Source organism: Trichoplusia ni, chromosome 18 (genome assembly GCF_003590095.1).
Source record: "Trichoplusia ni isolate ovarian cell line Hi5 chromosome 18, tn1, whole genome shotgun sequence".
Lineage (NCBI taxonomy): Eukaryota > Metazoa > Arthropoda > Insecta > Lepidoptera > Noctuidae > Trichoplusia > Trichoplusia ni.
The window spans coordinates 3734145-3878323 of record NC_039495.1 but is presented as its reverse complement, the minus strand read 5'-3'; the positions used below and the strand labels follow the sequence as shown (position 1 = coordinate 3878323).

The 144179-nt window shown below is 36.5% G+C and overlaps 5 protein-coding genes across 8 annotated transcripts; 4 read left to right on the top strand and 1 right to left on the bottom strand.

Annotated features, from left to right (window-relative positions):
* Nucleotides 1-29475: 29475 nt before the first annotated feature.
* LOC113502951 (probable 4-coumarate--CoA ligase 1) lies at nucleotides 29476-43433 on the top strand. Of its 3 annotated transcripts, XM_026884715.1 has the most exons (14): nucleotides 29525-29558; nucleotides 29649-29685; nucleotides 32526-32702; nucleotides 34730-34934; nucleotides 35070-35256; nucleotides 35629-35748; nucleotides 35834-36008; nucleotides 38099-38233; nucleotides 38779-38910; nucleotides 39484-39561; nucleotides 40127-40273; nucleotides 41432-41582; nucleotides 42460-42641; nucleotides 43287-43433. In XM_026884715.1, exons 3-13 carry the CDS (start codon nucleotides 32526-32528, stop codon nucleotides 42597-42599), a joined length of 1647 nt encoding a protein of 548 aa, XP_026740516.1. In that variant the 5' UTR covers nucleotides 29525-29558; nucleotides 29649-29685; the 3' UTR covers nucleotides 42600-42641; nucleotides 43287-43433. The 3 variants fall into 3 exon arrangements, with proteins under 3 accessions (XP_026740515.1, XP_026740516.1, XP_026740514.1); XM_026884714.1 differs by lacking the exon at nucleotides 29649-29685 and having other exon boundaries at nucleotides 29476-29558; XM_026884713.1 differs by lacking the exon at nucleotides 29525-29558 and having other exon boundaries at nucleotides 29565-29685.
* A 35768-nt stretch (nucleotides 43434-79201) lies between these two features.
* On the top strand, nucleotides 79202-84907 carry LOC113502843 (carboxypeptidase B-like). Its single transcript, XM_026884572.1, has 7 exons — nucleotides 79202-79308; nucleotides 79729-79941; nucleotides 80798-80888; nucleotides 81545-81646; nucleotides 81834-82049; nucleotides 82668-83093; nucleotides 84581-84907. Exons 1-7 carry the CDS (start codon nucleotides 79235-79237, stop codon nucleotides 84764-84766), a joined length of 1308 nt encoding a protein of 435 aa, XP_026740373.1. The 5' UTR covers nucleotides 79202-79234; the 3' UTR covers nucleotides 84767-84907.
* A 6279-nt stretch (nucleotides 84908-91186) lies between these two features.
* On the bottom strand, nucleotides 91187-95631 carry LOC113502847 (carboxypeptidase B-like). Its single transcript, XM_026884577.1, has 7 exons — nucleotides 95506-95631; nucleotides 94982-95194; nucleotides 93927-94017; nucleotides 93665-93766; nucleotides 93335-93550; nucleotides 92764-93189; nucleotides 91187-91718 (listed from the first exon to the last, which is right to left on the bottom strand). Exons 1-7 carry the CDS (start codon nucleotides 95607-95609, stop codon nucleotides 91506-91508), a joined length of 1365 nt encoding a protein of 454 aa, XP_026740378.1. The 5' UTR covers nucleotides 95610-95631; the 3' UTR covers nucleotides 91187-91505.
* Nucleotides 95632-120810: 25179 nt separating this feature from the next.
* LOC113503200 lies at nucleotides 120811-127174 on the top strand. Of its 2 annotated transcripts, none has more exons than XM_026885059.1 (5): nucleotides 120811-121197; nucleotides 122371-122439; nucleotides 123494-123567; nucleotides 123750-123975; nucleotides 126490-127174. In XM_026885059.1, exons 1-5 carry the CDS (start codon nucleotides 121156-121158, stop codon nucleotides 126583-126585), a joined length of 507 nt encoding a protein of 168 aa, XP_026740860.1. In that variant the 5' UTR covers nucleotides 120811-121155; the 3' UTR covers nucleotides 126586-127174. The 2 variants fall into 2 exon arrangements, with proteins under 2 accessions (XP_026740860.1, XP_026740861.1); XM_026885060.1 differs by having other exon boundaries at nucleotides 123750-123985; nucleotides 126490-126549.
* Nucleotides 127175-132204: 5030 nt separating this feature from the next.
* Nucleotides 132205-136295, top strand: LOC113503124. Its single transcript, XM_026884943.1, has 3 exons — nucleotides 132205-132256; nucleotides 132394-135801; nucleotides 136108-136295. Exons 1-3 carry the CDS (start codon nucleotides 132205-132207, stop codon nucleotides 136293-136295), a joined length of 3648 nt encoding a protein of 1215 aa, XP_026740744.1.
* The last annotated feature ends 7884 nt before the right edge of the window (nucleotides 136296-144179 follow it).

Below are 144179 nucleotides of genomic sequence, written 5' to 3'. Positions count from 1 at the left end.
TAACATATTTTTTTAACTTCTCATCACTTCAAACTAAATATTGAGTTTTGTTTGACTTTATCGTGGTTATGAATGCAGTAATTTACAGAAATGTCAAGACATTTGTAAGCAAGCAGGCATTCAGTCTCTAATTAATCGAGTTGATGAGGAGCTATTCTCATTTTCAGTTCTAATTAATTCCTTATTACTCTCACGTCTAAGACGCTTTTATATTAAAAGCTATCATTAAACTTGTAATACACGACAACAATTAAGTGTAAGTAGTAATTAGAGGAGGTTGTATATGACGTCATACAAGTGAACCGTGATATCGGGCTCCACATCATAAGCGGGCACATAAAGAACAAATCATTGTCCCCTCGCTTCCTAACCTCTTTAAAGCACCCACTTAACATTATCAGTCCTCATAGCCAGGATCTAGCTTCGGCTCCACTCGGCTATCCTCGGCTACGATCGGCTGTTATCGTGGCTCGTAATGTCCCATGTTTACGCAAGCCTCACGCTTATCTCGCTAGGGAACCGGCAGACATTGATTTTTTGCCGATGTTTGGGTAATTTAAGCCTTTTGGGTACAATCTTGGTTTAATAGAAATGTATTGGGTTTGCCCAATGGTCTGATTTATTTTAATTCATGTGATATATTACGGCCTTTGATATTTATTTATATTGTAAATCTAACATTATTACCTTTCATTTGGATAAAGTTATACAATTTACTGAATTGTAGTGTTGCAAGGATCATTTACATGGCTCAACCTCCCATCAAACATAAAGTGAGTTCCACAAAACATCCAATTACTTAGGGAAGCCAATTTAATAAGAGCGCTTAAATCACTTACAGTTACCATAACACCATGTGTTTTATAGCTTTGGTAAAGACAACCCTTCACTCCCGCGCGAGTCGTAAAGGAAAATGAGAGGATCCTTGCGGGAGGTGTTCTGCGTCCTAATAGCCGCGCCGCAGCAATACATCGGAACCGTTGCCATGGTGATATCTACATACCAACAACAAGGTACGAGTATTCATCATATTTATGGTTTATGGAAAAGAAACACTTTTTATTAAATGTGTATGCTAGCAATTTGGAATATATTGTCCAACACCTGAGCGGGAAACTTTAACAATATATACAAATTCAATCTGTAATATTAAGAGTAAATGATTACGAGAGCATGTAGATCTTGTTGTCTGTGTGACAGAGGAATTTAAACTTCTTTAAAAAGATAAGGTCGTCGTCACAAAATTCTTGAAGTTTTATGAAGTATTAAAAAAAATATTCCTTCAATAAATAAGGCTCAGATGGTGTGTTTAGATTGATTGGTTGGTGACCAGACTCCAAAGTCTAAACTTTTCAGGACTGTGTTATCGAAAGATTTTTAAATGAGTAAATAAAAGTAAAGTTAAAACTGCTTAAACCCACGTTGGTAGTAAGCGGCCTGCTTAGCCGAATGTGCTGCAAATTGATTTAAACCCCATTGAAGTGAGCTGGGCGCCGTTACCCGCCGTTTATGACCAATAAAATTGTAATTAAACGTTATTATATCGCCGCTTTATACAACTGCCAGAATTAAGAGATTTACAGCGCTCTCGCTGTTATCATTATCCTCAGATTAGTGTGGTTAGCTCGCGCTGAATAATATATGCTAACTCAATATAATAGGGATTAGAACTAAATTAATAACTAGATTTTAGAGGTGTGATAACCATTGTGATTCAAAACATATCATGTTTTCGGCCCTCTTTATATTATTGAATACTGGTTCTTTTTTCACTAGCTTACTGGATCGTTTTCAGTTTTCATACAATAACTCATCGTGCACGCGGCGCATCACCCACGCGGCACGCCCCGCGCCACACACAAGGCGCCGCACTTCCAGCTCATATCGCCCACTTTAGTACACTTTGACACTTTCCAAGAACTATTCAAGTCTCATTTATTATTCGGTGCAACAGTTCCTCTCTTAATAGTCACTCAGTGAATCCGCGTTTCGTATAAAACGCGAGCTATCCGAAGCACACTTTAAATCTCGGCGACTCATATATTTTTCATATCGCTCTCGACTTAACGAGATAGAACCGCATAAATAGCGGTGAGAGACTGTCTGTGCGCTGATACGAGTGCACAATACCAGCTTGTAAGTGGTGACGTGACTAATGCTCTCTCTCTATGTGTGTGTGTGTGTGTGTGTGAGTGTGTGTGTGTGTGTTGCTTTCTTTGCGATGTGAATAAGTAATGAAGGGAGATCACAACGCTTGTTCACTGCATGTAGTCACATCATATTTCATATTTCACTTTTGAAGTGGAATTATCCTAGTTACTTAGAGAGTGTGAGTAAATTAAGATGGTCAAATGTGTTATGATTATGTAGAGCAAGTGTCGACACCGGTATGGCAATTTATAACGAGCCCTTGTTTTCAATTTCTAATTACTATTTTCAAATAATTAACAAGATCGTAGAGACAAGCCCACTCCTGACAGCGGATTACACGGTGTTAATCCTAGGTAAAACATGATCGGGAACAGGTGTAGTACACGAACAGGCACCTGTTTAACATACCGCGGGATACCGCGACTAGTGTTGTAACACCAACTAGCGTTATGCCTGAGACCTGCTGACAACACCGGTCATGTCAGAATTAATCAACCTACAGACCTACTACCACCTGTTAAAACAATATTGTCGTTGAAGGAAAGAGATACCACTATAGACTGTAGTTCGCTATCTCACTCCCACAGCGATAATAGTCTCACTTTAAGTGGATGTGGTAGGCCTACTAAACGTCGAGAGCTTAACTAATGTCAGATATTATTATCTGAAGGATTTACATTGTGTAATTTAGATAACTAATTTAGACACGTTGACAGCCAGGATGAGTCGTCGTCTTAGTTGAACTTGGATATCACTATCAAGTCCAATTAGGAATCAACTCAGAAAGCCGACTTTGGGTGGCTGTTTTATAACTTTTTCTTCGACCAATGGGTGTGTTTAAGAGCAAAATATAATATTACTGCAATTTGTTAAACCATAGCGCTATAAGTTATTCAGCTCGGTGCTTAACAGAGTGTTAATAAAACTGTGAGAAAAAAAATCTATAATTTTAAAACTATGTTCTTTTTTACTTTTTAACGCTGACGGCGTACGGTACCACTTATGGTGCCAGTCCTTTAAGTATTCTTCTCTCTCATACCTGAACTTAACTGAAAATTTGTAACACACAGAGTGTTCCAAGCCAATAGATCCCATAGATCTGGAGTACTAGTCGTAAAGTATTGGTTTTAGCAGGTATAGGCGCATTACCCGCTGGCAGCGATGACACACGGCGAGTCGGCGGGGCGGGGGGCGGCCACTCGGAAACAATGCGCACACAACTCTTACTGCGAGTCGCATTCGTGGGACAACACTCGTCAATTACTTAACTATGATGCCCGGTGACTCTGCTTGAATTATTTCCCATTATTAACAAAATATTTCTAAGTTGAGTAATGGAAAATGTACTACTATTGGTTCAAATGATTTTGGAGATGTCTTAAACTTTTAATTTTTTAATGTCAAACTTCTTTAGTTTAAACTTATGTTTGTATTAAGTCAAGACACAATATTTTAGATTTTGGGCGGACAAAAGAAGTAATTCTGAAGTTTAATTTCATTCAGAACCCATAGTGGTTTTGTCCAACCACATTATTTTTCACATCATGATTCGATAAAAGTTTACTACTGCAATACACCGACATCCTCAATCTTCTTACGAGTATCGATATTCATGTACCGGGTTCAGATCCCAGCGAGTGCGGAACCCGCATGAATAATACGCCGACTCATTCACGTCTGCTAATTCAATGATGTATGGAAGCCACTCCGAGCATTAGAGCGTGTTGGTGTAGGCGGGCACTGAGCAAGCACTTACCATAACCCTGTGTATGTAAGCAGAGTGACGCGAAATAAATACTCCTTGTTGACAGTTATGTCAAATACTTGTTACTGAAATGAAAACCGTATATAATATACATAGATCTCCCATCAAACTATGAAGGGGCTAACCGTTGTTTAAAGTTAAAAGTTGAATCGTTGTCAAAGAGGCAACAGAACTACATTATCTGAATACGTTACGTGTAAAATTTTCATCTGCTTATTATAGCAGATGGATAGACTGCGGAGCCTCTTAACACTATTAAGCTCAATTACCAAATTATTTTTTACAGATAGTGGCAGATGCAGTTTCATGTTAGCTATGGTTTTGCCTCTAATTTCAATCGTGAACTGTGTCAAACTTAGACTGCATGTCGAACTCAATTCCCTTTTTGCGAGCTAATCTCTGGCTTTTTGGGAGTTTCCAACGGCTTATCCATTTTTTAGAGGCCAGAATAAAACGGACTAGTTTTAGCACCAATTAAATTCTCGCAAAAACAATTTTACGTTAGTCAATAAACGTTGAGCAGTAGGTACATGTTTACATATAAGTCACCTTGAGCACGACTCCGTTATATATTCTGTAGACGTGAATGTCAATAGTGTGTGAGCGGCACTCGGCGAGTCGTCTCGTAAATCTTATCGAGTGATTCTAACGTCCCTCCTGATAGTTTCCCGAATAAAGCATTTTATCACTGCTTTACAAGCAATTTCGACGAGAATTTTATAGACATTCACTATTACCTAGAAACTTCGCTTGGGAAAAGCTTTTACGCAGATTTGTAAAAACAAGCGAACGTTTCGCAAAAAGCGAGCAACAGAGGGTTATTGCGGTACCTGCAGCCGCGGGTTGACAATGTGCCACTCCGGGGATGAAGAGCGGGAAAATGTGCAGCGGCTTTATACGGACCGGCTTCATAACTACATTTTATACAATCATTTTTCTTTCGAGTTCAAAACCTGACTCACACAATAGCCACTACTGAATGTATTCTCTTTGCAAATGCTAACTATTTTATGTCTAAATTCTAACCTTAACATTGCCCGTTGAGCTTTCAATAAAATACTCATAAAACGAACGATTGAAAACTGTAATTAATTTAATAACGCTGAAACGTGAACACACGCACGATTTCAATTAAGTGCTCCGGATACAAGCTCCATTGTATCTTTGCTTCCCCCATTTACGTGTAAGCATAATTCCCGCAATTTATGCAAGTATTAACACAAAGGCTCCTCCCTAACAATGATTAATGAAGACGAATGACTTTGAAGTCATTAAAGAGACTTAACAAAGAAGAATACACACAAAAGACGCTCAAAATATTATTGTACGCGGTGAGGCGTAAAAATGACGTGCGTAAAGTGAGCTAACGGTATAATTTGGTTAATTGCGGCAGCGCGGTCCTCGGCGTCGCGGCTGCCGGAGTGCCGGGCTGCGGGGCACACAGTGACGGCTGCGACACTCATTTGTCTCGAGCCGTTGCTTAGCCTAATGCGGATCGTGAACGAGCTGGGAACCCCGCGCAGACAAGCCGTGAACACGGTGCGAGCGGCGTTTAAATACGTTATTACTTTAACTTAAATGTGCCATACACTTTTGCAAGAATTATTATTTTCTTTATGGAATGTCGGAGTATTTAACAAACTGATATAATGATTCGTGGTATTTTAAAATTTATAAATGGTATTCATAATCAAAAAGTCACATCAAATTGATTCAAATAAAACGGATGACGTGTGGCACTTGGTAAATGTAATATGAAAACCAACGTTAACTAATAAATGGCCAAAACTACGTTGAAAGGGTGAAAAGCAAATGATTAAAAATCTAATAAATACGCTTTAATATTCACGTGTTAAATTACCTGTCGCACGAGTAATGCGAACTAATTTGTCGGGATAGCGCACTTTTATATTACAAGTAGAGCGGGTTTGATCGCGTAATGTGTATTTAACATGAGTAGAGCCACATCATTTGTCATCACTAATATCGTATTTAGCCGACCTCCAGCCACTGCGCACAACACGGGTCCCACACGCGCACACATTGTCATGCGAGCCAGGGGTTCTCAATCACAGTATTTTCTGTACATTGTTTCGACACAATGTCGTCTCTCTTTTGTCTTTTTCTCTGTTTATTCCGTAATGAGAAATTGTCCCAGTTAGAATACTCCTGATAGCCCAGTTATGTAGGGAGTATACAATACTGAGAAGTACGTTATATGCATTTATTTTAATTAATGTTTCCTCAAAGTGTTGTTTTATAAATAAAAACTTTCATATTTTCATTTTTTCCATGTTGTACATAAATATTCTTTGTACTTTTTATTAAAACCCATGCTGAAACATTTGGAAGCGGTAAAGGAAAATTAATGTCATGTTATTGAAAATTTCAATTTCGCTTACAAAAAAAAATAAAGTTTGTGCACCACTGACTTAAGTAATATGTTGTGTACGAAGCTAATCAATTCAGCCTCTGATCATAAGATACTCGATCATTCTCTCATGCTCGTTGTTCCAAAGGTCAAGGTCAGAAGGTCGCTCAAAGGTCAAGTTCACTCTGTAATTATGTGGGGTTTATTTTGTTAAGGATTTATTTCATCTTGTTATTCTAATAGATTGTTTGGCTATGAAAACAACGTGGGGATCTTTAAAGGCTGAGATAAAACAGTGTATTGATAGACAGTAAAGCGGCTTACGTTTTGTTTAAGCGGGATTAGTCAGAACCCGCGACTCCTTTAAACAAGCTTCGGCATTCTGAATACGTTCAATAGTTGATGCGCCGGTTTAGCTCACGCGTGATATTCTTGGCGCTAATCCAGATTATATACTTTACTGCCGAACGCTGGCTTTAACTTATTTATCTTCAACGGCAGAAAGGCATTTGCACAACATATCGACAGTTTTCTAAGAAAATATGTCTACGCGATAAAAATGTCTTTTCATCGCATACACAAATACCTACAAAACTTACTCCTATTTAGGGCACATATTTTATAAATAATGCCTCAGACAATATCTAATTAACACAGTAAGTGAGAGCCAAATTTAGGCAAAAAGCTTTGCTTAAAATCAGAGTGAAAAGTTAATGAACATAACACAATTTCTATATAAAGTTGTTGTATTAAATTCATAGCAGAGAAGGGAACTAGTGAGCGTAGAGTGATAATATTAGGGGCAGTTAAAAGTTGATAAGTGAACAATGAAGCGGCGCCGCGGGACCGCGCTGCGCAGCGCTCTCTGCGACTTTATCATAACACTATCATGTGTGTGAGTACAAAGTTAATATCCATAAATATGATATATCACAAATTTTCTTGGCGTCGGTTTTAGGGAATGGCAATGAGTTTAAAAGAAGATTAAAATATACTTATGATGTTATCGACTTTAACCGCATCGAGGATATCATATGCAGAAACACCCAGATTTAAGACAAACATTCGTGGATCACATAAACGCTTATCCAAGAGGGAACCGAACCCGCGACATGTAACGCATAATGGGTTTGGCGTAGTGACCTCAACTACTTGGCTAGCCGTGCTGTCAAATTGACCTTGTCGTATGTATGAGTACCAGAAAGCTTCTACGGTGACAACAGCTAAATTTGAAGACAACCAATATTTTTCCATAATACAACATGTTTTACAGTCACATAAAAATACTAGCAGTTGTTTTAAATATTAAAGTTAAAAGAATAAGTATAAATACTTCTTTTTTTTCGATGACATACAGAGCGATGCGATGTTAACAGCAGCAGACATATCTATTAATTACTCAGCTCTTGTTAATTTTTTAGACCTCACAATACAGAAAGCGTTTCAGTACATTTTATAAATAATGTTTCAATGAGTAAAATATTAATTGATACGGCGTACAATTATAGTGTTTCACCTCGGGGCGTGGGAGAGGGGTAGGGGCGAGGGGTGAGGGGGTTACATTGTTCGCTCGTGTAAAGTGTCGCGTTGTCAGAAGGCTTAAAGCTGTATCAATACAAATATTAAATGTTGAGGTATCTGTTGAAGAAAGAATTTCGTGGAAACAAAATAAATATTAAATAAGTTACGTGTCGAAGCAAAATTTTCATCATTATAACTATTCATATTTGTAATCTTATTCTATATCATAATAGTGGGTCAGAGACTTACAATGTAATGCCACGACTCTAGATTCTGAGTAAGAGAGTCTACAACAAGAACACATAATCCTACAAACCTTCCGTAACAACAATATGAAACGATCAAAAGGTGTATGACATACGACGTCGGTATAGTCAATTAGTGCTCACTTTCGGCCACCAGGGGCGCTGCACACCGCTGTTCACATACAGGCACAAGTTTGGAGTGCCGAAGCCCGCGAAGTGGACGCCAGTTATTATGTTATACTGCTAATTAATGAACTGCCGCCACTGTGTCGGCAACATGTTGGCCTCGTGTCGAACACTTTGTACGAAGCCTGCACTGAAAGTGAGTGAATAACTTAATACAATTAACTTTGTTGGCCTTTATGTAAAATTGGTAAAGATCATTTTTTTATCAAACAATGTGTATTTTGGTCCTATATCTGCAAGCGTAAAACATGAAATAACTTTAATATAGAATAATACACCTATTTAAAAAAATGTACAATAGCATTTAAAACCTGTGTTCTGAGAAGGAAGCCTCAAACTTAGTCTCCGAATTAATTAAGTATAAATATTGTGTCAAGCACAAAAACTTGAGAATAAAACTAATCTAAAAACTGAGGAAATACTAAGAAATTCCACAAAACTTTTAAATTAAAATATTTCAACAATTTTAATTAAAGTTAAGCTTTCAGCAAGACCTGCGACGTAGCCCGTAGCGACAGCGTAGCATGGCGTAGCGCACACGTAACCAGCGTAGCATAATGCTAAACTATTAAACGCCTTATACGTTCCGTAGTTAGGAAATAGTATGTCTGGGCGGTAACGGTCAACTGCTGGTAGATGTAACACCTATTACGTTACGTAGACTGTCTATGTTGGATGTGAAGACTACAACGTAGCATTATATTCAATTTGCATGAACTTTGTGACTTGCATGAGTCACCTACAGATATCCTGTGGATTCCTAGCTATAAAAGTATGTATTCAATTAATTAGTTCCTTAATGCGGGTGTCGTTTCTATTAATAAAAAATATGGGACTAATATACAAGTAATATATTGATAATATAGGGAACCATCTCGCAAGGAAATGCTAGCAAATAATGGCAATTTGCCAAAAAACATAATTATTGTCATATTTGGCATTATACCAAATAGCTAAGTCATATCTTAGAACCTAAGTAAATATACCAGTCGAGGATGCAACAATTACTATCGCCAAACAAAGTATTTGGAGCTCCAGTAAGGTAAAGTTCGGCGATGTTCCGGTGAGCGGTGAGTAATAGCCGTCGTCGCCGGACGGTAAGCCGGTATAAAGCGACGCATTGCTATGCTAAGTCTCACGGTCAATTTATTCCAACATTTGCCCAAATTATACCGAAAAATTCTTACCGCCCCGAAGTCATGCAAAGTAGGAATTATAAGACCTTTTATGTACTTTTGTTGCCATGTCACAGATTTACATACTAATCTGGGATTGAAAGACAAAATGTCAGCTGTTTGCCGGAATGGAAGTTTTAAGAAAGACTTTGAGATTTCCGCTGGAGATTGTTGACAGTTCGAAAAATGGGGACAAGGAAAACATTTTTAAGCTGAGAATTTCGTAGAACTTTGAATTTATAATGGACGGTGTAATCGTCGAGGTTTTTCTGGTTGAGTGGTCATGTTAGTGCGGGTGCGGCTTGCGGCCGGACCAATCTAACTACGTTAAGCACCGGCAGCGAGCGCGTCCCCCGGGGTTCGACGCTCCGCTCAAAGCGTTAACAGCATGAACTACATATTAACTCACTTGAGCAAACCATTTCACAGTTGAATCTGTTGCGATTACATTCCACTGAATAACAGATACTCCTTCAAATGGTACATGAGGTATTTTCATTTTATTATTTCATTTGATTTGATTTACGGGACTTTTGATGGATATAATTTACTTATTTTTCCTGAAATACTCGTAATAGAGTTCTCATGTATAATTGTCTGTTTTTTCGTTATTTATACATGACGAAAAAAAGCAGACATTTGGACAACTGGCAATGTCAGTGTCAATCTGACAGCGACACGCATCCATAACTGATGTCCTTACAAGAACAGGATAACCTCAAGTGCATCGTCTTTGCCGCCTATAATGACGGGCATTATGGCCATCTCTCATGCAACACGCACGTTGCCTGGACGTGTGACGTCACGGCCAGCGCGTGACGTCACCGCTTGATAAATTAGTGCGCTTATTACCAGCGACAAAGCTTCGTATGATTTACGAGCTTGGATTGCGGCGGTCACGTGGTCACTCACTAGTAATGGGATTGAATTGAAACTGGAGAATGATATTGATACCATTCAAGAATGCAAATCCCGAACATTTTGGAATGGACTTCTTATCTTAATCCTTAATCACTATCATATTAATCGTAATCGAAGTCAATACTTGTTCATGATTCCGTTTAAAGAAAAAAGTACAGACTGTGCAGCGAGGACAATTAGGATCGTGCCACTACGTGTACTTTACATCAAAAAGGCGATAAATTGCTGAACAAATTTATAAAAATGATGAAATAATTATTCAGCAGAATAATAATCTATTTTCTATAAAAGGAATATATACCAGTATTCTCCCAAGCCTTACGATTTCAGTTCCCAGTATGTAGCAATAAATAGCAATAGTTGAGACCTCCCCCCCGTGTTTGCACCGCCGCGCCGCGCCGCGCCCGAATAAAGACCTTATGAATATTGCGGCCATATTGCATCTCAAATATTCATGCGACGTCACTTGTTTTATTTTAGACGCCGGCAAATTGCAACAGAGAACACTTTTATGTCTGTAGTCTGTGCATGAGGTTCTCGTAAACTGTATTTTTAAGAACGTAAGTGTATATTTAAAATGTTGGTATTTTTTATTAAGTCCATTGAAAGTATTTTTAACTAATATTAAGTATCATCGTAGTGATTCGTGGCATAGGCACTTATGTATCGAGATAAAGTCCAGGTATGAATCTTGTTAAATTGGCGTAACGTTTTAACTCATATAATAAGTTATGTTCAGAATTTGAGCTATCCTATTCAATTGAGCTTTCTTTTATCATCTTCATCTCGATAACATTTTCAAATGAAACGACTAAAAATAATTTCATTGTAAAATAAAATGAGCATTTATTTTAAGTGTCGGTCGTTTTCCGCGTACATTGTTGGTACACAAACACCCGGATGTCATAATTTCCATACAAATGTTTCAATGTTTAGCATACTACAGGCTCTCTCATAAACATACACCTAATATTATTCGGGAATTTCTTCTTTATTTTGAATGAAATATATTTTCTGTTTATAGTCATTGTAGATTGTGTAGGATTGCGTACGAGACTTGTTGGATCTGCGAGTAGCTGGGCGGTTGTTGTACAGTACAACATCTCTTACTACTTTTTTTGTAAAATAAATGTTTGTAAGAAGTTCAATTATAAATTCTAATAACGACCAGCATCATTAAAAATAAATAGCCCATGAGTATTGTGGTCAGACGCCCTGATTTTGGTTGCACTAATACCGTATTCAAACAATATTGCGGTTGCGTAACATCAATATTAAATTTCTAACTGCCTCGTTTGTATGTGATTGTAGCCATAACTGTGGCCAATCAAATCACCAAACAGTAACATTACGACAGGATTTCAATTTGTTAAATATACATCAAATGTTACTATATGTCAATAAACCACAGTATCCCAATCTAGCTGCAGACAATCAGGGTTGATAACGTTGCGGAGACCTCTATTTATAAAGTAGATTAAGAATATTTAACTGAATTTACCCTTGGCCCCAACCAGCTGCAGAAATCAGGTCATGTTTTGTCAACTACTATCTACAGCCCTGTTAGCTCGAACTGCAGTCCCTATACAATGTATACAAAGTACATTGTATGAGGGTACCCTGATATGAGGCATCATTTCCCCCAGGTGTCGCCACTCTAATTTATGACGTAGCGCAGCCTGCCAGCGGGCTGAACTCTTACTAAGTAGAAACTGCATTTTAGATACCGCTTTATTGTTTGCCTATACCTGGCACGGGGATAACGAGCCAACTTTGTCGAACCGACGGTAAACGCTTGTTGTCTTGTGATTCTAATAATTCTCGAAAATGCTGCCTCGACACTGCAAAATACAAAGCAGAATAATGTTTTAAAATCACAAATCGTGTCTTGAATTTTTCCTTGGAGCTTAAATATCATACTTGTCAAGTTTTCAAAAGAGAAGACAATCTAGGTATTTACATAAAAGCAAAGAATTCTTGTGTAAATGCAGCGCAAGTGTTCTTTACGATTCAGCTGTCGGGTTTACTCCGGCGTCGTGTGGCTATGACGGCAGGATGCAACTATACTAAAATACCTGTCTCATATTGTTAACCAGGATATCCGTGTTTGGGGATCCCGGGTAAGCGGCGCTTAAGCCGGGGTTACGCGGTGCGCCTGATCGCGTCCAGCGCGCGGCGGCGGGCGAGTGGTGTCGCGCGTCATGCATTATTCACGCGAGCAGCGCGCCGCGCGACAGCCCTGCCGCACACCTGCGGCCGCGACAACCACGCACGCGACACCCCTGAATTTTAACAAGCATTCTTTTTCAGTGAAGGATTTAGGAAGCTTCTCGTTTATAACCGGATGAAAACTAGCTGCCCGTGAGGCAGCAATGGATGGCGGGGCATGCTCAGGGACATCTCTTGTTCTGGAGGTTTATTTTTTTTATTTTTAGATAAAAAAAATAGTACTCTTACACTTTTTGGCTGATTAGTTTAGCAATAAAACCACAGACTTGCCTGCAAAGACAGTGTGTTTATCCGTTTTCTAACAAAACTTTCTCATAGAACTTTCAAAGGCAAATTTAATACAAAAGCAACTGCAATTAAATTATATTGGCCAGTACATATATACACTTTTATGCCTACTCGTAAAGTCGCAGTAAAAAGTTTTATTTTCATCGTATTTTAAGTAATAAAATCTGCTGGAAAGCGATTAAATTAAGAAACTCATTACGTATGTACCGACTGCATTCATATTATCATGCGAGCTTTAATAACTGAATATGTAACAAGCGTCGTAATAATAAAGTTAACGTTTAAAAATAAGCGAGAAATATTTCAGAAGTCATTTTTCGAATGCACGTAGTCTACGTGTTCACCACACTAGTTGAAAATATTATATTACTGAAATTTAAGAAATCTATTTGTAAGCTAATATTTTCTGACTTAAAACTACCAGAACCATATAAGAACAACATCCACATGAAAAACATTATCGACCAATAAAGTGGAAAACTGAAAAATAAGCGAAGAATTTCCCTGGTCCACTCGGGACGCAAACCGCTGAGGCGAGCGTCGTACGTGCCGACACAATACAAATTCTGCAGTAGTTGCGACGCGCGACGCTAGCAGAGAGCGTGGGCGACGCGCGGCAAGCGGCGAGCGGCGGGCACGTGACGAACACATTAATCGCAACGAGTCACAAGTAGGCGGTACAGTCGCGTGTGACGATGTTAATAGCTCACGTATTTAGTTTGTTTGGGGACTATTGTACGGTAGTGGTCAGTGTACAGAGGCTGAACAAACAAGAGATCAGCGCAAGAAATTATTCTTTGTGCTATTTCAAAGATAAAAGAATGATTTCAAATTTTATTTGTTGTTATTTGAGCTATCGATAAAAATATAATTAGATGCCCCAAAAATATATTGAAAGATTAAACATATTTTTTTGTCATTTCGAAATATAAAATTACTTCTTTCTCGAGTTTCTATGAAATAATACAAGGAAAAAGTTGCCTCCGTCTTGCGCGCGGCTTCTCGCGGCCGGCGCGGCGCCCGCAGCCCGCCGGTGCCGCTCTACAAAAACTGTTATTGGATTTTCTGTTGGGATATCCGCAATGACAGTTCAATTTTGCTAATGTGCGCGACAAATGGCATGAGCCCCGCTGTAGAAGATCTTAGCGAACGTCTGGAAAAACTCAACTTCTGCCTCTTAGAATATTCATATTATTGTGTTTTAAAACTTCTTTGTTGCTGCTTGTTACTCGTTTGACTAAATACAGATGTGATGAGGCGAATAGCCTGGCATATATCTTAGAATAACCCTAAATTTTGAATGCCGTAAACGTTCTTAATCACATGCTCTGCGCAAGGGCAAAAATCCACGTCTTTTTCAGCGCTGCTGGTATACGTACGATTTTTCTGAGATTTAAATTCAGCACAAAATAATTAGAGAGATGATGTGAAAGCACGTACTCAAGTCTACACATTCATGACCGTTTTATTCAAAGTTCTTTCAATAAAGGCTCCTTTATGGAAACATTCTACATAATTCGGCCGAACACCTGGCCTTAATGCAAAAATAATTCCGCACTTGAAAATGGGCCTGCAGGCGGAAACGGAAACGATCGGTAATGAAATATGGCGGCCTATAGCCCAGGAAATAGAACATACAATTTTTTATTACATAAAGTATGTAAGATATTATGATGAGTACTTTATCCCTCGGATAGTGATGAGATGTATCGAAGATGTCTCGTGTTTGAATATTATTAATTTTATTTCGGTCTCGAGACGGTATAGATCGTGTCTTTCCATAACAGGCTTGTTTTGGTTTTGTTCTTAAAAAGGAAACAAGACAAGCACACATAAATACACACATATTAAAAAACTAGTCCCCAGTAGTGTCTGTTCCGATGTAGAGCTTTATAAAAGCTGTGAAAGCAATACCCAGAAGCATTTTGCTCTTAGATTCCACATCTATTAATAGCGTCTGCTAATCTGTTTTATCTCCATCCAGGTCAGTTAGTGTGTCTGTAGCTGTGCACCCTGGAGAGGCCTCAGAAGGGACCATTAGGGGCTTACGAGATTACCGTCAACTGCCTTCAAAGATAATATCATTTCAGTTGATAGCGTTAAACGATTACCCTCAACTAAACGGAGGCTGTATCCAATTTACTCGGTATTAAGAGCTGGCTAATTGTTTTAAAATTGCTACAGCCTGTCCTAGGCACCGGAGTAGTTACATAACAAATTAATTGGATAATAATGCTTTTCACTTGGATTTAGGAGGCAGTATTTTGATTTTGTATTTCTTACTTAATTGCGGTTTATTAATAATACCAGCATTATAGTCCCACTGTTGAGCAAAGGCCTCTTCCCATATAAGAAAGGTTTAAGCAATGATCATCATTCCCCATGCCAGCATGCTGCGAGTTGATTCTAATGTTCCGAATCAAGGTGTCCTCACGATATTTCCCTTCACCGTTTTGTGAATCAGTGATGTCTTCGAGTAATTAAGAAAGTGCGTACAACTTTTCAAAAGCCACATGGACGTTGCCTGCGTTAGAATCAAACTTGCATCTCCTCCTAGTATTATGACAAAGTATTAAAAACGAACCTAGACAAAAAACCGTACCTTAAAGTAGGCACTTATTTCAAAATGCAATTCGACAAATACTCATATGAGTGGAGTAAAGATTCCAGCCTGTACTTTTGTTTGTCACTGTCTCTACGGGCCGGCGTTTGACGATGAAACGCGTCTCTCGGGAGCGCTACGGAATAACGTGCCGTTTTTTACCTTTAACGAACTGACAGCCTCTCGGGATCCCGAATAATACACGAAAAAGACTAGCTAAGCCATTTATACATGGTTTTACTACCTCTCTATCCTGTTACTGAAAAAACTCTAGTTTTATTACCCAGACATGAAATAAGTTATCGTGAAATACCACTTTGAAAATAGTAAATTATCAGACTACAAAACTATTTCAAAAATAAAGATTGAATTTTGAATAAGAATTTCTTAAATTCCGTCGACTTTTTCAAGCAAGGTTTTTTCCCAAGGCTTTCCTTTGATCCGAAGTCTTGTGTTTATATAAAACTGATTTCAGAAATGCAGCTAGCATTAATATTCCACGGCGAGGCGGCCGCTGACGAAACGGTCCGAATACGTCGTCATGCAACTCTCGCATATTTTAAGAAATGAGATTTACACAATATTCGACAATGAATACTGAATTACAGGAAAAGGAAAACGGAATAAAATATCTTGATAAATAATCTCTGAATACTTTAAATGATTTAATTGCTTCATCTTTCATTAAAATCTCATTTTTAAATGTTTTTAACTCATTCTGATTAAAGTCTACTAATTATTTTTTAATTGCTGGTGTAGCTCGGATCTTATCAGCTGATATTTCCGGAAACCTTGAGACCGCAATGATATTCTTTAAATAAAATGCGCCATAAAAATATAACACGTGGAACTTATGAATAACATTTTTGGGCAATGTCGAGTAAAATGTAGTTTCTTATCTAAATGTGTACCTCACAGGAATAATTTCCATACATATGTGATGTACAAGTACGTACTTATGTAAATATCGAGTAGGCCGCATCCCGGGCACATCGTGTACTGCCGGGGAGGCGGCCCGAACACGGATGAAGTACGACTCTAGCAATTTGAAGGTTTCAATGTATTTCTTGTGACTCGTTAATGTGAAATCGATTTATGAAAATGAGCGATTCGGTAATCCTGGAACCTTTGAATGTAATATAAATTATTTTTAATGCTCTCACGAAGAGGCGAACATTGAACGTGAGGTTCGGGTTTGCTTAGCGGAAAATTTTACGGTTATCCTTTACGATTCTCCCCCTAATAAAGGTCAATAATAGCCGCACCTCTTTTCACTAGTCGCTGGGTGGCTTGTAGAGCTTTTTTGTGGGAAACCCTAGACCCTAAGAATTCGTGAGAGTGATAACATGGACGCAGCTCTGATTGATTTTTGTAAGAATAATACTAAATGACGTTTTCTAAATGTTACCAATTGGTATAGCAATTTAATACTGTCCTTTAGCAAGAAGAAAGAAAGTAACTGATAAAATCGATATTTTTTTACAAAATTATGTATTTTTGGTATCGGACCATAATTCTGCGACCTTTAAACAATGTTCATGACCCCGGCCGCTGCCTGTATTATTCGCACGGCTCTTACGTACGTACAAAAAGGCCTGCGGGCCACTCACACCTATAATTTCCAATAATTTAAGCCCGAAACCTTTCAGGTAATTAAACTCAGTTCTTCCGTAATAACATTCATTTCAGGAATACCTTTAAATATTGTGAATGCATCTGTTAAAACAGTAATATAATTACGATATTTTCATTAAACGAACGAAAGCTTACACTTTTCGAACGTAATTTACACACGAAAATTGGCTATGAATTTTAAATAGAACTCTTCAATATGAAATGAAGAGTCCCGAGTGAGGGACGGTGAGGGGGGGGCAGGAGGGGGTCCGCCATTATAATTATTTTGAACATTTATATTTGTTAGACGAAAACACCGACGAGGAAGGACCGGACCGGGGTTATTCCAAACGTATTGTTTTCATTTTGAATGAATCTGAAAAGGTATACCTACCGATGGAGGGAACCGTTTTTGTAATGAGATACTTTTATACTTGGCAACAAACAAAAATAGCACCATGATCACCAAACATACTGTTATTGGGGATCCATACCCTAAGCGTAAAAGCGGAAGCCTGTTATTGAGGCATCAAACTCTATCCGTCTGACACCAGGTTGTATTTCATGAACCGTGATGTTTTCTGTTGCTGCAACAGCAAGAAATAAGATCGAGGTTAAGCAACATCTTTACAGTCATAAGTTTGGGAGATATGTTTTTGTTAAGCCTGTTATACGGAAGCCTCAGTGTCGCGACCTCGACTCGCACTTGACCACTTTCATTGTTTTATTTTTGTACTTTTTTTTATCATTTACAGATAAAATATCAGTCGTTCATCTTTTAACCGTTTATGAAGTGCAGACAGCCATAAAAATCAGAAGCTTTCATAAAAATTCAATGGATGGGAGGAAGGGCGGCGAGTGGGAAGTATTAACCTTGCTGGAAGTCGATTGAAGAGTTTTAAACGCGCTTCGCATCGAAAATGTTTGCTCAAAATTGATATTAAGTATAAACGTTTTTATAAGTTTTCGTTTTATGAGCTTGAATAACGAAGTGCAGCGAAGGTGTTTGAATAGTAAAGTGAAATTGTTTTAAGTACCGGTTTCTCTGTAAACTTCGTCGATGTATACATGATCCGAGTTTTATATAAATTGTATCTAAGTAATTGTAACAATTACTTCCGTTAATAAACTTAAATGAAGACATACCATGAAAGATCTAATTATTGTCATACAGGATGTATTCGTTCTCGTAAATTTGTTTTCCATACACAGCTGGCAATAATTTATTTATGTATCGAACTGAGCATCCTGATAAACAAATACAGCAAAAACAAAAGATGGACAAAATTGTCGAGTGAGCAGATCCTAATCATAACAACTTGGCATAAATTATACTCCTTATAATATAACAACGGACATGCGAATCTGATATAAATAGCATATTTTTATCTGGAATCGAATCTGAGCCTGCCCGGTGAGAGTAATTTATGTCAGGACCCTCCGAGATGGATCGTCTCGAGTGAATGGGCCGGGGTTCAGTCCCGGGGGGCTCGTTACACTGGACGGACGTGTTGAGGTGATCAGCCAACGCTGTAATATTATGTATTCTAATACTAATGTATGACATGGTGGCCAGCTGGTTAAATGAAACGGATTTTTAATGGAACCCAGTCATGTCAAAATTAGAATACTGTACTTCAGCCAGGATCCGACGTGTTAACAAATAGTAAGAATATAATTATAATTAAAACGACGTTCCTAAGAAATCTCGTATCAGAGCAACTATACAGGTATACACCTACATGAGTAAGTATCGTGTCTGAGCTAACACAAAAACTCTATGACGATTTCTCCTAGATATTAATACAGCTCTCGGCTGTACTACACTAATTAGCTGAGTATTTTCTTAATACATCACCTCTAATACCTTCCTAAGAAAAAACTTATCCCACATAATCAAACTAGAATCCCAATCGATTGAATATACCGTAACCGAACAATACACAATCCAATGCTTCTATAATTGGCCCAGAAGAGCTCTCTTTCCGTACAATATCCGCAATGCTCTTAATACAAATGCAACGAGTCGTCCCCACGAGAATGCTTTCAATGTAAAAGCAAAGCGTGTTATTCGGCGACCAACAAACATCGGTATCACTGCTAGAATTTCTCCCGGGAATCGAACCCGCCACTTTGTAAGCTGCACCGCTGCAACCAAATCTTAGATATGGCTGTTACATTGCTATTCGGGAATTTCATAGACATGACAGGCAAAATCCAATCTTATTTTTATTGTCACAGAGTGTAAAATTCAAGTTCGATTATTATGTTGAATTTTGGGTGAGATTGACAGGAGAAAGTCGCAATTAGTGACGGTTACGACGCATTCAGACGTTTGAGGAAGCAGTATTTAAGTTTAGAAATTCACATTTACTGCAAAACCTGCACCAATTTGGGACCACGGAATAATTATATATTACCCACGGAAGGCATCTCGCCTGTGAAGAAAGCTTAGGGATTAAACGATATCCTGCAAAATTGCTTTGGATTACCCATTTATTATTATTAGATTTGTTTGCGAAATCCCGAATTAGATTTCAAACTAGTAATTGTTCGTAGAAGCCCGTTCAACCAAACTACGAGTAAAGTTTTAGTAGCCATGTGGAATCCTCAGAGCTAGCAGTATTCACGGTGGAGAGCAAAGTGCACTTGTGAGGTCATTATAGGAAACTGAAACATTAACACCTCTATAAAACTTTTTAAACTCTATTAGCATTTAGAGTGAACCGAAATACTGAAGTTGTGTGGTAACTGGGCTACCACAGTAAATGTGTACAGTATAAGACCAAGTTATTCACAAAGACGACCCCAAGTGTACGTGTGAGCAGGAGAAAGTATAAGTCCTTTATGACATTTCCACACTTCCTTGAAATAAAACTTAAATAAACTACGTCTGTAAGACATGCGAGACAAACCTATTACAAAGCTCTTCGCAATAAAAGCCTTCGCGACGAACAACTTAAACAAGTTATGACACCCTGTTCCACCCTGTTCCACCCTGCTCTAACCAGTTCCTAGATATTCACAACTAGTTTTATGTGAGAATGTATGGTACATGGCCATTAGAGGGGGTCTCGACTGTTCTCAATACACGTGACAACCGGGCTCTAAATAAAATGCTCTCAACACTTACAGTTGCCTGTTACCCATGGTTACAAACAAAGTGGAAAGTATCAGTTGTCAGACAAAAGAAATCTTGTTAGAAATTGTTTCATCTGGAACTCTTAGAAGCAGCCTCGGTGTGATATTTTTATGAAAAGAAAAATTCAGTCTTAGGAATTCTTTCATAAGTTCTAAAACCTGATTTAACTATCCACGGTTTCACTTGTTAACTGAGTTGTAAACTTTCTATTGAAAGTTAATTGAATAATGTTTGAGATTGATAGTGCCCCTTCTGATTATACGTTACTTAAATTTTCTATTGGTAGCTATCTGGATAAACACACAGTCTTGTTCTATTTATTTGTGGGTTGTAACGAAATTTTCAATTATAAAAATTAGTTTTTGTTTGTCAAAACGTTTCTAAAAGTCCTAAAACTTGTTAAATTAGTATGAGAGCTGTGTCTAGGAGGGTCCAAGCCCCAGACTTTAGGCAGATGGAACCGAACTTGTTAAGTCTTGTTAATATCGTCTGTCAGTGTCAGGCGCGGCGGGCGGCGGGCAGGCGGCGCGCGGTGCGGCGGCGCGCGGCGGCGGCAGGCGGCAGGCGGCTTGACCCATTTATACTTTTATCCAATCTCCTATTTATTGGAAGTCGGGCTTAAGGGCTGAGATATCGCGCCACGACACAAATATGAATATATTTCTCGTGTTTTACTTTTATTACACGGTACGATTGTTATATGATGAGGATTTGTGAGGAACGTATGGCTTTGACAATTCTTTGTGAAGAAAAATCCTTGTAAATATAATAGTTATTTTTGATCGGCAAAGTCTAAAAAACTGTTGAATTAATTATTTTAATATGAAACACTTTTCTCTAGAAGGCTTTTACATTCATCTTAAAATTCCAGATTGTAACCACAAAACAATGTTTTCACTTTCTCAAATTTTCTGTTACTATGTTGTAAACAACTATTTTAGTTCACTAAAAGCTGATTTAATTGATCCTTTCTGGATTACCTTAGACAAACTTATACAGAAATATGATCATCACTAGTAAAGGGAATCTAAGATTATACTTTGCCTAGAGCTCTTAAAACGTCAGAATATTCAAAAAGCTAGATTCAGTTCAGTGATATTTATTTATTACTACCGAACAGTTTCCGAATGTCAAACACTAAAGTCACTCGGAGAAATAAAAAAATATACTTCAATTAACCTATAAAAACTATAGCTGTGGAATCAATATTATTGAATTCTTTAAAGTTTTCCCCTTTTCAGACTTTCCCCATCGATACTTACACTCCTAAAATACTAATAATAAAATTTCCAACGGAGGATGACGTCGTAATAGAAAGAGCTTTATCAAAACGTGTATTATGAAGTGTTTTTGAAGTATATGTGAGTACTTGAAGCATATAACATAATACATTCGGGGCCTCTCGACATTGCGGCGGTACCTGCCGCGCACCTAATATTGACACACATGAAGGGTGCTCTGAATAACTCTAAAGCTTGATATTTTAAGGCTTAATCGGTAAGGAAAGCAACTTATCTAACATTGGATTTGGCTGGGTGCGTTCTTAATACATTTTTGTCTAAAGGTGTCAAAATACTTGTAAACGTTTGGATCTAACTTGTGCAATTGTAGACTTTCGATGTAAAATATAAACTATGTTCTTTGTTACAACTAGTTTTAAAATGTACCAATAGGTATTTGTTATTCAGTTAGGTAAGTAAATGTTAAGGGCTAAATCATGTTATACACAGGCTCTCAAAAAAGAAAATAATCCAAAATTAGATTAACGGATATTGGCTTCGTCATGAGGCCTCTTTCCATCGATTATATATTTATTTAATAAGTTCGATGTTATATGAAACATATCGACTATCACGCTCCCCGTTTAGAAGAGACTTCAGGAATAATATAAATTCCTTCGTCACGGTAATGTTATTAGATCGCGGGATCCTGCGTCCCGTGCGCCGGGATTCCGGGATTCCGGGAAACGAACAGAAAAGAGATTACGTGTTTGAAAATGTTCTGTAAATAATGAAGTATCCTGGTCGCTGGCTAGTCATGTAATAACTTAATAAGTGTTTTCCTACTTCAATATTTAACGAGGGATCAAATGAAAACGAATCTGTTCCTTTAGTTATTTATACCGGGAACTTGAAATAGGGAGGTGGATGATGGAAATATTTAATTCTTTAGTTGAATAAAAAGATTACTAATTATGGCATTTTTTGCAACAAAGAAATAAGTGAAATTCGGATTCGCAACGACGATGGTTCCATACAAAAATAAATAAACAAGCAAAACCCATCAAATTGTAATGTATGACCATAACAACTTAACCTCTACTTTTATTTTAAGGTTATAGCGACAACAGTATAAAGTCTATAATTCATGAAAATTTCAGCTATCACGGTTCATGATACTATTATGATGGTTACAGACGGTGGGACAAACAGACAGCGGAGCCTCAGTACGATTCCCCTTGCGTCCGGTACCCCAAAAACTACTTAAATTAAATTAATTAAGTAAACAGACGATGTCTTCCCTTTACTTGTAGATATAAGATTCATTAATGACGCTTTTATATTGTAAAATGGGCGGGATACGCTCACCTGTACATCTAAAGGTTCCATTGTAACGTCATTAAAGCTGTGCGTAACCTAGCGTAATATAATAGTGGTCCGAGAGGTTCCCTAATGAATAAGTTAATTATCTGCGGCTGTGACACGTACAGCATTGTGCTAAGGTGCTGGCCACTACGTGACTCACACAACCATCACACAATCACCACCATGTACCAACACTACGACAGCAGGACTGTGGTTGTGGGACAGAGACTGCGCTCTACAATACGCGTAGTGCCATCTCGTTTTCAAAACCTCTACAGTCCAGCTTTAAGAGCTCATTGTACAGGTCAGGTTACGATGCTACTGAGAGTGTGTTATTAGTATTAACTAAGCAGATTTGTATCAAGTGAGCAAAGAAAAGATAAATGGAAGATTTTTCAGGGTAAATGTGAAAGGCAAGAATGTGATTGCTGGCTTATAGAAAGAGGTGTTAGATGGTAAGTACTTGGTGTCAGATGGTAAGTACTTGTTGTTAGATGATAAGTACTTTGTGTCAGATGGTAAGTACTTGGTGTCAGATGGTAAGTACTTGGTGTTGGATGGTAAGTACCGAGGAGGATATAAAATCTAAAATCACACTATACTAAATAGGATAGGAGGAGCCGAGCAGTGATGAAAATTTTTACACATATGGGCAAAAGTTGCGTGGACTCTAAAAACTAATCCGATTTCAAAAAATCCTAAGTTATATCTTCTATCCACGCGGACGAAGTCGCGGGTAACAGCTAGTTAAGTATAGAAAAATAGAAAGTGCTAATGATTAGAAATACTCCATGGTTATAACTCTAACTTTTCTCCTTTCTATGACAATATTACAAGATCTCTCACTGCTCTGTGTAACAGGCATTGCGTTGTACTACAAAACGTTTACCACCCCAAAAGCAAATCTTTACTCCTCAGACAAATAATAGAATAAAATGTCCTTCCGGTATAAATGTTTTCATGGTATCGTTTCATTAGTCCTGCGGTTGCGGTCGCCCAAACTTTAGAGGTTTTCTCTCAGTTGTCTGTGGGGTCCCAGTAAGAAGTCTGAGGTTTACGAATGGCCTATTTGGCCTATTTGGGTGAAGGTCTATACATGTACTCTATAAACTTTGTTGCAAACTATTTGTTTCGAGTTTGAGCATTTCCGTGATTCTGTTTGCTGATAAAGAAGATGTGTGTCTCTTAATGGATATTTTAACATCAGTAGCACAATTTGTTACTCTGAAAAGCCTTAGGAGTGGGTATAAACGGTGGTAAAAACAAAATAATTAAGACTAATATTTCGATGTTTGGAGGGATTTTGTAAAATGTTTACGGAGTGAGCCTGAGCGTGGGTTTGACTGATTTACTGTGAGTACGGTGTCTCTTTAAGTGTGTTTCTGTAATTTCGTTTATAAAGCTAAATAATTGTTATTCTAATACGAAAAAAAGTTTTAATTTTGGCAACAATCACTCAATAGCTCCATTTATAATAGTCAAAAATATCCTATCACTGACAAAAATCAAAACAATATCATAACAGCAATGACTCCGACAAAAACTAGTTTCCACTTATCCATCCTCCCACAAATTCAATTACTAACTAAAACATATTCAATTTGTTCAAACTATCCTAAATATCCAAACTATCCTCATTCACTCGGCAGACAACACTTATCAAGACGGATCCCTTTTATATGACGGCTCTACCAACATCGCATGAAGTAAAACCGTTGCAATAGTGAGAGCGAAACAGCACTCTACAATACGTAGTGCTGCGTCTCTCTTCCACTGCCGCAATCATCATACTTTATGTGGTCGATGTAGGCCCCGAGATCAGATTACAAATCACATATCACGGCATTCATATGAAAATCCCGCCGACTAAGGTTAGACTAATGACCGAACTTGGGCTTTTAATGCCTAGACCGATAGGGTACGATCGTCCTTTGTCTGGGGATCGCTTTGTAAGACGCTGACTTGTATTGGGCATTAATCTGTATTTTAGATATTTGTTTTTAAAGCAAAATTAAATACATTTGTGTTAAAATATATTTAATTTTTGACATGATGTCAAAAGACGTTACTCCACCACTTAAAACATCACATTTCATTAGATTAACATTTCTAAGCAAAGTGTTAACGCGGCTACAACGGTATCTCTGCACTCAGACCATCCCTCAGGGCAACAGAGGCGTGAACATACGTACAGACAACATTATAATTCAACAACTGTGCTAGAGTAAATGTCGGGCTATTTGAGTTTACAAGTTCAGCCATTATTCAAATGTATGCATTGTCAGAGCTGATGCTGCGGTCAGCTCCACGCCACTTGTTCTTTAATTAAAGACGTTCGACGACCCTCCCCGAGCACCCTTATTTGTAATACAAATACCAGAACGAAAAGGTCAATGATTCTTAAATTATCCGAATGTTTGCGCACAAAAGAAGTCGTATTAATCAACGTTTGACAGAAACTCAGAAAGTAATATAAATTGATTTATGTTGATGTTGACCTTATAATGAGCTAAGAATTACTCTTAATTATAACTTTTAGATTTTATTAAAGAAATTTACAAACTTGTTGGACGTCGAGTTTAATTTTGTTCACTTGTTATTTTAGGAAAAACAATTTTCTTTTGACCTTTATAAGGTTGGATATTAAAGACATATTAATTAAACCTTCACGCCCACGTGGTATTGGTTCACTAACGGCCGCGTCCCCACAGACACTTTACCACATAGTTATTACGGAACCTGGGTAGCGAAGAAAAACAGGAGTCTTTCAAATAGTTTCATAAAATATGAATACAATCAAATTATTCCATTTCCAACTAACTTTCGTTTAAAAATTCCATTCCTTATTCTGTAAAAGAACGAAGTTTTTTAAAAGCTGTGCTTGGACCATCAAATATGCTTTACTATTATATTTTCAGTCTTGGTTTGCAAAACATCAGATTTTATGCGATAAATATTTAAAACATCAAACCTGAAAGCTTTTTAAGAAACGAATGCGCAGAACAGACATATAAGAAGAAAATTGTCTATATCATCGTGTGAGTATGGCAGACCTTTCTGTGTGTCTCGTGTGCGGGGAAGTTTGTGTTTTGCTAAGCTTTATTTCTAGAGGTACGAGTACTAGGAACTCTTATTGACGATTCATTGATTGTATTCAAATAGGCCTTATACTTATTTATTTTACATCACTCTGGACGTTGTAGCGAAAGCGACATTTTCATAACGAGTCTGTAAAGTTATGAATATGATCAAAGTACCATCAGTGGGTGACCGAGGGCCCGCTATTGTGAACAGCCCACAAGCCGATTATGTTAGAAGTGCATGTATTGTGCGGCGCGGGGCACTTCGCGGTACATTAGCCGATGCTTGCATATCTTATTATCTTGCATGTAACATAGTCAGGCATCACATGTTTTGTGTTGAGATCTCACTTACATTGAATATTAACTACGGGGTATATTGAACTTTATCAACTTTAGATTTACTAAATTTTAAATGATGTAGCAACAATAGCCTCATTACAGTGCGTATATTTGAAGTGAATGTTTCAACATAAACAAAAGACTGAACAATAAAAGTCTGTTATTCCACATTCATTATTTCGCGGGTGTTTTCCGGAACTCTCTTTTTACTATACAAAATAAAGAGTGAGCAAGCAAAAGGTCACAGTATAAACAATGAAAGTCCAAAGCCGGCGATTCGCAGTCGCTTAGAAATAGTTTGTAGGGCTTTACGGTATAATCGAGTAATGGCCGACCGCCGGCCGCCCGCGGGCCGGTGCCGGACCCGGGCCGGACCGGCTAGCTGAGGAAACAACGTATAAACACTATAGTAATATGCAATAGAGATGAGGGATTTGGAAAATATAAAATAACTACTTATTTCCCATGAAAAAAAAACAACGACTGTCTTTTTTACTGCTCTCTTTTTCACTATTAATTTTATCTACAATCTATTTAGATAAATTGGGTTTAAGAAAAGGTGTATTATGTGGATAAAAATTGACATGAAATATAGAAGTTTTATTATCACTTGAATTTTTGGGATGAGTGGAAAAAAACAAACATTAAATTATTATGTCCATTTTTAATTTATCTCTTTACTTAACTCACAAACTCTCCAAGCCGTCTGCGTAAGAGATGACAGTCTAATTAATTATTTCTTATCTTTAATGATTACAAATGTGACCAGTCACAGCGCTTAAAAAATAAATTAAGATAAATGTCGTTCCTACATAACTTATCTTTAATCGCTTCCGTCTCGGTAACACGCGATATAACGTCAGTAATCATATTGACATAATATTTAGTAATCGAAACGCCGTAGTCAGAGTGTTGCGGCATGATTTGTAAGAAGCTCGTCTCTTATAGATTCAGTTGATAGGTTAGTAACAATTGTTGATCTCAAATGCTCGCTGTGTTGATTTTTTTGACTTAGATTTTCTATTCGACATAAAAATATGACAGTTTTTTTTTGGAAAATCGGCCATCAAATGCAATCCCCTCTCTGAAAAAAAAAGTTTTGTTTTTTAATAATATTGTGCTAATTGAATATAAACCAAAAACATAGGTACCATTACCATTTGCTACAACATAATTGTATAAACCATTTCTAATTTTACAACGTGAAGGTCAATTCGATTCCGGTCTGGGATTTTTCCACTCCACTATTTGTTTTTTGTTTACAGTATAAATATTATTTACTTCGAGGCCAATCATTCTTAATAAATAATAGAAGATGATCTAATCACCTCACCATATAAAAAAACGACATTTATCATCTAACAATATTCTAATGAAATGTTTTGTACACAGCTTATCATAATGAGCTAGGAAACTAGTACAAAAAAATATCGTGTGATATAAACAAAGTAAATAGAACTAAAACAAATGTTGTACAATAGAACAAGTCTCTACAAACGGTATAGAGAGCAGAGTTGATCTGGTAAACATTAAAGGATATCGTCTCAATGCGAAGCAATAACGATCGCAGTCGGTTCGCTAACGTCGCGACAATTTAGCGTCAGGCTGTCGAGCGACCGTATTACACGAGAATGTAGCAAGCCTTTACTTTGTGAAGAATGCGGGCTTCCGGTCAATGGAGGCTTTAGGCTGGGATGAAGACGGTCGCTACGATTACAGTATTATGTGGGTACACAATATTGGTGGGACCGTTAGCTGAAATTTCAATCGTTGTTTTGAAGGCATGTTTTTGTAGAACCTTTTACGTTCGAATGTTTTATGTTGTCACGTTAGTTATGTATGAGGAAAAACTGAAAATGAATTTTACCGCACACCGAGCTTTTACCAAACTGTTATTTGTAACTTACATTTTCACCCAGAATATGGGAACAGTTATTCAGAAGCGTATCCGATCTGACCTCCACAACCAATTTTCTTGTGGTCTCTGACATGTCATTATTTATTGCTTTAGCTTAAAGACAAACTGATTTGGCTACTGCTGAAGGACTTTTGCTTATAAGCCGGCCATAAAGGCTTTTAATATGCTGAGGAATCTTTATAGTATTAGCTGACAGGTACAAGCAGGTACTGCTGAAAGGTATAACATATGCAACTACGTAAACATGTCTCAAAGTTTCAATAAGGTGATGTCAGTCCGACATGTCACATGGTTGGTGTTTGTCCGGTGACATGTGTTAGGCCTCATCTCGGGCACAAATATTAGCGCATGCAGCGTCGCGGTGCAGACGCGGCGAGGGCGCGGCGCGGGCGCGGTGCCGCCGCCTCACAAAGCCGGCCTCACGTATTTATAGCGCACAAGTAACGCGCGCCCTACTTCCCTACAGACCCGAGAGGCCTTAATTTAGCTCTAAACGCGGTCAAAGCTTTACTTTTGTTGCAAAAATACTTGTTAAGAATGCTTTATTTTGGTACTGAAACTTGTGTCATGACTGACTGTCTCCGACTGTGTACGGATGTCATACTTTCTCTGAACAGTTACAAGCTTCAGAGTATGTATTTCGTTATAATATTGTTAGTTGATTTTCTCACTGTGTTACTTCATCGTTTGTTTTTGCTATCTTAGAATACTTAAAAAAGTACAATAGCGATTGTAAAATTATCTATTAAAGCAAAAGATAGCGATCCTTGTAAAAACTGTTGTTGTTATTATTTTTCCTTATAGACTTTATCGTCGAGGAACAAACTTAGTATATTAATTGTATGCATGTAAGTACATCTAGATAAGAATTAATTTTATTATTGGGTCAGTTTGCGTACACAACATTTTCATAAAAATCTATTGCAGAGATATTGCAAATTGGCATTTATTAATTTTCGATTAATAAGAGAAGTTTTTGGGATGAAATGTGAATATATCGTGAAACTGATCATGAAATTTTTATAGCATATACGAATTAGTAAGGTGGTTTGAAGGACGGACATTTATATAGACTATTTTGCGAAACGCGAATAAATAAGTATAAAAGTTTACTGATACATATTTAAAAGTGTGTCAAGCATTACATTGTACTTTAAAATATTCATGATTATGACATACTGATAAGATTATTATTCAAATTGAATACCCACTTACTTTTGTCGATCTATATTTAACGTATTGTGACTACAAATGAAATGCATAACACATTGAAATTGTCAATAAGATTACATCGGGAGGATTAACAATGCACAGGTCAATGTTTTCGCGATAAGGCGCCGATGTTCAGTTGTTTCCGAAGATCAGCCGTGCGCGCGCGCAGCTATCGCGTCGCTCGGGACTCACTAGTGAATACAAGACGAAAGTGAGTTATACATTAATGTTATCCTCGTCTAATGCCTTTGTCTTAGATAAATGATAAATTAAGTATTGTTTTAATATAAGTTAAAATTAGAACGGAGTCGTAAACCGGAGTTAATTCACCGTTAACAGTAAGTAAACGTAAATGCTATTTTTGGTGGGTTTATTTGTAAAGAGGTTTTTATTTTAAATAATTGTAAACTTTTTTTTTGGTTCTACCTGTGTGTATGATTTTTATTAGTTTTCGTCATAAGCTAAGGTGAATATATATTCTCTTTTATAAGAACATGCATGGTATGTGTAACATGAAATTCTTTTTCAAAATTCGCAAAACATTGATAGTGATATTAAAAAAAAAATACTTAACTGTACGTAATGTAACTGTACATAATAAATATGCTTTATATTGACAATACTTGATTTAAATTATTATTGACTCTTTTGCACAATATTTATAAATAAATAATCTAAGCTAAATAAATTAGCCCCATATCAATCACCTTGGGTCGTGTTTCCCTAACTAGTTTCAAAATAAATAAACTCGTTGTTTCTGTACTTACCGGTATTTACTTCAGATAATGTCTGACATTGCAATTAACAAACAATTAAAGATAAGAGTTTATTATTGGGTGACGAGAATGTTGTTATTTTGATTTTTAAACTTACGTATTTTATATACAAAACCTGACCTCTCTCAAGCATGACAGGAGATAGAAAACAGATGTTTATAAATGCCACCAGCACTAATGACTGCACGGATAGCCGAGTGGTTGAGGTCACCACGCCAAACGCACTGTGCGCGTCGTTTCGCGGGTTCGATCCCCGCGTAGGACAAGCATTTGTGTGATCCACGAATGCTTGTTCTTAGTCTGGGTGTCTATGTGCATGTGAGTTGTATGTTTGTAAATCCCCCGCGACACAAGGATTAAATTCCTTACTGTGGGAGTCGTTTTTTTTAAAAATATATAAAATAAAATAAAAGAATTTAATATTCAAACAAGAATGTCGCGGGGCTTTCGCCAACATTTAAGTTAATTCGCACAGTGGGCTAGCCCTGGTGACCTCAACCATAGTTATCCACACAGTCAACGATTTCAAAAATTGAGAATGTCCGTTATAGGTGTGGAAAAGAGACAGCGTATTATATGCGTAAAGCGTTGTCTCTCTTTAACAATGGCAACACCCTGACTTTATGTGACGGTGTTGTGACCCCTAACCTCCCGAACGTATTACATACGAAGCCTTGTTGAAACTTAGCGGTAATGTATCCCGGGGCTATCGCTGACGGCCTCTGTGGAAGTCTTCAGTTCAGGGAAAACTTCTAGCAGTATTGACGTTTCCCTTCAGTATGGTCTAGTTCATGCAAAACTTTATCGTTCGGGAGCCTTGTTTCTTGCGTTTAAGAGCCGTTCATAGATAGTGCAAAATAATGTTACCTTGTTTTGTCCTATTTTAACAGCTTAAAACCCCCGTACGTAATATACCGGCACATCGCATGATAAAAAGCCGTCGGAAATTAGTTATCCCTTGTCAGCCGTGTATCACATTTACATTTTTTTCTGAAAATGACTGTACTACGATAAGAACTAATTACAGCTAAAGTAATTGCCTTTGTGTTCACTGAGTTGAATACTACAGTATTATCAGAGGATATTGACTGAATGAATATCTCTGACAGTTGGTTGTATCTATTTACTAAAACAGTTTTATTTACTTACCTCTATCCAGCTTGTTTACATAGTGATGCGATGCGATTTTTTAATGATTTTTTATTGTGAAAATACTGAAGTTAAAACCTTTTGTCCCCCATTGCTTTTAAATAGCTCGACCAATTTTATTAAAGGTATCTAAGAACACTAATTTCATACCAAACCAACTAATTTCAAATCACTCAATCCATTCGGGAGCTATGATGGCAAATTTTTAAAAGGTGTATTGAGAAATACTTCTTCATACATCTTCTACGCATAAACTTGTTGTTTTTTTCTTGGAAAGTTCATCTATTATATTGTCCAGAAATTGTCATAAATCGATCAAAGTTTGTATAGCAGTAACATAAGTATTAATAAGCGCTTTACGAACGGTGTTCTTTTGTCTGCACAAGCTTTATTTAAATCAAGCCTCACGAAAGAAAAATATTAAAATCGAAAAAACCCTATTCATTGTCACTCATACGAGTACATCACTAAAATTCATATAGCATTAAGCTAAATTAAACGAGCCATAAAATACCAAAATTTAAATTCAGTCACAAGAAACTTCAAACCGCAGCATAAAAACTGAACTTACAGCTCGATGCAAATCCTCAACAAAGAGTTGAATAAAACTTGTTTGTCCGCCATATTGTTCCGACAAATAATATAGTTCTTTGGCAGAATTTTTGTCTTATCAAAAAATGTAGTGCCCTGGGGCCGTAATATTTCCTCCGCGATGTTTATTACGTACCGGAGTATGTGCGGAACGCCCTGTATAGGTACTGCCTCACAACTTACGCCACGAATATCAATTTAATATCGGTGTCATGGTTAAGGTATTTTCTCATAGGTGTGAAAGTGATGCCTTAAGCTTAGACTTCATAATTAACTTTGAAAGCGTAACGTTGTGCATTTTTGATATTCTGGAATGGTTAGGAAATAATTTTGCACGGATTATTTTAATTATCACTGTTAAATTACTATCATTTATGGGGGAGAATACCATACTTATTTATTTCGCTATCGATGCAGTAATGTGCTGAAGAAGTTTTTGTCTTAAGAATTTTCGATCAGGTCACGTGTTCTGACGCGAGCTTAACACTTTTTACTCATAACAAAAAAAAATATACAACGTCGCTTAAGAAGTTTTCACTTCAAAAATGTTAAGTATCTGGAAATCTTAATCAGACATTAAGGCCAACTTACGAATAAATACATAATCGCAATAAATTAAGATTTATACTTTACACATTTTACACTTCCCCCTTGCCTTACAGATGTCCCACACGGTAGTGCGAGGCAAGCCTAATGCCGCCCAACTGCACCTCGACACAGTACTTGACGACATCCTGACCGCGCGGGGAGTCGAGCCTGGCCCGGAAGCGAGGGACACAGTCACATTGTCAGAGATCCTGTACCACTGCTTGAAGGAAAGGCCAAATGATTTATTTATGGTAAGGAAAGAATAATTACATGTTTCAATCAAAATGTTTTTGAGTAAAACCCTATAGAAAGGGGTATGTTACTAGTTCTGCATCAGCACCTAACTGACAGACACTTATTCCGTGAGAAAACTTGACCAGTGAAATAACTAACATTTATTACTTCATCACGCAAGTGTGGCTGCAAACATGTATTCGATTTGATATTATCACAGCAGTGTAAGCATTCTATTAGACGAAACTTAGGTATTGGCGAAAGATAAAATCTGATTTAAAAAAAATACAATATTTTTACACAACGAGTTTCGATTACATTGAATTGCAAAATGTAATTACAATTATAAAGATGTACACTACGTATAAAATATGAGTAAAAATCCTCTATAATACTATTGAAAATTACGGTTTTCTGATTCTCGTTGAGCATCTAAGCTCAAGACCAAAATATTCGACCAATAAGAGTACACTTGAATGCCTTATTTTTGGTTTTTGGAGGACTCTCGTGAACAAGTGGTAACCACAACGGACAGGGCGACAAGTGGGGTACAGCCTATAGATCGCTTCAATCTATTTATATTAATTCGTCCTGAATAACTGTTGGAGAGCTATCTCAAGTAATTTGGGAAAGCATTCAGAGGCATTACGCATGTCGTTTGATTATGTTTAACTTATTTCGAGACGGCTTTATTTCTATACGATCACGTACTTCAACGAAAAGTCCAATTAAAAGTTATCTGAAGTATTGTATGATGAGCTCTCGAAGCAGGACTGTTGTTTTTTCAAGTAACACGGCACTATCCTATATCATTCGCATACAATATTTTAAGATAGCTTAATAAATATAAGTTATAAGTAGTCATGTCAATGATATAAAAAGCAGACAACTATAAATTGTTAAAATTCAGGTTATCTCGAACGGTAAGCTTCAACAGATTTCATTAATATGGTAAATATAATAACTGCAAATTACAAATGACTGCTGACGTCCAGTAATTTGCTCTACTCGTATTAATATAATAACATGACGATTATAGCATTTGTTACAACGAGAGAGCTCGACGTCACGCGAACATGATTATATTTCATTACGAGTCTGTTCATCGCGGACACAGATTGCTGCGAGCACCATTACACAGTAATCAGTTTCCTGAGGCTAACTAAACGTTGATTGTAAGTTGTTAGGCTGTACAAAGGCATCGGACCCGTGTAATTTCCAACAAAGGCTGAAGATAATTGTCTGCTCTTCCATGTATAAAATAAATTCATTTGCATGTTGTAGGTACAGAGGACACTCTGCTAACCCTTATTTGATGACAAGCAATTTGCAGTATACCAGCCCATAGACATTTGAAAGGCTCAATTTAAGACCAATTAGATAAAACCCGGCCTGAAAATTGAACTTGGATTTCGGACACCGTAATAAATTTTCATTGAGCCCTGTTTAGTGTTATCGCAAATTGCGTATCGCGACCTATAGGTAAGACAAATCGAGCAAAACTGCTTAAAGCCACCGACGCCATCGGAAGTGAAAGCCATTATTTCAATATTCCATACCATCGAAACTGACAAAAACTGTCAATTTTGAAATCTAGTTAAAAATTCTAGTCTGGATCAGATGCACGGCGCGACGGTGTGCAGTGCGGGCGACACGGCCGGCACGGGCGGCGCCGGGCGAGCGGATAGCGTTACAAATTGCATGCCGACCTGCCACGGTTATTGAGCAATTTCATCTGTTTGCACCACGGCATCGCGCCCTGGAAATAAAAGCTGTCTGCGTATGATGGTGATTGTCCTGCAGTCACAAGCCCGGCGTCGTTACTTCTGATTGTTCAATTTTGAAAAAGGTTGCTTATTCAGGCTTATCTCGATGTCATGGCAACCAACTATAGGAAGAATACAAAGCGTACTATTTACAGTCATGACTTTTTAATAACTAAAGCTTATACAAAGCTATCAAAATGTTTTATGATATTAAAAAAAATACCGTCACTTACAGATTTATGGTATTTCAGAATGTTCAAGATACATTATTTTTTCAGATAAATGGCGCGACTGGTGAAAAGTTTACAAATGAGCAGGTGTTGGGAAAGGCTGTCTCTCTTGCTCGCGCTCTCAAAGCACAAGGTGCGAGAGGGAAGCACGCGCTGCTGCTCATGAGGAACCATCAAGATATGGTGACAGTCTACTTCGGTGTCCTTTTTTCAGGAGTGGTTCCATTCATGATAGATCCCAACTCCACGACGTGTGAGTATGCTTTAAGTCTGAAAACCAAAATGCACTGAAGTGTTTAGTGATCCTTAGGTCAGGGTTTGAAAGCTTCACCAGATATAAATATCCGTTATTACTAGACAACCCATTATTTCCTCCTCAACATTACAGACGAGCTGACATACTTCGTGAAGCTGATCGAACCTGCCTACGTGTTCTGTGACCAGGAGTTCAGTGAATCTCTTCACGAGGCCCTCACAGGGTACGAGGGTCAGAAACCACAGGTATTGGTGGCTGACAAACCTGAGGAACTGAACCAGTTCTCCAAGAAGTACGGGACTAAGGAGGGTCATTTTGAGTAAGTATTTGTTTATATAGGCAAAAAGACATTTTATTTGCATTTACGTAGCACTTTTGTGACGTACTCAGTTCTGCAGTGAGCTCACATAAAGCCATTGCAACAATCGGGGCTTAATTTAAAACGGCCATTAAGATCTTATTTCACACTTTATATAACTCCTTAAGATACTGTTCCTTTATAGCCGTTCAGTTGTATTGTCTATCGGGATTAAGTCCGACTATTACGAGGCTAGCTTTCGGCTTTAATTTACACTTCGTATTCTTGCAGTGGGGTTGCGCAAAGACTTTGAACTAAACCAACAATAGTCGTCGTAAGCTGTTTCTAAACTAAGTTTAAGTTGAACTAAGTATTAAATTTGAACTTTGTCAGAGTTTCGGCGGCATCTATGGATGATACCGCGATGTTTCTACCAACTAGTGGGTCTACTGGGCTGCCGAAAGCGGTGATGCAGTCACATCGGGGGCTAGTGGCCCAGCTGCCTACACCGTGGTGAGTAACACTTACGACAAACCGAGAAATATTGAACCTCTGAAGCAAAATAATATTTCGATAACAATATTCGTCTATCATGCAGGTCCTACCACACGCAGTTCCCGACTCCCACGAGCCGCGTGATGATCCTCACCACCATACAGTGGATGACCTTCACGATGCTGATCACTGCCTCCACTGTGTACCACGTCCCCATCATCATCTCACCCAAGAAGAACACGCCGCAAAGTGTGGCAGAGCTGCTGCAGAAATATAGGGTGAGCCAGGGTGATATTACTCGTCAAAATTTTTGATCCTACCATTTTGAATTTTGATGTCATAACTTTAAGGTTGAAAGTGATAATATCAATTCACGATAAAAGTTAAGTAATAAATATGAAAAAAGAGATTTACATTCATAATTAAAGATACTGTGACAATAATATCTTATCCGATATTTGATTAACCATAGTGATTGCTACCTAGTTACAACTACACAGTACGAGTACCTACATGTGGGCAATCGCACAGAAATTCTTTAAGCCAGGCTTAGTTGTCCTAGTAGTGAATAAAGATAAGATTACATATCTTACTAAATACTGAAATTCGTCTTCATTTTAAGACGTTCCTAAACATCTTAATGATATAAAAATTTGGCCTGGAATCTACCTGCTGGACATAGGCCATCTTATCCACATAAACAGCGCTATCGCAATAAAAAATATAGTTTTTTTCGAAAACACTGCCGCGTAGGTATAAAAGTTAGATATTACGACTGCTCGCTTCCGAATTCAGTCCATTCATGAGAAAGTCTAACGTTTGGTATTTCATAGACCTTAGGGACCTTAAAGGTCTAACACAAGTAATTTGCTTCGACTTCCACCTTTACCGGACTTCCGGATAGCTTTCTCTAAGTGAACCATTATCGATACTGCCAAGGATTATCATAAGGATTATTGTTTTGTGAATTTTTATACATTTAGAACTATAGATAAATCGTAGTTTATTACCATCAATTAAAGTTTTATAGACAATAGTTACCTAGGGCGATTTTATCGTTTAACTAGGTACTAAGGCTATATATTTTTTTATGGCCCTTTAATTATTTGGATTATGATTAATGACAAATTTATAATGGTAAATTGCCTCTTTCTATTGTTACTAAATGTAAAGTAAATTATTGTTATAATAAATTATTAATTAGGTTGGTTTTGTAAAACAGTTTCTTTTTGTTAAAATTTGAAATGATGTAGGATGATGTCGTGAACTCGTTAGGCTACGAAACGATTTAGTGGACTCATTGATTCATTTTCTTCTGACAAATTGTAGTTTAACACGCTAGGTTATTCATAAATTTAAAGAAAAGCATTTGGTCCCGTATGCAAGACAAATACTTTTTTTTACTTTTAATTCTCTTAAAATTTATAAAAAAACGGACTGACAACGCACACAAAAAAAAAATAAGTACCACGCAATTTGTACTTCTAAAGAAAAACATTTAAAATATTTGAAATTTTGGGAACACAGTTTTTGGGTTATAATTCAATACTCAGGCAATAAAAGATATCTGGCAGCTGTTAGCTCAGAGCTGCCGGATGCAAATAAGTATCTTTTAAAAATATCTCTCGAAGGGTTCCGAAAGATTTCCGCTACCCAGGAGTCGTACCAACACCGCTTGAAACAAATTACTGTCGCAGATGTGGAAGCGAGAAACCCCTATTTAATAAAAAGTGTTTCGTCTCTTTTCCTCAAAAACTTTCTTCCAGTGGAGCTAGTCCTCCTTGGTATTTCTTACTTTATTTGTTTTTCTTAACTTCGTTACAGCTTATGATTCTTATTGATCATTCCTGGTTGAGATTAGGGAAACAAATCATGGGATTGTTTGCGGTTCCATCATTTTTACATTATGAGTTCTCATTGTCTTCAGGGGAGGTTATTCTTTGTCTTTATCATCGTCAATCTATTTTATCTTCATTGTTGCTTTTTCCCAGACCAATGTTTCTGTTTTATCACTTTTTAATACCCCTGGGATATTTATTTAAATCCTGAGTGTTTTTGTCTCAAATCGATGCAAAGACGTTGTTTTTTCGGGTTCCGTTACCAGCAGTTAAAATAGGAAGCCTATCACTAAAGCTGTCCGTCTGTCCGTCTGTATTTGCAGATGTTGGAATTGTTTTTTTTTTGTTTTTTCCGGTAGAGGTATAGTACCGGTTTCTGTAGACTAACCTGATCGTTTTTATTCTATATTTTGAAGGGGATAAGTTGATATTATGATATAAAACGTTAGGTGCTGTTGAGTGATGCTGGCCATATTATATAAAATTGAAGATAATACCTGTATTTTAATCTCTCTCTATGTTACTTCCAGCCCACATGGACGTTCATGGCACCTGCGTTCGCCACGTCTCTGGTGCCAGTGATAACTCCGGACCACTTGAGCTCGCTGGAGACGCTGGTGCTGCTGGGGGCACCCTCCACTACTGAACTTTTGGATGCACTCAGGGTACATGATGCTTTGTCCCGCATATGGATTTTTACCGTCATATTTTTATCAAAGAATTTGGTTACTGAAATTTGGTAACACTAAGTGGACAAAATTAAAATATATATATTTTTTTTCATTTCGCATATAAATGAATAGAGAAAAGAAACAATCATAATTTGTTTTGTACGGAACCCTAAAAATCACAATTGAACTTTGTAGATTTATAATCTAATATTGTAATTACAAGCCAGCAACTAATTTCTTGTGAATGTGGTTCCAATTTAGATTTATATTTAGATAACATTTTCTATTATTTTCTTGGCTTCACTTGCTTTTTTTTGGCTCAAACATTAATCGAAAAAATATATATAAGGCAACCCAAAAATACCTACAGTTGGTTTGATGAAGAAATACATTAAATACATTTACTTATTTTAATTTCTTACATTATCTTTGGAGGACCAAAGAAATTGTAACAATTTTCAAATGTAATTTTGTATTGTGTGACTAAAAAAACATTATATCAAGACATTTAAATAAGTAAAATGTATTTTGATGTTTAGGAGAAACTGCCAAAATCAGCTCACTTGAGTGACAGCTACGGCACGACGGAGACGCACGGGTTCATCGCGATGCCGGACCGAGCAGCGCCGCTCAAAAGCAACGGATATATTGATAACTTCTTATACTACAAGGTAACATGGCAATGTGAATATTTTGAAGATTTTAACAGGTCCACTACTACAAGCATCTTATAGAGCAGAATTGATGCAAGAAAGGTAGAGTCTCTCGCTTTACATCAGTTCTAAGTAGGTTATGTGTTCCTGGTACTCTTTCAAAAACAATGTTTCTGAAGGGTATTTTTTTTGAAAATTGTGTCGGTCTCATACTAAACAACAACTTTTAATATTTAAAATTGCAATCTGGTTGCAAAAACGATAACTCCAAAATAGCTTAATTAAGTTTTAAAACTAAAAGCTGTTAGTTGACTTCGGTGGTGTATTGTCCGTTTTATACTAAAATTTATCAAAGTGATACTAAAATTTACAGAAAATTAGGTTATCTATTCTAGTTTAGTACATTCAATAATTTAGTTTAGTTATAACTTATTCAATTTAAAATCCATAATTGACATATTTAATGTCGACGTTAACTTTATGCCAGTAATTACAAGGTCTTGTAACACTAATTACTTCAGACGATTACGTCAAAGTTAATTACTTCAGTTTCCAGGCTTTTGGTAATTATGTTTTATGTTTTTTCTTTAGATTGTCGACGACGATGGTAAACAGCTGGGACTCAATCAGAGCGGGGAGCTCTACGTTAGTGGCGTTAGTGTTGTCAAGGTAAACTAGTATTTTATAACCTAAAAGTTCTTTTTTGTGTGATTTATTCTCTCTGGCCCACAGCTGGGCAATGGTCAAAATTTTTGGAACGTTTTACAGCAATTCATTAATTTTATTAACTTAAAATGTCGCACAAGAAACCGTTGAGAATGGCACTAAATTCGAATTTATCTCTTTGCATTTAACAGTTTCTAGTACAAAATATATAATTTCAATGAACACAAAACTTAATTAAAATGATGACATGACCGTAATATAATGTATGCTGCATAATTGCTGTGAAGACTGAGCTGAGTACCATCTTGTGAAAGCCTTAATTAAAACACAAATTGTTATGGAAATCTGATGTCGTCTTCTTAGGTACAGTGTGCCGCACATCTGTGGTAATATTTAAAGATTGGCAGCGATTTTATTCCATAGCAGTAAAGTAGACATTTATATTACACTCTCACCATTTACATGCCGTCTAGTGTACCAAGATTATTATTCTATCATTAACAAACTTTTTTAATTTACACTTCATTTAACATTCTTCTTATTTCTGAAGTTGCTAGTACTATTCCAGGGTTATTATAAGAACGAGGCAGCATACAAAGAGACGTTCACCCCGGACGGCTGGTACAAGACGGGCGACGTGTTCCATGTGGACGAGCACGAGCGGGTCGCCTTCATCGCCAGGAAGAAGTTCAGCTTCAAGTTCCAGGGGTCACAGGTAAGTGGATAACACGAGATCTACTACGATCCATAAATGCAAACAAGAATATAAAACATCGGAAGATGAGTTTGCCACTCCTGAAGGAAAAGGATTACGATGAATCATGGCTGTTCAAAAAAACTTCTCAACCCTATTTGGGCACATTTTTAAGTCTCTGAAAACTACTTAATAAATGTCAGATGTTGAAATTAAAACATTGTTAACGCCATCCCCCAGTTACACTTAAAGTAAAACATTTCTCGGATCCATTTATTTGTTCGTCGGGAAGACAGATGAATCCTGTCATTTTTGCCTTTGTGCACTTCACCCTACTCGACGGATTAAGATTTCAGCCTCGAACCTACCTAGTCATACCTACGTACCTAGGATATTTTAGTATTCCCTTTCCTCAGCGCTGAGAATTTAGGACAAGCTTCACGTAATGTGTAGAGCTAGACGGATAATTACATTATGTTAAGTAAGGGCGACCCTTGTTACTTCTCGTGACGGTTTATTACCATATTTTGTTAATTTGAAAAGAAATTCGAACAAATGTAGCTTTAAATAATAAGCCTGTACTAAGCAGAGTGGACTAAGCACGCACCTGACGAACATCTGAGGAATGTTAGGAACGAATTTGCTTTGAATATAAAGTGTCGCAGGTTTCAGGAATATTCCGTCTCAAAATATGCTAAATATTGTAAATTCAATTCAATGTTCTCTCCAAGTAATGCTGGTTCTAAATATATTGTAGATAAATCTTATCACTAGGATACATTTTGAGCATTACTTTATACTTTAACTAAAATGACTTTTAGTTGTAGTCTATTGCCGTTTTGTTGTAATAAACTTTAATGACGGATATTGGTGACAAAACATACATTGCACCGTGAGCCGCTGCGACGACCGGAGCAAGACATCGGCTTGCGGGGAGCGGGGGACGAGGCGCCGCGAGTTGCCGCCGCCCGCTGATTTCGCTCTTACGACACGGACCATACGCGCGCGTTCTTAGTATCCCAATATACGAACCTACAATAGTTACAGTCCGCTATTTTATTTCTTCCCCCTCTGAGTGTCGCCAACACGGATTTACAACAATCTTGTACTTACCATGATGCATAAATATTTGGAAAATGGTACATATGTTTATCATTAAGTATGTTTCTTTTTAACCAGGTTTCACCTGAAGAAGTGGAGCAGGTGATCAGCTCGGTACCAGGCGTGCATGAGAGCGCGGTGTGTGCGACAGACAAGGGGCCCGCCGCCGCTGTGGTGCTGGAACACAATGCGCGCCTCAGCAGGGACCAGATACACCGCGCTGTTAACTGTGAGCGAGAGAGTTAAAGATGAAGATTCTTAATGCGGGATTATTTTTTTTCAAACAAAAAAAAGAAAGAGACATAAATTGACTACCAAAATTCATCTCCCAATCTTTATGAAATCACAATTAGAAATAAGTAAAGTTGAAAGAATAATATTATCGAACATCTGGCGCATGCAAGTACTCGCAACAAATAATCGCCAAACAATTTCTACAAGTTTAATAACACAGAAAATTGTCGAACTCAGTGCAACTAACATTACTGCAAATGAAGTGGAAGGAAAACCAATCTCTTATTTAACTCAACATTGTTTTATTTCAAGTTCATTTTCATAATTTTGAAGTGTGGTTCAGAAAATACTTTCTTACTAATTAAGGACTTCATTATTTTCTTAAAGTTATTCTGGCTTAATTATTTAGCGTGACGAGTTTATGAAATAAAAATATGAACCCAGCAATCTAAAGCGAAGCTGTTCAATGAGTTTTTCACTACTAGTACCGTCAAAGTTAAAAGTGAGGAAATATTTGTTTGTTCAAAGCAAAGAGAAACGAAACCGACGTTGAATTTCCACAATACTAAAGATTTCCGTCTTAAATATTTAAAACCGAGCAGTCTTTCAGAAACCAAAACTTCACACGTCTTCAAACATTTTCAAAAGTCAGCTTTTCATAAGACTATTCTATTGCGGTTCATGTCTCGAAAACACCTTCGTAGCTAAGAAACACTTTCCTTATTCAAACAAATCTCTACCACATGCAATCTGCCTAGAGTCTAATTTTCTATTTTCATTGTCTACCTTCTTTAACAAGCCCATGAGATTTGAAGTTGGCACTTGAAAATCGACCTTATTATGTTTGTTTAAAGTAGTATTTTATGTTGCAGCATGCTTGAGCGAGCACAAGCGGTTGCACGGCGGGATCGCGTTCGTGACGTCACTGCCTTACACGCACTCCGGCAAACTGAAGCGGAAAGAGTGCAGCGAATTGATTGCCGAGCTCATTAACACAGGACATTGCTTTTAGGGAGCTATGTATATACTTAAGTATAGATGGTGATAAATTAACATAATAATAATTAAAGAAGTGATCCCGTGACTATAAAGAGATACAAATAATAATATAATAATAATCATTTATTTCTTTGAGGCCTTTGCCCAGCAGTGGGACATTCCAGGCTAGTAATAATAATAATATTTCTTAGTACATGGTATTACAGATGTTTCAATTTTATATTATAGTTTCACATATACTACCGTATCAGGTGTAGAAATATTATAATTTTACAATAAACACTACTTTAGAATTTCTATATTAACATACTTATTCCGAAAGTTATAGTTATATTTAGAAATAATTAACAATAACTATTTTTTATCAAACTTATAATCTATGAATTCTTTAACAGAATAGAAGCACATATTTAAAAGCCAAGTAAATATTGCACGTCTAAATTTATTTATAGGCAGCTCTCTGATCTGTGTTGGCAGCTTATTAAAAATTGTTATTGCCATACAAGGGGCGTTACGGCTATATAATTGAAGTCTCTGAGTTGGCACCTCTAATTCGTTTGGGCGTCTTTCTCGGACTCTTCTGGAAATACGCTCATTTATAGGAAAGAGGTGTGAATGCTTCTTAACAAATAAACAAATTTCAAAAACATAAAGACATGGAAGTGGAAGTATCTTTAACCTTTGAAATAATGATGATAGAATAGAATGTATGCATACATATGTTGTATTTTTGGAAGAGGTTTTATGAAGAAGTATGTATAAGTAAGGATAATTTTACAAGTATGTTGATTACTGAAAATTCAGTTAAAAGTTAATTTAATGCAGTTAAGAATCGAAATGTTATTTTTTATATATTTTCTTTTATTTTTGGTTTAAAAGAATTATTTTTGAATCATTTTCAGCTTAAGTACTCAAAGAAAGTGTTAAATCAGTTCCAGATAGCTTGATGAAAGTTGAAATACAAAAATATATTACTCTTAGAATAAACCTTATTGTACTATTGTTTTGTTTTTAGTAGCTTTTAGGAATGTCTTTCAAAATATTTGGTATATTCCTATTCTAAATCATAATTTCTGTAAATAAAAATATTGTGTGGTTACTAACGTCTATTATTCCAAAACTATTTATATGTACACCAGTATTTATTTTGTAAAATATTGTCTCAAGAAAGCTGACTTACTCTAATAAATATTTGAAGATAAATGTACCAAATTGCTATTGTAAATCTCCAACGCTTGAGATTAAAACTTCGAAAGAAATTTGGCTTGGAGCTTGCAATCTAAATATCTCAAACTTAAATGACGTGAGAAAATATTCAGCGTCATTAAAACAGGAATACACTCGGAGTTAAAACTTTGATACACAACCTTACAATCAGGATCTACAGACAGAAGTACCACTCTGTACAGGTTATACTGTTTTGGGCCATTGAAGGACACTGTAAAGAAACAACTGAATTTGAGCAAGTAAAATTCAAGTTTTTTTTCTATTTCTTCGTATTTCAATCAATTCCATTTAAAATAGGACAATTATTTGTTCTCAGTTTGATTGTAAATTCAAAAAATGTCATAAGTTGCATGGAGAAAGAATAATCAACTCAAATAATTATAATTCTGCCAACCAAGACCCTACACAAAAGCTTTCGCTGTAAATTATTTAATTCCCATGTTTAAACATAAGCGTGTTCAGTCCACATCGTGAGTAATTAAGTACGAGCTGCCTCTTCTAGTATAATGCCTGTAACTCTTTACTGTAGTCCTCACTTGAACAAATTGCTCGACACAGAGTAAATACATGCCGGCGAGGGCTATTTGCATATCAAACAAGACGGACACGGGAACGATCCAACCTGCGAATATTCCACCTTACTCTAAATAAATCTTAACTAACACCTTCACAAATAACACTCGCTATTTAAACTCATTCGTAATTCACCTCGCTATCACTCCCGTTTATGAAAAGCTGATTTCTTTCTGCACTGACACAGGGGCCCCGCTTAGTCGCCTCTTGAGTCACTAAAACGATAACGTTCAGTATTGCCATATTCCCTTTCGCTACAATACCATAATCTCCGAGAATATTCACGCAACGTTCAAGGAGGTCGTATTCGATTTCTGTTCACGTTCTCCTTGAGCCGGTTGTATGGCAACACAGAAAATTACTTGCATGTACGGAGCAATCACACGCGCTAATAAATTTATACGTCTTTTGAAGACGCCTCGGCCTTTTACTACCCCGTTCACCCTATCTCCCGCCGGCAGCTTAATCAAACTGAAAGCGTATCGCTGCTTAACGTGTCCATTGCTGATTTTGTTTCGTTGTTTTGTATGATGAGTAGACACATCGCTTAATGGATGTTGAATTAAGAGATACATGCGGGATCATGTTTAAAACAAGCCTCGAAAGAGTAGCTCGTAAGGGCGGGGTGAATGCAGTAATAATGGTCTATGTGCTTAGCGCTTTAATTAAGGGGGTGCCGGTGGTTGCCTTTACCTAATTAGTGTTGTGTAGACACACAAAGGTGACTTTTGGAAAGGTTATAACGTAATCCTTTTAGGGATTTGGTCGGTCATACATTTGTAACTGGCGGTGAAATAATTTGTAGGTTCATTAGAAGGAGAACAATATTTGTGAGGTGTTAAGTGGTGAGGACCTTGTTAATAGTTGATCAGTGAGGTCTGCGGGCCTTGTTTAGTTGGTGTTGTTAATTGTGGTGTATTTGTGTTGGACACACAGTGTAGCCGGGATTAAAAGTGTATTACAATAGTGTTTTATTAATTTCACCAGTACTTTGTGCAACACTCGAATAAACAGGTCGAGCGTGGATTCTTTTTGTGCAAAGGAATGGTGTCATTGGTATTGGCTCTCAGCTCGTCTGCACAGAGCGAGTGAAGTAAAAGAGCTCGTTCCCTTTGACTGGTGCTGCAGCAAGCGTCAAAGTTAATTAACTAGGGACGAGTGCCGGCTCGATGATCGCACTCTTTAGAGAGGGTGCTGCATGTGTACGTGCTGCTGTGGTTACATAACCTTGTGTATTTTGAGATCACTCTCACTAGCTCTCGGATTTGAGGTAGAAAACCTATTTGAGTATTTAGTTTTCACGACACCTATGTATTACGGCACTTAACTACTGCAGGTATAAAGAAACAGAAAATTTTGAGATTAACAGTACAATTATAAAAAACGAGAGACTCGTCACAAAATATATTTGAGGAGAAAAAGATAAACACTAATGAAAACAAAAGAGTATCGGGTAACCAATAGAACCTTTAAACATTGATTAATATATCAGCTAGCCAAGTGAACAGGTGACGTGTTCCGCAAGTTGCCTGCCAGGTAGTACCTGCCCACCCGGCCTACCCGGCCTACCCGGGCCACACTGCGGAGTAATGCATAATTAAGCAGAATAACCAACTTGCTAATTCACTAGTTGTTTGTTCCGGCCATACTAGAAGGGAACAGCAAAGGTGTTTGCTCAACTAAATTGATATTGTCTTTAAGTTTTGATTAGGTTTGCGTGCCGAAGAGCTCCGGCAGGTACATTATATTGTGTACACATTAACAGCAACATACTTTGTAAGGCAAGCTTGTTATATTGATCAGACCGACAGTAATGTTAATGTCAGCACATTTCAGTTTCCCATTTGAATGTATTAAATATAATTGACACTGAAAAGGCAACACTTAATTGTTTGACACCCGTCCCAAAATCGCATTCAATTATTTGTTTCGAATCGTTACAGATTGACCAGTAGCGGTCGCCCAACTAACGCGCTCACATAAAATTCCGTTTGACAGGTCAGCTGCTCGTGCCGCCTCACTAAAACTAAAATGTTAAGTGCTGCAAAAATTGCCGACTAAACTGAAAACGCGCCATCGCCATGTTTGACTAATCTACATATTTGGTACTAAGTGGCGGTTTTGAGTGCACCACTAATGACTGCCGAAAACGGTCATTATAATTAATACTTTAAACCATATACGTATAGACTGGTAAACTAATGAACAGTGCCTGGTACACAGCTGCGCCGGGCTCGGGTCGGCACTGTTGCCAGTTCAGTAGGCATCCGCATAAACGTTATAATTTTAAGGGATGAATCTTTTCTGTGAAAAATAAATGGTCGTCTAAACACAAAGCCCAAAATCACAATGAAAAACTCAAACAAAATACCCTTTCAGCACCATTTTAATCCCGCGATGTTCTTTCCCGCGACATTCTTTAGTAAATTACTTTTAAAGCGAACCCTTTCTTGTTTGAATTTATGACCTCAAGTTGACGAGCTCCAAACTGTTCTAAAGTGAATCAGATTACGTCGGAGGCCGCTGTGTGACGCATACTAAACAATATTGTTGTTCTTTTTTGTTGATCATTTGTATTCATCACGTTCTTATTAATTAATTTGAGCAAAGTGGTTGCCAAGCGTCTTCTGTGGCTTAAATTCAATATTTACCTTTCTTACTGCAATATCTTTCAAGTTTGCTACTTCAAACTTAGCAAAATATCTTAATGTTGATTAATGTCCGTATTAGAAACTAGGGCAAATATTTTTCCGCACTAACAAAGAATCGACACGAGTAAACCAATTTGTGTAGAGCTAATTTTTCTAAAGACCCTTTCTTTCGTGGGTATTCAGGACGATCCAGTTTACACATTGTGTTGTAAACGTTAGCCGCAGACAGATTGGTGTTATCGTTCAGGCTGCATGATACGCTAACTTCGCGATTATACCTGCCTTTGTTGCCTTTGTGCGCCTTCAGAAAGGTGTTAAGCCATTACAAAAGGTCTTTGAAACATTTACAACGGAGTAAAATGTATTGATATGAATTATTCAAGAGTACAAGGCGTTTCAGTGCGCTTCTACGAGCTCTTGAAGCAGGGCTGTTGCTGTTGAGTGAGAGAGGTGGTGGAGTACACTCTGTATCGCGTTTTCTCTCTTACACACTAGCAATAGACTGACAATAGAGTATTTAGTACATGCCTGGGCATCTAGAGTTGCTTTACTTTTTTCTTATGAGGTCTAATTGCGTGGCTCGGCTGGCTCGATCCCGCGGGTGTCGTAAAGGTGGCTAGGGTTGTGTGAGGAGAGCGGATTATATCACGTTCCCTTATAACTTTACTCTGGTATTAATTTCAAAAGTTGTGAGACATTATAAAGGTATTCCATAAAATAATAATAGAATTATGAATGTGAAACTATCCGTCGGATGCTCACGTGCGGGTACAATTACGTGATTCTCTGTTTATGTGCTAACTTTTAGTATGTCTTACTTTAAATTAATGGAGTACTCGACACGGTCGGAAATGTTTAACATTTGCCGCTGAGTATCAATTACAGGATATGATTATTTTTTAATCAAAATTTCTAGTGTTAACCTTACGAAGAAATTTCCTGGACCAAAAAAGCTGAAATGATGTAAATTATATAAACGTATGTCCAGCATTGATAGGAATTCAGACAGGATTTATACTTATGACAAATTGAGTGTCACTTAACAGAAACCACATCCGCCTCTACATACCTTAGAACATCATCTAAAATCAATGCTGATATGAACACAAGCTTATGCAAATGTCGTGTTATCCATTATTCTGTTTCACACGCAGGAGGAAGCGGGCCGTGGTTTGTGCCACAATCCCATCTGATCGAGGATGTAACCCTCATCACTAATGCACGTGTGGTCTCCAAGCTTAGCCTGATCCGGCGCGACCTGGATGCTATGAGCACTATGAGCTGGAATCATTTAAAAGAATAACACGACTTTAATTGATATTCAGTTCCATATTTCTTTGCTTGGAATTTTTGAGAGATATCAAGTGATTTGTAATAATTGCCTATACAGTCTGTATGATCGGAGGTTAAGATATGATCACAGTGGTGTTTATTCATAGGAGAGTATTATCAAATATACCAGTATTTTTCTCTGCTTTGTTAAACCAATTGTTCCGTATATTAGATGATACTTTGTTTATAATTTCAATTTTGACAACCGGGCGTTATCCATTAAAATGCATTATGAAGATCAGAAAAGTGGTCATTAAATCAACTAAAACCAACAAACTTCAGAAAATTATAGAAACTATAAAAATTGCTTCTCGTTATAAATCGTGAAGTTGCTGTATGTGTTACTTATCCTGAACCTAAATTTGGTTTTTGCCATCGCGTTCCGGGAAAGTTAATCGTATGATTTTCATCCAATTTCACCCAATTTGTAGCTTGTGATAGAGCAGATTATTTCAGGAAATAATTTAATTTTCTAAAAGTAAAGGCTTCCTGAGTGGTGGGCGGGCAATCTCTACAAACCTGTAATTATTTTTGAAGATCAAAAAGTGCTGCTTAATCCTCTTCTTTGGTTTAGTAAATACTTCAATTAACCTTAAATAAATACCTTTATTGGTTTGTTTACTGCCTAAAAGAAAGATACTTTTAGGTTCATTGCATTACCTTGTGACGTCAATCCATAAAACAAGGAATTCTAACTATTTTTTTAGCTCCCAATGAAAGTAGTCACTGTTAAAAACACTTTCCACCAACACGCAGTTGTTAGGCAAAAAACGGTTTATAGCGACATCTCTTTTCCACAGCTGCTAAAACTTCAATTAAAGAGGTAATGCGATATAATCTTGGTTAACCCATGTTACAGTTTCACAGGCCGCTTGACGTCAGTACTAACATGAGCCATTAAAAGTAGACGCAACAAAAAGCCGTCATCATCGGAATTAATAGTTGCGCCTCAATTAGCGTGTATTGTTCCACCCTTGTCAATGTGCCGCTACCCCGATATAACTCCAGTGATGCCCCTTGATTAATGCTCAAGGTGCAAACAATATACAGCGCGGAGCAGAAGTTTCACGGAAAATGTATGTATGAAATTGAAGTTATAATTGTGAAATGTGAGGGCTTAATATTACTAACTATTGAGGTAGTAAAAGCATTGCTGCGAGCATTTAGTTTGAGTATTGAATTATATCTACAACAATAATTAACATCCTAGCATTTACCCAACTATGTTGGGGTCGGCTTCCAGTCTAATCGGATACAGCTAAGTACAAATGTTTTGCAACCCACTTACCTGGGCAAGTTGAGTCTGACAACCAGTCCGTCTTAGGAGTCAGTAAAACAGCCAGGATGATAATTTGTCATACCTTCCGAAAAGCGGAGGAACTCGTTACAGAGTTTTTCAATTTGTTTCCTTTTTGTTTCAATATTGTACTTTTCATAAATACGTGACTTCCAAAAAAAAACAAATAATAAACAATCTTAAGTTAAAATTATCACATAATATTCTATAACTTGTAATACCATTATGTTATTATATCAACAAATATACCTGGAATATCTATATGAGTGAGTGGTGTCAGCCGCAGACGGAGGAAGTAGTTATCGCATGAAACCGATGTGTTTACATTTGTGATAGAACTTCAGGCTCGCTTCTCGGTATATTCAATAACATTTAACAGAGGCTTGATTTACATTGTCAATAATATTATTAATTAAACATGGTTGCAGATGAAAACACCTGCATCTGGTAAGATTAGATAGAGCATCAAAACAGCGTAGGGAATGGTCACATGGAGCAGTGGGTAAGATAAGATAAGAGGAATAAGGGGTTGCAGTCACAGGAAGAGAACCTGTATTTTTCTTATTGATTTTTTCTTTCTAGATAACAAATGTTAACATAAATTAAATTTTGCTACTTTTAGATTAAAATATTTTGCTTTATAATTAGATTAGATTAGATTAGAATATTCTTTATTGTACACCATGGAATTACAGCAGTGATTCTTAATACATACAATGTTAGGGTACAATGGCGGTCTTGTCGCTAAAAGCGATATAATTATGCTATGGAATACTTCTTTTTTAATTTTTTAAAATCATATTCATTAATAAATAATTCTGAATTTTTTCGGAGGTATCTAGACAGTATATTTAATTTATTAATTTTTCGTGTGTGTCATAAAATGAAGCAAACAGACACTAAATACTGATAATACGAGTATTTCACTTCAAGTGTAAAACATTATAAAATGATATGGATTATCAAATTTCAATATAAAAGAGAATGTTAAGCTTATTGAAGTGGCAATAACGCTCGAACTAATTTAATTATTTCAAGTGAACTCCCTTACGTACAATATTTTGTTAATGGATCGTGTAATACGATCTTAACAGCGTACTAGTAATATGTAGACTATGTAGAATATCAGGTATAACATATACCGCTTAGTGTTAAGAGACCAGTGGGCCAAGGTAACACCAGAGCTGACTATTTTATACTTCAATAAAATAACTGGTCTCCATTTGCCTTAACTGTAGAATAAATGTGATGCAGTAAGGGCATACATCTTTCTTTTTAAATCACTTTTACATGTGTATATCTTAAATAAAGTAATAAAGAATGAACACACAATTTCAGTTTGCTTATGTAAAATATTTATTCCCGACCGCCCGCCCCGTTACAAGTCCGCCCAACGATACACGGCTATTACTAAACTAACTACTCTTGTATGATGGATTTCAAAACGTTTATTTTTTAATAACTGTAGAAAAAATACTTTTTGGTTCAAGTGGACCTTCTACGCTTATACGTTTAACGTGTTTAAGAGATAATAATAACAGGTTTAATCGCGTAATATTGTTTTATGTAAGGGATTGAGATGGGTCGTAGTATCTTAGGTGTAGGTACAGGGTATGTAGGTTAATGTGATGCTCGTAACTGACGGGATTACGCGGCGTGATGACCCCGGCCGGCGCCTGGCCGAAGAGTGACATCAAGCAATCGGGCGATTTAAATGTTCTAGAAGCGGAGATGTGAATGTGGACCGAAAAACATGTCTGAATTTTAATATTTCATAATTTGTACAAAAAATAAACTAAACATTTCCATCTTGTTATTTAAAAACTCATTGGAAAATATTCGTAATAAAATATGAGTGAAATGTTACACTTGTGAAAACACCCAAAAATACATTCCGCGATAAATAACAAAGTTGCCAGACATAGTGACAGCCCGTCATAATCGCGTTTTTTAACGCACACATTGAAGGACGCGATCTGATTGGCGGAGGAGACTGTAAATCGATCGTGACGCGATACGAAATACTTAGGGTTAGCAATTTTGTAAAAGTTTAATAATTTAGTGTAAGTGTTTGAAGTGTTTCCAATTCGTCTGATTAGAGTGAAGTCTCCGGTGTAATATTGTAATGAGTTTGCGTTCCGCCGCTCAACTTAGTTCTCCATACTGATTTACATTCGGGAATTTCAAGTACAATTGAATCAACTGCGTGCCGGAGTTAAGCGTCGTTTGTGAATTCACTAATTGTGCAACGGAATGTTAATTTAAATGTGATCCAATTTGGTGGCGTGTTTGTTTGGGAGGCATTCTGAAAAGGTATCTTTTTCGTTAGAGTTTTAGACTTCCGATAATACACTAAAATGGTCCATGTTTTTTCAAATACATTCTGATCTTTGCCATATTGTGTTAAATAATACTTTTAAATACACGTATATTTTAAATAGTGTTCAAAACTAAGTGCAAAATATACGAGTTCCTACGAGTAAGTGAGTGTTCACGTAACATAGCGGAAAGGAAACAAATGCGCATCTAGAGCATATCACAAACGAAAGCTTCTAAAACTGCATTCGCGAAGGTTGAATCAAACGGAAATGCGGAAGCAGAAAACGTTGAAAGCCGTGAAATATCTTCCCGCGGAACATCTGACACACGAATAAATATATTTCCTCATCTTTCTTAGAAGCCATTGTATGGCATGTAAATGGGATTATGATGGCAGGTGAATGATGTTCCACCGCTTTGTGCTTTGATGTGCCGCCGCGGCCGCCCCGCGCCGAGTAAATATCGTGATGCTGAATTATACTTAATTCTATGAATTTATTTGTTGTTTATTTTCAGGTTATTTTTTGTGATGTTTTCTGAGTTAAGTTACCGCGTACCGGGTTGCTAAAAGATTATCATGAGTATTGCCATATTCTTTTTGTTTTCCAAAATAACCTCAGAGAAAAAATCACATTCCGACTTTAATAACATCGCAAGCCCAAAAAATTTCCTATTGAACCTACAAAGCAAGTAAAATCCAATAAACTATCAAATACTTATTCCGTATTTTCAATAAATGAGTTTCCCGCGCTGGAGGCCCGCGCCGGACTGCCGGACGGCGGCGGCCCGGAGCGCCCGTAACGCGATTACCCTTTGAGTCGTCGTTGCCATGGTAACGCGGTTAACTGCCACACTAGCGGCGGTAAGTGCTGTTATGAAAGAGCTCAGTGATAATTATGTGTCGGTGAATATGATGGGACCTTTTTATTTATTGAGAGATGTTTTCGTGTCATTATCATTCTTTGGTTACATTTTTTTATACCGATCCAAATTGTTATAAAGTTTCTAAATACCAGCGAAACACAGTTGTTATGTCGGCTGAAAATATATTTGAATTAAATGAATTATTGTCAATTTTCAGTAAATGTGTATAACATATTACGTGTTATTTCGTAGTAAGTCTTCACTGCAATGGTCTCGTATTTGCAATGACAACCGAATACGTAGATTAGAACACACATTAAGCTAAACCACCAAACACCATGGCCACATCATTACACTATGATCCCGACTAAACAGCCGCCAAACTTGTTGACATATCCATAACCATAACCTGGCCCAGTGATGTACCTCTAAACGTCATCGACTACGTTACGAGCGCATCTCTATCCCCCCCCCTACATATTACATGGCGTAGTAAACGCGTGTTTACCGTCGTTACGTAGAGCATGTTTCATTAAACTAATTTCCTAAATAAAGCCCGCTGTTCACGCTACGGATTGTCGGTGCACTGAACTTTGAAGTTAATTGCTTCACTTCAAATTTTATGGCTAACGAGCTGTTATGACTTACAGGAGTGGAGGAAGTAACCTGTAGAGTATTCTTTGAAGTAGGATCTCATTTGATAAATAGTACTCAATTCCAAATAATCTCTTGTTATTAAGAAGAGCTTTTAGGAAGAGTTTTTGCCTGAAATATGTTACTGTGCAAAAAAAATGTGCACAGTAGGTACACTGCGTCATACGAATATCTTTCTTATACTACTCTAAAACCTCATTATAAATGCACTGATCTCATCCTTTACATTACCAGTCATTTGTCTCCTGAAGTATATTTATTAATAATCGTCATTGAACAGCATTCCACACGACCGATGCTCCGAAGGCTGGCGAGCGCGCGCATGTTATGGTTATCGCAGTTGACCGCGACCCAACCGTCGCTATCACAATTACTGCGAGAGCCCTAGGTTAACTCAATTACTGAGTATATTAACTTAAGGTGTCGTTCCGCTACACACGACTTGAGAAATTATTTTAAGTTAGTGTATGGCGTAGCAGATGATATAACACACTAGTTGATAGACTTTGGTACTTAAGAACGAACGAATTATACTTAAATCTAATGAAATTCACGTATTTTTATTATTTAGACCAACATAGAAACCGTTTTAAACTGGTTTACAGCAACTGGTGTACAAGTAGCTAGAAAATCGTTTTTTATAATTTCTCATACCAATTTCAATTTGTATCGCCCCTGCTTTAACCCTCATGCATAATATATTAAATCGTACTCCTGGAACAAGCCCCTTATTCATACTACATTAGATAAACATACGTATCCAAGAGGCCTTGAAACTGTGACGTCATTTCATGCCTATCTAGACAGTTTGACTTGTAATACACTGCGAGCTTAATTTCTTCCACAAAAGTTTCTGTGAGGTCGCGGTCAGCATTATTACAATAGTAGCTATTGTTATTATTATTGTTCTATATCAGTTAAACCATTGTCTGTTCATAGTTCTTTGACCCTGAAAGTAAATGGCTAAATATTGACACAAACACTCTATCTCAACTAAATAAATCTTCTGTGAAAGATTGATACGAAAATGTATGAGACAAATATTCTGTGTACACTTGAGTTTACTCTGAGTCAGCGCTCTAAACTATATGAAACTTTCTTATCTATAAAGTGCACTCACAAGAGTTAAGAAAATTCATCTTGTGAGACTCAATTTCGTAACGCAGTGAACTCTGTAACCTCAAAAGCATTCTGTCTGCTGGAAAATTAGTCAGCGAATGTGAACTCATCAGTCTTCTAACATGAGCTCATAAAACAGGACTGTTCTTTTAAAGCGAGATGCATAACGCGCAGTGTATTTCTCTATCACACTTCTTTGATAGTTACAGTTCTACTTCAAGAGCTTGCAGTACAGACACAATTTGGAAACAACCCCAAAAGTAAATGAAGCTCTAAAGTCCCCATTTCCAAACCAATTATTCTTCTAAGTGAACAAACTAAGAACTACAAATACGAGATGTCACCGAGTGATTCCCTCCTCGGTGGACTGTCAGCCGGCGCTCGGATCGTAGATGTTAACAAATTAACAGTAATTACATTCAACAAAGCCTGCCTCAAGTACACCACAGAACCGTTTACTGGGCTCTTCAAAAACCTAAATTAACGACTCTAATTATCAACCTGCATACATTGACCGCTATGTACACCGTACTGTAAAATGAAACTGGGAATTGTACGTGAATTTTCATTGTATACGCCATAGTCTCATTACTGAGGAATAACCGCACTCTAACATTAATTAGAAAATAATTATGTTCCTTTGTTATTGTTAATGAACGTTAGGTTGTGGAGGTGAACTGTGTTGCAGTTTCGGAAAGCGAGACTTACTATAGAATTGCTTCTATGAATGATGTTTGGATGTACTGCACGCTTTTCAATATTGCCATGAATTAATGCTTTAAGCTTTCCGATGTGTGAAGAGGGCTGTATCCAGTTAAATTACACCTACTAGACTGGTAATAATATCAAACAAAAAATAAAATTCTTAGGAGTTTCTCAAGGCCGTTCCATCTGGAGTTACCGACTACAACGAAGGTCCCTGATATAACAGGATCATTAATATTATTATACCCTCGAGTCTGTAGGTTATTAAAACTGTTTAATGTTGTTTGCCTACAGGATTTTTCAAAGTAATTAAAGGTCGGCTTTAAGGAGAAATTTTCAATCCAAACAAGCAATTCGACTTGTTATTTAAAGTAAGGTTATCCTCCTACCTTTATGGGATAAAGTTCTCAAGGTCACGTGGAAGTTTCGGCGATTCCCCGAAGTGTTCGCGTGTCGCCCTCCGGTGTAACGACAGCACGAGCAGTGTTCTTAATTTCCTAACCCCTGTGAACAGGAAGCAATAAGAGCGGGAGCTCATTACGCGGCCGCATCTGTCCTTGTTGTTCCGTCGCCTGCTTCATGCCGCTGCCCTTATTATGCCCGAGAGGTACCTACTTCGTTTTTTTAAATCGTGCCTCTAATTTTTTATGAACGACGTTTGTTTTCGCTTATTTTGAACTTGGAAGCCATGTCTTCAAGGCGTGTTTAAGAAATTGGATGCTACACTTAATAAAATACAGTACTGCAAAGAGTTGCTGATCCATGCTTGTTCTGTTCCACTTTTATTTATCTGCAACCCCTTCATATTGTCCTTTTTGCTACGTCACGAAACTTTGCAATGGAATGTACGTGTCACAGCCGCTTGAGTGCTCCTCCCAGCCTTTATCAAACTAAGCGAAACACAGACACCGGCACGGGTAACACTATAAAATTCAAACAGTCTTATTTAAAAATAGTCTTATCTCAATTTGATACAAGGCAATACGAACTAAGTCGTCTATGGCCCAGTCACGATTTTCTAAGTAGATTAAGCTATTTTCTGAGGTAGTTCTAACACGCGGTTAATAATATATTTGTATCGGCTCCAGCCCATATGATTCCATTTCTAAGTTATTAATACACCCACAGAACTATTGAGTTACGTTATAGGAGTGATCTCCAACTAGGGAAACAAGAATGTTTAAGGTCACGTAGTTTGACCTTTAACCTCCAGGTTTTGGAGGTTATTCCGAAGGTTACGAGCACTTCTGCTTTTCTCTTGTATACTTTATATTGAAGAAAGTGTATGATAATTATAATTTATGAAGTTCATAAGGCTGTAGTAAACACAATATTCTTGGGAACGAAGACAGACGAGTTTTCTCAGGAAATGAGTGGGAGCGGCGTCGGCGAGGACGTCACGTGACACAGATTACTATGATGCTGAGCTGTGTTCTTGTAATTTGCTGCGAAAAGAATTAACAGAATGATCTAGATAAAGTGAAGATTGATGGCGGAAGTGAAGTTAAATAAAATTTGAATGTGCTGTCTACAAGTAATGCGAAGTTATTACAAACGTCAGTTAACGCAAAAAAAAATACATTTTACCTAACCATAATTGTAAACCCTGCATACCATAATTGTTTTACTTTTTGACTAAAACAAATACAAGCTAACTTACTTCGATGTGCTTTACTTCTTTGTCACAACTTGGCAAAAAAATTATAAGATTTTTTTAAAGGCAGAGAGTTTTCAAGAATCTTCGAATCTAAAAAAAACCTATGATCAAACTTTGTAAAATTAGTACACTACAATGCAGCTTTTTTAAAGTAATTTCAATTTTAAAAAAGTAACATTTTTGAATATACCTATACTTAAAGTGGTTTACTCTGGGTCGAAAGTGATTAATTTTCATTTGGCCATTGATAAAGCAGAGCCGACCGTAGGCTTCCTTTGAATTAGGATCTCATTTACCAAAGATATATTAAATTTATGAATTTAATTTCCGTAATTACTTTACCTCTCGAGTCTGTTTCGTAAATCAAAATGTTATTCAGGCTTCTAACAATTTATTTCGGAACTTCGAATGGGATCGGCAGAGGTATGCCAAATCCAATGAGTAATGAATATGTCATGTTATTTAATGGTACATTTCATACGAATTCAAAATCCCCTACAATGTATAAGGTCTAATAAACCAGTATTCAAATACAGTTAAGTACATTCATACGCTCAGGACTTTAAGTTCTCCAAGTAAACAATGAATTGAATCACAACAAACTTAGCGACTACTTATAAATCGGACACAAAGACGTTCCGAGTCGCTCCGTAATCCCGGACACAATATATTTGTCTCCCGTTATCCGCGCATTTTCTCACATGCTCCTTGATGTCGCAGGAGCTCGTAAGCCCGGGATCCCGGGATTATGCCCAGTCAATCCCCTAGACAACAAGTTACCTAATACTCTGTACAGAACTACTGAACTACGAGTATCAATAAAGTAATCGGAACTTAGTCTCTGTGATGTATTTGTTCTGCCGAGTGTGAGGGTCGCCAGCCCCGGTCCACTACGCGATAGATAAACACATTTTCAATCCATTTATTTTTGACCCCGCTCTCGATGGTCTTATCGCGGATTTGGGCGGTTTTGGACGACATAGTGTAATAGATTTATTGTTTTTATAAGTTACTGTTATCACGTTATTATTTATGGCTAGTACTGGATACTTTAAAAATAAAAACTGCTATAAAATGATATTTTAAAGATTAAGAGAATTAAAACACCAGACTAGTCTGCGGAAGACGGCAATGCTTTCGTTTGAAAGTTTTGTTTCAAGCCAACATTAAAGAAAATAGTTTATTCTGGAAGCAGTCTAATAAATACGCTGGCCGCGTATTTAAACACAGCAAATTACAATCTCCGACACTTTATACCTTTCAAACTCCTCGGTTTAAACCTCATTTTAAACCTCGGGGGTGCAAAAGCTTTTCAAATAAAGAAGTTAAGTCCTCTAGCATTAATGGTTACCCAGCGTCCGGAAATCTTAACCGTTTCTCATGAATTATTTATTCAATTCGTACAAGAGTGGCCGTCAGTTTTCTTGTTCAAGCTGACGGCGGCGTGCGAACCTTAGAAGCCGGTCCAGACATTAGCATACTACCAACAAGTAAAGGGGAACAGAAGATTAACATTTTTGAAGGCTTTCACAAAATGTACGTAAATTTTCGGCTTCATTGAGGCAACATTTTTAATATTTTCGACCTTTGCGAAATGTGAAGCCATGTAAATTTAAAGGCTATATTTTAAAACTGGAATTGTGTCACAACGATGGCACAACTTCCCAGTTTAGGTTTTATGTCCCTGGATTATAGTAACTAATACCATTTTGAATAACAAATCATTTGGGGAAAATAACAATAAATCTTTGTTTGAGCCGCGCGCGCGGCGGTGAGGTGCGACGATTATGAGTTTGATTCGGGTAACATCTGCGGTTCCGCCGGATAATAGCCGTCAAACTTATTGTTCAACTCCCAAGCTTTCTGTGAAACTCGAAATTATGACGTTTTTGATGGCAGCGTGAATTAACTTTATATATAACTTGGTATAACGCAGTTCCTTTGTGATGTTACTTTTAAAATACAAAAGAAGTCCATTTACAACTTTCTGCGCCTTAACCGAATGTTTTTAATGATGGCAACATGTTTTTTCTGACTTCAGACTTTTTCACTTTTGAAAATTTTAAACAGGAATTCATTGAATCAAAAATAAAACTTACGTGGAAAATCAACATAAATACAAGTGTTTGATTTTCTCCATGCCAATACATAAACCAGACAAAACTGGCTACTATACAGTAAATATTAAAAACCTGCTGCATCCAACAAACCCTCTCCTCACTCACTGACGGGACTAAATCATCCAATTTACTGCATCCTCGTCAATAATGATATTAGAGGAGCAACACCATTCCGGTACAGCAGCGTCTGCCATCACTCTTATGGGAACAATCAATCAGCCGCCGCCGTAATTGTGTTCTTCAGTCGGGTCGATACCCGCCATCCACACTGTCCTGGCGAAGACGCCTGATAACCAATCCCTCCGCTCGACCACTTTAATTCTGTGCAAATAAATTACGATATAAGATTAGTTGTTTTTGGATGAGGGAATTAATGGGACTGTCTGAGATTGCTGCTCGGAATCCCAATTTATTTAGTGAAACCAAAAAGCAAGGAATTTTAATTGACGATTTGTATGCTTATCAGAAATCGATTAAGGCTTCAAACATTAGTTTTTTGTGGTATTTTTCCGGCGAATTAATGACCTAAGTTTGAATTTGACTTAAAACTTAAGTTTTGGATTTTACCTGCCAATAGACTCTAGCTAATTAATATAACTTAAAAACTAATAGGGCGTACTATGCCTACGACTTTCTACATCAATTACCGTTGTTCTGAAGAGTATCCTGTTTTTTACAGAAGACTTCATTGTTATATACACTCTTTTTAAAAGCTCGCATCATAATCCTCACACGATGTTCCGTACTTTCTTTTCCATAAAATAAAGTTTTAAGATAATATCGCGAGACCGGGCGGCGACGGGCGGCGACGGGCGCGCGGCAGCAGGCGAGTGCTCTGGCCACTCCATTACAAGTGCCGGCTTAGCAACCGATCCATTTTCCACAGTCCAACACATAAGCTCCTATATAAAGCGAGATAATCAGTCTTCATACTAATAACTTGAGACTGTTCCCGGACTTACACAATGTGTGCATTTACTCGTGAAATATTGGACAAGGAACTTTAGAATTTTCATCCAGTTTTCAACTTCTTTTTGCATGTTCGGGCTTTTTGCATGTATATTGAAGTTGGTTGCTCAGGATATTGATGGATTCTTTTATGTTATAGTGATGAATTATAACATATTTTTTAAAATGAAAAATTATTTATTTATACAAGCGCATAAACAATATAAGCATTGCACTAATTAGTGCAATGCTTATATTGACTATAACTGTCAACCTGTTCAAGCCCTCGCCTTGCAGTCTTAAATGTACTGTAGAGTCCAAATAAAAAAAAGATCATTGGCATACCGTATGTAATATGGAGAGCCTGGTTCACCGACCGACGCGTCCGACACGACTCTCTTAGGAACGGCCGCATCACAACCGATCCACTTTGCCGCGACTTCAATTTTACATCGGGTGGAAACATTCGCACCCGCGTTTCTAACTGGCACGTTATATTCTAATTATAAACTTAAAAATAAGAAAAATTAAAAGCTATACAATACCAAAAACTATTTAGAGTCCAATTTAATATGTTTTTGACCTCAATTTAGGCTTCAAGTATTTGCACTGTACGGAAATTAAAGCCTTCACCAAATCCTCTTGTAACTACAGAAGTAGTTACTCTTCGGTCGTTAAAACATCTTAAACATGGCAACATTATAATTATATTACACCCAACTTCGTTAGCACCAATTTTAACTCTCTTTAATGTAAATTCCACGTTTCACAAGTTGTTCTAGCACATAATTATTGTATTGTGTTACGAGACAAGTTCTCAACGAAATTAGTCCAAAGTTCCCTTATTCAAATGTAATTATGGCTGCTATTTTTAAACGTTTCTGACTACGAATTAACTAATATGTCATTAGGCACATTTAAATATAAATTGCGAATACAGTTTTGCTTTTGAGACTTTTTCCAAGGTTTAAAATTAAAATCAAATTAGTATGACGACATCATATCTTATAATCTTTTCTCAATGTATATAATGTGTACTGTATCGATGAGAAAACTTTTGATAACCAAAAACCACCTGACTCCAAGCTGTCAGTGCCCCAGCGACGAAACCAAAGTAGTCCTATCACGCAAAAGATTGTTGAACACATAAAAGCGTGTCTCCCGAACATTTTATTAAATTTAAAGTTTTGGGTCTTGTTAGGGCACTCACTGAAGTTCGTTAAAAGTCCCTTTATCCCAGAAAACGTGTTGATTCTTCTTAAAAGCTGCTTTCTTGTGGTTTTCTTTAGATACTTTTTTAGGTTTAATTTAAGTTCACCACGTTTTTGCTAGAAGCTAGGAATTTTCCTTTCGCTTTATTTTCAGTATTTTTTTTTTAATTGTTACATTTTTTTTCAACAATACAGATTAAAATAACCATGAATAACGAGTCGAAGAAGATAAATAAATTTACTTACAGTGTGTTCTGCCAAGTTGAGAATACTCCTGTAATGCACGGTGGAGCTCTGTTTGTAAGTTAGCCATCATTGGACTTATTACAGGCCAATATTGTAAAGGGTAGTGGCAATCCCAAGCACCAATTGCGGTTAAAATTAGGTTCGTACTACAAAATTGTTACCAATAGCCAAATTGGGCAGTGCTCTAGCATGTTCTGGTATGTTAAGTCATGACAAAGAGGCTTGTACAGGCAATTGTATATCAACCACACAAAAAGAAGAAGACCAATATCACCCATCATCCAAAGCCTTTATCCTCCCTGCTGGGCAAAGGCCTCCCCTTTTTCGTGCCAATTTCTACGGTCCTGTGCTAGCCTCATCCAGACTCGACCCGAGACCTTTATTATGTCATCGACCCATCTTGCTCCCGGACGACCGACGCTTCTTTTAAGTCCAACATAATCCCACGTAACCTCACTTCACAGTCACCAGCTCCGTCTCCGTCCCCACTTCAGGCCCGCGTGTCTCGCTCCATCTAATTGGCAGCATCGCTCAGGTGCTCCGCCGCGCCTGCACCGATTCGAACCCGACACTCGCCGCTAATTACTTTAACTACCCATTACCGATGTTTAGACGAGCTCCGTCTAGCTCCTGAAAGCCTCAGTAATACATGTTTATGGAACTTGATTGGACGTGGGATGCTCCTACGAGACTCGTTGCTGTAATTCGCAAGTACGGGATTATTAAGTCTGTATTTATTGCTCGGTAAAGCTTTTAATTAGGTATCCAGTCCTAAAGGAAAATTCTGTACAAGTCTTCCGGTTTTCACATAATCTCTTTTGCAGTTATATCTGTTATTTGGTGTATGAGAAATATTGGTTTTTCGTTAACACAATATTCCAAAATGTTACGAAGTTTTTTTGTTGTGGTTACTAAAAAAGAAACAAATATCTCTTCAAATACTTTTATCCGTATTTAACTGAGTGAAGCAGACGCTTCTTGGAAACAAGTCACGTGACCTTTGAACACGATTTCGGGAAAGTCACGTGAGTCTTAGTTCTTTTGTTATTCATGAAAACTAAACATCTAAACATGTTTGATATTATAAGAAACATGCAATAGATAGCTCTTGCCTCCGACACAGCCTACGTAATTATCGATTATTGACGCTAGTAGCTAGCCTATAAATAATATTATGTAGAAACCTTGTAGATACATTTGCTGGGAAAAAATGATCAGGTATTCAGTAAAGCATCTGCTATTATCGTCTAGTATAAAAACTTGGATAAAATAAAAATTCAAAATGAAAATTCTCAACTTTTCACTTAAACAAAGTGAGTTCGCTAATTTCAATAAAAACGATGCCAAGTTTTGTCAAACACCGTAAAACAAAGATTATGTAAATAAAGGTTACCCCAAACTAGCCGCAAGTTTTCACAACTTGTAGTTTATTCAGTTTCTTGTTATTTGATATTATGCCAACGACTGAACATTAAGGTCTTGCAAAAAACCTTAAACTTATGTTTCCTAACTTGTACGAACTGCAGGAAATAGGTGACTCGGATTCACTTTACGGTCATTGCGAGATGATTCTGAAATTTCCATCTTTTATATTTTGGCTATGTTCCCGGCGTGTTTACGCAACTTAACAAGCATGTTTGTGAAACAGAACGTTGCAGTAACAGTTAACACCGTAGTTACTATCCCTGTTAGTTGGCTCTGCAGTCTGGTTCAGTTAGTCTTAAACCGTTTAGCTAATTATAAGAGAATGTTTTCTTTTTACTTTTATCCTTTTCAGAACTCAGCTATTTGAAAATTAAGAAGCAAGGACTATTTAGCAATTTACTTTGATATCCGGATATTTTCATAGTTCGTTACTGAGAACTTAGTCTGAAAATGAAAGATAAATCAATTTCAATTTAATTTCTTCGCTCCTTTATGCAAAATGTAGCCCAAAATAAATCTCCGAGAAATTCCAAAGTCTTCAACGACAATTTTTATTTCTCAGAAAAATATCTTTGGCTTTCAAATAAGATTCGGTCACGAGAAGTCCACCTGACTTCCTCTTCACACTCGAGACGATTTCAATCTTGTAACCGAAGCCGAGTGTTTCATTAGTATTCCCAAGGTTAGTCCTCTCGCGTACAATGAGAGCCCTCGCGTCACTCTGCTAACGACCTCCCATTGTTTTAGACACATTGCTATTACCTCAAACATATTCCTGCACCACTTGCGATTTTGATCCTTATAAAAATGGACCGAGGGTCGAAAATGGGTAAATAATACCGGCAATTATAAAGTGTGGCTTTTATAAGGGTAGTGTTGCCGGCACGTGAGCCCCATTCAAGAATTAGTTGAACTTGACGATAAAGAATATAATATGAGGACTTATTGTGATGATAGTTTGACGCCGAAGGTAACATGTTGAGGTATAATCGAGGATCATTAGGAGAACAACAAAGTAGACCAGAAGGTGACATATACCGTATAGGTAACAAACAGAAAATAACAAAGCGTTTACTTAAAGGATATACTAAAGATATGGAAAATATTATTGTTTGTTACTTTAAAAACTCATGGACTAGATTAAGGAATCAGTAAAATGTAGGTATTAGGTATACCCATGAAGCAGAGAAAACAATGTGTAAATGACGCTACTTACTTCTTGAACGGTCGCTATTAAACTAATAGAAAAGCGACTTGTACAAAGTTCTCCATCCGAAAATAAAAATGGAGTGCCGCGGCCAGTTCGTCACTACCCCGCTCCAACAGAATTGATTCCACTCGTCTATTATACGGTATTCCAGCTATAAAGTGTCACAAAAAAAAACTGGAGTAATAGTGAACAAGTGGTACTTAGAGAGTGAAGCGTGTCGAGTCAGCGCGGACACGGTGGCGGCGTGCCAGCGGCGCTCGCGAATGCTCCCTAATTGATACTAGAGGCGCTCAGCTTTTAACGCGAACTACGTTTAATTGGTATCTGTCGGTGACGGCGCGGATAAAGGCAAAGGTTTCGGCTTCGAGCGAACCAGTTTGACACTTCGGAAAGGTAAAAATAAAATACGATCTGTCGCTCGATCTGTGCCACTTGATGCAAGTGTTTCACTCTTTAATTCTATTTTTTATCGACATAAAGAGTTCGGCAATGTTCCTCTATTCGAGTGAGTCAAACAATTTTGTGGTGATTTAGAATTAGTGAAGCGATTTATTTGGATCGAAGCCTTCTAAAAATACGTATTTGAGCAACGATACGGCCGCTCAAACGGGTATTTCGACGAAATTGGGATTATTCTTTTAAAGTTTTCTTTTGAAACTATTAATACGTTTGGAGTTCGCTTACATTTGCGGATAAATATGGTTTCTTTGCTTTTGAGCTCAAATATTTCATTTGTGTCGTACTAATATTGAATGTCTGGGAACATTGGATTTCAAATGTCCAGTTTAATTCTGCTTTCCATACCTTCTCAATTGACTTATACAGCTATTTATCTCGCATATCACTTAAGTTGGGGTTTTGAAACACAATTTATTCTTGGAAACAATTAACATCAAAAAAATTGTCAAGACTTCTGTACAGTCTTGTTGACAGCTAAAAAGAACAACATCTTTTTACCAAGATATAAAATCAACGGTATATATTTTACAACAGTTTTATGTTCTTTTTACCGTCATTCGCTATTCGTCACCATTTCAGGCGGCGGAATGATCAAAGAGCACATAAATACTTGTCGGCGACACACTAAGAGAATATGACAGGCGAACAATTTTATTACCTGTCGAGAGCCGCGCGGAGTTCCACTCTTAGCGATATTAGTTACAGCCGGATGTTCTGCAGAACGGTGTCAAGGTCACTGCGTGTGTCAGAGAGACGTCACTACTTTCTGCATATAGTCTGGCCTAGTTTTTAACAAGTTCTTTTTTATTATTTCAATTGTTTTATAATTGCCCCTGAACTATTTATTTTAATGTTCTTGATAGCCATTATAAAAAACTAATATGGAAACTAATATTGCTAAAAACTCTTCGTACTCACTACGTGGTAACATAAGTACATGTGTGTAAATTTTAATTACACCGACCTGTTACCAGAATTCATTAGAGTTAGTGAGTAATGTGAACACACAACAAATTATTGAGTAAATTAGATGAGGTGTTCTGGAGCGCGGTGGGCTACATAATGCCTAGTGATAAACATACAGTTCTTAGAACCTCATAACAAGTACTGCGTAGTGCGGTGGAAGAAGCGGCATTATACAAATATCTGCAAAACAAATAACGTGATCCTGATTTAATCTCATTCCGAACATGATCCTCGTTCCGAGAAATAAACCAGAGAACGAACAAGCTCCTGATAATAATTATGTTTTTATCCTGCAACATGAGTTTCTTACAACAGGGCTGTGGGCATTGTGGAAATGAGATGGGGCTCACAGCATGTCAAACACAGAGCTACAGGAAGAGCACATAGTAACCACATAAGTCTTTGATTTCTATTATTTGATTTGATTTCTATCTTTTTGCTATTTAGCAAAAACTGTCTTGATCTTATTCAGAAATCTTTATTCAGCTCTTGTCGTACAAAATCTAGGATGACTTTATTAAAAAATCAACTCAATAGAAGAAACGCATTATTTCAACTAATGACAATCAATAACTTTCGAGACGTAGACGGAGGGAAACGACAGGAAAAATATAAAAAAGAAAAGTATTTAGAAGTATATCACAGCATTTTGTAGGAAACTAGAAACAATAGTAGAGTAGTGTGTGATGAGGGTACGGGAGGCGTGTTCGCACATCTGAAAGGTTTAACTAATTGGCTTGACGGCCGCGCGACTTGCCAGGAACACCTCCGACAACACTCCGCGTGCCATTTTGACTCCACATTTGGCAGGTGCTTGAGGTTCAACACAAAGCTAAGCTCAGAAAAATAATTACTTCCTAGATGGAATTTTATTTGATTTGGTGGCAAATGTTTAAAAGATTTTGATTTAGTCATTACTGGGTAATCAAAAAAATATTATATATTTTGTCAAACCAATTTCTATTTATTGCTCCGATTCCTATACGACACGTAGACATAATGGAAATAGTCATACAACTGGATCAACGCACCTGGATGACATGATAATACATTATGTAGTCAACAGCTACACAAAAATGAGGATGACATAGCACGGAAGTTCAGGTTTAGTCAGTAAGAGTCTGACACTACCCATTGTAGGTGTAAAGGAGGATTCACCACCTTACCAAAAAAAGGCTTACCAAATAAAAAATGTCATAATGGTCATTATATCAATGAGTTTTGTGCACAGTTGACCTACTGAGCTCGCCTGCCGCTTGGTCTTGTTACTACATACAGGGTGTTTGGAGTAGCTCACACTTGAGTTATATTGCGGCAGCTAATGTTTATTGTGGTGCTGTTGCCTACAGCCGTATGTTGGTATTACTGCCGCCTTTTTTACTCTGATTGTATTAATTTTCCGTACTTTTCCTTGTTGTGAAAATTTTCATGAAACCCTCCTCTAAAAACAGAGGCACGGAGTTCTCTATGGAATAAGGTCGAACCTGCAGAAATACAGATATTTTTATTTCATTTATAAACATAACAACTTTTTTTTAACTTAACAAAGTTTTCCTTTTTAGAACTTTCATAACTTTTTCAATAAAAAATAAGAGGTCTTATTGCGAAAATGTTTTCTTTGCTTATGCCTAATTCCGTAAGACAAATTGGATAAAGACTAACGAAATCATAATGAGGAGAGATTTTTGCGGGATTCAAATTAACGATATTAAATTTAAAAAAATATATGTCCTTTTTATTAATCCAAATACTAAAAATAAGAAGTCTTTACCCAAAACCGAGAAAGCTACAAAAGCTAACAAAAAAAAACATATGATAATATAGTCGTATTATTAACCGCTTATTCCAAACATTTGTTTAAAAAGTTCTCCCGACAGTGCCGTTAGGAGCGGTAGGGGTGAGTTCATAAGTAGTTGCTTGTAGTTCAGAATTATATGAAAGTTTAAGCCTGCCCTAAGTAGGTGGGATCGTGGAATGTGAGACGCTTGTTAACCTTAAGTGGAACTAGTCTGAGTTTTACTCCGGGGAAAAAACAAGAAAAATGTATTTCTAGAATTCTGTTTGTTTCCACGTAGCTATTCTTCTTGTGTTATACGTAAGTTGATGACTTGTTGCTTTACTACAGTACTATGAAACTCTACATTATCAAAATGTACTATAGAGATTAAGTTTTAGATTGTCAAATCCACTGAACCTTTAAACGAAGATTGAAAATGAAACGAGTATTACGATTTACATAAGTTAAAAGAATAAAAATTAATAATCAAGATCGGATATTTTCTAAATTAATATCAAAAATAATGCAAAGTAAGTTCCGTATGTAAATGTTTGATAATGTTGTAAGATATAATCATGACGTCACAGACTACGCGGGGGCGATCGCGAACAATAATGCTAATATTAGGATGTAGGACCGACGGCATTTACATATTCAGTAAAACAAGCTATCATCTGTAGTGGTAAGGCGAAGTATTCACAATGCGACTGTTTTTAATAAATAAAAATCGTAAAAGCCTTGGGACATTTGTCTTTGTCTTGAATTTGATTCGAAAGATATTCTCAAAAGCTAGTTATCATCGAACGAATTAGTATATAATTAATGCATTAAGGTTGTATAAAAGGTTTCAAATTAAATTTGTTTTGACATTGAGGGTGCTTTTAAAAGGTCTCGCTATTGATGATTAAATTTTAATTTAATTTGCGTTTGTAGTCTATTGAATGGGCGGCTTTACGTCAATAGAGCTTTGGTCGTGTAATCGTGCTACCTTTCCTAATAATTCTATTCTCTACAACCAGAGACTATAAATATATTAGGTTAATTTTCTGCGTAAGTGTCACTAGGTTACTATGACTAATAGTGTACTAGGTCAAGGTTTCTCATGCTGAAGCGCCAGCGCCAATGAAACTTTGTATGAAGGAAATGACGTGGTGGCTTCAGACATAAGCTTATCTTAGAAGCGAGAACCAATGTCCACGCGGGAGAAGTTCTGGAAAAAACCGAGAAAAAATATTATAAGTTTATGTCTGAAGGCTAGTTTTTAGTTTTAGACTGACAGAAAAAAGCTGTCATAGTCACGTTTATAGATTAGATCTACAAGCAATTAAGAAAATACGTCTGCTCATTTCAAAATATCTACGCCACAGGTTTCTAAGATAACAATCTGAAGGAAGAATTAACGACTAAAACCCGAATGTCCCAAAATAATGAAGCTATTTACAAATCTAAAAATCACCCATTTTGAAAAATTTTAAGACCAAATAAGTATACAAAAAGTTTCGGCTCAGTTACAAACATTTGTATTCGAGGAATTCAGTCTTTCATTCAAAGTATCTCGTGCTAGGCTACACACAGCACTTGTCAGTACGAGACGTTGTGTCAAAGAACTGTGTCTTCAAAGAAAGCCGCAGCAAAGTACCGCAGGACAGGCCTTTGTCCGGCGCTAGTTGGATAGTCTTGCCTTCTTGAGACTTAATTAGCTTTGAGTCTAATGTTTTGCTGTCTTAAGTGCCTGTTAAATGTATGTACGAGTATGTGTGTATATCGTTATGTGTATGTGTGATCTACCCCATTGTTCTTTTGATCAATGTTTGCTATTAAGTTTTCTATAAACACTGCTGCACTGTGTCGGATCGGTCCTTCCAAATAATTATAGTACATGCTGAAAATTTTATTTTGTTTCATATTTAAACACAACCTTTTCGGTGTTTTTTAAACAATAATTTAAACCTTTATATAAACCGTACCTTAAGTCTATAACAAAAAATGTTAATAATAATAAGATGTAACACCCACTTTCGTCCTTCACAATCTATGAAAGGTAACGAAAATGTAAATAACATTATAATAACACAATAACATCGGTTCACATTATCTTAGCTGTCAGTCAGGCAGGACGGCGGGTTAATGAAGGCTCCCGAAACATCGCGGATCTCTAATGCCGGCTCTCCGTAGTGTTAAGGATTACGGATGACACTTTACGTGTTCCGGATTACGGACGTTCCGGACCAGATGATGATCGGAGATCCGGGGCCGGCTGGATGATTAGGGGTGTTTTGTTATTGTTATACGAGGTGTATCATGACGTTGAATGAAGTATTTTTAAAGAGATATGAAAATGAGCTTTGAAGAGTAATTAGTATGAGCTGTTCTATAGCTCAAATAAAACACCTTTAACTTTAATGAAACGAAAATCCGAATTCCCGTTGACTTCATCGTCCATTAATCTATTCGTAGCTTCTTCACCACACTCTGAAGGGAACAAGCGCTATTCGTAAAGCCTTCTCAAACGTACTCATTAAATATTTTCCGCTACACCCTTCCCACGCCCTGTCTTAATGATCGTACGCCTGTTCGGTGTCGGATAAAGATTGAGCCGGGTCGCATACCCGACAAAAAACCGGTTAAAAGCCTTTGTCTTAGAGCCGGCGAATTAAATTAGTATTTTTTGATGCCTTAGATAGAGTTCTGTTGGAAGTTACGAAATCTTACAGTGTTTTATGAAAATCAAGCTTATCCAGTAAGTACAAGGTTCATTTTCCTTTGGTTATAAATGAAACCTCAAGAATCACATTGTTGAATAATATTTATTTAAGAACACTTTCATCTCAATCAGAATATCTGATTCCAAGGAAAGACCTTGTTCTGAAATCTTGTGACGATGAAAGGACTGTTTTAAGTATTCAAGAAGTAAGGGCTTGCTGTTTACCCTTATTGTAAAAACTAGATAGATGGACTACTGACTGACAAAGCGCAACAGGCTGAAGGTAAAACTTCAACTCCTTGATATTATCCATATTTTTTCTTGGAAGAGTATTTTCTAGGGAGAGATTTCCTGAAGGCTAGAATCCCTTAAGCAGTATTGTTTGATACTCGACAGTATAGGATAAAATGCACAAAGTTAAAGGTAACCTTTAATCTTCAGTTCAACTAGTCTTAGCAGCATACAGCACGAACTGGCTTCTTAGCCTAATTGCTTTGCAGGATATATGAAAGTTATAGAGAACTAACTGCAGCAGAGAAATGTTATGGGCACGATAACTTCACTAGGTCTTCTTTAGTTAATCCATTTGTGATTTAACTATACTTACGTAGATCTAGCGAAATGGCAGGAGAGAGGTTTGGATAATAAATGTAACTAGTAGAACTCTAAGCTGAAATTATGTGCTCCTGCCAAATGTTTGCAGATTCACGGGGTAACAGTACCTAACTATACCAATATGTGTATGTAAGAATTAAAAACATTGAAAGATGTAACGATGGCGGCAGGCAAATTTCCAGATGCCTTTTTTTCATTCTACCCAAGTGTCTCTCTCGACAAATTCAACATCTTATTTGCTAACAACCAACATAAATATTGTTATATTTTGGTAGTACTTTACTACTACGCAACTTAAGATAAACGGAAACTTTCATCCATTGTTCATGAGACCGGGAGCCATCCAAACAGTCGCGGTTTCATATCTTTGTCAAATCGTTCACAATAAAGTTTTATTCGGTGTTTTCCGACATTCACTTCTACTCCCACTTCAGCTAAATAACAGACTCGTCTGTGCACTAAAAATATTATTTGAGTTTCATGCCAAAATAAAATGAAATCGCAGAATATCCACCTGTATAACGTCTTTTAATAAAAGATGGTACTTAGTTTTTTGTAGTTCTTTAATTGAAAAACGTTTTTGTCTCTGATATAATTTAAATAAAAAAATATCAACAGTAAAAGCTTTTCGCCAATTCCATCGGTCGTCAAATAATTTATAAAATTGACCTTCTGCATTCAACTGTAGAATAACAGTTCTTGCTAAAGATAGGAATTTATTGTCAAAAACATTGTACACCGGGTCTTAAGTACTTAATCCTATGAGGACCGTCTGTAACCGGATCATATCTATAAAAATATTCTAGTGTCGGATAAGACTAACTTGTAGGATAACTTGGAGGATTATTTCTAGTTTTTATTCATATTATATTCACGTGTCACGCGACATGATCTGAATATCTTAGAGGGGTTTGAAGTTAGAAATAAAACTCACGAGTAGGAAACTCAAAAGAAGACTGAAGTAAAACTAGGTCTAAGTTAGTCAGTAGACCTAAAAGGCCTCTTTTATAAAGAACAATCGTGTGTTTCAAAACTGATTAGGATAGGTTTTATCATTTTACTTTTATTTCTATTTTTTTTCAAATCGAACTTAATAGTATACAATACAATAATAGCTTTTTGGTCTGCCTTTTACCGGACTCGGAGGAGTTCCAAACTTAGTTCAATGATTGTTTAAGAACGGTTTGCGATATAGCCCGATTGTCAAGCAATGATAAGTTAACTAAAAAACCAACAACTCTTGATTAAATACATATTTGCTGATTTTCCTTTATAAACCAGAGTTTCCAACTTCGGTTCATTTGATCACTACTAATACAAGCTAAACCGTTATCATAACTATTGTTGGCAAACCATTTCGAATTTAATGAATAACTAATTTGATAAACTCCTAAACATCTTAATGGTTTCTAATTACAGGCTGGTCTGATTAGCACAGTATGGCCAACTGACCGCGCTAACAACTGCGATGACCTGTAATGACTGCGGATTAATAAGCCAGTTTACTGTACGCAGTATTGTTCCTCGGATTAATTATCCCTGAAGGATGACATGTCCGCAGGGTATGTGTATGTATTTAAAATAATTGTGCAAAGAAATGAACAGCGCACTTAAAAAAGTATTAGTTAAAAATTGGTAATTTCATTGTTTTAAGCTAATCAACATTTGTTTGGGTGGTCCAATAATAAATATTATCATCATCGGTCTAGCCTTTTCCCAACTATGTTGGGGTCGGATTGCAGTCTAACCGGTTTCAGCTGAGTACCAGTGTTTTACAAGGAGCGACTGCCTATCTGACCTCCTCAACCCAGTTACCACGATACCCCTTGGTTAGACTGGTTGTCAGACTTCTCAAGCTTCTGACTACCTGTAAAAACTGTCATAGATGTAGGAATAACAGCTGGGACCCACAATTTAACGTGCCTTCCGAAACAAGACGTCCAATAATAAATACTTGGATGCTATAGCGAGTGTTTTGTTCTCTATAAACCTAAAATTCCAATCACGTGTAGAAAAAATCTAGAATAGAGCCTAAACTGAAAGTTCTAGCCACAAAGTGAACACAGCTGATATCTTTATATTTTCATCCACAAAACCGAATACTTCGTTTAAGTTAGGTCTTATTTATTTGGAAGACGCAAACGTTTTGCCGAATTTTCTAAGTTTATTGAAAAGCAAAGTTCGCAACAATTTCAGACAAACCTATTTTTATTGTAAAGCATTGAACTTATCTGGATTTAAGAAATAAAGAGGATTTACTGTCTTAGAAACTTTGACAGAACGTTTAAGTTTTACTGATAAAATAATCAGCACCTTTTGTTATTATATCGGGCAAGGGCAGTGATTCGATTTAGAAAAAAACATAATCTTTATTTTAGAGGAGTCGATTATGATGATTGCCAGTCATTAGATCCTCAGCTTTTGGGAATAATCGTTACTGAGAAAATTACCGAAGTACCAGTTAAGTGAAGCCCTCCTCCGACAAACGAGCTTCATTCACAAGCATTACAATCACAATCGTATCGCTTAATCTAACATTATACTATTGTAAGTAGTCGACAAAGACCGCGAAATGCTCAATTTATTACAATAAATTTACAAAGAAATTGTAATAATCACATTTCCGTTCGCAACTCAATAATCCTTAGTTCAATAGCAGGTCGCATTAAGAGCACTTCATGTAACCCGAATAAATCTACAAGTCACGGCTCGGCCATCAGGCGGGCGATAGAGGGCCCGATACAAATTAACCGGGTAATAAGACGCCGCCATTGGGAAGTATTGGACACTTTTCCTGCCCCACTGCCTCGCAGGCTGGTTACTCACGAGATATTTATTATTATGTGATTTTCTTGTATTATTCTTCAAAAGGGAATTGATCCGAAGATTCTTAGAATTGCGATATTGAATACTGGTTTAGCGAGAGACTAACAATTCGTTGAGAAGTGAACCCGCTTACGTTCTGGTATAAAGCTCTGGCATCGGGATATTATTTGTAGAATTGCTGGTAAGTGCATTGTAGAATGATAAAAGGCATTCAGTTGAATCCGTTGAGACTGCGAGCCGTCTCCGATATGGCTTGAGAAGAGGCTTCGCAGAAGACGTTAAGCGAACACAATCAAGTACTAGGATTTTTCTAAGGAACAATTATGTCTTACGTTTTAATATATTTTATAGCTAATAAGAAGGTATTAAGTTGCTATTGTTAAACTTCCATATATTAACAAGTTGGCTAATGCAGAAACTTTATTCACACATTATCTTAACTTTACAGACGTCTGTAAGTTTCGGTGGTTGGAAAATTTCAGAAATGCTCAGACTACCCACGAATATAATTAAGTGTGCTTCAGCATATTCATTTTGTAACTTATAAGGCTTTACTACCTCCCTCTACACATCAAGTTAACAGCAAACAAAACGTTTCAGTGCCTTAAGAGTGCCTCTATCCAATAGGCTTTGTTTCCAGGCTGGAGCGTACCGTTACATGTAATTGAACAAAATACTCCACTTAACTGGATTACTGTAAAGGCTAACAATTTCTCCGCTATTATATTAACTGGGATCCTATGAGCCAGTGAACGCAAAGGGATCATCCCTTTCGCCGGAGCAACATCACGCCACTTGCCTTTTGTTCTCGAATGAATAAGGAACATTATTATATTAATAAAACTTAATTGTAGTGTGGAAATAGTTCAGTTTAAATTTCGTGCTTTCCGTATTTAGTTAAGGTCAAGTTGAACTTAAAAAAATGTTTTATTGAGTACCTACTTAAAGGTCACAAAAGGTTCTTTTTTAGACATTTAGCTTAAATATTCTGCACTCAAGATGTCAATCAATTAATCTGAAAGAACTCAATTAATTTCAATTGTAAGCCTTTAAAAAGTAGGCTTTTCTTAAAGAACACTTTATTCGAAATTGAATTCTCATTGATATTGCGAAACTTAACGAAACCTTTCCATTTAAAAAAATAACAGTGAGACAAGTCTAGAAAGTTTCTATTCCCTTGGGTTATTGTAAACCTGTTTAAATTCGTTTTTATAAAAGCCTTTCTGATTGTTGTTTTGTCCAAATGCTCCAAAACGTAATTCTGTAATTTATCATAGAGAGTCGATTTTTTTACATATTATTTAACTACAAGGACATATTATTTAATTGTATATACCAGTCACTCAAATATATTTCGCCCTTAGATTCATTAATTATGTATGAATGTATATTCAGATTTAAAAATCAAAATTTATAAACCATAACTTTATTTATACAACCCTCTTCATAAAATAATCACACCGTACACCCAGCTCAAGCACAGCTTCCTCCGATCAATAAAAACATCGACGTTGTTTTGTAAAACGTTGATTCTATGAAATTGTTTTAATTTTCTATATTTTGTAAAAGAAACATTCCCAGCAATTTTCATTAATTTTCGTTAGGGGAAAATTTTTGGACATCGTCCAAATGAATTTTTGTCGTTTCGTGTTTTTGCTTTCCCTGAGGAAACGTTATTAGGCAAATGTTCACACCATATGAAGGTTTCTATTCGTGTTAAGTAGAGTGTGGGAGCCGGGGGTCCGCGAGGGAGGGGAGAAACATTGTCCTTATAATTAGCGAGGAGGGTCGAAACAAGAAACATAAGCTCGCTGCCAAAAGGAATAGTTGTATTTTTTGCTCCATTTGGACTAACAATTAAACAGTATTTTGATAGAAGATATTGTTAAATAGAAAAATAAATCTTATATAAAAGCTAGGTACCTACAGATTAGACTGAAAGCTAAAGTGAATTATTCCTAGGCTTAGCAATATCAACAAGTCCATGTTTAATCACAGTTCGAACCATCAAAGGCATACCGACAGTTACTGATATCTGTACGGATATTAATGCAACTGTCAAATGCAGGATTCATACGGACTGTCCGAATATAATGACTGTGGCTTCGACCACCAGGTATACCGGTAATACTCCAACAGGCCACACATCTCACGTGAAGCCGGCCTAAAATCGACACGAGCGCCATCTACCCGGCAAGTGTTATTTACGTGCGGCGAAATGGAGCACAGAATTAAGTTTCACGAATGTATTGGGATATTTGGGGTAGCACAGTTCCAGACTATTGGTATCGTAGAAGACTGTTCTCTAATTAATTTGAAAGGATCTTTCTTCAGAACGCTGGGTAATACCGTGATGCAGATGAATTCCTAATCTGTAAGATACAATTTTGTTCAGTACTACCTACGTGAAGAAATTAACGCCCCTTTGACCATGATTCTATGGTGTACAATAAAGAATATTCTAATCTATTTTAAATACAAAATATATTTTTAAATAGCATGAACTGTTAGTTAAAACTAAAACAAATTAGAGAAGTAACATTTTGTTGGCATCATGCTTTTAGAATCGTAAATTGACACTGAATACCTATCGCACATTTCATGATATCCCCATTTTTAAGCGGAACTCCGACACAAATAATTGAAAATCCAACTAGTGGTAATTCGATACATCGTTATCAACCAAAATTTTACGACATTTTATCACATAATTACAGATAGTATTTAAATATAATGGAGTGCTGCGATGGATTGTGGGGTAGGTGAGCGGGACAGAGTTGATTTTATTTGAATGGCCACTGATTGCGGTGTATCCGAGTGTTTCACGTTTAATGTGCTCTCATGCAATAAATTGTTTCGTATATGTTGGCTATTGTTTTCGTTCCGTATTGAAATATTACAGTTTTCTCTCGCAGCTTAATTAAGCATGAGTAATGGTTCGCTGGGATTGGCTTCTGTAACTACATTATCATACTGAAACATTTATACAGGATTGGTTCTCGGGGGGATTTTCCTTCTTGACTTTTGTTGTATAAGCTTTATTGTTACATTTATTATCTATAAAGGAGTTGCATGAAAGTTTCAGTTATTTTCATGTATAAAATAGTTAAATTCTTTGAACACTGTAACAACTTGTGTAACATACATGAAACATTTCAGACTAGCGTCAAAAGAGTTTACTCAAAGTTAAAGAAAAGTACGGATCCTGCCAACATCCCTAAGGGTACTCGCATTGTATACTTTGTGCACAAACAAACAACAAAACAGTGGAATGGGAAGATACATAGCAATCTAGTATTGTATAGTGATGGGCCACAGTCCACAGAACTCCAATAAGCAATAAACATGCCGCCGTTGATTTGTGCGCGCATATTAGATGCAATTAATCTCGCCGGGCGCGCTGATGAGCATCAACCTTTATTAAAACGCATTCACACGCAATTTAGAGGCACTGACCTATTGTAATTTAAATTGAATTTTCATTTGTGTCGCAAAATGGCTGCGAACACTTTCGGAACAAGTTTCCCGTTTAACTCATTGCTCATATCGTGTTCTTTTACCGGGGAACAAATGTTCATGGATATTTTCGACACATTTTCAATTATATTGGCGTGTTTCAATCATATAAATCGACAAAAATATTAGCCGGGCAGGGAGGTAATAGATCCAGTGTGTTCTACAGCTAGATATAGTATACTTGTATTTCTAATAAATCGCCGCTGTAGATCGACAAATGATACAGAATGAGTGAATAGAAAATTCGAAAATCGTAAAAAAAACTGCATTCAAACTACTCGCAATGTTAAAACACAAAGCAGTTCCCTATCTTGTATACAAATTCCATATAATTATGAATAGAACCTTTACAACCGGTGAGGCTGGCCGCTCCGCACGAGGGCGCGCGGCCATCTCGCCGGACGCTGAAACAAAGCTTACGTCACAACTAATTATTTGTTAAGGCTCCCTTATTACGCGGTATTGTTTGAACCTCGCTAATACTCACACTAATGGAGATTTCATTAACAGTATTGTTCATTTGAATTGAAGGTTCCATTGTGAGGTATTAGTTAATTAAGTGACTGGTCAGTCTTAATTTAAGCTTTCAAATAGTTTTCAGGATTCTCACAGTTTTATATTAGTTTAGGTTTAACCTTCATTAGCGGTTAAAGTTAAATAAAATATAATACTTTTCTTTTACAACATCGGCATTAAACTGGAGTAGGTGCAGTAGCAGAAAGAAATGGAGTAGCAAAACATAGGAGGGGTAGTAGAAGGTACTCATAGCTTAACTTAATGCCTTAAGATCAGAAAGAAAGGTTATAGTAAAGCTAAATGTCTTAAAAGATGATCAGATAAAGCATGATGATTTGTAGGGCTAACTGAATCAAGAAAATTAATAATATATTCTAAATCGGAAAACTCCTGTAACCATAAAAGTTAACATAAACATCTACTTCCATATTTTCTGTCACTGCAAAAAGTTTCCTTAAAAAAATCATATTCACAACAAGTCAAAACATTAACCAACAAAAATCAAAAAGGTTATGCATACACTTTAACTCATGCCAAGCAATAACAATCCACTTTACTAGTTCTACTAATACAGCTTACCTGACGCTAGTGGATACAGCAAGTCGAGTGGAGCCAGTAACTTGTAACAATGGCCGCTGCAATAACAGGCGAGTCGCGATGTTCGCAAGTTAATAACGTTAAAAATACTCGCGATCTATGTAGACCGGCCAAGGAGCAGAGTTCAATAACGCTGCTTTATGTTGCTGACTGTACTGGACACACTGGCGCTGTGAACGGACAACTAGTATCTTATTCACTATTAACTTTGACGGAACACTAATCGATTGGATTAATCAAGTAAACTGCTCCGAATAGCATAACAGATGAGGTGATCACAAACCCACTGTGCGCTACGTGTCGCGGTTTCGATGCCTGTGTAAGACAAGCATTTTTTGTGCATGTGACTTGAATGTTTCAGGTCGCCCCTGCGATACAAGGCTGATTCAAACCCGCAATGAGGGAGTCTTTTAAAAAAAAAGAAGAAAAAAATATCTTCGTAACTGCAAAAAAAGCAATGCCGAACAAAACGACCATTTAATTGACACATTTGTACCGAATAAACGTTTAGGACATATCATTGCTTATCGGTTACCACTATCTAATTGACCATAAACCCCTAATGGCGTGAGTCGTGATAAAAACAAACAATATACAAGTTTTCGTTATCGTGCAGGTCCGTGTGTGTCCGCCCACCTCGCTCTCGACGGGTCAGCACACGTACTACATAGGACTTAGCTGAATTGTTTCAACGAGCCAAACTCCCTAACAACCTCCTAAGTAATATTGTTCCAGATTTTTCTTACCTCAACTCTCCTTCAGATTTATATACTGAGAGCTACGTTCTGCTTCTCTAGTGGTCTTATATTTATGTAATGATATTTTGCTCAAAGATAAAAAATCGGATAAAAAAACCGCTCTAAATGATATCTATTTTATCGAAACAAAATTAATTAGTTCATTATTCCAGTGCCTATTTTAAGACACGTGGCCGCAAAACTATATTCAATTAATATGATTGTATTAACATCGACAGTCTAAACCGATAAGATAGCTGAAGGAAATCAATAAAACCTTAGATAGTGCTCGTAATCGCTGCAACGCTTAGGATCTTATCTTATTGGTGCAGAGATAGTCATTGTAATAGTATTAACTGTCTGGATGTGAACGTGTGATGGCGCTGAAGTGTGTGCTGTTCCTCGCCCTGGTCGGCGCCGTGGCGGCCGGCAAACATGACCAACATGCAGGGTATGAGTTTGGGGACATTTTCTTATCACTCCAGAAATTCCAATGTTTTATACCTACGAGTCGCGACCATTCCACTATTTCGAGTAGAGAATTTCTCATCGGTCCGAATAATAACTGACTCTCACAGATTTCGTTACAAGATAGCCACCTTTTGCTTCACTGCAGATAAAAGCGGAAATTTTAATATTTTCTTGGTCAAAATTTATTCAGTCTCGCCAATCTCATCTACTTTATCAAATGGATTACTACTTTTCATCGAATTATTCATAAAATGGGATTTCCATTAGTTTCTTTTTCTCAACTATTAATCTAATTACTGTTTATTGGCTTTATATAAGTACTCTAGCAAGAAAATAAACATTTTACCATCTTCCACGGTATATTAAAATTCCTATATCTACATAACTCATTTTTCTACAGGAGTTCCGTCCACGTCATCAAGCTGAAAGACAGAGCAGACCAGAAGGTGCTGTATGACCTCGAGGTAGATCTGGGAGTGGACGTCTGGCAGCACGGCATGCCGGGCCAGAGGGACGCCATGGTCATGGTGACCCCAGAGAACCGGATCGAGGTCTTAGATGAACTGGACTCCAAGGGGATCGAACATTATGTGCATTTGAATGATCTTTCCAAGTAAGTGAACATATTTCTTTATTATTTTTTAACTAGAAATTTATTTATTGCATCCTTTCATCCTTACTTGAGCTTCAAAACTTGGTAAATTCATCTTCAAATAAATCCAATTTTATGCTCTTGACTAAGAACTATGGGGGACAGGAGTAAGAACTGCATTGTAGTTTTAGAAACAAGTGACAGAAAGAAGTATTTTTTTTCTGCCATATCTTAATAATTAGTAACCATGTATGTTCTTGACTTCCAACAACTAACATGGAAAAAAATAAAAAAGCAGTTCATGCTTTGATCAAAGTACCTACTACATTCTACAAGGAAATAATTTTCCTACGCGTGCTGCTTCTATACTTGTTAACATCCACTTAGAAAACGGAATGAGACCGAGAAATATCTTATACTAGCTGTTGCCCGCGACTTCGTCCCCGTGGGTAGAAGATACTCGTATAAGTTATGATTTATACCTGCCCTATTTTTTCACATTTTCCTTTGTATCTTCGCTCCTATTAGTCGCAGCGTGATGGTTTATACCCTAAAGCCTTCCTCGATTAATGGTCTATTCAACACAAAAAGAATTTTTCAAATTGGACCAGTAGTTCCTGAGATTAGCGCGTTCAAACAAACAAACAAACTCTTCAGCTTTATATATTAGTATATAGATATAGATATAAGATAACAGTAAATAGGCTAGGAGCTCTTTATTATTTGGAGATGATGACGATGATGAAGGTAATATGACAAATGTGAGAATTATATGGGCAAGTTTACATTCAATGTTTTACAGGACCGTTAGATACAAGTCCGTTAACAATTTAGCATCCGAAATTTCCGAAATATTTTAAATACAGATGTTTCACAGGGCCCTTGAAGAAGAAGACAAGGAAATCGAAAGATGGATGTCTGCGAGAAGTAACAGAATGATTTTCCAGGGATACCAGCGATATGCTGAGGTGAGAACAAACACTTAATGAAAATAAACTTCACTGACTGCATTTAAGAAAAAATAACTTGGTTTTAGAGACATGTAGAAAATAATTGTACTCTTTTATGTATTAGTATTAAAGCTGTTATGAAGCCTCCACATTTGATTGATTCTAAAATCTGTTGAAAGTATAACCTTCAAATTAGTATTTTCAGTGAAATAACCAAGCGTGTTTAGTTGATATTAATTTCGTTAGTATTGTTTGCATAATTGTTTCGGTTTCAATAAAGATTAATTGATGGCAAACTAATAATTATAACAAATCCAGTGTTTATGTTTAGCTGAAATGAAACAATTAGGATCGCGGGCATCTAGTTAGTTGATAGCCGAAAGCTTTTGCGGTGCTTGGCTTATTATTTGATATTCATTTTCCATCAATGTGAATATTAAGACGATTTCATTATTTCTGATAAATTGTAATTCAGGGATAAGGTATTAGAAAATTAAGACAAACTAAACGATCCACATCGAGGTATTTTTGTGTTCCAAATTCTAATCAATAGATACAATATGGAAAAGCATTTATCAACGTTCATTTCTGTCTCAAAAATCTTTTCAGGCTATTTTAGAATGATGTCCTCATTATCCTCATCCCAGTATTTTTTTTTTACTTTTGTCTTACAGATCGATAGGTACCTGGAGACAATAGCAGAGCGCTACCCTGACCTGGTGACCCTCGTCACCGCCGGTCAGAGCTTCGAAAATCGGCCAATCAAGTACTTGAAGGTATGTTACAGTTTATTACGTCACTAGAATATCGAACTAAATATGAATTGTCCAATAATATTTAAATGTAAAGTGAAATATTGCCGATGTCAAAGTGAAGAGGTTCTCTTCAAAAGTTCATGAATTAGTTGTAAGACATATTTTAGTTCCACAATATGACGACGAATTCCAATTCCCTTGCTTATAGATTTCAACAACGAACTTCGAAGACCAAAGCAAGCCCATTATCTTCATGACGGCGATGCTGCACGCGCGCGAGTGGGTGACGACGCCGGTGACGCTGTACAGCATCTACCGCCTGGTGGAGAACCTGCGCCACGAGGACGCCGACCTGAGGGACGATGTGGACTGGATCATCATGCCGCTCGTCAACCCTGATGGCTACGAGTACACTCACACTCATGTGAGTCAAAACTTTAAGAAATTAATTTTCAGGGTTCCCAACCCAAACGGTAAAAAGAGAGCGGTTTTACGTTATAACACTAATAGTCAAGTCTGTATTTCTATAGTTATATTGAAGTTCTCAACAAGACCTCTGCCGTAAATGAAAAATTGTAATAAAAATATTGATAATATGTATATCGCAATGAATGAAATAAATGGCTCAGTTGGTGTTATAATGAAAATTCTTGATAATAACAATCGTGAAAAAGAAAACTTAGTCTAGTCTAATTCATGCGAGAACGTTACGTTCTAAATCTAATGTGGGGATTACCCGAACTAGGTTTATTGAAACGCTTGTTTCAGGCTATCATTAACTAAAATATTTGATAGCTACGTAAATAAAATAACACAAAACTTAAGACTCAGAAGGGACAAGACATCTTACGTTCTTGAATTAAACACTGCCACTACTTATCTATTACAAACATAAATTAGAAAGAAAAAAATATGACTCGGATAAGATAACACCCAAATGACGCATAATATTCATACAATGTATAATCAGTTTATTTAACAATATTATTTTAATACAAAAACAACTGTAAAGAGATTCTAAAAACCTGTTTTAATATTTCAGAACCGTATGTGGCGTAAGACCAGATCCCACTATCCCGCAGTGAACGATACTTGTTACGGAGTAGACGGCAACAGGAACTTCGATGTTCTCTGGAACGAGTTTGGAGTTTCATCCAACCCTTGTGCTGACACCTACCCGGGCCACGAAGCGTTCTCCGAAGTGGAGACCAGATACGTGAGGGACATATTGAGAGAATACGTCCCGAGGATCCAGATATTCATGGATCATCACAGTTTTGGGAACTACATACTGTTCTGTTACGCGGATACTAGTTTGCCTGAGAATGCTGCTCAGATTCATCAGGTTGGAGCGGCGATGGGAGCTCAAATAGATGCGAGGAAGCTGCCGAAGGCCGGGTACTACCGGGTGGGCAACAGTGCGAGCGTTCTGTACGCGGCCTCGGGAGCCTCCGACGATTACGCACAGGTTAGTTTGGTGTTATGATAACGGTGTCGTTAGAAGGATTAAACTAAAAATCACAGTAAAGCATAAAAGATAACAGGCTATAGATTTAAAAATATTGTTATTAGTTTTGTTTGTAAAGTTTGAAGATATGGACATTTGACAATCGGCACTAGATAATTTCTGATAGCTTAATAATAAAAGAAATAAATTCTATTATACAATATATTTCAAGTAGCAACGTTTAATTAATGGGACATCATTTGCCGCCGCCATGAAGCGCGCGTCGTCTAGTATTAATCTAATCTGTTAGAATTAATCCTGCTTCTGATAACATTTATATAATAGCCGTCGAATACTAGTGGTCCATGCTAATGTGATGTATTCGAACTAAGTACGTTTAGTCACATAATGACGAGTATCGCGAAACGAGACTTTAATGACTTGTAATAAGATCTAAGTCGAAAAGTATTTACGCTAACATGGTCGTCAACTACACGATATATTTTGTCTATCCTCGATGTTTATGGGAATTCTTTGATTTCGAATATCTTCAATTAAGTGTTAAGGAAAACCGTAGCGATGAATAATAAATAAGTCGGCTGGGGAACGAAACTCACTAAGAAATTCTTTTAGATGTGCACCTAAAATAACAGGAAGGAAACGTAAAAAGTAATATAATATTGAACTTATATAGAAATAAAGTTTTTATAAAAATGAAGTAGATAATATATTGCAAACCCACAAACCGCTTGGAATGCCACGATTAGTACAATCGTGGCATTCCAAGCGGTTTGTGGGTTTTTCACAGCTGGAAGAACTTTCGAGAATCCTTAACAATTTTTCATAGCACTGAACTGTGATTCGTAGCCAGAAGTGACACAAATGTAGAACGCACAGTCATGAAGTCTTCCAAACGCCCCTTGTAGTAATCCCTCTGCCAAAAAAAATATAGGTATTATCCAAACAAAAGAGAGATACAATTCCGTTAACAATAGCATCCGAAATATCCGAAACATTTCAAATACAGATGTTTTTCTAAGACAAACGTAGCGGAGAGTCTAGTGGAGCGTCCCGGGAACGGGTGCGTGAGCCCGGAACGGGCCGGATCCGACCGGAGCGGGCCGGAGCGGACCGGAACAAGGCAATGGTGCGGAGGACCAGCTGTTATCGACGAGATAATGAGGATGTCTGCGGGCTAGGAGACAGGGTCATTAACGTATACCTATATCGGTATTACCCGATGTTGATCAAAGAGGATTGTTACAAGCTTTACTTTTTTCTTAATAGTTATTATCACAACAGGATTGTATAACTCTTATTAAAACGAGAGCTCGATCCAAAAGTACTTAGCTATGATCAAAGTAAACGCTCGATTGGTTACAAATAGATAATGGATACGTGTCTTGGGTGCGCAAACTACAAATCCACCGATAAAAAAACTTAATCGGAAGAAAGAACATGACACTAAAACGACTTTATCTCTAACATGACTATACCCGTGTTTGCAGGTCGCTGGCGTCCCGATGTCGTACACATTCGAGCTGCCCGGCTACGAGTACGGCTTCGCAGTCCCCCCGGAGTACGTCGACCAGATCAACGAGGAGACCTGGCACGGCATCGCGGAGGCCGCCAGACTCGCCAAGCTCTACTACGCCAGTCGCTACGTACCCCCTGCCCCGCCTGCAACCCCTTAGACATACGATTTACTACCTCAAGCAATTGATTTAAGAGCTAAATTCCTTAAATACTTGAATAACTTTTACGTATACAAATTCGAAATGTTATAATTGAAGCGTATTTTTTTATATTTTTAATAAATAGCGTACAAAATGAAATGTGTGTTTAATTTATCCTTAGTAAGGTAAAAGTCTCTCGTATAGGTAGGTAAATAGTTGTATCAGTTCTCAACGCTTTCAAGGATAATCAAGCCTCGATTATCTGGAGTGTTACTAGATTCATATCTAATCATTGAGATTTAACACACTGTTATTATTTTTTGTATAAGAAGAGTCGATGAATAATTAAATATCTGTGATTACAAATAATATTAGAATGACGTCATAACGACGTAATGAGTTTTTTTCAATTAAAAAAAAAACGCATGCAAAAATAGAACAATTAAGTTAATAGGCAATTTGTTAATTTAATAAATTAAAAAATGGATCGGAAATATAAAAGTAACGTTACCATAGATAAAAAGGCAAGGTGAGCGCGTGCGCTATCAACCTGTTCTAAATGACGTGTACGTGCGACGTTGCCGCTCCGCGCCGTGACATGCCTGCGAGCGCTTTCCAACAACGCACACAGTGTGACACTGTGCTGCCATTCTTATTGGACATCTCACCACAGTTTGTCTCACCTGCGCACTGTGTTTGAATGTGTCGAAGTTTTTAGTAGTCAGTTCTCAGTGAACGTGCAGTCGCGTGCGCACCAAATGTTTACATTTTTTTCTTAGTTTTGTTGTGTTTTGACAAGTTTATTCACAAAATGTTTCTGTCATACGAGGTGTTCGCCACATTCGGGATATCAGCTGTGAGTATAGTGCTGTTATTAACACATTTGTCGATAAATCGCTTGTCTTTGTTGGAAACTTATTGGTTATGATGTTGTGTATTGAATTTTAATGAGGTGTCGTTCGATGGCTGTCGCGTTATAATTTTGCTTGTTCGACAAACTGACGATCAAGTTGTCTAGTTTGTATTAAACGCGTATGAAAGCTGTCTTTTGTGACGAGATCAACAGATTTTGGATACATTATCACAATTTTAGATTAATCGACATGTACAGTTATTTACCTATGGCTAGTAATTCTTCTAAGACTATGTATCAGCGTATTTTGCTACTTGATTCACTTTTTATTTCATGCGCATTACTTTACCGTGCAAAACATTTAAAGATGAATTCAATTGTACTTTTTTCTATGATATCGTGACATCATTACGAATCAGACAGACCTATTCTATTTGTAAATACTGCCTGATTGTTACTAATGAGTGATGACATCCTACAGAATCTAATCTTCCGTTCCTCGCTTTAATGACCTAGCATTGTACACCTTTATACGCATCTGCTATTTTCCATTTGATATCTAAATCCCGAATTTGATCATACTCATTACACTTATATTATAAACGCAAAAGTTTGTATGTATGCATATCTGTTCCTCTTTCATCCATAAACCACTGAACGGACTTAGATGAAACTGACATAGTCCATAACTATTTACAGGATTAACACATAGGATAGTTTTTATCCAAATTTTATGGGCCCGGGGCAATTGCAAGCTATATTATAAAACGTACTCAATTATTAAGTATCGCTTCTAAAAATCTCGTAGAGACTAAGAAAACCGATAAAAAAATCATAGAAGCAGAGGTATTAATATACAAAGAACGTCTTTTCCCTATTGAGAAAATCATTTCCTACTTCCGTATACAGCAAATGTTCCTAAATTATAACAGTTTTTTCTACAAACAAGTAGAATATAAGATCCCCTTCATAACAAAACTAATAAAGGACTCCATCATTCACAGATCCTGTCATTCTCTCTGTCGGTGACTCTCCTGCTGATCCTGGCTGCGAAGCGGGGAATGCTCCGCGTGGGGGCCAACACTAAACCAACCGTGTACAACCCACTGCTCATCCCCACAGGACAGGTCATGCCCAAGATCGTGGAACTCACACCACTGAAGGACCGAGCTATATAAGAGGAAAAACGAAACAGAATGGACCTACGGCAAAAAAAAAATCAGAATGTTGCAGAATAATCCCCAAAATAAAAAGCGATTTTATAGACAAATCCAACAAGCCATCAATAATAATATTGCAATTAAAATTGCTAATAGAGTTTGCTAAAATTTTTAGTTAAAAGCTGAATAATGGTATTGAAAACGATACGAGATACGCGACGTCAAAATTTCAAACGCATTTGTGTTAGGCCATTATAATTGAGATTAAACTGAGCGTTCATAATTCGAGTATTTGGGTCAATCTGTATCAGTTAGCATTCACACTGAAATAAGTTTATGAATTAATTATGTTGATAAGTATCGCTACTATGCATGACTGTATAAAAAAAAATAGCGACGGATATAATCCAGAAGATAAAAGTCATATAAAATTTCAGTAAAACGAGATGAAGAGATAATGCTTACTCACTTATATTTTCACGTAAGAAATATTTCAAATTATTAACGGAAAAGCAAAATTATGAAGTAAGATAGTTTATATAAAAACCTAACCTAGTCGTTAAAATGTATTGTGAATATATGTATTATAGTATTATGTAAAGACTTAAAAAGATTACTATATTTTTAACTTTCACAAAGCTTTTCATTAAATTTATTTACAAGTCGCAAATCGATAAAAAAAGGAAAACCATCCGTGAACAAATTTAAAATCGTGAATATTTAGTTTCGTTATATAAAAATATACATATATTAGGTCACTATTGCCATCGCAAAACAAGAATAAAAAGCCGAATTGGGTTGGTCCAATGAAATAAAACAATGAATTTCATATAAACAACATTAATTAGTGAATCTCATAATTAGTAATTAACCCTAAACATAATTCGTCATCCGGTGACTGGTGCGGCGGTTGTGGTTAGATGTTACTGCATGATACACCCTTCATTATCTAACTTCATTAAATTTAAAGTTTATGTAGAGTAAAGAGGTATATTTTTTAGTAACCAAAAAGAAAGGAAAAAATATAAATAGAATAGGGTATTTGACCAAAGAAAAAGTATTGGACACGTATTTTCTCATTTATCTCGTTAAAAAAAATTAAGGGGATACTGAGATTTAAAATCTCGTGTGACGTCACTTACGAGTACGCTTTTTACTAGCAAGTGATGTTTTAGCCCCACTACCAAACTTGTGCTTTATCTTGCTTACTTTTCAATGATACGACAAAATGAAAATACGTATTTAATATTTTTGGAAATCTGTTTAACGGAGTAGGTGTACAGATTTAATCAACTACCGTATTGTACTTAGTTTAAAACATAGATACAAAAAAAACTTTTAAACCACAACAATTCAAGTTACCCTCGTGAGTTACAAATATTTTCACATATACTGTAATAACCCTCAAAGTTAGTATTAAGTTTAATTAATGTTAATTACTTAAGTGACTTATTATCCACATTACCAAAACTTAACTATATGATTAATGTATAATTAGCTCCTCATTAACTTAATCGAGTGATCAACAGCAACTGTCATATGTAGTGCCATATACCGGGGTTCAGGAGGTGTAACCATATCTTAAAGTTATTGTAGCTGTGAAAGAGGGATGCCGTTCTGCTCCTTGTAGAGCGCTATCTCACTTCTTTAATTGGAATTATTTTACTTAAAAGAATAGTGGTAGGCCTTTTGGTATGTTAATTTTTTTTTTAGGTTTGAGTTTAGATATTATTGGTAAATTTCGAATATTAATGTTAGTATTTTTGGCCATTTAAATGGTTTCAAATGACATTCCATAGAAATTATAGTTATTAGATATTCTGTATTTTTTTATAAATTTTGTGACTGATGTATATTTTTCTTGTCATCATTGTCATCTGTTGAAATATCAAATCCTATATTCAAAGCCCAAAACGTAATTATTGTAAACCACCGCTTTTAAACACACATAGTTCTGAAGAGATTGTTTCATTGTGTCCAGTATTCTAATTAAATTAAATAAGTACTAAAGAGTTGTTTTTGTTAAACACCTTTTATAATTGTCCCTCTAAGCCCGCATGCAGCGTACACATTACCGTGACAGTTTACATGACCTACCTAACGAGGGTAAACTTTTTCCTACTCAGGCGGGTCTGAGTAAAGCCTCAGATTAGGGGTACAGGTAACAAATACCGAAGCCCTAAGTCTAACTCCCGGATGTCGCGGGTTTCGCAGCAGCTGACTACTCCACTCACTGCGGGTGACTAATGTGAGAAACTTTCTCGTTGTTTTCAAAGGGTAATGCCACGGCCGCCATATATTAGCTAAATATGATAAAAATATTTTTATGTGGCGTCCCTTGACATCGGGATTCCCCAGAGTTATTGCCCGAAGGCATGTTACTGGCCGTATTTCATTTTTTTAGGACCAACTTTCTTTTTTGAATATGTTATGTATTTTAGTTCCTTTTTATGATGAGCCTCCAGTTAGGGTTACAAATGTTTGTGTTAAAGTCTGTTTGACTGTAAATAATGAGTGCCATTTGTCTGAGCCTCGAAAATTATTAACAAGTAAAAAAACTAGTCTAGCCTTTGTCACGTAAATTGAAAACGTTTTTTAATTTACACAATAAAATAAACTCGCGTCAAAGGTTGGATATAAAAGTTATTGATTGAATTAAATACAAATTGATTCTTGTGCTTGGTGGCCGATGTCGCCATCTCCCCGAATGAAGGCGGCGGCTGTTTTCTCGGCTGTCTCGGGCGTTTCAACCTAATTTCCCTCGAAAGCGGCGCGAAGGAATTCGATTCGAAGACGTTTTCCGCTTGCTCGCAGTCGGTTTGATTTTATTACGGCACCCGTTGCGTTAGGGTAAACCATTTTAGTGGCTTTTTAAAAATACTCGTGATTGGAGCCTCGGTGGAGGAAATGAGGTCCGCGGTTTGCAAAATAGTTGGAAATGCTTTAGGTGCGGCGGCTGTTCAGATTTGTCCCGGGAGGCGGCGCCGAGGCCGAGGGGGTAATCTCCGCGAATCGAAATGTCGGGAACGCAACGAATTGCCTCCGTTGTGCAGGATTTAAGATATACAACCCAACTAAACCTTTTAGAGGGAAGACGGTTACGGAGTTTGTTTACTGCCTTAGTAACCACATAAATGAGTAATCAAATTGTACCCTTTGTATTGTGTGGCAAATAGTTTTGAGTTAATTGCAAATACAGTACTATATACTCACAAAATATTGTATAAACTTTCCTAACTTTAAAAAAGACACTCAGACCATCCCGCTCTCTATAAATACTTGGAACAAACATAGAAAAGACTTATCTTCCGAAACTAAATATTTTCTGAACTACATAAACAACAACAGATCGTCGCGGAACTTCCAAAAAAACTTCTCCAGTACATAACACCAGAATATCCAATATCATAACTCACTTGATAACAAAAACAACACTGGATTCTACTTTCACATCAAATATTACTTACAGAAGTACCATTCATAGAGGCCAAAATATTTGTTCCTTTACGCGTTAATCTCTATCTGCCTCTATTAGAGTGGATCTGGACTCTGTTACCGTGTATAGAGACCGTGTTTCGCTTCCAGAACTGTATCAGCATTCGTTTAAGAGATGATGGTACATACCCTGAACCTTGGTACCCATGATATTGTTACATGCTCAGTGCGAGCAGGTGTGATCCATGCATAATATGACTCATAGATGATTGATTATAGAGATTCGATCATTCCTGGTGTGTTTGGTTTAGTGCTTACTAGACAGTAATTTCAGCAGCGGTGTCACACTCAAGTGACACGCAATTGTGAAACATATTTCCAAAATTCTTAAACCCTATTTGAATTTGAATACATTATACAGCAAAAACAAATGATCAACGGTGTCATGTTATTGTTTAGTTTGTATTATAGAAATTGTGACAAAGAAAGCGTACCAATTACAAAATTCTCAGTAAACTGTAACAAGTACATGTGACGACACATGATTATATGAGTTCCTGGTAATGTTTAATTTGACGCAACTATTCAGTCGGGCGCCTGCTTTGTCTGCTACACTGAACCATACCGCTATTAAAGTCAGAATATTCAATATCACAATAACAGGTTTTAGTTATTTATTTTAATAACTGTTATTAAATTATTTGACTGCACTGAGGTATCTGAAGGCCACCACGCGAAATCTACTGTATGCAAGTGTTGGGCAAACCCAACACATAGACGCGGGTATCAAAATAGCCGCGTAGGACAAGAGTTTGTGTGATCCATAAATGCGTGTTCTGAATCAAACAAAGCTTGTTCTCAAACAAAGACAATCCTTTGTGCATGTGACTTAAATGTTGGTGAAAACACATTATTTAAAATTTATTTTGGCAGAGGTCGTCTTTATCTTTCTTGCAGTCGCGGTCACGGTATGTAAATCAAATAAGTCAATTGTTAATAGCTGCCACAGTTGGTTTTATATTGTTTGTAAACATTATAACTCTATTTTTTCTTCTAAATTGAAGAATCCTTTGGTTTCCCCCATAAATTTCAACCTCCTTTAATGAAAATCACATCGGCAGTTTAGCCTCAATAGTATCGGCATAGCAGTTGGCACACATATAAACAATTCATAGTAATATATGATTTTAACATAAGTAGATATATTTCAGAAACACTTCACATTGAAAACTATGTAAAGTTTTTCAACTTTCTTAGAACTTTCCATAGAAGATTTTCACAGGGGAAGTGACTATCTCAACTTCTTTACCTATAGGGCTATAGTAGGTGCAGGAGCGGCAGGTGAGGGGCCAGGACTAGGTGGAACATAGCGACTGGCATAGTAGAGCTTGGCGAGTCTGGCAGAAGCCGCGATGCCGTGCCAGGTCTCCTCGTTGATCTGGTCCTGGTAGCGCGCCGGCACCTGGAAGCTGTACTCGTAGCCAGGCAGCTCCAGGGTGTACGAGAATGGGACTCCCACAAACTGTAAATTAATTAATTAATATATTTATTTAAAGGAAAGCTTACAGACAAGTAAACAGCAGAATAGGTAATAAAGTTAAGGTAATTAATTGGCTTGACGCAAAAGCATGCATCAAAGTTCAATGGAGTATTCCAGCTGTTCCCAAATATGAGACTCTTTTTGGAAATTTGAAATTTAATTGCTTGCATTATTCATACTATAATTTCGTACCTCCTCATTCTCAAAACATATTTATCGTATCAAAATATACATTTTTTTTTCTTTTTTACTTTTAAAACTTAGGATTGTTACATTTACAGAATTAAATTTTAACTAATATATGTATATCTACACTTAAAAAATACTAATAAAAATACTTGTACAAAACCACATATTATTAAACAGCGCGTCTGTTTTTCTGATACGATAACGTAATCATTAACAAGTTATCTATAGCACACTCCATAATAAAGATACAATAATTAATCTATTATTTAGATAGTGGTTCAGTTAATTGAATTTAAAATCATTTTAAAATATATTAAATTCTCTCCGCAGTGAGTATTGGTGCAAATTTTGCTTTTCTGTTAATTTTTTTTAAGTGATACATTAAAATAATAAATTTCATTTTATAAGCTTTTGACGATAGAAAATATAAGAAAACTTTCAATCCGTAACAATGACAGACGTACTAATAGCCCTGACCCAGTAGTGATCGACATCTGTAATATTAATGTTATCAAAAACAGGATTAATTGGAGCAGATTAGATAAGTATCACGCGCGTGTTCAACGCAGCGCCAGACGAATTACAGCCTATTAGTCAAACGATGGAATTTGAAATACTTTCGACAGATTAAGTTGATTACTATTCGAATAAGAATAATATGAATTTGCTTCTCTCATAAATGAATGTAAATAAGTCTAACGAAAATAAGGACTCGTAAATAAACAAAATTCCTTGTTTTTAACTAAAGCTAGAAGATAATTCATTTAGCAGACCAAAGCATTTATACCAACATAAGAGTCGTAATCGGTTAACTTAACATATAAATGTTTGTTCTCACCTGGCCATAATCCTGCGCACTTCCAGACGTAGCGTACAACACGCTGGCACTGTTTCCCACCAGATAGTACCTCGCTTTGGCCAGCTTCTTGGCGTCAATGGCAGCGCCCATCGCCGCACCGACTTGATGGAGCTGAGCAGCATTTGGTGTCAGGCTGGCGTCACCATAACCAAACAACACGTAATTCCCGTGGCTATGGATATCCATGTAGATCTGAATCCTGTCCTTGTACTCATGGAGTATATCCCTGATGTACTGGGTCTCGGGCTCCGAGAACGCGACGTGTCCAGGGTAGGTGAAAGCACAAGGGTTCGCAGACACTCCTAGAGTGTTGAATAAGATATCGAAATTCCTGTTCCCGTCTACTCCATAGCAAGTGGCGTTGACTTCAGGGTAGTACGATCGGGTCTTACGCCAGAGACGTTCCTGAAATTAACATCAATTTTTAATAACTCCTAGACTAGATCAAATTGAACAGAGTATTAGATAACCTCATGAAAAGTTCTATAAAAGACAAAGGACATAAATGTGGTGAAGGTGAAAATTATTTATTGATTAAAGAGTTACTCACATTAGTATGAGTGTACTCGTAGCCATCAGGGTTGACGAGCGGCATGATGATCCAGTCCACATCGTCCCTCAGGTCGGCGTCCTCGTGGCGCAGGTTCTCCACCAGCCGGTAGATGCTGTACAGCGTCACCGGCGTCGTCACCCACTCGCGCGCGTGGATCATGGCGTTCATGAAGTAAATAGGCTTGCTGGGGTCGTTGAAGTTGGTTGTCGAGATCTGAGTGAAACAAATCCAGTTTAAGATGGGACTCTTCAGTCAAGTAGTACTTATACTCTTGCCACCCACACCATCAAAGATCACCACATTTGTGGCTGCACACTGGACTATTACCTTCAAATACTTGATGTCTCGATTCTCGAAACTCTTGCCGGCGGTGACCACGGATACCAAGTTGGGGTAACGCTCTGCTATCCTCTCTATGTAACTGTTGATCTGTTCAAATTGAAATACCACTGAATTATTATTCGATTTCGAATGAATATGATTACGTATACTTCTCTAAATATCTTGAATGTAAATACTTTTAAACGAGATAAAAAAAACCAATGAACTAGGGCGTCACATTTCTTTATGAAATAAGAATTACACCCACCTCGCTATACCTCTGAAAGTTCTCAAAAATCATTCTGTTGTTTCTGCCTGCTGACCATATTCTTTGCTCCTCATCAAACTTTTCTAAGGCCCTGGAAAACCCCAAATCGGTGCAACTCAGTCATCAGCCCATGACTTTAACAAAAATATTATATGTGAAAGACACCATTTTAATAGTAAAATAACCACCCAACATTGTCACCCAATAATCCGTGTTAATTGGATGACAAATAGCGTCCATCTTTTTGTAAATTTAACAAGAATCCCAATAAAATGTGACGGACATCAGGCTATGAAAATAAATTGGGATCAAACTGCAGCTTCATTATCATGCGTGTCTAGTGCTTTTGGTTTCGTCGGTACTTATAGCACCTTCAATAATTCCTCGAAAAAGGCTTTGTAAATGTCACAAATATCACATGATCCTATTTCTCTGAATCAGATGTGTAAACAAGGCCATATCACAAAATCCATTAATTATTATAGTGTTTGGTGTAAACAAAATGTCATTGTGAATAGCTGGCAGTCGCCCAGCACATGTGTGGAGCTGTTCCTGACAATACGAACACTGTCACTCACCAATGATTTACGTGTCGTCCTAGTGATTTGTTGTAGTTTTGAACTAAGTTCCGGACTGTTAATTCATTTTTGCAATGTGTGATATATGTATTTGTAAAGCATATTTAGGAAACATCCATAATAGACTACGTTACGAAGCGTAAACCATCCAATCTATCTACGAGGACGGACTGTTTTTTATATTGTGGGAAAAAAAAGAATTTTGAAATTAACTTATAACTTGGATTTTCTCCAGAAAACTTTCTTGAAAACAGGTTTTTTTTCAAGATTTTTTAATATAAAGACGTTGGAAGAAAAGCAGAATACTGTTCCGAATAGTGGTATTTCATACAGGTAACAAAAATATTCAATTTTAGCTCCGATCATACAAAAACAAAAGTACTTTTCTGTTGCTCTGGAAGTCCCAAGAACCACAAGAGCATAAATGCGCCTACAATAACTTCTCATTTCTCTCTATACTCAAAGGTTAACACTCACTCTGGTACATTAGTCAGGTGCACATAATGTTCGATCCCCTCTGCATCCAATGCGTCGAGGAAGGCGGCCCTGTTCTCCTCGCTCACCATGACCCTGGCCTCGCGCTGCCCCGGCATGCCATGCTCCCATAAGTCCAACTCAAATTGGTATTCCATCCCGAACAGAATCTTCTGGTCCGCGGTGTTGCGTAGCTGGACATCGTGGACTGAGAACCTTAAAGAAATTGAGACTTCTCAATCTTGTCAATCGGGCTCGTCATGAAATCGAAAAATGATCATATTTTAAGACAAGTCTGAGATTGATATAAAGACGAAAAGTTTTGATGAAAGGCTATAATTTTCTTAATTGTAGGTGAAAAAAATATTTGCTGTTGGGTTAAGGGATGTTTTATGTGTTTTTGATGATTATTATTTTAAAATTAGTTTTCAAGAATGGACAATTTTTGTTAAAAAATAAAGTAGCATAAATTTTAAAAATCACCAAAATCAAATAAAATTTCCGTTTGGTCTTAAATCATAATATACCCTTGATATATGTCATGTTTGCCAGCAAACACGACATCGATCACGGCGAAAATCACCAAATATTTCAACTCCATAGTGAACATCCACGGCACAATACACTGCATACAATGATATACTAATCTACCCATTAATATCTATCCACTAATTCTATCATAATTCTTGCAAATCCACTATATTCATTCTTATTATCGCTATCGATTGCCTGTACCATGAAATTTCCACTCAGAACAGTTTCTGTTGTGGAAGCGAGACGTAGCTATGCGAAATGTACTACACCGTCTTGCTTTAATAACGGTACCAAAAAAAATCGGTTTGTTTAAAGTTCTCGTGGTATGCGGGAGTAATTTTTATGGTACTATTTATCATACGAACGATTCTATTAAACTAGGTGCTATTCGATAAAACTGAATCGATTTGTTTGGAAATGCAGACTAGTTTATCAAGAGATTAAGGTGGATATCTGGCTGAATGACTAGGTATTCAGATAATTTGTACGTAGAAATTTAAACTAGAGGGTCTCTGATAACACAAAAAAAATGTATATAGGTATAGACAAAAGTATGCATTAACAGTTTGATTATTTGGTTTTGTCCAAGGGGTGAGCGCTCGAATTAGGCTTGGATTCACTCAAATGTTTCACAGATAATATTAGTTTTAGATTATATTGGTTTCAGAAGGTTTACCCTGACAAGCCATGTTTCAATACAAGTCATTCAACAATTTATAATTGAATATTTAAGTAACCCATAATTACCTTTAATTTAACTAACATGCGGGCCTTTAATAAATGAACAATAGTGATACTGAAAGCTCTATTATTGTGAGTATTTATATAAGTACTTGGTGTTCGATGGTAAGTTCTTCGTGTTAGATGGTAAGAACTTGGTGTTAGATGGTAAGTGCTTGGTGTTGGATGGTAAGTACTTGTTGTTCGATAGTAAGTACTTGGTGATAGATGGTACGTACTTGGTTTAGATGGTAATTACTGTCGGTTTTCTTTAGATACATAATATTTTACTGTAGATGCATCTACAGTGCATGCTTCTACATTAAGTACCATGAAAGTTTATGAAGTCCAAAAAGAAAGCTACAAAATAATGTTTAAATTAAGAACTTTTTTCTTCACGACCTTTTGAAGTTTACTGTAGAGTCCCCCTCTTGGTAGATTAAAGTAATGAAATAAAAACACGAAAAGCAAAATCTTCTCCATAATGTGAACTCCAATAACCGGGAGCTGTCAGGAATAACGTATGGCGAAAGTCATTAGATTATAACAGCTTTAGATAATGATCACACGATCGCAAGTACATTATAATATATTCCTCGAATATGGAATGTTCTCGAAAGAAATGGAACAGAAATAATAACACCGTTACGACTGGAATCGAATGAAATATATTTGTGACGCTGTTTATGAGATTTCTCTGTAATCTGAAGGAAATGAGAACTCTTTTACATTTTCTTGTTTAATAAACATGTTTGTGACTTTAACACTGAAAGCTCGACAAACTCAATCATTTGAATGGAATCAGATTGACGACTTACCTATTTTTCCCATTACGAGGGTGATTGGGTTACTTTATATAATTTACTCATGAATATTATAATATATTATACCTTTGGTTTATTTATTTCAGAAAATTATTTTCTTTCTTCGCTGGGATTTGAACTTTTTAAAACGGATAAAAATACATCTGGACGAAGTATCGTCAAGGCCATACCCAATTCCATGAAAAGAAATCAGTTTCGCCATTTCCGTGCTAATACAGCAGTACTTTATTTTTATTTTCTTTGTTCCTCTTTCCCTATCTTTATTCTATATTATTTACTCAGATTAAATACAAATTACTTTTAGATTTATCTAACAACTAATGTGGACTCATCGCATACCAAAAACCATAAGCCAAAATGAAGGCAAATACAGTGATCGTCTTAATCTTAATATGAATGAGAAACAAGATACCGAAAGTGTTTGTTTGGCAGAATCATAATATGAACTCGCCGTCTTTGTATCTAGGTTTAATCATATTATATCTTAGAATTAATCATATTTTTTTATTTAGCCCATAATTTCCGACTAATAACGCCTTCTTTTATTCCATTGAAATTCATTACGGTACTTCACTTCTTCCTATCAATTATTAACAAAGGCTTCTAGCTGTGAAATCAGGATTTAAACAATTGACGTCCGATCATGATTACGCTTATATATCTTTCAGACTAATAGTGAAATATGTCCATGTATGACTCATAAAGTCAAATATGAACATATTTTTAACTATTAAGTTACTCTAAGCGCAAGTTTTGACTGCTCCATCAGGCTAATATGAGTCTACAAAAAAAAACCCCTGTAGCGCATCCACAAAAGCTTGACACTCGTATTTCTCAGCTGATCGCCTCCGATACCCTCCAGCTAAGCCCGCCCAACCCTCCACCGCTAACGGCCCAGCTCGGGTAATCGAATTAGTTGGGGACGAATCGTACCCATTGTTTCGTGCCAATACACTTACTGTTTATTTAGCGGCGGGTCGCTATGGCCGATTGACGGCGCGGGAGGGTTGAGTAGCGTCCCTTGTTTAGTTTAATGCAACCGCTGATAGGATCAGCGATCTGCGGGAGTATTTTAATAAAGTTTGTGTATTGTGTGAAGTTTCAATAAGTGTACCCTACACTTACCTTCATCCAGTAGGATTTGATGTACGAAAATTAGGATATTTTTCCAATTTATGCTCAAATGACAGAGTTGCGGGATAGCTAGCACTAGGTTTTTTCTGAATTTTCTTAGCAAGAAAATGAAGATAATAAAATAGCTGTATACCTTCTCAATTTCCCTTTTTTTTTTTATTTATACACAGTTTGTTTGTCGGCCACCATTAGATACACAAAAGGAAGCGTTCGCCTTTAGATTCTATTGTTGTTATTTTAATAAACAGATCATCAAAAGGCCTTATCTTTAACTTACTGCGATGGAACTCAACAAAACATTGTCATTCAATTTAAATAATGATGGCAGCTACTTTCTTTTAAACAGAATGATAGCCAAAAATAAAAAAGGAATAATATTTTTTTATCAGAATGGAACACTTTGGTCTTTTGACGAAAACATAAAATAATGAAGACTGCACTTTTGTCTGAAGATAATATAATTTATACGAACAGCTTCAATTATAAGAGTCTCAAGTAAAAGGTAAGTGAAAAGGATTGCTACGTACCAGTTACGACTTCTGCTTACACCAGTATCGTAATAGTTACATTATAATTATTTAATATTCACGCTGTACTGTTGCTGGCCATGTCGTCTTCCAAATCTTCCTTACGACGCAAGTAAAAAAATATTAAATATGTAATAATCAATGTAACGTCATAGGTTATAAATAAAAAACTACTTTTATTTTGTAGTTTAATAATTAGTAACTCAAAATACTTCACAACACAACACTCTTGCTAATTTTCTCGTATTTCCATAATCGTCCTTCTGTTCTTTCTATCGTGTGTCAAGTGTATTAGGTGCGACGGTATCAGTGGGCAGTACAAAGGAGCCTTTCTTTTAAAGGTAAGAGCTCACGGGGACCGATTATAATAACGGATAGCTTAATTAACTCTCCGCCCTCGACGGTAATTTAAAAGTGTAGTACTGCATACGGGCGGTTTACACGCAGCGGTTAAACGCTGCTCCCTAAGTGTTTTGTTGTTAAAAAAAGCTTATTTTTAAATGTCTAAATAGTATTATTTTCTCGTATAACTTGAGTCTGTTTTCTCATTTTATATGTTAGTGCGGAATCTTTTTGACAACAAAAAACAATGACCCAAAATCTTATGTAAGAATACGATCAAAAACAGCATAAGGAACTAATATCTGAATCAAATACTTGAAAAAACAAAATATACCATTTGATGTCCAGGTACTGTCACAAAAATTATAAATTATTCCAAGCGCCACCCATCCGCTCGTCTGCCTTCACCAAGACTGTAGCAAAGCTTAAGAGGCGTCTCTCGGGGAGCACCACTCTGCCCTGACGCTGACACTTCACCTTAACAATCTTGAATATCATGAAAAATCTGCTTACACGTATAACATAACATTTATTTTTTATTTAGAAACTTCAAATGACAATGTCACGGTTTAATTCATATCCGGTTAGTAGATTACTGGCTCTATTTGCAGGAGTTGTGCTCATATAAGCATAGGGACCTTAATATCTTTATCGCTTGACTAGTATCGAAAGAAAATCTAGACCAGCTGGAATGTGGTTAGGTAGAACCTTAGGTATCTTAGGAAAAAAAGGAAAATGTTTTGGTCAACGTTATCGAATATCGAACAGATACTTTAGTGTAGGCGTTTAGTGGATCATCCCTTTCGGAATTTTCCATCAGTACCGAAACTAAAAATACCATTTTGTCAACAGAATATTCTGTAGATATTAAAAGACTTTCATTATCCTCTCGCGACTCATCCCGTGGGTTGACAGTTCCCTTTCTATTATACTTACGTATTATCTAACAGTACATTACATTTCCTGTTAAAAGAATATTCAATTACTTCGCGTAGGTTTTGTGAATGGAAATAGAACGATTGTTTCAAAAAGGTTCTTCCTGTGAAATGTTCAATTCCATCAAAATTAAATAAATTTCATCTTCAACAATATTTGAGAGATTACATGAAACAGGTTCTCCAAAGTTCTGATCATAATAAAGAGTTTTACATTGTTTGTGAAGCGCTAGGTAAGGAGAGCTCGCTGGCAGTCACCGATCTTGAAGTGAAGTCTGAGCTCGAGTGCGCTGTGATTGGGATAATCTATTTGGGTCTTCGAACAAATGTATAAGAACGACGAACATTCTTGTAGACAAAGGATTTCCTCGATGCCGTCTGTTGGTCCCGATGTGCCCGCATTCCCGGGATGTTCGCACATACGTCTCTTTATATGTTGTGCATACATTTGTGCCTTTTTGACGTTTTTCTTTTGTTTGTCTTCAAAGGAATTGGATCGGTCGGCGTTTGTTCTATTCGAAGTATTTGAGCGTGCTGCTCATTTTTTTGTTCTGCGACGACGTGAATAACGACAATTATTTATATTAGCTTATAACTCAGAGAAAAAAATATGTTTCAGGAAGAATATAATTGAATGATTGCTTCTGGTGATTGTAACATGAAAGTTTTATGAGGTGTCATTAATTCAGCAGGTATTTCTAAATATTTTAACTTAAATAATGCTACTTTCATTTCTTTCACCTCAAAGCATACAAAGTTGAAAAGTATTAAAACCAATAAGCTTCCATCTAAAGGCAATTTCATACATAGATTCCAAGTAACTTTTCACCATCTATGTTCCCAGTATCTCGACAGCTGCTTAGCCAGCATCTGCAGTGGAGCGCATAAAATTCTTAAACCAGTGTTAGCGCGCATACTCGTAGTTATCCGTCAGGTAGGTCTGGCGTCCAACAAATATTAGCGGAGAACCAGCACGAGATCAGATTTGTATGAATAATTCAAGTCGCGCGCCCCAGCCGTTTGTCTTGCAAGACGGGCGCGGAATCCGATAGCGCTGGAGCGCTGCACCGCGCTTCACATCAGATCATGCAAAAATGTTCCACGTATTATAGCCGCTGCAAGCGCTGAATTGTAATGCCGGTAAGTGATAACAGTTATGGATGGCGCTAATGGCCACCGTTTTATCTGAATCGCACGTGATTGGGAAGTTGAGGGTTAATAAGTATTGAAGAGTATGAAACTTGTGATGTGCCTCATTTACTACACTAGTACATAATGTACCACTTACGAGTACAGTTACTGCTTGAAATTCATGCTTCTGTAAATACGCAATGTTCCAGTAAGTAAACTTGATGATTATAGAACTAAAAGGTTACCCAATTATTACTTTTAGAAATTCTTGTGATTTCTATCTGCTACCTGAAGTTAAGGTTCAAGCGTTGAAAATACCATATCTTGTATCTATCAGTTAGAGACGGCTGGTGTTCCTCAGTACGAGATTGTTTGATTGTTTCCGTTGGCCGGTCTCCAATGTAAACGTATGTGCTTTTCATTCACATGGGCTGCCTGCTGAGAATATTCTCTGCATAACAATTAAGTTTCAAATTCCTTATTTTCAAACCTCTACATCACCAGTTTATTTCATGCATTATTGATAACTCTACTATACCAGATTTAATTACAAAATATATAATTCCCCTTGTTTCACTTCCCACACATTTTCGCGCTCCAGATTGTCTGCTAATTCCAAGTCATAAATATTCTATGAAAGAAAATTAGCGTGACCAAAACGGGCAAGTTATAATATTAAATGAACTACCTTGAATCTTTTATAAGTAATTAATTTTATGATATTTATGTATCCATGGAATTAACCTTTTACACATTTTCCTTATGTTTTAGGCGAGAGGAAATGTTTTATAAATTACATACTTTTTCACGATTTTACATTTTTGATGTCCATGAACAATTCTCTGTTCAGGAAATTAACATTCAAGTTCATTAATTATCATTAGTGTTGGTACACGATATAAGCACAGAAACTAAGTGAACCAAATGCTTACCGTGTAATGGCAAACCAATTTATTTAAAATAATGAGTTTTCAAGTTTCGTGGAAATATTTATTTAGTATGAATGTATGTTCACAAATGCAAAAGTAATTCATTTGTTACGACTTACGGCGAATCCACACGACGAATTTCAAACACAAAAACCGGTCAAGTGCGAGTCAGCCTCGCGACTCTATGGGTTCCGTGAAACATATTTCCAACCATTGCTCTACTTAGTTTGTTACATTGGCAAAAAACATACTTTATCTGCGAAAATGTCAAATGTCTATTCGTCAAAGTTTATGAAATACAGCCTAGTGACAGAAAAACGGGAGAATGGATAGATAGCGAAACTTGGATTTTAATGTTTGCGTTTAAAACCTTTTGTTACTAAACGATAAAAGTTATCAATAAATTTCGTGATTATTCTCCCTATGTTGAATCCGTTGCAAGTAAACACATATATTGGTTGCATTAATGAAGGCTTTATCCGCATTGATCGTTAGTACACTCTCATTACACCGTGCACCGCTCACAGCGCGCTCGTTCGCACTTTGATTGATTTGCCCCGCGCCCTTAGCGTTTAAACATTTCATGAATTTTAATTACTACGGTCAATTGTTTATGATCGAAAATGTGAACGGCAAAGTCAGTTTCAATTAAAATAAATCCTTTAAACAATGTCTGATATGAAAATATTTTACAAGAAGCAAAAATATGTTTTGCTCACATTTGTCTTTTTACAGTCTTTTGATCAAGTTAATTAAAATTTCATTAGACAATTGAAACAACTAAAAACGATGCTAGTTGTTTTTTTTCCAACAAAGCATCAGCAACTTATGTCGTCATTAAATATTATTTATTTATGGCCAGGCGACACAATACAATTTAATTAAAAAACTAATGAACTCTCTTCCGCTGAATTTTACCATGATTAATCGTAAAACCTTCAAGTATGCATCCGATACAAAACCGTGGCAAAGCCGGCTTAACCTCACAAACCGCTTAAGCTGTCACCAACTTAAAATCATTAACTATTTAAAAAATAAAATGCCCATTCGAATAAAATACGAAATCATTTAATCTCATTACGCGCACAGAATGAGAGCGCTCGGCGTGGCCATAACGTCATTATACCAACATTATACGAGTTATTCAAAAATTATACGAAATTATTCGAAACTCGAATTATACGTGGTGTTGAAGTTCAACACTTTATTACGGGTTATTTTCGCTTCTGCGACGTGTTTTTGTTTTAAATGTGTCGTATTGCCGCCGGTGATATTGGTTTTTATTATTTTCAAGTACAATTGACGAAGTGCATTTATTGAAATGAAAGTTATTTAATTTTTGTAGCGTTAAATACAGTCAGCATCGTCTGCAAATAATTCCTAACGCTATTTTATTACTTCCTTCTTGTAGAATTCCTCGCATTCCGTTGTTGATCATAAGAAGTTGCATTTCAGAAATACAAAATTTTACAAAAAATGCTTCACTTGTTCCGACCACACGTCACAAATCGCTAGACTCCCTGGATAACCTTATCTTGAAGTAATTGTATTACAAAAACTAAAAACAAAACCTTTTCGTTTTGGTTTAATGACGGTTGACTCACACGTATTTACGAGCCCGATGGCCCGACGTGAGTCGAACTCACGACACCCTTTAATGATTAAGGGCTCAGGTGGGTTCTGAAACTAGTCAGACGATCCAGATCAATTTGCCTGAGTGAACCGTTTTCTTAATAATTTTAATAATAAACGCAACACCGCACCTCACAAAATAATACTGTTAACACATTGAGTGAAAGCTGAATTAAATTAAAAACCAAAACTCAATTATTTAAAAATAGAATCCCCGTCAAAATAGGATGAACAAAAAAGTATGCATTACATTACATTATTATAATGAAAACGCGTCAAGTGACGTAGGGTTGTCACTCGCGGTATTGCCGCACTAAGTAAATAAGTTATGCTGGTACTAACTTAGCTTTTAACGAAGCACGAAGTTAGGCGGCAATTACATGCCGACCCTGTCTCTGTAATGTACTTAAGTTCTAACTTTTGTATTAACAATTTTGATAATATTTTGTATATTCAGGCAATATTTTGTAGTCCAGATTATAATAATTTAATAGGTTTATCTTTAGACAAAGGTAAATAAAATTTAGTTCTTTTTTGTTTATTAATTCAAAAAAGCTTTTTGTCTATAAATTTAGGTTATGTTTCAGTGAATTGGTTATTTGGAGAAGACCTTGTTGATTTACATACATAGAGTAAACATGTTTTATAAAACATTTTTTATTTATAGATGAGCTCGCATCGGTTTGGGGAAAACCCAATTGCTATTGACATGCAAAAAGAGGTAATGCAAGTTATATCGACAAACTGTTAAGCACCCTTTTTAAATCAGCAGTTAAAAAATAAGTTATGATACCTACAAGCTATTTATAAAGTTAATTTAATGTAATTGTGTGTTCGCAAAACAGAGATATGAAATTAATAAGGACTGATTTATGGTCGGGGTCGGGCGCGGGTCCCGTACAAAACAGCCACCTTTTATACAGTCGACGCCATTTTTATTTATTTAAAAGCCGAAGTTCACCTGGTTCTCGACAAGATAGCTTTTGTGTAATTTGTCTTGCAAATTGTGAGCAAACCGAATTTATATGAATAAAAGTATTTGTGGAAGAAGTTAAATTGTGTAAAAATATAATTTACTGAACGAAATATCTACTTTAAGAAAGCCTTATTTATTAACATACTCTTAAATTTATTTCTTTTAGTGTTCAAATGCCTACGATTAGTCAAGAACCCAAGGTAAAAGGTTATAGTGCCTTTTCTTGTATTATTAAAAATGTATCATATATTTGATCAAGTGAACAAACATTTCAGCTTACAGAAAAAATACAACCCGAATTTATTCTTGTTTTGTGTCTAGAAAAGAAATAAAACTGATAAACTCGACGCAAGAAGATTGAAAAAAAAACTACCAGCCTACAAAAACTCAGTGACCGGTCGCAAATCGGCAAATCCCAATCAAGCCTAAACGTCAAACAGCATTACACACCGAGTTACAACACGTCCAACTTATTTGATATGTTGCGGGTTATCTATCAGGGCAACCCTGAAATACCCCGTACAGTAGTCGGGCGTATCGTCCGGCCAGGGCTGTCCGCACCGATGAATGGTGCCCTCGATTATTTAGTAGTCGGTGTCCCTTCCGGCCCCGCTAAATATCTCACAAGATATGTATACCACTTTAGGGTAAAGATACAACCTTCCTCCAATATTCTTATTTTGTCATAAAACTTCAATTTTATTGGTAGGGTAACCCTATTTTTGTTTAGCGTTCGCAAAGTTTTTTACAATGTTTTCTGATGTTTACGCAACTGTGCGTCGTTCGTAAAAATAATAAACTTTGAAAAATATTGTTCGAAAATCAAATATTTTGCGTTTATGGTTCATTTTCATAATTTGATTTTTTTTTTGCGATATGTATGTGTTCTTGTCTAGATGTTTTCATTATTTGAGGTTTTTTTTTCAAATGGTACCAGCAATTTAAATGTGCTAACATTTACAGGACAAAAAAATTGGTATTTTCCCATTTGGTATATTTCCTCGGAACTCTTTCTTCTGATTGGTGTAACGTGTAATCGATTACCATTCAATAGTGACCATCAGATATCAGGAAATTTTCAATAACTGTTGGGGTTTGAAGTCGTTTGCCCGGAAAATGATGTCCGCTCGTCCTTTGTTGTATTGCGGCCAATTCAATACATACCTGCATTTATGATATCATATACATTTGAAATAATCAGGCGAGTTCCACAGAGCTAATATTTTATTTGTAATTGATGAAATATTAAAACACATTTTGGTCGAAACAATGAAGACAAAATGAACATTCAGCAGTTATCTCGTCTTTAAAAGATAAAATCATAACTTGACGAGAACAGACAAACAAGTTGAAAACGAAGTATTTAAGGAGTTAGCAACAAATCAGCCGCCCTATCTATTGACCTCGGTTCACAAACTGAAGCTTTCTGAGAATATCTGAAGGTTGACGTCAACAAATTTCACAATGTTGAGTCCACAAAGAGTTGTTTCCAACAAAATATCCGTTTCATGAGTCAGTGGGCCGCATCTGAACATTACTCGATTGAGCGCTGGCTGAGGCATAAGCGATGAGCAATACATTTCTGCTTCTTTAAAAAACTTTAAAAAGGCAATTTATGGATAACGACACCGAAGTATTGTTTTCCAATTTATTTAAATAATTCAGAGCAGCTAAATGAAAATGAAACAGAATTCTAAGTCTTTTGGTTGTCAGGCACAAAACAGACTACCGTTGGATGGGTAAAAAATATAACAGCAAAGTATTGCAGCTATTTTAAAACAATCAATTACCAACACAAGTTTGGACACAATGAATTAGTTCGTGAGGTAAATGAAACAGCGGAGTCAGTGGAGTAATAAGTGTCACAGCCAGACTGGGAGGAGTCTGCGCCAACTCAGCGCTGGACCAGTGTTTGTGAAGATTTGTCTTTACGTGTATGCTATTAGTAACTAGAGTATGTCTATGTTTATTGCAGATGCGATTAATTAAGTAGAATTCTAGTGATCGCAGGACTCTTGTAGATCATTAATCTGTTGGTGTTCCTGCTCTTTAGGTATTGATTAACATTAATTTCTGGCCAGTAGTATTACGCAAGTAAAGGACTATTTTAATGTACACGAAAAGTGGGGATATCATATAATAACCATATTTTACTTTGTTTTGTAACAGCCATTTCTTGAGGTATATCATGGTAACCGTAGAGCAACTTATTCGACTTTTTATCACTTGTTTGCCTGTTGCACAGTTACCATATAAATCAAGCAAGAAATAAAAAAAGATGTAACAAAATGTTAAAAGGTATTAATTATAACACTATCGGATCGCCACAGCGTATGTTTTGCACCAGACAAGTCGTTTGGTTCGACTTCAAACTTGAGCGAAAGTCGACAATTTTGCAATCGACATTTTTGACCCTTCCATCCTGAAGGCGTCATAGAGCTGAGCTCCCATTGATTACAGGACCTACGCGCAACGAGCGCTGCTTAAAGAGATTGTCGCTTAAGTGAACATTTATACCAGATGAACGTTTTAAGTTTATTCTCTAGTAATTTAATAACAAATAGTGTGTTGCACTGTTTATCATGAAATGTTATGTTGTGCTCTAATTATTTTAAACCCACACTAAATATATTTAAGTGATTTTATAATCTTGACTTAAAGGAAAATTTGTTGCAAAACACATGTCATGTTGATCCAAGTTGGAAATTAGTAGCAGATCAGATTTTGTTACAAAATCCTTTGCATAGGATTCAGCTTAGACGGCATCGAGCTGTTTTCACAGGAAATCGAATAACTTTATTAAAGGAACAATGAAAAAAAACATATTATGTAAAGCATCTATTTTTTCTGCTTATTTAAAAACAAAGATGATCAGGTACCTACGCAATCTGTATTCAGAGCTATTTTATAAAGTTCTTAGAAATAAATTTCAGTTATGGAAAGGTATAGAGGAATGTATAAATACAAACAGCACTACTCCGAAACACAAGAGTTATGATGGTTAGGTCATGACCTTTCTGTTCCGTAGGCATCAACTCTGACCCCAAATAGCTTTAGTCAAATAGTCATAAGGGGCGTCTATAAAATAAGATAAACTAGGTGTAAGAGTAGAAAGTAGTTAGAAACGATAACTTTAACAGAAGATATTGAAATCGTCTAATAAAGAGACAGAATACATCAGTGAAAAAATGCCGAGCCACAACAAAACCACAATTCAGAAAATATCATTAAATAACTTGTGGAGGAGCCCTTAGACCTTACAAAGGGCGACGGCATCAACCGCATTGATGACCGCCAACAATTCCAACTCGATCGAATTAGTAGGAGGGAATGCGGCGGTGACGAGCGGAGCGGACCGGAGCGGAGGGGAGCGGGCGGAGGGGTGCTGGGTCTAATGTCTTCATTAACAGAGGTCATAAGTGTTCCGAGGTTTTATGGTAGTTGCTCCTCGACTTATGGACCCACACTATGTGAGCTTGACTGCTTACAGTTACCACTTGGACGATATTGCCATCGCAAATAACTTAACTTTTAGTAGTCGGACGAAGAGTTAGTTACAGCTTTTCCAATTATCTGTTTATCTATTATTTTGACAATAAGTCCGGTGTTGCGTTCAGGGCCACTACCCATTAGATGGAATATATTGCGTTGTTAGACTAATCCCACTTTTAATTAAAAAATATGTCAACCTGGTATATGCTTTGCTATTCCACACATATGTTGAAAACTATATAGATACTTCTTCTAATATTTAACCCTTAGAAGCCTGATTTTTCAAATTAAATTAAAAAAAATATAGGTGTATTCTGTGCAGGAGCTAGATAATTGGAAAAATAATAAAAAAAATCATAGTATGTATTTCATATACATATTTCGAAAAAAAAAACTGGTATCAATTTTGATACTTCAGGCATTAGACTTTTTTTTTTATTTCAATGTAAACGACACTATGCAATAATATTATAAATCAGCCTAACATTTAAAAAAAAAACGAATTACAAGTATACATTCGGTTTGAAAGTTCGGTATCAAAATTGATACTCGAGGTATTTAAGGGTTAAATTCCCGTGTCACGATGTTAGTTACCGTACTCCTCCGAAACGGTTCGACCGATTCTTATGAAATTTTGTATACATATTAGGTAGGTCTGAGAATAGAACAACACCTATTTCTCATAACCCTCAGTGATAAGGGTTGCTCACACTTAATTTATTTTTATTTTATTTTTTGGACGAAATTGTTTGTTTTTATTGTGACTGTTATAATGTGGCATTGAAAATAGATACAACTAAAAAAAATATTCGGCAAAACAACCTTTGCTGGGTCAGCTTGTAGGTATATAAAAGCAACGTGGAATAAGAAGAAACCTTCGGCCTACGTGGTTTAATTTTATGCTTAAAATATAAATATGCGGCACAGCTTAACACACCGTATTCCTGTAATTATATTTTCATACATTTTTGTAAATCCTTCAAGTTTCACTAAACTTTTCTTATCATAAACCACAATCGAATTAACGCAGTAGACCAACCTGACTATTCTCTACAATAAGTCTAACAATATTATTTGTTTTGTAATTACCTACGCAATTATTTCAACTCAGTACTTTTTAAACAAATAAATGTGCATATAAGCAGTGCTTTTAGTCCAAGAATTTCTTAAATCTAATAGTCTATGCACGTATACTTAGGTCTATGATTACAATGAAGAAAGATCGAGTCCACAATGTAAAGGCATTTCGTTACGAGCGCACGGAGGATAAGTTACTAAAACGTACTAACATTATATGTACTTTTCTAGCTCGTATCGTATTTCTATTTAAATATTATTATTTTTTCAAATCGACTTTGCTAGCATTTGCAAAACTGTAGATTACTTCATTCATATTTATTTTAACGTAAGACTTAACTAGGAGGATTGGAAACTGAATACAATACAATATATTCATTAAATAAAACCTGAAACCACAAACATAAAAAAGTATTGAAAAGGTGAAGGTATGTCTCTACCTTTAGACTTCAATATCCAATCTCGTTGCTTGGACAGAATGACTCCCGCCCAACAATAAGTAACCGCAGGTCGCGTCTCCCGCGCCATAAATATTAACTACAATGCGAACAAAACTAACCCATTTTGAGTAAAAACCTGAAATCGCTAGTTTTCTTAGTAAAATATTTAAATTTCTCGCATTTCAGCCGTCGCCGGTGAGTTATGCCTCGCTTTGTTCCGGCGCCCGGCGCTCGCCGCCGCCCGCCTCCCGCCGATCCGTTTTGTGTTAATTTATTGATGCAACAAGCTTTACCTGCGGATTTGCTTGGGATAGAAAATGTTCAAGAAATATCCTTATTGATTGTGGTGTCTAGTTTCTGTCTAGAATTCTAGGTTTGCTTTTGTAAGCATGCACTTACGTGAAACGTAAATCTTGATTATTTTTTTAGGGCGCCATGTCATTCAGTGAAAGGGCATTATGTTATTTCTTATACTATATATATATATATCCCTACTACCAACACCTACTTCTAGTTTATTAAATCATCTCCACCTAAGTCATCGTCGTAATAATTCATAAAATATACAGTAAAGAAAAATACACATAAAATAAATACCGAAAGCAAGCTCTTCACAGCGCCAGTGTTTATCTATTTTTGGGGACAAATCGAATGTTTTCATTTTCTTCGGTTCCACCGGAGCGCGAACCCATCGATATCCGAGCGCTGCTGCTCTAATAAATACATTTGTATCGAACATTCCGCAAGTTATACGTATCATAAACCGAGTGTATCTATATTCGCCGTTTAAGCAGACGTAACATATTGAAGCAATAACAATAAACGAATAGTTATTTTATTGTTTAACAATACGCTTCTGTTAAGGGAATTGGTTGGCGAAAGTTTACCTAAGTAGATACTAAAATAATCTTTTATATTATAGGCTGAAGCAGTTTGGTAACTATCTTGCTTTTATGCTTGCATTGGTCTAGATTTCAATTAATTTAAATAAATGGTATAGCACATTGATAAAGATCATCTACTAAACCCATCATGGGAGCATGAATTCAAGTTTTAAGGCTGGAGTAATACTGCCCAGAAGAAGCGACGAAACTGAGATATTTTATTACTTTACGAGAAAAAGACGGAACTGAAGATATAACATTTCTGTCCTTCTTAGATTAAACTCGGTAAAATGGGTTAAAGACCCTTATCGCAACTGAAAGCTATACTTGACTTGAAGCAAGAAATAAAGGTACGACACGTATTTAATCATTTCGTCCATCATAAAATCGGGAATGATCTGAAAAATTTCACGTGACTTTATGTGTCTCGTACAAAAGGCTATTTACCGCAGTCCTGGTGTAGCCCATTATGATTTTATTATGATTGCTTATTTTATTAGGCCGTGCCAGTGATATATTCAAGCGCGTGTATTGTGTACCCCTAGTTACGGCTTGGCGTGAGGCCAGCTCACAGGCAAGAGTTTGTGTGCGGGATTAACAGAAGGGCGACTACTTTATAATATCGTTGTACAATTCAATATTCTTGAGATATTCTTCAAACTTCCTATATAAAATCACATGTTTAAGAATTTATTTTTGAGCATAAAGAACATTACTTGTTACAATTGTATTTTGCACATTCCTGCTAAGTAATTTCAATAAATTGCCAAAACTAAAACGATGCAACGGTTTACTCTTAACGACTGCTAACGCCGTCAGATTATAATTAAGGACTCCGGTTGGGTCAGAAACTAGTCGAGCAATTCCGATAAATACGCGTGAGTATTCTCACGACATTAACAGTAAAAAATCTCAAAAGCATTTATTTAAGGACTAAAATCTGCTGCGGGTAGTAAGAAAAAATCTACTTCAAATTGAAACTTGCGCTAATAAAAGTAGAGCTATAAGCAGTTGTTCTTCTGACCTTTCCTGTATAATAATCAGTTGAATGTTTTTTACAACTTACGGTCTGACAGCTCGTTTACGGTGTTTGATATTTATTAGAGCGGCGGAACAACCGTGCCAATCGCTGGATTACATCATATTACATAATAAGGGGAAGGATGTATTGTATTAATTCTTATGTATTCATATACACACAGATTAAGAGATACTAGAACTATCATGAATTGATAAGAGGTGCTGAGCGACCGTTTGAATTAATGTCTTATTTCCTTTTTTGTGCTATTAATTCTCGGCTCGGACAGAATTATGTTGGATTATATTAAACGTTTTGAATGTCCTTACTATTGAGCGAAGTAACCTGTTTGGCTTTCACGATTTCACAACTAACTCAGTTGAATAAAATTTAGGATTTAATTAGGTTAAAGTTCAAGAAAATATATAGCACTCAAAATAAAAAGATTTTTGACAAGGAACTCTACAATTTGGATAAATAGTAACTATAAATCTAAATTGGGTACTCATGTTTTTTAAATGAATATAAAAAAAGCAAATCAGAGAACTAACTGATTGAGAATTGGAATTGGTTATTATCATGTTGGTCAAGTGACAGCGTAATAAATGCACAAACAGTGCGCGCCACCCGCAATACTGATTGCTGCACTATTGTTGCGATAACCCCTGGAGCAGGGCAACCAGGATATGTAGTTACATTGGACTTCTTAACTCAGACAAACAGACAAGAATGATAAATTGATAACCAATGGGAAAAAGCAGGTTTGAAATATAGGATTTTTGCATAAAATGCATCGCTTGCTTAAAGCTTAGACTGCGAAACCTTTTTCACCTTGTAACGTCATAAAGACATGAAATATAACTAGGATATCGTTACTCAAACAGACTGTACGTCTTGCAAATCGCAGCGACTAAGTAAAGGGATCAGACGAAACCATTTTTATGTCATTTCCGGGTTTGCGTGGAAACATTATTCCAACGCCGCCTTAAAATGCCTTGAGCTATAAATTATTGCCCCCGGGCCGGTCATTTTCGCACCATAGACCTTTAAATTGTAGACCCGATTATACTGTAAGAAAAACGCCCATATTTTCCCACTAATGTCAAAAGGAGATAAGTTTATTACCTTTAAAGCATAAAGCGAACATAAAAATGATTTATTTTTAACGACACTGTTAGTGTGGTCTTGTAAGCAGCTTTTGGCTACTCCCGCCAAACGACTTCTAGGTCTTAAAGTTGAACTTAACATTAAATGTTTTAAAATAATTATATGAGTATATATATCGCGGATAATAATCCGAGTACCGGGAAAGCGTTAAAATTTTAAGGATATTGTAAAATATAAAACTAATAAAACACCTTCGGTTGACTATACTGAGTCTCTAAATTCATCCAGTCTGTAATTAAAAAACACAAGTTATTTATAAACCATTTAATCTCATTTTTCTATTCCATATTTACTGTTTTCCAAGCGGCAGATATGACGGCGCGCCGGCCTGTGGTCGCCGACTGCCGGCGTGCTCTTTAATCAGACCTCTTTCATTGGGTCGCACAACACGCGCTGATTTTAAAAACATCCACTGCCAAGGGATCATATTCAGGAATATTTGTATGCGCAAATGATTACAAGTTACTAGCATAGCAGGACTATCAATGCAGATTTTGTGTAATTGGATATTTTTTTTGAGGATTAATAGTTAGCGAGGCGCTGCCGACAACTAAACATGAAAAATAAAAGCAACTTTGAAAAATGTATTTCTTATTTATTTCTAAGGGTTGTAAGAAGCACTAAAAGCACCTTGAAGAGTACATAGCGTGGTAAAGTCATAAACAAACATATTATTCTTGTACAAAAGTATATTAGATAAGGAATAAAGTAACAAAAGAAAGAGGAAGCTTTGTATTCTGCCACAGCGCGTTCAAATATAGATCTCGGGACGCCTGTCGCGATAAAAAACAAAAGGACTGTATAAAAATCTGTCCCAAATTGCGGGACCTAAAATATCCAACAAATTGTATTCCCCGTTAGACGCGACTTTTAATAATAATCCCAATTCTTTGTTCCCGTAATGATATATACGGAACCGTGTTTCTGTCGGCTGACAAACTACCCTCATTTGACAACTGCGAAAGATTTTTATTTTGTACGCTTTGTCTTGCTGAAATGTGAGCGAATGTTACTATTGCTGTGTTCACTTAGGTACACCAAAACTTTTTAAAATGCTTCAGGACGTATTTTTATCTTGCAGCAAGTTTTTAGGGGAAAAAATCACGGGTTCAGAATTCTCGGAAAGCTGGTTAAACCATTACTTTCCACCGCGTTCCCGTAATGTCTGACATATGTCAATTCAGTTCTGTTTTGCCAGCTTAACTATAGGATTGTCTTTTTTCTCAGTAAAATATACTGTGGAAGTCAGAAAGAAACTTCATGTAAAGGGAGATTTGGTCGAATTCCGAAAAAGTCGAAGTGACATATAAAATGCCATGGAAATAGACTACGCAGAAAAACGTGGCATTTTGCAAAAAATCGCCACGAAAGTCATACTAAAAACAAATAAAAGTACAAGCACAGTCAAAGTAACTTACACAATAAATAACGGAAGGACGACGCACCTTCAAAAGCGATTGTCACTCGAACAAACATTTCGTAAAGGCGCACATTGATACGTATTCACTTTACTGATCCGAAGTGGCACAAAAACACCAAGTCGGGTGAACAGGCTGAAACGTAATCCCGAACAAGAGAACAGCGCGGTATTTAATTTCGCGCCACATTTTCCGATTACGGGGCTGATGTGCCCACGGGAGGACGTGGGGCCACACAGCTAAGTACATACAGACATGGGATATGGTAATAAATAGATGGACCTTTTTGATGATATAAGATTCCACTTGAACGGAATACAGTGGTAACTTGAGCGTGAATTTAGTTTTTTAATCATTAAAAATCAAGGCCTTAACAGCAAATTGTCGAAGAGTGTCATTTCTTTAGGATTTTTGGGAAATAAGTGGTTCTGGAAAGGGTCACTGTCATACTCAAAAAGAAGGCAATTTTAAGATTATTCTCCCAATCACAAAATATAAAGTGCAAATAGTTATTTCAGTTTGCCACATATTGTCCATGTTAGAGCAACATGTCAACTGTGCTATTTTTCCCTCTACCTGCAGATCCTCATCCCCAGGTTTCCCAAGGGAAGCATTCCGTGTCCGGCGTACATTTACACCCTTTTCGAGACAGTTTCCGGGGACAATGACATTTCAAGGAACAGCCGCAAATAATTATTTGCGGGAAACATATGGGTTTTATAAAACGATAATTAGAAGCACGATGTATCCCCGGATGATTAGGGACGTCGGGTTTTGTTTGGAGAAAAAGGATTCTCTTTCAGGTAAAAATTATATGAGAATAATAGAAGATTTTTTTTGTGATATTTATGTTGTCAGCAGGTCTGAAATTCACGATATAATTGAAATTATTCATTAATGATTGTCACACGTGAATAGTTTGTAAAAAAAGTAAGTATAACAAATATTCAAAACTACTTATGTGTTCTTCCGAAATGTTTTCAGCAGTGTCTTTGTTTCAAAGATAAATAACCTACTCACCGAAAATCGTGTAATAGTACCTAACGTAATGATTTCGAAGGAAACACTTAGGGCAAAAAAGGAGGACCATTCCTAGATTAAAAAAATACTAGCACACATCATATTCGGATTACGTCTCATAAAAAGCGTCAGTAAGTAAGTTCGCTGGCTCATCCATCATAATTTGCTAATATCCTTTTTCCTTATAAATCTTACTCTGTCAGAGTAATCAATTTTCTTATCCCGCTCAAAGTATACGCCCTTAACGGCGGGCTCAGCTTCGTAATAGCGCGCTAAGGGCTTACCGACTTCAGAAAACATTTGTTTAGTCCAAAAATATATGTCCAATGGCTGAGGTGTGCCTCAATGTGTATGTTATTTTTGATTCAGATTACATTCAATTAGACAAAAATGTATTACATAAACTGAAGAAAGAGTGAAGTTGACAGCGATGGAAGTAGACAATTAATTAGCATTGACTGGTTATTGCTAAACTTTCCGTTAAGAAGAATAAATTAACGAATTTTAGAAAAGTTAGCAATTTGTAAAACGTGGATGTTGATAAAGTTACGTAAGTTTACGTTTGCTAGCTTCGCTCAAAATGGTATCATCAATCTCTGTAACTACACCGTCGGTAATAAAACTTTCCATTTTATCTTTGCCTTTCTATCTTTCATTTTAAAAAAGTACTCTTATTAAATAATTTTGAAGAAGAATATTTCAAGAAAAAAACTTCAGCAACTCTCATTTTAACACGAATTTCCCTCGATGTGCCGAAATGAGGAAATAATTAAGGGTATAACTTTAGTTCGACGTAAAACATTCTACCTTTTTTCCGGGAGATTTTGTCGTAAAAGTTGGCAAGCTGAAGTGCACAAAAGATAAGATGTAATTTTAAAAGTTGAATGTTTATAAGTTGGCAACATTATGCCTGGAATGGAAAAGTTTCCATTTGTTTTATCATCGACGTTTATCGTAAAAATATCATCTTATTGTCCTTTTGTTTATATGAGTTTTGTTTTAAGGTTTCTGAGATGGTTTGCGAATAAAACTGATTTATGTACCAGATGTTCTTGTATTGCCTTATCTCCTACGTATAAAAATACAATTGTTAGGGTGAATGTGAAAGTAACATTTAAGTAGTTCATTCAAGCAAACTGAAGAAGTGACTAACTTTTTAATCGAGTTCAATGTTTAAGAGTTTTCCACTTAAAATATAGTTTTTGTAAGAACTGAAAATCTACTTGATGACTTTGATAATTATTACGGTCCCTTTGTGTGCTTTGTTACTCAATCCCTTCTAAAATGTATACACCCGAACATTCATTAATGGGTAGATCATAATTATTACCATGTGGTTTGTAGGCCGCCCATAGGTTCTACCACGGAAACTTAACAGCGCAATGCATGGCGCAGAGCGGCACCTCAGGCAGGACCTTTGAGCTAGTGTAAAGATCAACGCTCAATCCCTCTCCTTATGGTAGGACGTATAACCGAGTAGTCACACATTAACAGGCCAAACCTCAAGCTTATTAAACTAAATTACAATACGTTATGTAACAATTCTCTCAAACACAATCATTGTATCGAACAATCATTAGAGTGCGAGTATGCACTAATTATAGCGTCCAGCTAATCCAAGGTTACTAATTAAGCTAAGCAGGCTTGCAGGCCACAACTAGAGATCCTAATTAATAGTCGGTGTGTTTGTTGTGTTCGTAATGATATGTTACTGGTGAGGGCCGATGTCGTGGTGGCTCATCAAATAGAACTGCTGTCGCCGTAGTGAGCGATGGCGAGTTTGTGCTGAGATTGTAGATCAGATTATTCAACAGCGTTATTGTAAGTATTATTGTTGCTTAGCATAATACTAAACAACGACTACTGAACTATTTCTTCAGACAACTGATATGAACGTGAAAGAAATGTGAAATAGAGATTATCCTTATTGTGTTTTTTCTACTCCTATTTCGATTATTTTTTCTTACACATCAATTTGGATAACATAAATACGTAAATACTTAGTACAAGGTTGAACATAAATTTTACGGTTAAACGACTTCGGTATAATCAGAACAGCCCCAAAAAAGGTATCAACGTTAAATAAATACAGTTTTAATGCGGGCCTTCTAAATATACCCGACTGTTATCAAAAGGATTGCTTTCGAATAAATATCGTGTTTCCAAGTCCGGCTCCCCAGGGGTCCCCTTAGTAGGGATATTGCGTTTCTAAGGGTCCACGGAGGTCTGTTTACTACACTTACACTTTTAAAGTTAGAACATATTTTTTGCTTGAGTTTAGATAAAGAAAGATCGCGATTCAAACACCTTTACTCGTAACTGAGTTGTTCATGAAATACGGCTTGGAAGTCAGAGTGTATTTGTTTAAATTGTTTTTTCTTTCATCCCACATTTTCAGGAAGCGAAAATCAAGATAATTTGTAATGTAAATGTAAAAAAATGTTTGATGGAATCACGAATACATTCTCACAGCGGTGATGTAGATGTGTTAGCTGACAATTTGTTGCAGGAAAAGTCTGCAAATCATTTTAACAGTTATTGGAACGGAAAAAATTTAAGAGGTATGTGAGGATCCCTACACATACTGCGTATTACATTACCAAATGGAATGCCCAAAATGTACTAAGTTACTTTGTTTTTAATTAACGCTCTTTTACATATATTATGAGTAAAAAGTGTCATAAATAAATATTTCATTGAAATAGTCCATCGTAAATAATGATTACAATACCTAAAACACAATTCCTTGTTATAATTATCCACCTCGAAGCCGGCCACAACAAACTGCAAATGATTATAAATTTATCTTACATCACGAAATCGGTAACTCTATCTTCTGTTAATTACTGAACGTTTTATAATTACCCGTAATTAATCCCGTGACAATACCCTTCTCAATTATATTACTTTTAAATTTATCCTTGAAACATAATCGCTTCGACGATAAAGCTGTTAGAAATGGGCATTTTTAAAAGTAAAATTTGATAAAGTCTATTAATAATGTTTCAAATTTTGACGTTGAAAAGAAAATGTTTTTAAAGAGATAAGTTACGAAAGTTTAAGTAAATAAAATCAGGGTAAATTTGTCATGGTGTTGTGTAACCGTCAGTCAGCCCGCACCCGGTTGCCCGTTATTATATTAAAAACAAAAACGCATTAGTTACGCGTCTCTATCAGGATAGCCCGACTAGATTCAACACATTACTTAATGATAACTAGTGAATGCATGAGCCGATTCTGATGTACATATATTGATTATGGGTACCGTTAGAGGTGTTATTGCAAGTTATGTATGAATTATAATGAGAGCCCCCTAGAGGCTTTAAATTTTAAAGTTTGCTGAAAGGTCTTGTATTTATATTTAAAAATTTAGCTCTTGCTATAATATTCGTTGTAGTCAATTTTCAGATAATTATGTACCAATTTCAACCTCTCGGAGAAATATATTCGACAGTACTTATAAACTTCGTCTAAACTTTACCAATTATTTACTCAAGAACCATAAATCGAGACCTAAGTCCGTCTCTGAAGGTCTAACGTGCTCGCATCATACTTAGGCCCAAACAATACAGTGGCCAGGTGATAATAAATCTTATTGCGGCTTATTAAGGCATTAATTTGCACGATCAATTAAAACTTAGTGGAACAACTCGGAACTACAATAAAATAGATTAAAATGTAATTTGGTCTTGTCTCCCCGACGCGCGACGCCCGGCGCTCGTCTCCCCGACGCAAATGAACGTTTGTTTTGTTCTACAATTGTATAATTGTACAACGTTGTACTTATTAATTAGCAACTAATTAGTTATAATTATGTTGTAGGAGACTGGATAATTTAGATTGGAATAATCCTAGTATTAAAATTAACATCTTCTCGGTATTCAAATTAGAGCAATGAATTGCGAATTGAATGCATTGTTTACAAACTGTTGGTTGGTTCGCATTTTCAATAGCGAAATTATTGTAACCAAATAACATAATATTTAAAGGATTTTTCTACATTTTTGTAAAATTTTCTTTTCGGTTTTATTAATGGGATGCAATTTATTTATCATTTTGTTGATCCGATCAGAATGCTGTACTTTGTGGGCACACCTGAGTCTGAGCCCTTCATTATGATAACGTATCAATCACGGTTCGCGATTACTGGGTCAGCAGGATTTATGCTCTCTTAGCATTTTTATGGAAAAGTTGGATGGGATTCTACATCTCATTTCTGAGCATGTTTCGGTTCGGTGTAATTACTTTGCGAAAGTAATCCGAGATATTACGCTTGAGTTTTAAGTCGATGCCAAATCCCTAATTCATGATATAGACAACAATATTTGAATCTAATCAACCATACACGAGTATATATTTCCAACTAACTAGGAAGAAAACTGTGTCGAACATTGTCCAGCAAGTCCTTACCCATACCTTGAAAACTGGCGACAAACATAAATATCGTAGAATCCGTTATGAAGCACACTCAAACACGCCGCGCCTAAATAAGCATGTGCTTTACGCAGGTACGGCCCAGTTGTAAGGGCCTGTTTGACTTGTGCTCGATGACAGGTGACACAGAAGATCAACTTGGCAATATTTGTGCTGCGCTAAAACAATGTACTTTTACAACAGATCGAAAACTGGCTGTCTAGTTCAAATATTATGATTTTTCCAATGTTTAGACATTTTACAAAAACATTATTTTTATATTCTTTATTAGTAGTAAAGTTTGTGAAAGCAGATATGAATGGTTCTTCTGTACTTATCAGTATAATGACAAGACTAAGGGTAGCGATTGTTCTCGGTTCGGAGGACGTTTAAGACTCCAGTGTTTTGTTTAAGTTAACACTCCCCAATCTCCTTACTGCCAAGGGTTAGGTAAACTGGCTTCTGAAAGTTTTTTCCTTTGTGGATACATCGAGGGCCTGATGTGTGTTACGGCTGTTTTGAATGCCCCTAATGTGTTCCCTAAAGATCTGAGTGTTTGTGAGTAAATAGGTGAGAATGTGTGTAAATATTGTTACAACTTACCACATAAAGTAACCTAGCCTACCATCGTAATTCTACCAAAGTAAGAAAGATGTAGGTTTTCCTGCAAATATGTCAAGAGCACAGGCATCACACCAGAGAACTCTACCTTATTTGATAAAATATAAGTTGTGCAACCATAAATAATATCACTCAATAAAATAAACAAACCTGAACTGAAAAGTAAAATTTAATTTAAGAAAACGTTTCGAGAGACAATAAAAACAAGTTGATTTCCATAACTTTTAATTTCGTTCATCCTTGGGCTTCCCTGCACAGGGTACGAACACTGTCTGCTGCGTAAATAGGTCGGGGTAGCGGCAGACGTCGCGCCACCGCTGGCGCCAGCACCCGCTGGAGAGCCACGGAGTAGGATACATGTGCAGAACGGACAAGTAGGTAGAGTATGGTGGGACATATTATCATTGCAGATGGAGCCAAGGAGAGGCAGATGAGTGAGTTTTGTTTTTAGTGTGTTTAAATGACGAAAAAAGGTTTTGGTTTAACGACCTCTTATTATTTAAAAATGAAGATTTCGATGAGCACTGTTTGAAAATTAATAAAGTAATGTTTTTGGAGTTATTTCAAATATGTGTTCTTTGTTCATAAATTTGTGTTAATTATACAGTTTCATGAAACCTCTGAGAGACAATATGCAACTAGGCATAAAATTGTGAATCCGTATCAAAGGAATCTGTGCCAAAGTTACTGCAGACGAATCATTCCTCGTTGATAAACTTACCCTATTGGTATGCTCAGAATCACGTCGATAGCCAGCCAATGGGGACGCAGCCAAAAAACATTCTGACCAATCATGGTAAGGGAAATACATACGTTGATCCAACGGCGTCAGAGACTTTCAGATATTTTGTGTCAGTTGGTGTTTTGTTTAACAAAACAGTTTAATTTGTGTGAAATAATGCAAAGGTTGTTTGTTTATAGTGTGTAGCGTCAGTGTGTGAACATGATCATCATCTATATAGATATAATATTACTGATTATCTTGGTAAGTGGGCTGTGACGTAATTACCTAGTTTTATTTTGTTGTTGTCATTGCTTGCCTTATACATACATGCTGTAGGGGTATATAGCTATTGAGTTGTGTCATGACAGTCTGACCAGCTTTTTAGCTTCACCAATTTGACTTCCCTTGTTTTCATTGTGATCTTCTGAAATAATTTGTATTTCTTCTTTGGGTAAACATATTGGTGCGACTTGATTGATATGTTCCTTCAACCCACTCAGCAACAATCTAGAAGCCAAAATTTTTAATAACAAAAAGGCACACTATTATGAAACTAAAATTAAAAGAGAAACCACTACCTACTTAATAATTCCCCGCGCATGTAGGAAAACTATTAAGGAAACGTTAATTAAAATTAGTTTGTAAGTTTTTAAGAAGTTCTGATACATAAATCAAATAAAGTTTATTGTTCGCTTTTTGTTTAACACGTTAACTACAAGTACTAAGGGACTTGCCTTTTTTGTAAGTTTTGTGTCACATTCAGAAGAGCTATTAAGCACGATTAGATGAATTTCAGCTCTATCAGTTCCATAGCTTTTTAGTACAAAGACACACACAGTTTCCTCATTTCCATTAACTCTAAATTAATCAAAACGAAATATCTTACCACCATTTCTAAACGCATCAAAATTCACTCTGTCAAGAACTATAAAGAAAACTTTCTTTACCTACCAAAACTGATTTTCGTAATGAAACTGTTCAAATCTTCAAACTAGAGCCTGAATGTTCGTCTGTAAATCCCAGTCGTCCTTCCTCCTATAAACCCAATGCAGCAGAACGTCCTCGATGGTTCGCGAGGCGATATCACATTGTTTCCGATGCCGGAGTGCTCGTTTGCGACACCTGTTTACTACGAACTTTATTTGATAGCGTCATTCAGGAATCTGTTGGTGAGCGCTAAAGGTAAAGTTATATCTTGTGGAATTGTGTAGAGAGGACTTTAGGATGTAGAGAAATGGTTGCTAAGACAGATGAATTAGTACTTTGAGAGTTGAAGGAATGGAAGTTCCCTCGATTGTATTATTAAAAAATATTTTAATTTAGAATTAATGATCAATATTGATATTGTTATATATATATTTTAATTTTAGAGAGGGAACGTTAGCCAATTCTTACATATAGATAGGTAATTGCATAAGCCATTGTTTGTTCCAGTTATGTTTGACGTTATTCATGTGTGGCTACTGCGTGTACCGGGTCAACAGACTGAGACAAAACGGAGAGGTTAGTAAATTACAATTGAAATTTAATATGTAATGTCAATTAAAATTCAATCAATTATTTATTTTAAGTAAGATTGAATGCACCTTATGTTCTTCATGAGCTCCATAAAAAAGGAAACATTTACAAAAATAATAATAATCTCTTTTAATCATCAAAATCCAAACCTTTATAAAGACTAAAATCGTTCGAACTAACCTAGTCTGCATGCTATAGAAAAAAGAAATAAAAAACTCAAGGTCTACATAAGAAACTAAAATATTGAACGAAAAACAAAAGTTAGTTAAAAAGATAAAATGTATTCGAGGCCGGCAGCCGACCGCATTGAAATCGAAAGAGTAACCACAAAAGCCAATTGGAATCGGAAAAGTATCGAATATGACGGCACAGGCTTTGGGGATTTGAATGATAAACAAATATTTGCCGACTCCTGATTTACTTATATTCTGTGAAACCAACTATTTATTAACATTTGTTGGATGTTTTTGCGACGATTGTGCGAACAGTTTTGCATAACAGAATTAGTGTTCAACGTGGATGGGTTCGTATGGTTTAAAAAAATGGTTTGTTTATTTGATTTAGTGTTTGGTTATTAAAAAGAGTTCGTTTTTCTCTATAAGGGGAAATATCCAGTTGTGCGCTACAACTGGATATTTCCCCTTATATTTAGTGATATGGTAACGTTATAAAACAAAAAAAAAACTAAGTAATTTTTGTCACATAATAAAGGTTTATAGCACGAGGACTCTTTTCCAAAGGAATAAGTGTAATTAGTCAGCTGTCGAAGTTATTTCTCTAAAAACTGATAGGTACATGAAAATCTATCATAAATAATCCAATCTTTATTTTACCAATTCTAAATAAAGAAAATGTTTCACCCCAAAAACAAGAGTATTCCATTATGATACGACAAATAGCAAGTTGTAATTATTTGTATTTAATTAGAAAGCAATCTAAATCTGGGGATTGTTTAACTTGGGCGCGTCATTGTCAACATTCTTTAAACAAGTTGTATTGGGTTATCAAAAACTTTCGACTAATTTTGCTTTGGTTTTAGATCGCGATATTGCTGAGGCCTACTAAGGTCGTGTTCACACACAAGAAGGAAGGGACTTCGACTGAAGAACTAAGGTGGGTTGGCTTCTTAGATGTGATCTCTAAGACTCGATGTGATCTAATTTATTTTTGAATCTAGTATTAGTTTTTTACTTCGAGTGGGTTATTTTATGATTCCTCGTACGAAAACCATGTAAAAAAAATCCGAGAGCCAAGAATGAACCCAGAAAATCTTAAAAACGTTTTCGCTTTTCCAGAACTGTAGTGGCTTACCAGAACCCTTTCACTGGGGACTACTGCGTGCACAAGAGCCGCGCAGGTCCTAAGGGCTACCTGAACAGCCTGCAGCCGGACTCCCCGGACAGCGGGGTCTCGGACGAGTACGAGCCGCTGCACCTGGACCCCGTGGGGCCGCAGCCCCAGCCCCCACTCCCACACGTGGAGCAGGACCGCATGCCCCCCGGGATCGTTGCCATGCCGCAGGTACGGGAAGGTATTTAGATCATCATTTTTACACATTCCTGTATTCGTGTATTTTGGTTTTTGAAAGGTTATATTGATTTTTTTAAGAATATTAAATAGAATCTACACTTCTTTTACTATTAACATTGCAGAACATAATATGGTCGAAAATCTTTCTGATATGCCTTTCAGAAGCTTAATGTTTGTTGCTTATATAGTATGTTCAACTGTAATTTATTCGTTGCTTTTGATGACATTTTGCTGCGCATTTTTTGTAGACATTTGGGAACAGAAAATTCATTCCATATTCTTAGAATGATGAGAAACCGGCGTCCGAAATTTCATAATAAATCAATCACCGTCAACGGGATAAAATGTTATTCGTCCTAGCTTTAAGGTTAATTACAGAAAATTAACATAAAGGCGTTCAAAATAACGACAGCCTTCAAAAATGTAAGTTAATTTATCTAAAGCTCTTAATATAATCCTTTTACGTAACGCTCTTGTACTAATGGTGTTCTGAGTTTAAATTTCAAATTTACTATGAAAGAAGTAGTAGGTAAGAAGCTTGAGGCATTAACGGAGTCGACGCGGTCACCATGGCGCGGCGTCGGGATGAGGGACTTCAGTTAGGACACTAGAAGAAGACAAAATACTGGAACAACTTCTGTATATTTTTATATTATGAGAATCTCACATTAAAATTACAAAATTAAAACATTTTATACTAGTGCAATGTATCATTAAATATTTGTGTATAAACAGTAATATATCAGTTCCAAAGGCTACCTCAAAATTTTACAACGGTAGCATATACCTAAGATTTTTTTTAAACGTTCCAATCGAAAATATTAAAAATCTGGAAAACTCTCGAGGTGCCTAAATCAAAAGATCAAACCTTTGGGACTTAAAAGTTAATAATTAACAGCAATGAAAAAGATTTCAAAACAATTCGACATAAAGGTGTAGAGTGCATCCACAAATAACACATCCCATGGTCACCCTACAGGAACGTTTGTAAAATTGAGCGGGATAATGCCGGGCCGGCGGGTAACGGTGCAACTTTGAGAGAACTATCGGCTAATGCCAGCCAGTAATAGCCCCTAATGATTACACCGGCTAAAACTACACCGGCTAATGACTATAATCTCAATTATGGACAATTACAACTTTACACAATTATCTGTTAATTGGATTTTTCGTGTTATTTCGTGTGGATAAGTGTTTATATGGTTTTATTTTATGAAGATCATAATGGTTTCACTAGTTAAGCATTACAATTGTTTTTGACATGAGATAAGACATATTGCAAGATTTTCTTATTTATACACCGTGATTTTTTAGTCGTCTTACAAAAGCAGCCCTGTTCATGTATCCGATGACTAGAACACGTTCATGATAAAATTATGAGATTTGAATAAATTAAAAATGCAATTTTCATTCAATATTATGATGCAATTCGTAGTTTTTTAGAAACACAGCTCTATTGCGAGCGCGGTCCGAGCCTTGTAACACTGGTGAGGGGGTGGGCGACGGCGTTTGTATAATTTCTAAGAGAATATTTCAGATTTCTCTTGTTTATTTTTTCTTCGTACTTATTATCTTAGTTGATGATAAATAAATAATAATCGCGCCTAGGGGTATTTTACGTCGGATACATGAACTGGGCTACTTTTGTAAGACGACTAAAAAATCACCGTGTATTACTTAAATTGAAAACTTCATGATTTCATTTTATTTTATATTAGCTTGTGGCATAGCATAGCAAAAGCAAATCACTAAGAGTTTGTCGAACAAGACAACAGCGCAACTCTGAACATTCTTGTTTCAACAATTGATTGATAGAATTGGTCTGTGAAGATCCCAATTCCGGAACTCCCTATTTCATTAACTTTATCACTATGCTGTTCTGTGACTGATATTTATTTACACGATAATTTACTTGTAATACTGAACAAGAAATTCCTCGATTTAAAATCGCCCCTAACACCAAACAGGTATGATTGACAATATCCCTATTCACCAAGTACACGAGCTTATGAAGGATGTACTCCATAAGGAAACCGAGCACATTAAGTATCTCACTAGATAGATGTGATGACGTCACGCCCGCGCTGCGCCGCGCCCGCGATACGCCACGTCACGCGCGTTTTGTTTAGCCACGCACGTTTTTGCAACTGTTTGCTCTTTGTCAACACACGAACATACGTTACGTGCAAACTGAATAGGGTTGAAGGTTTTTTCATGAGAAATGTTGCAATGAGAATTTACTTTTTCTATTTTTTTTACTCTTTTCCTTTCTGGTTTCTTTGACTCTTATTTATTCGGGACTCCTATGAGCTAGTAAGCTTCTACATGTAAAGAGTATATAGGAGAATATATTTTAGAGAAGTATTCTTTCAAGTTAAGTTCCTGTGGAGCAGTCTCTTACCTCTTAAGTAACTGTATTATTGCAGTTGTGGAAGACAAACACTACATGGCGTAGCGCTATGCTTTTCTGCTCTACCCTCTGACTTCAACCCTTGCTTGTTCCAGCCTGACTACACCATCAAACTGCAGATGAGTCCGGAACTCGAGGACAACAGCGTGAACAAGACTTGGAACTGGAACTACAAAGAGTATCAGATCTGAAGACATCATAACCAACTTCCCATCATATCCTGATAAACTAGTAATATATTTTACGGTATTTTCCTCAAGCATAAACCCAGACATACAAATACGAAAAAAAACCATTAACACAGGTCACTTCTTCCTCTATTTCCATCGCTGATGTACATCCTGGTGTGAGAGCTTGGGCCGCCGCGGATTAGGTCTATGGGATGGCTTAAAACACTATAATAAAATCTCTGATGTTTCGTTTTCCTCCCGATTTTCCTTCACCGTTTTAAGTAAGAGATTATAAGTCCAAATGACACTTTCTACCACACATACAGACACACACTTTAGTCACAACAAATTCCAACTTAGTACTCAAACGTGATTATCCTTTTGAAGACCTGTTTAAATTGCTGCATTATCCCTTCAAATTACTGCTATTATCCTCTAAATATCTTCTCCTAAATATTAATAAAGCTTGCAATTATAACTCAGGTAAAACCTACAGCAAGTCATTTAAATGGACGACGACAATTGCCTTCTCTTTAAATAAATACCACCCACTCGTCAAATATTTAACTTAATCAAATTAAGCTTGACTTTGCACCAAAAATATATTAGAATATTTCATAACTACTAAATAACATTCCAGTCTAAAATAAGTAATTCCAAATAAACTAAATATTTTGAAAACGAAACCTACTAATTAAAATAGTTAATATTAATTAAATTGCCAGACACTATGCAAGCATTTGTTAATCATTATTAATAACCGTTTATCACAAAACTAGCTGTTGCCCGCGACTTCGTCCCCGTGGGTAGAAGATATAAGTTATGATTTATGCCTGCCCTGATTTTTTCACATTTTCCATTGTATCTTCGCTTCTATTAGTCGCAGCGTGATGGTTTATAGCCTAAAGCCTTCCTCGATGAATGGTCTATTCAACACAAAAATATTTTTTCAATTTGGACCAGTTGTTCCTGAGATTAGCGCGTTCAAACAAACAAACAAACTCTTCAGTTTTATATATTAGTATAGATTATTCTTATATTTGCTAATATTTATAACCTCTTGAGTGCCAAAAGAGGTACTTAACAGTGTAATATAACTATAGATTGTCAAGTGAGATGGAGGTTTATTGTCCAGTTAAAGTTACACAAAGGATCGAGTAAGCACTGAAGGACTACTTAACAGATTTAACTGAAGAAATTCGAGAGCACTTTGGAAGGTAAGAATAGTGCTTCCGAGACATTAACAAGATACAATGGCTTTAGTTTCGTAACGCCCACGGAAGGAATTCTTTTGCGTTTCACGATACTGTTTTGTCATCTGTAAATTGTCAGTCGTTTCAGCGTTCTCATCATTTATCTTATCTCACAAACATTTATATATACTATCGTTTATCAATACCAGTTGCAGGTTGGCGAATGTCAGCCAGCAAGCAAGTCGAACTGTAATATAATTTATATCGTAACGGATTTCAGTTAAAACCCGTTCTAAACCATACTGTACAGGCTGATATTGACATAAATCTTGTATGTTGGCTTGTATTTTGTTTGGAGTTTAGCTTTTGTGAATATCACACATAACAATTAGGATCAATATCCAAATACTGATCCTTATTGGTACAGAACGCGCAAATCACGTCAAGAGGATTAAACCTAAGCCCAAGTTTAATTGGTTTGCTAACAATGTTCTTTCAAACTAACCTCCGTCAATGTACCTTCATTAATTAACGATAATTAACATTTCCTGCGATTTCTAAGTAATCTGATAGATTGTAACGATGTTGAACAATAAGTTCGCGTCCATTGTTAATGTAAACAACTGTAAGCCAAAATATGCTCAAATAATTAAATAAGTAAAGTTATATTATAATGTTCTCATGTAAAGGAAATTTTACGAATATTGTTATTGTATTAAAATGATATACGCTTGTGTTGTGTACGGCGCAAATACATAATGCAATTATGTGGAGTACAGTGAAATATAAAGATATAAAATAAATATATTATTACCTAAAATGTATTGTTTTTTATTGAATATCTCTCAAGTAAGTGTTTATTAATTGTCGTAAGGTATTAGTTATATTGTCGTCCAATATTGTAGGAACCTAAGGCTTTGTTGCCGCACTCCCTGAATACGGGGAAATATCTGCAGGCAGAAATGATATACGTTTAACTCCCCTGTCATGTGAAACCAGTGTTCTGGGTACACGTCCAGTTCGTCTCACTGATTAGATCAATGGATACTCTATTCGCCTACTAATGCGTATACAGATTCCGCGAAGAGTTGGTTTGGGTGTGTAGTTGACCTTGGTGACGTTTGACGAGAAACTTTTGTATTGATTCTAACTTAAGTCAGCTATATACGACGTTCCACATAGAGAGTCTCACACTATCCGGAAATGATTTAAAAAAGTCACAGAGTCTTCCACAGAAACCTTTTGTTTACTTTAGGGAGTGATGATACGTCTCCAGGCCCAAGACCCACCTCAGACAAAGCTTACTTAAATAATACTTATCAAACTTTAATTCAAAGTATGAACATAAAGCATACATTTTCGGTACCCCAAGTTCCCTTTCAAAAACCTTCGAACATTCCAAGCGACGTCTGCGCCTCTGGAGGGAGTTAGGGTAGCTACACTGACCGCCTCATATGTAAACCCTACGCACAATAAGGTAATTTGGAGCCTGAGTCCAGAAAAGCTAGCTCACCACCAAGTACCAAGTACATAGACCCTACGTTCCGCCGTGACTGCAGATGTGCTCAGGTGTAAGATATCTAATAACTCCTGTGATCGGGAGCCGAGTCTTGTCTACATCACATTATTTGATTTATCTCGCCGACAGCTAAATCTATTGCTATTCGGAAGCTGTAGAGACTGTTAAGGACGGTTTACAGCCTAAGCACCTACTTTTTTATTTATTTGACAAAATTGAAACAAATATCAAAAATCAATCAAGTACGAGTCGGACTAGCGACAATCAGAGTTCTGAAAAATAGACGAAAGAAAATTTTGCAAAAATCTTTCTCCATTTAATTTATGACTATATGCGTTTGTCGCTATAGCAGAAATAGAAATACATCACGTGTAAAAAAAAATCAAGTGTCATGATTAACTAGCTATCAAAGTACATGAGATGTATGCAACCTGGTGACAGACGGACAGACAACGGAACCTCAGTAACAGGGTTCCGTCTTTAAACTGCTCGGGACTTAATAATGCAACAAGAATACAGTTTTAACTAAATGATCTTAAACTCATTGTTACGTTATTGATAACTCAGAAACCTGGAAATAAAGAACGACGTTGCATTATTTATAATATATTTTTTTTCAATTACACTCAATTATTGAAAACAGTATGGAATAACATTGGCAACAATTGAAACCTGTAAACATCATTAATCAATGTTATAGGCTTTAGAATAACCATTACACCGCAATTTACATAATTTAGAATAATTAGAACATTTGTATGTTATCTACCAAATTAATTTGTCATGACGTCGAGTAGGGATGTGGAGCTCTGTTACCAAAAATAAAGGGTATCCGAAAAACAATAAAAAATATGTAAACCACAACGGGTACAATGCAACTTTAGAATGATTTCGAATAGGAGTGTACAAGTTTTATGAATGGTTTAGTGTTACATTTTCTTTACAATATTTTAATACATGTTTTTATGACAGTTTATACATAACTTATGTTGTTGTAGTTTGATCATTATTCAAAAGATGGCGTTATGACTGTGACGTCACCTTTCTGTATCGCGGTGTTAAGATTTTCGAGCAAAGAATGACACCGCGGCTACGTTTCATTAAATTTGTCTTCTCTGGATCCTAGTGTTTTATTTATCACAAGTGACATTAGGGACGTATACAACTTTACATGGTCCTATCGAGTCGGATAAAGTGAACTAGAAGTGAGTGATCAGTGCCGAAGTGTTTGAAGTGAATCTCGGTGTGGAGACCAGGGTGAATCGCCGTGAAGCGCCGCTCACCCAAGCTAGTGTGCAAGAGTGGAGTAAGCAGTGGTGACCAGTGGTGTGCAGCCGGGGAGTGTGGACCAGCAGCCGGCGCAGGGTGGCCTGAACTGGACAGGGCCAGTGGAGCGGAGTTGGCGCAGGGTTGCTGGACGTCATCAGCACCAGCAGAGGAAGTGAAGCCTGTGCGATAGCGCAGCAGGCAGCCCGTTCTTGGGGCTACGCAGTCATCACGGATTTGGAGTCAGCGCTAGTGCCAGTGTGGTTTGTTAAAGACTAAGTCGTGAGTACTATCTATTTGCTAATGTGCAAGTTTCAAGATAGAAGAAAGTAGTCTTCTAAAATTATTGGACTTAATAATTTTTTCAGTATCGTGGATGTCTCTAGTATAAATTCTAGGATGTTACTATTTGTGTGCTGATTGATATTTGTGTCTGTTATTATTAGTGGAAATTTGTCTTTGGTGGTTATTTTATCTTAGTCGAAAATTTTACATTGAATTATTTCAATTATTTGTTGTTTGAACATTCAAAGTCATGGAGGCTATGTACCTATAAATTGCAAAATGATAAAAGGGTTCTTATAGAAAAAGCTCAGATAAACTTTAAAAAGGCGCCTAAAGATCGAATAACCAAAATATATGTTGAAACTAGATTAGAATCACTTGAAGCTTTGTGGAAGGAATTTTCATCAACTCATAATAACATAGTGCAGAATGCTTCAGATGTTCAGCGAAAATCTGATAAATATTTTGTGGATGATATTTATGATATTACCGAAGAACTGTACATTTTCCACAAAATTCAATTGAAAGAGGTTTTAAATAAATTTGGTTATTATAGTTCAGATCCGAAGTCAAAGACAAATGACCACACAACATCTAACAGTGTTAAGTTACCAAACATATGCATTCCAAAGTTTTCTGGTAACTATGCGGAGTGGACAACCTTTAAAGATTTATTCACATCGTTAGTACACAAAAATGATAATTTAGAAGATGTTCAAAAAATGCATTATTTAAAAGGTTTATTGTCGGGAGAAGCAGAACAACTTGTCAGGCATATTGCAGTCACTTCAGACAATTATAAAGAATGTTGGTCGTTGCTTCACAGTAGATATAATAATAAGCGATTTCTCTCCAATTGCTTGTTAAAGCGCTTATTAAGTCAGGCTAATATAATAGAGTCCTCAAGTAGCATTAAGGGTTTACTAGACACAACTATGGAATGTCTGAATGGTCTGAAAAATCTAGGAATTGACATCAGTACGTGGGACATCATAATCATTCACATTATTAGCTCAAAGTTAGATTTTGAATCTCGAAAACAGTGGGAAACTAAATTGAGTTCTAAGGATGAGTTACCCGTACTTTTGGCATTCAAAGATTTTTTGGAAGCCAGATTCCGGGCCCTCGAGTTTTTGAATGCCGGGACAAACAAACCTACTGCTAGTGTTATTAAGAAAGCAACAACGCACCATGTCATTAGTACTGATAATAAACCTAACGAAGTGACTTGTCCATTCTGCGAGGAAGGTCATAAAATTGCACATTGCAAAAAGTTTGCAAAGGAGAGTTATGAAGCTCGTCATAACTTTGTACAAACCAGGCGTTTATGCTTCAATTGTTTAAACTCCAACCACTCTATTAAGTTTTGTCGTCATAATGGCTCATGTCGTATATGTAAGCGAAGACATCACTCACTACTACATCCTCAGTCGGTCTCAAACTCAGCCGTCCCTAATGAAAACTCCCACATAGCAACTGAAGTTAAATCAGCGGTATCCAGAGTTCAGGCATCGCTTTCAGAAGATGAACCGTCACCCTCTAATTTAGTATCATATTTTTCAAAAGGGTCTTTACCTAAACAAGTTTTGTTAGCTACTGCTCTTGTCGAAGCACAGACAAGAAGTGGCTCTACTCAACTGCTGAGAGTGCTATTAGATCAAGGATCTCAGGCATCATTCATAGCAGAATCAGCAGTGCAGCTTCTAGGACTAAAAAAGACTCCAGTGAAGACGGTAATATCAGGAATAGGCGGCGAGAAGAGCGCGTTTGCCTCTAAGTATGCAGTCACAGTGACTATTCACTCACGCCTAGACCCTAGTTTTAGTATCCAAGTGCATGCTTTTGTTTTAGGCAGCATAACATCGATTTTACCATCTAAAAAATTAGAGGTGTTCAGTTGGCCGGAGCTGACACAGATTACATTAGCGGATCCAGATTTTCACACACCAAGTAAGATAGACATCTTACTAGGTGCTGAAATATATGGCCAAGTTCTGAGAGAAGGTTTAATTAAGAGTTCCCCAAACGCACCTATCGCTCAGAATACTGTACTTGGTTGGATCCTCTCTGGACAAATCTCAACAAGTGATGACCCTATTCATTGTCATCATGTCATTCACAGCAACTCAGATCAGGCTGATGACAACGCACTTTTGCGACAGTTTTGGGAAATAGAGTCTGTCATACCTGATCAGAAAATACTTTCTGATGAGGAGCAACGTTGTGAGAACATTTTTGCTCAAACTACTCACCGTGATAAAGAGGGTCGGTATGTAGTTAATCTTCCCTTCCGCGATCAAGATCCGCAATGTCAATACGGAAGGTCCAGAGATCTCGCAATAAGAAGATTCCATCTGCTTGAAAATAAGTTCAAGAGAAATCCAGAAGTCAAAGCTCGATATTCTGAAGTCTTTCAAGAGTACATCGACCTTGGTCATATGGAGCCTGTACCTAGTGATGAGCTTAACAATATTTCAGCTGTTTATTTACCGCATCACGCCGTGGTACGTGAAGACAAAACAACAACCAAGGTTCGAATAGTGTTCGACGCTTCAATGAAAGGTCTAAATGGAGTGTCACTTAACGATGACCTCATGGTAGGCCCAAGGTTACAACCGCCGTTACGTCATATCATTATGAGATGGAGAATGCATCCCATAAGTCTCTGTGCTGACATTGTAAAAATGTACAGACAGGTGAAGGTCTCTTCTGAACATGCGAAATTTCAGAGAGTAGTGTGGCGTGATGATCCGGAATCTGTAATAAAGGAATATAAATTAGTAAGAGTTACCTTTGGTACAGCAGCAGCTCCTTACCTTGCAGTGAAATCATTGCAGCAAGTAGCAATCGACGAAGGTGGAAGTTACCCTGACGTATCTGAAATTATAAAAAATGACTTTTACGTCGATGATTTAATGACAGGTTGTCAGACAGTTGATCAAGGATTACATCTACATGAAAGATTAACAGAAGTACTCACCAAAGGTCAATTTCCACTACAGAAATGGGTAAGCAGTTGCAATGAATTGAACGAGAGAATTCAAGGTCATGCTGAAAGGACAAAGCAGAAGGAAGAGCAGGAAAGGGATATCAAGCTGGACTCAGTGGTGAAAATTTTAGGAATTTCATGGGATCGTCAGAGTGATGAATGTAAATATTCAGTGCAACTTCCTCCACAGCAGTTTCCAGTTACCAAAAGAAGAGTAATCTCCGACATCGCCCGGCTATTCGATCCTCTTGGATGGGTCGCACCCTGCATCATTATCTCGAAGATCTTCATCCAAAAGCTCTGGCTTTCTGGTCTAGACTGGGATGCAGAATTAACTCCAGATCTTCTTAGCGAATGGGAAACTTACCGTGCAAGCCTTGTAGAGACGAATAAGATCAGCATTCCGAGATGGATTAATACGAAAGCCGACGACTCATTGATGGAGTTACATGGATTTTGCGACGCGTCAATTGCCGCTTATGCTGCTGTAGTGTATGTCAGAACCATTGATGCCGAAAGAAAAATTCATGTTAATTTAATTACTGCTCGAACTAAAGTTGCACCGGTTAAGCAGCAGTCAGTTCCGCGTTTGGAGTTAATGGGAGCAGTCTTACTCTCTGAACTTATTATTGAAGTCGCTAAGGTGATGAAGATATCACCTCCTCATATACGCGCTTGGACTGATTCATCAATCGTGTTAGCATGGCTCAGTAAACATCCAAGTCATTGGACTACTTTCGTTGGAAACCGAGTCTCCACGATTCTTTCTCGCATTGACAACTCACATTGGGCGCATGTCCAATCAACGCATAATCCTGCAGATCTTGCATCCAGAGGTTTGACACCACAGGAACTTGCATGTAGCTCACTGTGGAGTCAAGGACCACCGTGGCTTCATGAAGAGACAATTGAATACTCAAGACCAAAGTCAATTGTCACTAACACGGAGAAACGAACAATCAAGGTGCACGTCGCGACTGAAACTCAACAGGAAGTTCCTGTATGGACAAAGTATTCCACTCTCCAAAGGTTAGTGCGGGTGATTGCATATTGTAGAAGAGTCTTGAGATGGAAGGATCAAGGTGGCCAAAGACATGACAAGTATTTAACTCCTGAAGAAATACAAGACGCAACAAAAACATGTATAAGACATGTTCAGAGGCAAGAGTTTGATGAAGAAATGAAGGATATTAGAATGAAAGGAAGCGTGAAACCTAAAAGCAAACTGAGATGTCTCTGTCCAGTTATTGATGATGAAGGTATTCTTCGTGTTAAAGGACGTATTCAAAATGCCAATTTGGATGAGGCTGTCAAACACCCCATCATCTTGCCATCTAACAGACATTTCACCGATTTAGTAATTGATGAAACCCATAAAATGACTTTGCATGGAGGACCAACACTAATGCTGAGTCATTTGCGTACAAAGTATTGGATACTGTCAGCCAAGAATAAGGTTAAGGCTTATGTCCGCAAATGTGTTAAGTGTAAGCGGTACTCGGCATCTACTCAAACCCCGTTTATGGGTCAATTGCCAAAAAGTCGAGTCACTCCCGCTAGAGCGTTCTACCATACAGGTGTAGATTTTGCTGGCCCCATCAACCTTAGAACATCAAAGGGTCGAGGTCACCAATCGCACAAGGGTTACATTTGCGTATTTGTATGCATGGCAACCAAGGCCATTCATTTAGAAGTCATTAGTGACTTGACAGCACACGGCTTTATAGCCGGCTTCAAACGATTTGTGGCTCGTCGCGGTTTTGTCGCAGACATTTGGAGCGACAACGGTACGAATTTCGTTGGTGCTTCCCGGGAGCTTAGACATTTAGTTGCTGCGGAGAAGTCGTCCGTAGCTGCAGAAATTAGAGAGTGGTTGGGCAATAACAGCACCTCCTGGCACTTTATTCCACCTCATTCCCCGAATTTCGGTGGTTTGTGGGAAGCCGGAGTGAAGTCAACGAAGTTCCACCTGAAACGCGTGATAGGTAATTCAACACTTACTTACGAAGAAATGTCTACACTGTTGTCTCAAGTAGAAGCTTGCCTCAATTCCAGGCCGTTATCAATGTTGTCTGACAATTCCTCAGATCCTACGCCTTTAACACCCGGTCATTTTCTGATTGGTGAGCCTCTGATAGCGGTTCCTGAACGGAATTATGAACACTCAAACATCAGTAACCTGAGACGTTGGCAGGTTACTCAACGCATGTTGCAAGATTTTTGGAGACGGTGGTCTGCTGAGTACTTGGTTCAGTTGTTACAGCGTTATAAATGGACAAAACATATTCCAGAACCCAATATTGGAGATGTAGTTTTGATCAAGGAGGATAATTTGCCTCCTGCCCGTTGGCTTTTAGGTAAGGTTGTAGACAGACACCCTGGTTTGGACAAGGTTACAAGAGTAGTAACTCTCAGGTGTAACGGATCACTTATTAAAAGACCTACATCAAAATTATGTATCTTGCCTGTCGCAAAATGATGTGATTTCATTTCATGTTAGTTAAGTTTCATGTCACGATAATTTAAGAATTTAAGATGTTTAGTTATTATTTAGATTTGCCCCTGGCCTCATGGTGGGTGGTATCTATGCAATTTGTGAAAGGACATAACGCTATTATGTCCTTGGTGGGTGGCATGTACAAGTTTTATGAATGGTTTAGTGTTACATTTTCTTTACAATATTTTAATACATGTTTTTATGACAGTTTATACATAACTTATGTTGTTGTAGTTTGATCATTATTCAAAAGATGGCGTTATGACTGTGACGTCACCTTTCTGTATCGCGGTGTTAAGATTTTCGAGCAAAGAATGACACCGCGGCTACGTTTCATTAAATTTGTCTTCTCTGGATCCTAGTGTTTTATTTATCACAAGTGACATTAGGGACGTATACAACTTTACAAGGAGAGTAGTTTTGTTGGACTTTGTATCAAATTTAAGATCAGCATGTACCTACCTTGACAACTAATAAATAAATTTTTATTTCCGTTTACATTTTTTTTTCAGTCCATATAACAATTATCTGTGATACATAATCTAAATAAAGTTAGCATCCTCCTCTCTTCTACATTGCCGTACCCTACAGGGTCCATAGTGTACTATACTTATATTATGTAACACCTGTATAACATATGGAGTGCAATAAAATATTTATTGAGTATTGAGTATCCGAAACATATGACTAAAAATATAGTCGCGTCAATAATTCCAATCCTACACTAAGGCCATCTGCATAAAATATGTCTGTTAATCAAAATAGGCTTAATATCCGTAACGAATCCAACAAAATATAATTAGTTATCCGCATTCAGACTTCGTCTTAAACTAATATTAATGCAGTATGACAAAACTCACTGTAGAGTCTACCATAACTACGAAAGTGTTACTTAAAATGGTGTTTATAGGCTTTCAGATACGAAACTGTGTATGCATGACCTCCCTTACTTTACGCTTGTTTGCATCAGTCGCGCGTTTAGTGACCCCTAATTAAATAATCCGTAAAACCATAAACATTTGGTTTCAATATCATTGTAATAGTTAAACAAAATAGTTTACACTCGTTTCTGATGTTAATTGATAGAATATATTAATTACTACCTAATTTTGTATTCATGTGGTCGGTTTTATATGTTAATGATTGTATTTTTAGTCGACGAGATAATGATGGCGACACCGCATGAATTCATAGAGAAAGTCTCTTGTTGGGTCTAAAACAAGTTGAGCTAATTCGAACCAAAGTCACCGAGTAGACGATTTTTGGACGAAGTTACCTTACGAACGTTCATTTAAAAAGTTTAACATAAAATTTAATCTACATACTTAGAGTTCGAGAAAAATAAGTCGGCCATAAAAACACATTTCCTAAATCTTGCTCCCTTTAAGTCAAGTGATGCTTAAGCATATATCCGAAGTGTAGGCAGTCCTTAACCGCTCGGAAGGATTGCATACGTCAACAGATGCAAGTCAAATGCACGAGTCGTATTGACTCGCTCCCGTATTGACTCGGGACTCGGGAATTCGGGAACGAAATAAAACCGAGATTATTGAGAATTGAAATGAAGCGAAATATGAGAGCTGACGGCGTTCTATTGTCAGCTCAAACGCGGTTTCGCGAAAGTAATATTTTGTGATTTTCCCTCTTAAAAGAGTACTCACTCTTTTGGTTATTTTTGGTTTTAGATTTCATTTTTATTTACCGTGTCTTTAAATACTTAAATTGTTTTTGTTACAACTTTTTCTGAATAATGTTTTTTTTTAGAGATAATAAGTATTGCGCCTAGCAATAGTATATTTAGATGCCAGTATTATTAGCTCGTTGTTTGGCAGAGTGTTTTCCTAAAAATGAAGGCTTGCTTTATACAAGTTATTTATTTATGTCTGGTACTAAGAGCGATGTTAGCATAATGTTGAATATTCTGGTACTTTAAGTACTAGTCGTAAAGCAACACCGCTGGAGTAAATCAACTTGAAATATACCTGTGAATAGTACAGTCCTCTGCAAAGTACTCAAATATTCAACTTAAGTCACTTTGCAATATCGAACAAAAAAAATATTTTTGTAATTTTATAATTATACTAGCTGACCCAGCAAACGTTGTTTTGCCGAATATTTTTTTTTTCTAGTTGTATGTATTTTTAATGCCACATTATAAAAAAAATAAAAACAAACAATTTCGTCCAAAATTTTTTTTTTTGTGAGCAACCCTTAGGGGTATGAAAAATAGATGTTAGTCGATTCTCAGACCTACTGAATACGCATAAAAAAATTGGTAAAAATCGGAGGAGTACGGTAACTAACATCGCGACACGGGAATTTTATATATTAGAAGATTATTTGAGATATTAATTGATGGGTGGTGGTTAAAGGAAAAAAAACGCATTTTCAACACATAAGGTTCAGAGGCAGTTAACCAATAGGTTAAGTATCGAAGACTTTCTGAATGATGTATGAGACATGGAGTAAGGGAGAGCATATTCTAAAAAAGGAAATATGCTACAACAAGTAGGTATTAAGACTAAATTTACTTATAACTTATAAATTATAAATACAAATTTATTGTTGTTTACTAACACTTCTCATTGTAACCGACTGTACATCCTTCATTCGCTAAGTCAGCGATATAAAACTTATCTTCGAGGTCAATAAAACTTATCTGAAGGGGGTTCTATCACAAACCGAGCAGTTAGCAGTTAGCTGTCAACTTTGTTATGATACCCGACACGAGTCAATAAAGAGGGAACGTGGTTATTGTACCAATAGGCGGGAACAGGAAAATAGTTTTGGGAAAACAGCTCTTTTTAGATGGCCACTTTCCTCATCAACCAAGGTGATGATACTTAATGTAACAGTTGAGATTCTTTGTATTGGATTTATAGCTTTTTTTTTGTCATTCTTGAGTACTTTTTAACAAGTATTAATTAGTTTTCTTATTTTGTATTTTTTACTTCTATGCTCATTTTGGAGCAATTTTAGTAATAAATATAAAGTAGTTCCCAAGTCAGTAGAGTACAGTAACAGGAATATGGATAAACTATTTTGACGCAAATTATTTTCATTAATTAACTCTGATTATAAAATTTTAACACAAACGAATCTAAAATAATTTCTATTTCTAAAATTCAGCTCCAATCTCCAGCTCCCACTACAAGTGCACTAACTAAATCATTTCAATTCCACCAGCTTCCGGCGAGCAGGCTCGTAGCCGCGTAGCTTCTACGGTGCTACGTCGTAGCGCAACGTAGTCTCGTAGCCAGTGAATTCGGGCGCTATCCATCAGCGGAGAGATTGTGGTGTAACATCGATCAGTGTCGAGGACCACAGAGCTACGAATATTAGGATATGCCAATTATATTTATTTTTTGTTGAAGTTTGGAAGAAATTCAAAGCGCGGCCGCGCGGCTTTCATCCCCGCGTAGGAGGCAAGGTCTATGTATTCCTCAAGCGCTAGCTCTGAGTCTGGGTGTATTTGTATATTTCACTTAAATGTTTTTAAAACCCTTCGCGATGCAATGATTAAATTGCTAAGTGCGGGAGACGTTCAGAAGAAGATAGTGTAAACCTGTTTTTTTTTCTTACGGTTAACCAATATCATATCTTGCTCCCTAACCTAACCAATATCATATTTTAAGAAGAAGGAACAGATGTATAAGTGAATAGGTACTTAGGTAGAATGGAATGTTTTATGATCAATATCCGTTAATCCTGATAAATCATATAACCCTAGAAAAGAATTATAATAAAGTGTTTTTTTTCCCTTATTAAAAGCGAGACATCGCAATACACTGCACGTAGTTGCGTCTTCTTTTCACAACGATAACAGTCTAGGTTTATGGTGTCATAGTACAGGCCAAGTTCTCGTTAACTAGTAGTTCTTAGTACCGGCAAGTATTATGTTACGATACACTCGATACGGATTATACAAAGCAGTTGCGGTTATTGAGCTTCCCGGTCCCCTGTACTGTATGATCAAACATTTTGTAATAGATAATATTGTAATATTTATGTTGGATAGAAACTTTTACTATCGACTGATGCAAGAATAAAGTAATATACGTACTAACTACTAATGCTGGAGTAAAGTAACAAAAGATACGTATTAGTTTAAAATAAAATATTGTCGTTGTGTGTTCGTGTTTTATTGAATACTCGCAGAAATTATAATTGATAATAGTAGTCATATATCCTACTGCTGGAAGTTTGTCAGGAATTTATTCGAATTATTACAAACTACAAAAGACTTTGAAAAAGCCGCATTTACTAGGTACTTGCCTCCTTACTTGCGTTAGGATCGATCCTACACCTGGTGTTTACAAATCGATGCACTCAATAATACTACTTATCCACAAATCGACACATGCTTAAATACGAGAAATTCATGCATCGGCACACGCCAGATTCATTTAATAGCAATCGTCTCTCGGACTCTACTCGCCTACTACAGGCATCTTCTTTTGACATGAGCTTTAATCCGGATAATGCCATGTTGTTTACATACTTAACAAACGTACCTTTATTAACACTTAAAAACACATTGTTTACTCTACTCTCTCTTACTCATATATTACAGCTATATAATTATTACCATCTCCAATTCAAGCACAGTCAGTTTTTGTGCTCCATGTGAGTTCGCCCGCTCACCTCAAGTGGTCGGGTAATCGCGCCGCTTGATACTTTTATATATGGCCGGTCGGAGGCTATTGCCGTCGGTGCCCAAGGTTTATTCCAGTAAATACTTTCAACACGTACACATAAAGAATGAAAAACAATTTTCCGAACCCTTTTAAAATTCACTCATACGGGATTTATTTTATAAACCTCATGTTTGGTCAAACCTTTATATAATGTAACATTTCAGCGAGTAAATTACGTAAAGTAAAGTAAAACGTAAGAAAAGCTATAAATAAATAAGTATCAAATGTTATGCCTATAAGGACCTATCAATGAAATTAAATTCAATACCGTATTGGACAGGTAGTTAACTTAATTTAGAAAATATAGGTACTAAAATAAAACTCATTTAAGAGTTTCATCCTTTTAAAACAAACCAATTTATTTTTCTTAACGATCATGGAAAGTAAAATTCGAATAAAATAAAAGCAAAATGATTTCATTTCCAGGCAGCGATGATTCGGGTCCCTTGGATATTAATTTGTGCTCGGAATCGCTTGAAGGCGTTTCATGTTCCTATTTTCTTTCCATTACATTCTTCGTACCTACATTTTTGTGGGTAATAAAATTATTGACTCAAATTGAGCTTAATTATGTTAATTGAATGAATTGAATTGGGTTAATCTGATGAGTACTTTTGGTACTCAATAAAATGTATTGCCGAGAGGTTTTATAAAAATCCACCCAAAATTATAATTTTAAAGTTGGTAATAAGCAATTAAACTTTTGTTAAACTCAGTGATGTAATTGGACTGATCCCAGATATTTCTACACGTCCGCTTTCTATGTGCTTTGTCTGTAGAGATGGAATAATGAAACGAACTTACCATCAGAAGATGTCTGCCAGTTAAAAATAGATAACGATATGAAGGAACTGTACTAGGTAAACATAACTGTTTGAGGTCAAAACATATTACAAATATGTCATTAAAATTTACAACACTGTCCATGGCTACCACAAACATACATTTCGATCAAAATGAAGGTTGCAAGATTTATTTAATGTCGTATATTAATGTTTATTCCTCGCCGTCCCTTGTATCATAACCCTAATAATTTCTAAACACGGAGTGACCATTGTCCGTGCAATTAGCCATTCTGGCTGCCAACCGAAAAAGCTCATACATATGCATGCGGGAGTTAATTTATGTGTTTTGTGTACACTGGAACTATAGCAAACAGTGTCGGCCTCCAATCAATTGTACAATGTACTCAATTGATACATTAACCGTGGGACAGATTCATTCGCTTTCAAAGTAGTTTAAATTTACAATGTAGTATACTCGCTGTTTAATACATTTGTAAAAACAAATTAATAGTTTAAAATGTGATGTCTAAACTTGATAAAAAGGGCATCTATGGAGAAGAGTCTCATGTTTTAATTTTTAGGTTAGAACGATCTATCACAAGGTACCAGAGATGTCTGCAATAGCTTCCGGGGAAGTTTCTTTAACTATGGAACACACCCATGGGCCTTATTGATAATAACCGTAAGCGATCCAATGTAGCACCAATAGAGTCGATTCTGCTGTTTTGTAAAATTGTTCCTCGGGGCTTTTTTCACTTCGAACTATTTTTCTTTTACTAATATTATAACATCGACAAAACCGAAAATTGTCATACCGGTTTTCAACCCCTGCCTCCTATTTTGCCTGTATATGTTCCATTATTAACCTCTAACAAGTATATACCCATTACTGGAGTACTTTACTACTTGGTCCATAAAAACAAATTAAACCACATTATAAGTTGAAGTTTTTTTTATTAGTCTGTCCGTCTAGAAAGTTCGCGTCCTTCGAGACCACAAAGTGAGCTTGTAATGACGTTCCTAAATTTAACAAGACGCCGCGACAAGGTTGTTCTACTATTAATAATGTTTGAGGTTGTTAAACATCATGTGTACGACGGGAGACTAATTGAAATTATAATTGACAAAAAATAATTTGGTAAGACTTGTTTTAAAAATGAAGTACAAAAAATAAAGTGTTCTTTATAATGAAGCTTTGTGTTAGTACGTTATCTAATCTAGTCTAACAAACATGTTTGTTTTCGTAAATTGTTCACTCAAAGGACTTTGTTTACCATTTTATTTTAACGCTAAAGCGAGTTTACCCGGAGTATCCGTCCTATGGAGCTGACGAAATAAGAATATGCTTAAAATATTTATGCGAGCATAAGTTTGTAAAACAAAATATTATATTACAGACTGAATGGTGCTTGCTACCTAATGAGTTATTTTTATTTTTAATTCCAGCTGTTTTGTTTAGCTAATTGTCACACAAAGAGTCTCATAATTACAAGAAAGACCCCAGTTACTTTTAAAAGAAAACTATTTTGGTCTTAATGGAATCTCCCGATTATTTTTAATCTATAAATTCGAAAAACATGTAGGTAGCTAATTAAAACTCAATCCTAAAACAAATATCAGTGTATATAAACAAGATCTGGGTTTCAAATTTCCTACCATTTCGTTAGACATTGTTATTTAATAACAAATCAACTTTTCTCGGTGTTCAATACATGACGGGAGATTCGATACATATCATGTTACCTGTTCAGTTACGGTGTGGTTGTACTTCAAGCTGAGGAGATATTTATAGCTTCGTATTCTAGCTAATTACGATAACTTATTACAAGTTGTTGGAGTTTTCTTAAACATTAAAGGTAATTAATACTTATTAGGTGCTTTTTACTTTATTATTTACTGTGCAAATAACATGTAACTCTTAATTCGAAGATTAACAAACATTATGTTTGCGTATTTGTCGTTGAAATAATTACAAACATTCACTCATGTGCATCTTAAGAGCTTGTTTAGTGACTAAGTTACATGATCGCATAGCTTAAAGTACGTCATTACTAGTCAACTCAAATTCAACTGAACATTAAGTAGGTTCGGGTGTGAACAGGCCAATTACATTAACAGGAATGTGAACAAGTGAACACGAGGCTTAGATCACAGAGATCACACGTACTGACAATGATACGGAACCCGCACGTGAAGCCGACACCGCACGCCGCAGTCATCATTAAACCTACTTAATTAATCCTGTCAATTGACGCCATATTTGCGAATGCGAGTGTTCCGTACACAGTATCAACTCGATAAATAAGTTGGAACACATCCGTGTTTGAGGGAGCGCGATAATCACTTCCGGAATTGTTTGTTACGGATGTTACGGATGTGAATAG

Excerpts from the sequence above, each read along its gene's own strand:
- LOC113502951 (XM_026884714.1), top strand. The coding sequence starts at position 32,526 with ATGTCCCACACGGTAGTGCGAGGCAAGCCTAATGCCGCCCAACTGCAC. Across the intron at positions 36,009-38,098 it reads AGCTGCTGCAGAAATATAGG|CCCACATGGACGTTCATGGC; the intron begins GTGAGCCAGGGT and ends TGTTACTTCCAG. Across the intron at positions 38,911-39,483 it reads ATAACTTCTTATACTACAAG|ATTGTCGACGACGATGGTAA; the intron begins GTAACATGGCAA and ends TTTTTTCTTTAG.
- LOC113502843 (XM_026884572.1), top strand. The coding sequence starts at position 79,235 with ATGGCGCTGAAGTGTGTGCTGTTCCTCGCCCTGGTCGGCGCCGTGGCG. Across the intron at positions 81,647-81,833 it reads GGCCAATCAAGTACTTGAAG|ATTTCAACAACGAACTTCGA; the intron begins GTATGTTACAGT and ends CCTTGCTTATAG. Across the intron at positions 82,050-82,667 it reads ACGAGTACACTCACACTCAT|AACCGTATGTGGCGTAAGAC; the intron begins GTGAGTCAAAAC and ends TTAATATTTCAG.
- LOC113502847 (XM_026884577.1), bottom strand. The coding sequence starts at position 95,609 with ATGCAGTGTATTGTGCCGTGGATGTTCACTATGGAGTTGAAATATTTG. Across the intron at positions 95,195-95,505 it reads AAACATGACATATATCAAGG|GTTCTCAGTCCACGATGTCC; the intron begins GTATATTATGAT and ends AATTTCTTTAAG. Across the intron at positions 93,190-93,334 it reads ACGAGTACACTCATACTAAT|GAACGTCTCTGGCGTAAGAC; the intron begins GTGAGTAACTCT and ends TGTTAATTTCAG.
- LOC113503200 (XM_026885059.1), top strand. The coding sequence starts at position 121,156 with ATGATCATCATCTATATAGATATAATATTACTGATTATCTTG. Across the intron at positions 123,568-123,749 it reads ACTTCGACTGAAGAACTAAG|AACTGTAGTGGCTTACCAGA; the intron begins GTGGGTTGGCTT and ends TCGCTTTTCCAG. Across the intron at positions 123,976-126,489 it reads GGATCGTTGCCATGCCGCAG|CCTGACTACACCATCAAACT; the intron begins GTACGGGAAGGT and ends TGCTTGTTCCAG.
- LOC113503124 (XM_026884943.1), top strand. The coding sequence starts at position 132,205 with ATGGCTCATGTCGTATATGTAAGCGAAGACATCACTCACTACTACATC. Across the intron at positions 132,257-132,393 it reads CACTCACTACTACATCCTCA|GGTCTTTACCTAAACAAGTT; the intron begins GTCGGTCTCAAA and ends ATTTTTCAAAAG. Across the intron at positions 135,802-136,107 it reads CCACCTGAAACGCGTGATAG|AACCCAATATTGGAGATGTA; the intron begins GTAATTCAACAC and ends AACATATTCCAG.